This window comes from Athene noctua, chromosome 1 (assembly GCF_965140245.1).
Source record: "Athene noctua chromosome 1, bAthNoc1.hap1.1, whole genome shotgun sequence".
NCBI lineage: Eukaryota > Metazoa > Chordata > Aves > Strigiformes > Strigidae > Athene > Athene noctua.
In genome coordinates this window covers 178,507,167-178,625,865 of record NC_134037.1, presented here as the reverse complement: position 1 = coordinate 178,625,865, position 118,699 = coordinate 178,507,167, and the positions used below count along the sequence as shown (strand labels likewise).

The window sequence follows — 118,699 nt, the reverse complement described above, 5'->3', positions numbered from 1 at the left end:
ATGGGATAAAAAACTGGGGGATAGGTGAACATTGTGGCTCGAGGTGTTCTTGCCAGTAACAGCAATAACAAAAATGCATCCAAATTCCTTAAATTTTCTATTATTTTAAAGTGTATGTATTCTGGAGAGATTGAATGAATTTTAAAGCTGTTTTTCTTAAGATTAAAACCAAAATCCAGACAAGATTGCATTCAGTCATAACATACATTGTATTTTTCAGATTTTAGCATAGTCGCGGAGCAGTAATACATTTTCCAGAATTTAATATCGATACTGCCAGCATCCCCATGTGTCACGTAACTGCCATTTATGTATATTTGTGCACACAGAGGCGCCCCATAGGTGAATCACCACTCTCCTTGTTGTTTTGTGAGGCAACCAACAGCCTGAAAAACGTTGTTCTAAAATGAGAGCAAAGAAAAGAGTTTTGCAGGCTCTATGTTGTTCTTGTACAGGGAGGGAGAGGGGAGGAGTAAGGAGGAAGTTCCACAGGTCACTAAAGCAAGGCAAGGAGCTGCATATCCCCACCAATTTGTGCTGCTCACAGGAATCTTCCTCTTGTGCAGGGTATTGACTGTGGCTTAGAGCAAACAAGAAACAGATCTCACAAATAGTCTTCACCTCTTTAATACTCAACTATTTAAATATGGGGAAGGGACCATGGTTTATATCTTTATGGGAAGGATATAGGGTTTCCAGGCTGCCTTGCAGTGCTGAAGCCCCAGAGGCCTCCCAGGATCCTAGGCTTCTCTGACCAGCCGTGACTAACGACGAAGGCCATGGCGCTACCTTGGGCACGTGAGGCAGCAGAGCAGTAAGAAAGCTGCAGTGCCACACTGCTGGTGCCCGAAACATGAGTGGGGTGGTGGCAGAGGCGCCTGAGCTGTATACGGTGGTGAGGATGGGAAGCAGGGCAAGGTGCTTCTCTCTTACTAAGAGGCAGCAGAGCAAAGATCCCCACCCCACCAGCTGGAGCTGATGTCTGTGCTATTTCTGTAGCCTTTTTCACTCATATAATCTGTACAATTACAGGAGAGGGGATGATTTTCCCCCACTTTTAGCTCTTCATCACTAGATGAAAATGGAGGCTAGGACCCAAATCCACCCCTCACTGATGCCATTTTGTTTTGAAACAAACTCACTGGGGAGCCAGAAGGTCTGCTCAAGGCCTTTGCTGGGGTCTGAGACAAGCCTTGGGTGTCATTTCCCAGGGCAACACCACAGAAAGTGCTGAACATAATCAGAGCTACTGTGATGCCCAGTTATCTCACAGGTATTATTATTTATTTATATTAAGAGATTTACTAATAGTTATACTAGTTATTGAAAAGAAATCTGGGAAAGGACAGTAGCGGTGTCTGTTTATTCTTGCTGTGTACAATCCTGTTTTGCACATCATTTTATAAAAGTAATCTGAAAAAAATCCATTTATTAGTTTATAAATCCATTTATAAAAATCCATTCAAGGATCACTGCTGTAATCTTTCTTGCTTCTTCTCTCAGCTTGATCCTTAAGTGCTTCACAGCAAGGAAAGCTCTATCAAGGACTTGTGTGCATCACTAGTGATCCTTCACCACACTTTCAAGACCACTGACAAAAGTAAAGCTCATTGTGCAGACTTGAATCACAGCAGCACACAATGGTACGGCATTGGCATGAAGTTACAGTATCAAAAGCAGAATGTAGAAATGATTTAACCCCTCGGCTAACAGTATTTGCTCTAGATATTCAGCCAAATTTGTAAAGTTACATTTAAAAGCAAATATAAAGGAAAATATACAATATCTTTCTTCCTGAATACTCACTTATCATGCTTCCTTTAATCTTAGTATATAATTTAGTGGACAAATAACATGAATGATACAAGAGTTAAAGAGTGAGATGAACTGTTATCATGGAAATATTAGTATACTTCATAATAAAAGTAGACTCTCTCATTTTTTTTTAAATCATAACTTCAGGCAAAATTAAAAGTAGAATGTTTCCCCCTAATGTTTCACTAGAAAACACTAACAGCAGCAGCAGCATGTGCATGTAGCTTGAAGAGAAGTTCAGCATTTATGTTAAGGGTACCCTTACAGAACAGCTCTCGCACAAAAAAAACAGAACAGTGTCTACTGGCCACAGCTCCCAAAGCAAAAAAACAGAACAGTGACTACTGGCCACAGCTCCCAAAGCTTCTCTTCCTTGTTTTCTTTGCCAAGTAATACCCCAGAGAGCAGAAGCTGGGACTGCAAACTGGTTTGGGTACTGTCTAATGCCCTGGATACGAGAGTCTGAGAGTCCTCACCTTAAGGCTCTTCTGCCACCAGTCTGTATTTCCTCTCTGCACTGGCAAGACCTCAGAAAGCAAATTAGTATAAGGCAAAGGAAACAATGATGAAGTATTTTGAGGCTCTGACAACCACTCCTTCATGCAGTATTACACCCTCCTTCAGAAAACACCTCAGAACAAATTAACATACATGTATTTTTAAATCAGTCATATTTTTGCTGAGAGTAAAAAGAAGAGCTAAGAAACAAGTTAGGTTCAGAAATGAAAATGTATTTCACCTTTATACATGCTATACAGGTCATGCAAATACAGAAATCTACAGGTTATACAATGACACCATAATAAAATATAATGTGACATTTGTCAAACACAATGTATCACAGCAAAACAAACTGGTTGGTTTGTTTATTATTTAGGAAATAGATGAAGGACTAATTTGGAAGACACAGTACCATGCTACAGCTTACTGCACAGTCAAAAGAAAGGATTTCTCTGAAGTACACTAATATAAATAGAGCTGGATTGTTGTAGGTACGATTTCTTTACATATCGCACGTGATGTCACTATTTACTTTCCCGTTGCTGCTTTAAAGAGCACAAGAACGGGGCTCAAACTGAGCTCAAGCTACGCTGTGAACTCTCTTACATGTGAAAAAGAAACAAAAAAGAAAAAATATCCCACCTCCCCCAGGTTTTCACTTTTTGTGTTAGTGTCCAAAGAGATTTGTATTATAAATTTATTCTTCCAAGGAAGGACAAAGGTGTCCTCAAAGCAGCACATGATCTATCACAAAGTTATCATAGTTCACCAACAGAAATAAAGTTAACACTGTATGGCACAGAATGTCTAGACATTATACATCTTGGTGTGAGTTTTTCCACACAGAGGCTTACAGAATGTTAAGGGGGCTAGCAGTGATCCCCATGTGTGTCTCAGCCTTTGTATTTCTGCTGCAAATTTCACATATTGTTTTGCTGCTGACTACATCTTGTGTTGAGCCTACAGGAAGACAAAATACTTCTCCATGTGATAGAAAGCCTGCTGGTATCAATCAGGAGTCTGTATCTTCAAAGATTAACATGTTACCGCAGCCCCGACCACTCACTCAAAACTACTACAGCTATACTATATATCTATTAAGGGATTACACTAGGCATTTTGCCTACTTTGTTTACAGGTGTTACACAAGTATGTTTTTAAAGACATAGTTGATAGTCGCTCCCAGACTAATTAATATTAACCAGTAAGTGCCACTAGTGACTAAAAGTGTCAACTTAACCAATAACGGGATAGCTCCTACACTCCACTGTCAGTAAGAAGGCTCTTTTGATTAAGCAGTTGTATATTTTTCAAGCCTCTTCCGCTATAGTTTTGAATCATACATCTGCAAAAAAGTTGCCTTATTAAAGACCAAAAAAAAATAGGCACAAAACTAAAGTACAGTATATTATTTCATTTCAACGCACTGTGGGCAAACCTCATCATTATTTACAAGAAAAAGATGTCTAAATGGATGTATGATAAAGCTTAAGGAAGAATTATTTCAAAATAAAATGCACAGGTAAAAATCACAGTGAAGTCTTGCAATGAATTTTAAATTAAAAGAAGTAGTAAGTGCTTTATTAGCAGCTAAAGCTCAAATTCTAATGCACACTCAGTCTTCCCTGAAACCATCAAGGCTCTGGATCATTGATTTCTACCAAAAGCAGACAGTTATTCAACATATTCCCTGGGAAGACAAAGTTATATTCAGCTCTGATTATTTGTAATCCAGTGTTCAAGGACTGCAGAAGCTTTTTCAAGTGACAAGCTCATATTTTACTGCCAGTAGCATCACAGGGATATATATCCTCCACAAATTGCTACCTCTGTCAATTAAAAAAGAAAGAGAAGAATATCAAGTCAGCTATGCAAATTAGATGACCTAAGTTTTGTAATTTAGAATACACTCTTTCAAAAAAAACTTGACTGTGGCATTGTACTCTGAAACTGTCACTGAAGCCTGCTATGGTTTTTTACTATGCAGGCTTTCTAGGATAAGTTGCAAGTATTTACAGCAGCAGCAAAGAATAAACAGCAACAATAACTATAATTTTCCAGGCTGGCGCCATTTTTAACCACTTTCTTCATGCAAATAAGGCTCTAAAGAGTTACAGAAAAGGTGCTGAATTAATGAAGAGGGAAAAAAACCAGCCAACTCTTGTCACTATATTCTGAACGCATAAAGGAAATGTTTCCATTGACCAGATACTTTCAGTTGCTATGATACGCTGAGTTTGCATATGATGCCAATTTACAAAGAGCTGCAAATATGAAAGATTATGCTGAATTTAAATATCTAGGAAACCAGCTTTCTTCCCCTCTCCACATATGCTGTTTACAACTGCTATATTTTTCTAGTAAGCTCATAAGTAATCACAGCAATTTATCATATCCAAGATGTTTATCACAATACTGTACCTTTATCTGTTCTGCTGAAAGGGAGGTTGTCAACAGATAGAATTGAGTGTATTTTCCTGTCCTGGACTGTTAAATCCCTCAATCAAGTTTTTGTTACAGTCATCTAGGCTAATGGTATCACTGGACATCTTGGAGTATGTAGCTTGGCCTGTGAAATCCAAGAGATCTTCAAGAGCCTTAGCATTACTTGTCCCATTTTGGTCCAAAGAAACACCAGGCATGAGTTCATTCATGGGTGAATATTCGGGGATAGAGATAAGTTCTTCTTTTGAAACTGGGCTACACAAAAGATAAACAAAAGGAAGATGCAGAATAAGAGGTGTGTAACTTTTTATTAAGAAACAAACTAATCTTCTGACTGTACAAAACCTACTACTAATCTTAAGACCAGCTATTGGCAAGCCTTTACCTAGAATATGTCCCAGTACAAACAACGAGAGGTTACCCTGTTCAGGATGGAAGGTCATACCTAATCCATATTGCTTAAAAGGTTAAAGTTTGTGGTTGCTGTGTGACGTGAACACTCATCTCCTAAAAACACATTTCTGGTGATTTACTGCCATCTCATTATTTCAGTCCTCGCACCACATACTTAAATGTTTACTGCACCTTGCAAATTCTTGTCCTGACCCTGCATTTACCTAAAGCACTCACACTTCAAACTTAAAATAAGAAGTTATTTCTTGTGATCTTATGATATATTTCAGACATTAAAAATCCTAAAATTTAATTTAAGAAGTGCTGCTACCAACAGACACTTTGCCAAGACCAGTTAGGCTAGTACATTTCAGTTTGGAGAAGAAAAGGCAGAAGAATGATTTCAAAGATTTCTAAAACCATGAAGGAGTGGTGGATAAGTTGAAGGTAAAACTATTATGGATCAAATCCTGCAACACAAAACCCAGGGGGTGCCCAATGACACTCCTAAGAGACTGGGTTTAACACATTATCAGAGAATGTAATTTACCCCGTGAGACTGTACTATGGAACTTACAGCCAGGTGAGGTCCTGGATGCAAACATTATCAGCAGGTTGAAGGAGGAGTTGGATAAACTCATGGGTAACAGGTCCATCAGTGGATACTTCAAAGAGCAAGGCACAGCCATGCCCTCTAACATCCCTCATGTAACACTTCTGTGTGGTCTTGGATTGTAGAAAGTTGTGGGCTCAGGTGCTCTCCCTAACTAGTTTTTCCTGTTGATACTCTCTGAGACCAAGTATCAGGCCAGATGGACTTCTGGTTTGTCCCAGTAGGGCATTTCTTACATGTTTATGCAGATTTACTGGAAATACTGAAACAGTATGAAAGGTTAAATTGGCTTGCTGATTAAGGAAGCATCGTATAAAAACTCTGTATTTAAAATTCAGAGCTAGCCTCCTCATAGCAGACTAAAATTATCAATTTCCTTCTTTCCTGCAGGCCCTTCCATCAAAATTTAACAGTATTTAACAAAAAGTTATTTATGGATTTCCTTACATTTGTTCCATACTTAAAATTCTAAATTAATTTTTTTTTTATTCCATTTGTATGGAGGGAGAAATGTTCATACATGATAGCTATGCGGTTATGACAAATAAAAAATGGTGACATCTGACAGTATCTACAGTAGCTACTTTCACAGAACAATCTGAGAGGTTTGGGCAAACTTGTATGGAATCCTTAAGGACAGACTGTAGAGGGATTTCAGAGCCCTCCTCCCTTGACAAATATGTGAGAGTGAGATGAGATTCTGTTGACTTTTATCTGAAACAACCAATTTGCATCTTGACAGGAGTGGAGTACACCACAGTAGGCACCTGACTGCCCCATTGTGGGGTAGGAGAGAAGTAAAGCAGTGAAGTATTAAAAAATAAATTCCACAATTTCTATTGGTAGATATGGTCTGTACCTCACATCCATGGACTGAACCTCATCTGTTGAATCTTCCATGCTGTTAGATTTCCCATCAACAGCTTCCAGCTGAATAAGTCCTGGAACTGACTTCAGTCCATTAGTAACTACATTTTGGGAAGGGATTACAGAAGCACCACTTTCTAAGCTTTTACTTTTCAGGCAGGTTGCCAATCCATTGATCTCTATAAAAGAAGGTTAGAAATTATGACAGTAGCAACTTCATTATTTTAATCGTTTCTAAAAAAAAAATAAAATAAAATCACAAATGCTTTTAAGTTACAGATCAAGTAGAAAGGAAGACTGACAATCCAGTAGGAGTCAGATTCATCTGTGACTCATCATACTACACTGTCAAGCTTTTCCACTCTAAAATTGTTCTTTAAGCTACACCTTCTAAATCTGAGGAAAAAGGAAGAGAAAGTTTTATCTTTTAGATCATGTATTAAAAGCCTGAGCCTGGGGAAGTAAATAAAATATAGATAAATGCCAGATACGTATATTTAATAATTCTTTAAATACATATGCTTTTTTGTTAAAGTCAAATTAAATGTAAGATTTAGAGCAACAGCAATTTAGAACATTTTAGAGCAATAGCATTTGTATAGCATTCTATAAAAAGCTTGCAAGCTTGGTTATATGCAGAGATTTTCTACCTACAAAACTGAAGGTAGTTTGCAGTAACCAAGCCTACTGGTAGATGGGAACCTCTCATTTACAGAAATGCTATGTCAGGTACTAAAATGGAAGAGGAACTTTCTTTTGTTTCTGCTTAAGAGGCAAAACAAATCCAAGTCTCCAGTTTCTAATATTTGCATCAGTGACAAATATAGCTGTTCTTTTTGAGATTAAAGCAAAGAATCTATGATAATACACTGATTGTAATCTCTGCCTGAGATTACAAACTCTGAAGAGAACTAAGTGTAAAAACAAGTCAGAAAAATACGGCAATTTTTACCTGGCTGGTTGAGAACAAGGGTCTTTGGTTGTTTTTCTACACTCAAAGTTGATGGTACCTCCAGTTTTGGCTCTTCCTTCTGTAATCAAGTAATGCGTTAACTGTATTAGATGACAGACTAGCTTTCATGAAACTGTCTAGGCTTGAAACTTGTGAGACTGCTCAGGGCCACGTAGTGATCAAAGGTCATCAACAGCAAGAGAGGATTTTTTGGTTTCTTCCCTCTAGTTAGGCATAGGATTTTATTTTAATTTTTTACTTCAAAAAGAAAACATTCTCTGAAAGTAACTGAAGAAACAGTTTCCTTAAGTAGAAAACTTACAAGTGAAAACTTGACTCTGTCACTTCCCAGCTGGACACAACTGCCTCGTTCTCAAGCCCACATTCCTGGCAGGCTTAACATGGAATGCTCAGTAACTAATTCACTAGCTGGTACAAAGCAGGAGAAGATACATCACAGCAGCAAACGTTACAGCTCCAGCATCCAGAAATGGACTACTGCCACCTTCCTGGATAATGAGGGAGGTAAGTTTGCAACAGTTGCATGAAGCTGAGTCTCTGTAGCAGTGGCACAATAACAGCTGTGACAAGGCAACAGTCATTCTCAGTTTGAAATGCAACTGTATTTGGGTGTAGAGTGTAGGTAAATCTACCTACTAACATGGAACTACTCTAGAGTTTAATTTTCATATATGGGTAATAAAACAAAACCCTTCAACCACACACTGTTTCATACCTTTATTTCTGGTGTTTCACTCCTCCTTGTTCTCTTCATTATTTCATCTATTCTCTAGAAATCAAAATAAATCAGAGGATGAGAAGGCAAATAGAATATTTAGCACAAGAGACTAATAAAGGAGAAAAAGACAAAACCAAAAACTTTTCTCTACTGTCATGACCCTGCCTGTCTTGAAAACAGCAAATGAAGAAAAATAAAGAAAACAAAAGGTAGAAAACACCTGGGAGCTGGCTTTCACATCTCACAGAACATGACTTTCTCAGTAGGTGCAATTTAGAGCCAAACATTTTAATACCACCAGGTGTTTGCAGTTATGAGTTGTGCTCAGCTCTGAAACAAGACACTTATTTAAAACCAACAGCTATTATTTTCATCTAGTTGCTTTTCCAACTATTTCCAAAGAGTTCCTTTAAAACCAGGCTTTTTGAAATGGAAGAGTAAAATAAAATATCTGAAGTTATTCTTGCTGGAAATGTGTATGGCATCACCCTAAAATACTCTTTTTTTTCTTTTCCTTCTTCAATCATTTAAGAAAAAACCCCCCAACCCCTCCCAACAAACCTTGCGTCTTTGCACTACTGTGAAAGGAAACTATTTCAGATTTAAAGACACTTTGGTTTGGTATTCTTATCTGCAACTGCAACATGCCTCCAGCTCAGTGGTAAACAGTTAAAAATAACATACTGGAATAACATATATGGAAAGACTACCTTTTATAACCAGACAGAGGTTCTGCAGCTCTGCAGCTGTTCTTTCTTTCCTGCCACAGAGCAGTAGATAAAGCTAATTCATGCAGTTCCAGCTATTTCCTTGTGTGGTAGTGGCCAGACAGCCCTGCTGCCTCTGCATAATGCAACCAGAGACAAGCCAGGTGGGAGAAAACCTGTTTGTTAATCACATTAACTTTCTCAATGACAAAGAGCTTTTGTTGACTAAATTTTAAACCAAAGTCACCCATGTTCCTCAATACTCTGTAATGCTCTGGGATGGGTGGCAAACGACATTTGCCTTGTCATGCCATTCCCTGTTTGTCTCAGGCATTTAACTTCGTAGGTAGAGGCTAATTCTGTGTCTGTTCAGCGCCTAGTAGAAAGTCGTTTGCCTTAGGCAATTCCACTTTGTTACAAATTTTGATGTCCGTATTCCCTAACATTCAAGTAGCAAATACTAAATTAGGTGTAAATACCCATACGTAATCCCTCCAGATTATTATTTCTAGATTATATTGGATACTTCCTGGGTTATGTATTTAAACAAGAAATTAAATCATTATGTTGAAACACAAAAATCTACCTTCTTCCGCTCCAGTCTTTCTTGCTCAATTTGCTGCATGATTTGTTCCCTTTCAAGACGAAGTTGTTCAGCTGCCTCACGGGCTTTGATTTCTGCTTCTTCCCTCTAATTAAAATGTGTAAAATATGATAGGGCTATTATTTACTTAAGGCAGAGTACCAGATACTCTTAAGTATTTATGTGATATACATGTATATGTAAATATATGCATACATATGTACGTATACATAAAATTTCACGTTTGTGTTTGAGATGGTACCTGCTTCTCAAGTTTGGCCTGGAGCTCTTTCTCTTGCTTTTCCTTTAGCATTTGTTCTTCCTCAGCTCTTCTCCTGGCTTCCTCTTCTGCCTTTTTTCTAGCTGCTGCTTCTTCACGTTTTCTTTCCTCCTCCTTCTTACGAGCTTCTTCCTCTAGACGAAGTCTTTCTTCTTCTGCCTTTCTTTTCTGTTCTCTTTCAAGCCTGCAAAAAATGTAACAGTATGTTTAAAGGGCTTCATCTTGCTTAGCACGAATCCTATTGTACATCACGCATTCAGCAGTAGCATCAGCACACATTTTCATGAAAAATTCCAAGACACAGCGAAGAGGTTGAGCACATGCTCTGAACTCACATTGCTATCAAACTTTTATTCCAATTTTATTTTCACTGCCTAAAATATTTCACAGAAATTGTATTTTCCTTTGAAAAAACAGGTGTGATCAAAGAAAAATAAAATATTTCCATTCTAATTTCAACTCAAGCTTCTATAATAAAGCCATCCCTCTTCCCCTGCGCTTCATACCCAGAATGCTGGTATCTATGAATAAACAAGTACTTTTCCCCTTCATTCCAAATGAACAGATTGGATGAGTAGCAGTCAAGTCCACAAAACACAGTGGCACACTAGAAAGAGTAGGTCTATAAATTCCACCTGTGCTGCTTCCTGGCCCACTCAGGGACATCATGCTCCTTTGTCACCACATGCAAGAGCTGCTTTGACAAGTGATCATTCTTATTCTTGCGTATCAGGGATTAAGGAAATATTTCCACTGGACAAAACTGGCAGGCACTGGTGATCCTGCCCCCCTGCTCTCCGGCCATGTTTTCACTAAGTAGAGATAAGACTGAATTTAGATATGCAGAGTTTGTGATTTACTATTAGGGGCTTGAAGGAAGGGCATGATTTGTTGACACTTGCAACCAGCATCCCATGTGGAGAACAACCTAAAAGCTTGCTCCCAGAACAGTGCCAGAATTTCACTGTTTAGACACATCAACTTTCATTATGCCCACACTCTCAAAGCCCTCAACTACCGACAAAGTTGGGCAGGAAGATGAATTTTAGGTTAATTTCAATACAAGCCTTACCATTTAAAGCATATACTACCACTGCAAGACTCTTTCTTCTACATGAACTAGCTCATTTAAAACTGTCTCAAATATTTTTACAACACAAAATACTTCAAATATGTCCACACTACAGTGTACTGCACACGATTACCTGAAGTATTTGCATTAATAACAGTTTATTCAGGCTTCCTAAAGAAGCCTAATTATTATTTTCTAACTTCACTAGTCATAAAGACTGCAAAAGACACTACTGAATTATGAGTCCAAGTTGAAAAAAAATCAACGCTTACATCTAAGCTCCCACATTGATTCTAAACCTACCACAGTTTCAAGCATCTTCAATGATACAGGTTAAATTATTACACAGTAATTTTCACAAATCAATAGAGATACCTCTCTCGTTCTTCTCTTTCCTGTCTCTCCCTTTCTTCTTGTTCTTTTTGCAGGCGGGCCTGTCGTCTTTTTTCAGCTAGAATTTTTGAAGCTTCTTCTGCATCAGTTGTTCCTGCCGTGATCTTCCCTAGGAGAAGACAACCAAGGGTGGAAAGTTAGGCAGGGAACAAAGAGAGTGCCCATCACTTCCACACTTGCATGGAGGCTGAAATGGCCCTGGTTCACACTGGTGTAACATCTTTGCTTTTCAAAAGCATACCTCAGTACTTTCAGCAAACAGAATATGGGATAAATGAAGGCATTCCTGGATTTCAGCATTATCATTAACAAGAGTTTTTCATACATGGGCAACCCCAGTGAAAACTATACTTTTACTGGTTCCAGTACATACCTTTACACATTTTCATAAGCCTATGACTGAGCAGCTTAAAGAAAAGAACAGGCCATCACTGTTTAAAAGCCTCAAGAGACCTGTGATATCTTGCAATATATTCTTTCAGTCAGACTCACCTTCACTGTTTTCAGTCTTTCCTGCAGAAGGCACGTGCTTCTCAGTAGCCACCTGGCCTGCCTCATCAGTGCGTGCTCCTGGGGACTTTTGATGACTGACATTTTCTTTCTCCTTGTCTGCTTTCTTTTTAGGAGTTTCATGGTTGAGATTGGAAGTGGCACGATGCTTCACAGGAGAAGCTGGATATTGTTTGGCATTTTTAGGAGACTGAGGATAAGTCTTTGCAACTGTCCTGATGAGGGAAAACAAAAATCAGAACAGGCCATATGTTACACAATTTGGAATCAAATATACATATACATATACTCTTTCTTGTCTCTGGCTACATAGGAGCGTCAGCTGTTTTGAACAATACTGCATAGAAACCACCTGGATGCAAGCAATCAGAACCTGAAATGCAGGAAACTGGCATGCAAGTGCAAATGATTACATAAAATTCTTATTTAGAAAGACTAATAATACCGTCAGAGTTGTAGGCAAGAGATAAGAAATTGTGGACTACCTAAACCAATTATTTTAGTAACGGCCATTTCACAAGAATTTTTTCAATGTTACTGTGTTCAGTAGTCCTCAACATTTAAAGCAAAGCTATAGCTGCTTTCTGTCTGCAGAAATCGTGAGTTACAGCGTGCTGCTTTCATCTGAATACCACCTAGCCAAAGGCAGTCTTTTTCTAATAGTATCTAAGTTTCCAAAATAGCACCAAATACTACTATATATAGGAAGGTAAAGCAGAGTACCACAAAAGGAAACAGAACTGACCCAACCATTGTACTGTCAACTCTGCTGTTGTGTTGGCGATGATTAAAGCACTAACTGAAACAGACTCAAGGCTCAAAACTAAGCCCCTGCAACCTTTCACACGGCTGTGCTTGTGGTGATGGCAATGCATAGCACCAATACAGCCAATTGCTCGTGTGGCTGTTGCATACTTTAGGTGAAATAGCAACCTTGATTGATGTAAATTCTGGGAAAGCATAAGGGTAAAGATACTTGATATTCACTGAAAATAGGTTCACATTAAAGAGAATGTGCAGGATTACTAGGAAACATAAAACTACAGACAAACACCATTCATTATTTATGTAACACCAGTAACTAGCACTAAATACTTGTAACATTAAGAAAGGCTGGACTGTGTGACTAAGGAGTATGGAAGTAAAGAGATTACACTCTTAAAATAATTGAGTTGCATTAAAATAAATAATCCTACATTACACATGTAGTTTTAACCTTCCTTACGGATATGCAATTGTGATATAGAAGCATTATTCCTTATCACTGTTTTCATCTACACAATATAGAGTTTCATATACTTTAACATGTTTTCTGGACTATACACTCATTCTGGCAGATCACAAACATGAAAAACATGGACAATGGCTGAAAATTAATGGACTGGAGTGGTAAGTTTTGTATAGATCTACATTTAATACTGTGTGGCCAGAGACTATTATAGCCAGAACAACATTTGCATTACAGAGCAGACAATAGAAATTAAATGTCTTTCAACTCCCCATGAATTCAGGAGGAGAAAGGATTCTTTTCCACCATGTTATGCTGCATTTGAAAGAGGCTGAGACACTGCAATACAAGGAGCTCATTCAGAGCTGTCCAGTTTGTGGAGAGGAAAAAAGACTGCAGAGTATTGCCCCACCCATACTTTCTTACTCCCACTGAAGAGCCATCAGACTCCAAAAGCCCTTGGGCTGGTAGCACTCAACTAAATTCGGAGGTCAGCTCAGGTACCCTCTGCCTGCAGGCCCAGGAGCTCTGTGTCCGCTCAGGTCCTCACCCTTGGTCCTTGCCTGAGTTAAGCTGTACATAAGCCCATTCCTGGCCTCCTAAACTGCTGATCCTGACCTGATGTCCTGGTGTGTCCTTGGACCTGCCTCAGTGAGGCCTTTGCTGGCTCTGGACTCTTTGCTGACCATGGTCATTATCACCAGACCTGCCCTGGTCACTTTGTTTGTCTGCTGTGGGGTGGGGTCCTGTGGGTGAGGTCCCTGTCCCTGTCTGCCTGCTGCCACCCACAGCTCCTGGCTTACCCTGGCTTGCAGGGCAGTCTGCTCCTGCTGCTCCCCAACAGAAACAGGCTTGGGAAGATGCTTGGAACAGGCAAGTCTGTGTCCAGCTCTTATAAAAAACACCAATGGGAGAAGCCAATGAGATCATCTAGTATTGACCAAATCTGGTTTTAGCACTGTCTTTACTTTTTTCGTTAGGATATAGATGGATTCCCAGGCCCTCCTAAGGACAAAGGCACAGATTTCAAGGCCCCACCTGCATACATACGTCTCATATGTGCCTCACCATTACAGTCATTTCCAACTGCATTTCATAAAAATGTGTAACTAAAAAGCAAAGAACCTTTTTCTTATGCTTCTCTCAGTACACAGAAGCTTCTTACTAATCAGACACTTCAAAGCACAGTCCCTTCTTGCCGTCTTTGGTTTCCAACTTTTCCACACATTTCTTGCAATGTTTTTTATTTAACTTCTTGTGACAGGAGGAGCAAAACTGTCACATAACTAAGACTGAGTCATTTTCAGTATTAGCACAGAAGTAATTCTTCTCTAATAAAGACATGACAATCACATTAAAGAGTTGGTAGGAAGGAGTCTAGTCATGAGCACTACGTATCTTACACTGCATAGGAATTAGAGCAGCTTGCTGTATAACTCACCTGTTGGACTAGAAACATGTGCTGAATGTATTATTTAAGTAATGCATCTTTGAACCTACAGAATTTTTTTCTTACAGCTCTCTGGCCAGAAGAAAAAGAAGCAAGTATGGCTTTGCTTGTTTTAAAGCAACTAAAAGGCAGAAGCACATAAAAGACTGATTACTGCAAGGATGACAACAGTGCAATACGAGGAATGAAAAGCTGAGAAAGTCCATCAGGAGTAAGAATTTTTTTTTCAGATATTTTAAATAATTTACTGGATGCCAGTATAAAGTATTAAATGAACAGTCTTCCCCCTTGTATTTAAAACGTATTGTCAAATAGCATCTTTAACATTCCTACACACAGGCAGAATTGTTACTGGAAAAAAACACTCCTAATAGTATTTAAACAATGTTACTTTTCACCAGAAAGGGCCAAAGACAAACGGGATTACTAAGGGAAAATGTATAAAATACTTCCACAAGGGTCTGCCTAGGTTTAAAAAAACTTTTATTTTTACTTTGTGGGAAAAGGAATGGTATGTAATGAAACCCTAGCAAGAATGTAGGAACACAGAAGCATGCCTGATGAGGATTAAAGAATTAACACAACAAATTGCCAAAATCCAAGAAGTGGTAGCAAGTTAGTTGTCTGAAAGTTCACTCATCTCAGTCACTAGATTTTAGAGAGGAATACAGAAGTACAGGAAGCATATTCCTCTCTCCAGGAGGTCTCATTTTTTTCACCTAACTGCCCTGTGTTGACATGAGGGCAGCAGCTTGTAAGAAGCCATTCTCATCATGACCTCTACATGCACTGCAAGAACCCCTATCAGGTCTGAGGATCCACTGGTCCTTAAACTACAATAGTTCTTATTTAATGAAAAAAGGGATAAACCCATACTACAGATGAATGTCTCAGGAAGAGCACAAGAGGGGTTCTGAGCTTACTTTTGCTAAACAGAGAATACAAAGTACATTTAGCACAGGAATCACAGGTCACATTCAATTTTGTCCATTAACAGCAATGGAGAGAACGGCATGTTTTCTTGAAAAGCCAGGTATGTGACAGCACATCAGTTACAGCAGTTCTGTAAATCAGCAACCTGCAACAATGTTAGAGCTGCATTATTTTTTTCCCTATTTCCCTATTAATTCAACAAAAGCTCTGCTGAAACCACACCAAGGACTTGCATGTTCTCAAGCCTGCTGTCTGAGATTGCTCTGATCACAAGCTATTCCTGGGTTCTGACATTTTGGCTCTGCTACCCTGTGGTATCTTCTCAAAAGCATTTTCTTTTACTATTAGTTTTGATCTTTTCTAGCCAGAGACAGATTAATTTCTCTTTTACGTTCCTTAGAAGGTCACAAACTCAGCACAGGTCTATAGAATAGTTATTTCAACAGCTGCATTATTACAGATGTTTTCAAAATCTTGAACTGACCCATTCTCTAGCTGGCTGATGAAAATAGCCTCAAAAGAGTCTTGATCCAACATTCTACCCATTGTTTTTACCTTTCCAAGACAAAACAAAAATCAAGAGTAGTAAATGTCAAATAAAATCTAAAACTAGTTTACTGCAGGTCATAGAAGCTACTTCTGCGAGGCATTTACCACCACCTTTCTAATAGGTCATAAAAAAACCCCCAACAAACCACTTTTAAAAGTTTGGGGTTTTTTACTAATCCAGGTTTGTATTTCATCAGTATTCTGTAATTCAACTGAGCATGCACATTTCTGACATGAAACTGTGTCTCAACAGGTGCAGCAGGATGTCACCCAAAAGAACCACCAAGTTAAGGTTCAGTTAGTGAACCCACGAGTAAAGGACAACGACTGGAACTGGAAATGAACTAAGAACCACCACTCACCACCAGCGCTGAAGTCCTTTTACCCTTCCCCCTTGCCCCTTTCTCCTTCTCATATGAGGTAATGCTTTGTCAAAATAATGTAAGAGAGGCTTGTCAGAGCTTTCCATTTTTATTCACTGGCTTATACTATGGCTTATCTGAATACACTTAAAACTAAATCCTACTTCCTTGATTCAGTCAGGTGCTATTGATTTCAAAGGGACTATTTACCCAAAGACATGTGAAGGAGACAGGCTTTATTGCTTTGTTGATCTGTAAGATAGGACACTTACGTATTCTCTGAGGGATACTGCAAGAATAAACCGATTAATGTATAGATCTTTGAAGCAGCAGCAGCATAAAAAAATTGAAGAAAAATCCTGGTATTATTGATCTTGTGAGAGATCTAAAGAACAGGAGCACTTTACACAATCGGTATCCAATAGCAATTGTAAAAACAAAACATAATTTCTCAATTATCCTAGCTCTCTAATTCATTAATATCATCTTTGCCAACTGATCCACGCTGGATTCACAAAGCTACAGTTTCAGATTGCTTTCTTGTGTGACATTTCTTGATATATTTACTTTTTCAAATATCTTCAAGCTTTGAATTCCTTCCTTGCCTTTAATTATTGCTCAATATGGGTTTTTTTCCTCTTTTCTCCTTTTTAGGTCCATAATTTGTTCACTCATTTTGTCTTGGATGTTATGTTTTGGGGCTGTTCTTTTTTGCTTTCTCAGTAAAATTTACACCTTTAAACATTTGTATTTCATTTACGTAATTACTGCAAATCTATTCTGCCATCAATCACTGTCTTCCTTCAGGGTAAGTTTTATTGTCTTGTTTGAGCCTGTTTCAGTTACTTTACCATGATAAAAAGAGCTTTTTAATTATTAAATAATGAAATAACTTATAAAGAAACCAAGGAACTACCATTGACAAACCAAGATGACAACTGTCAAGAACTAGTAACTAGGACAATACCAAGAAAACTTGAATGTCAAGTCACATACTTCTAAGGAGAAAAATACATACAGCTAATTATATTCTAAATCACTGGCCATGCTTGACTTTTTCCTGAACAGATTTTGAAGTTAAGGTGCTATGCAGGATCACTAACTACTAACGCTGCACAGTATGTACTCTTATGTCTTCCAGAGTATTTTTTTGGCCATATGGTGTGCTGCAAGGAGAAAGAGTAAACTTGTAAAAATTGTCAGGTTTGCAAGGAGAATGAATATTTGTCTACATATTTGGTCACATTAAAATTATACTTAAGTTTCACTGCTAATTTTAAATTAAAAGGTAAGATTCTACAAGGTAAAGGAAGGTTCCAAAAGCCTGACTACTGCCTTTATTTAAATCAACTGACCAGCCAGATCATGATCTGGCATGTAACTTTTATGAATAAACGTGTATCTTTATATAATAATAAAGTGATGAGAATGCCTTTTTTAATTTAATTTAAAATTTCTGAGAGGAAGCTTTGAAAGTGTTGAAGCAGAACTGTCTTTCTGCAATCAGTAATAAACATGGACTTAAACTCTATTCACTGTATCTCTCCTAAGGGTCAAGAAGAGTGTTCTAACTGGGTCATGTTATGAACATACATCAGCAATACACTTCTACCAGTGGTTAGAATCAGATTCTCTTGAGGAAGAGAGGGAGGAAAAGAAAGAGGGAAAAAAAAAAGGATAGCTACTGTAGCTCACAATCACAGAGAAACCCACCAGTAGGCTGCTTAATTTCTCCATGCAGTATCTGTTTCTTCCTCTAAAACTAGTAGTTTATATTCCTTATAGGCATGAAAACATTTTACTATAAAAAGATTTTCATAATTGCACCTCTGGGAGAAATGTGTCCATCTTTGCCTAACCTTTTTTCAAAATTAGTGCTAAAACTTAAGACTGGGCATACTTTTTTCAAGAAGCACTAAACATCTGTTTGTTTCACAAATGCTTTTTCCTTTTTTTCCCCCAGACATGTCTATGATGAGCTATACCAACCTTTTCACTGTCTGCCCATGAAGAAGCACTTCACTCTCAGCCGTTCATTTCCCACCAACATTTTACTTAATTAAATATGTCTCTTGGTATGCCTTTTATACTGGCTGACTGAACTGAAAGATGCATTCTGAACAGGGAACATCAGTACTTACAGATATTTTTATAGGTCAAAACTTCCCTCTATACATTTTGGAGTGCCACTAGACAATGAGCTGCTCAAAACTGTAATAAAAAACCTGATTGTCATTAACATTTCCTATCATCCGATTCTTCACAAGATTTATGTAGTTCAGAATCTACTGACATTTTTTTTATTTATATATATATATATAGTATTGAAAGTCTGAGAATTTTTAGCCCTATAATATGAACCAGAATTCCAAGTTCCCAGTTGCATGCAAAGGGATATCTAAGAAAGAATGCCTAGAGTCGGATGGCTTCCTATATTTTGTCTAACACCAGATTAACACACAAAATCATCATCCATTAAAGGGCTATGCGCTCAGAGCTGAAACAGAAAAAAAACACCAGCTAGTTTTTGAAGTGGAAGAAATTTGTCAGAAAGGGGATCATCAAGACCGCTTCAGAATATGGCCAAGTTCAGATTAAATAAATAAAATCAGACAAAAGAAGATAATTTTCAAGACAGAAGCAGGACCCATGAACAGGGTCGGGGGGGGGGGGGGGAATCAGACAACTACTGTAGACCATGACTGCTTTAGCATGTTTCTGCATTTGAGCCAGACTTAATACCCTGTTCTAAGAAAGCTGAAGATACATTTGGTCAGACTTGTGAGTCACAAGCTGTGGTACAGGGACCAGTGTTTTGAGTGTCTGCAACAGGCAACTAAGAAAAGCGCCTCAGTTGTTAGTAAGCCCAGATATGCTATAGGTCCACAACTCTGCATGAAAAAAAACAAAACAAACAACAAAAAGCAACAAACCCACAGAGGTCTGCAAATAAGCAAAGATTAAAACCAAAGGTTTAGATGACGCACAGTTAAGTATATTTGTGGAACCAGATGGTCATGCCAGTAATACGAAATAAATATTTTAAATTCTGGAATTTCTAGTTTAGTATTGATGTTTTGTGCATTTCTTCACATTAGGCAGTGTTTCTTCAAAACCAAATAAAACAAAAGCACATTTAAAGATGAATGTTAATAATTTCAGAAGACTGAGAAAAGGCAGAGAAGTGTGTCTAGTGAGCAGTAATGTAATGCTATGTATATTCTATCTGTTCATCTACACCTCTTTCTCCTCCTCCTCTCTCTCCACCTGCATATGTGTGTAAGTATAACTAAAATTAACCAGATTTTATAGAACACTTCAAAGGAAGTTCCTCAAGAATCTATGTCTCCTTTATAGGTAAGAAACAGCTCACAGCAGATTAGACCACGAACAAGAAAGGCGTACTTAGGTGTTGCAGGCGATGCAGATCTTCTGGACATAGCAGCAGGAGAATCAGACCTTCTTAGAGGAGATCCCATACCCGATGATGAACCAGGTGTTGCGGGTCGCTTCTCTTTCTTTATCTTCTCAGTCTAGAAGCACAGTTCATTTTAGTTTCCATAATTAGGACCAATACACCAAAAATATATTTGATTTGTTTTATTAATGAGATGTCATATAAACAAATTTGTGTAACATACACATAAGATGAAAGTTCTTTAAACACCAGCTCATAGCTGAAGTGCAACATTTTTTTATTTTATATAGCCATAATATCCCCATGCGCCTCATGTCTCACATGGACATAGTATACAAGTTGCAGATAAGTAACACCACATGAGAGCTTCTGCAAGAGTTCTTGGGAAGGGTAGCAGCCCTGGGTGGAGTTTTCAAAATCACCTATGTGCTCCTGAAACACCTCTTAGACATGACCAGTAGTGCACCCAGGCATCTCACAGAAATGCTGCTGGATGTAACACTGTGAATCACACCTCAGACAGATACTACACAAATCTTTAGCTCCCAGCTTCGGTCCTCTCACTTGCATCTAATTTAGATGGCATGAATCACCCTACTATTAACTATTACAAGACACAGGACCTTATGTGAATTTTACAGCCTTAGCACAGATTCTTTTGTAAACACGCCTTACATTGTGTAGACTCACTAAAGGTGAATGACTTGTTTGCTTTTCTGGAAACTACAGTGGATCAATAATGCACCTTTTAAGCAAACAGCATTAAAAATGTCCACAGAAACAGTTAAGCAATTGCTATAAAACAGAGGCACTATCAACATATTTGGCAAGTTTCCAAAATATGTGAAGCTTGCTAATTAACCAGTAAGACTGGATAGTCATACTCAGTAGAGAGATCCTGTTTGTCATCCCCCTTCCCAGAAGCTGCAGGCAAGTCCAGAAACATACACTTCAGTGCCAGAAATCTCAGTTCCCTGAAAATAAAGGTGTTGCTGTTCCAAATACCAGCACTCAACATTGATTCCCAGGAGAAGGAAGATATTAAAATGTTGCTAAACGGGGGCACAAAAGCAACAGATGCATGCAAGGCTTAACTTCTTACTGCTTACTTCTTATTACAGGGGTAGCAGTTTATTTTTTATGAATGTGAAGGGAAAGACAACAGCTAGAAGACGCAACAGTTTACCCAGAAGAGAAATCAAAAACCACTGCAAACCCACCTGAGTAACTTCAGCTGCAGCTGCCCCTTTCATGGCATCAGAAGTGGAAGGTGAAGTTGCCTTCTTTCTGTCAGTGCTTCGGGTGGGGGAAGGCTTGTAAGGAGATTTAAGAGGACTAGCTGGTGCTACACGAGGACAGATATGGAATACTAAAGAGTTATAGTACAATAGCAAGAGCAAAGGGGAGCAAGAGAGGAAGTAAAGGAGAGGAGAAAACAGCATACTTTTATGTTATAATGTTCAAAGGTAAGTTTTTAAGGTTTCTTCAAAAATGTTTCAAAAGATCACATAACACATTCAACATGGTCCCATATTGACCAAAAATGCCTCAACTAAAAGTAACATTTTATAGGACTTTTTAAAGTTATCTCTAAAATATCACTCTCTTACTCATACACCTTTTGAATCACCTATGATTGTGATACTTTTTTCTTCGGAAAGTCCAGTTTCCTTTGAATATGATAAAAAGAATAATCAAACAATTCTAGTTGAGTGAGTTTTGAACAAATACTGCAAAACGGGAAAGGTGACAGAAAAGTAGAGCAATTATTTTTTTTTAAAGCCTGGACATGGCAAAGACTCCTAAGTATCTTAATTGTTTTTCAAAATATTACTTAATTAAAAAAACCCAAACCAAACCTAAACGCTGCTGTAGGTACTTCAGTTATTGTTATTTGTGGTAGACATCAGTTTTAGTGTGATACATGCATTACAGCTTACAGGGCAACTTTTTCTGGGTGTTTTTTCTTTATTTGCAGTATGAACAGGGTGTTTTTCTAAACAGGGTGTTTTACTCCTGGTTTTGCTCACATTGCCTTCTAAGATGAAACTTTCACATAAGTATAGATCAACAGACTATATGCTTTATTAATGACAAGACACTAATTGTAACCATGTGACAGTGTGTTTCCAATCTTACTCAACTGAAGTAAAGAACATTAGTGACTTTAGAAAAGCAGTAATTATGTTCAAATGTCAAGGAATTCACATTTCCTTCTTTTTTTTTTTTTTTTTATTGGGGGCAGTCCTGTAAGACTTCCTGTATGCTTTTAAGTTTAACTGGACCTGTGTATTCTTTGACTGACTTTCCAGCAAGTTGGAAAAAGTTCACTGAATATTAAGAACAATGTTCAGACACTTAAATGTTGCTTAAGTATATTTACTTCAACTCTAAAATAACCCCTGTATGTGTCCAATAACAACTGTTTGCCTGAATATCATGACTCAGAGTGACATTAACAGAGAAAGAGTCTTAAATTAAGACTACTCCTTTTTAGTTTACAGAAAATGCAAGAGCAGAGCAATTTTGACCCAAACATCATGACATGAGGCACAGTTTGAGCTCCTGAATAGGAAGAGCCCTCTTTCCTATTCAGGAAGCTACTTCTACAGAGGGAACTACACAACAAATGGGATATCTCCCTCAACACTCAGAGGCCTCTCTATTGATGCTGTTTGCCACCTGTGTCTGATTGCCTTGAGAGGAAGTGACAAGAGGATGCTACTTCAGAGAGCTGTTCCTAGAACCAGCACTCCTGTTTCAGCTCAGGAAAAAGCAGTTTACAGGCCAAACTGTATCCTTGTCAGACATGCCACCGTGATACTTTAAAGATCCTGCAATGATGAGAGAGGTAACACTGGGAGTTTACAAACAAAACGAGTGGGGAAGGACAAAGGAAGTCCCTACTGATTTCCTCAATATCAAATCCAACAGGGGAAACAACATCTGTAGGTGGCCCCAGAAATTCAACTCAAAATTTTAATATACCGATCTAATTTCAAGTCGACTTTGGTTCAGTCTTAGCAGTAGTTGATCCCTGAGCAGTAAGTAAACTGAGAATTTTATCATGGGCCAAGTACTGTATGACAACATTTCTGCTTCCAACAGATGCTGCTTTTAATGTAGAAACAAGGGAAATAATTTTAGAGTCATTCAGTATCTATGTCTCTATGTAACAAATTAGTAATGCACAAAGGAAAGTAGGTTTACTTTGCAATTCATTTTTAAATAGATTCGTATAAAAAGCACAGACGCAGGACCTGAGCATATTTCAATTATGGTGTATAAAAATACTCATCATGAAGATGAACAGTCTTCTACTGTCTAACTAGTTTTATCCTGAAAAAAAGGTTCCTTTTGCAGATAGGCATTTGGGTGTAGATTTGCAGTGGGTTTTGGGTTTTTTTTTTAATAAAAGTAAAAACAACTGTTAAAAATTTCATCCTTGTTTCATCAAATACTACTTACAAAGCTATAGCTGGCCATAGTAACTACTCTGGAAGTCAGGCACTTGTGTAAGTATTAGCCAGACTGGAAACATAAATTTGACAGATGTTTGCAAAGTAAGGGTTTTATTAGACTGCCATTTAACGGATAGGTACAGTAACTATCATCCCTAATTTTTAGTTTCTTAAAGATCAATAATTTCTGAACTAACACCTACTTATCGGTGTCTCTGTTTTTTTCCTTTAAGTATCATTTTACATGCATACATACAAACATACACATATATATAAAAATAGACATACAGTCACACAGTTAAAGGCAAAAAGTAATTTAACAGCACAGAACTGGAACCTTGGTAAAAATAATTAAGGCTCAAATGGCGTACTGGGATTTTTGTTCTACGTACTATCTGAGTATGAAAGAGGAGGACATTAATATATCAAATAAAGCCTCTTGAGAGGTGTCACACACTGGTCTAAAACAGTTTCTTAAATGAATATATTCAATTTTCCATCGGCTTAGGTTTTAGTGATTTTGTTAATTTGATTTTTTGATTTAGAACAAGACAGACAAGATGATGTGCTATTTCAAGCTTTTAAATACACTGCTATCATGAACAACTTAGTTTGTACTATCATGTATATTGTCATTTGGTTCATAGTATTCCATTTCTCTTAGCAACAGCTCAAATGCAACAAAAACATACCTTACTGGTTTCAAAGTAATTCACATTTTTACCTGGATTATTGTACTGCTCAGAAAGCATTAATGTACTTCTGCTTCTGGCTAAAGATGACTGTGTGGGAGTCAGCAGTCGAGAAACAATAAAGTTTTCCATTGGACTAAGATGCATGCGGTGAGCTGAAGGATGGGAGCAAATAAAATTTAACATGCAAAGAAATAAAACAATGTTACATTTAAATGACAAAGAAAATGATGAAATGATTAAATAAAAAAACCTGAAGTGTTTGAGATTTAAAATATTTAAAGATAACTTTAATTCCCTCCGAAAAAAGGTTTATAGTTTCTCCATCATTTTATATTATTTTCCCACCTGTACAATAAATATTGTAAGGTTAAGACCACGTTGCATTTTGTTCTTACAGACGCATGTTCCATTCTGTAAAATGGTTGCTTTCATGACTCAGCATGAAAAAGGTTTGCCTTCTTCCTCAGTAGGAAAGATAAAACATTTGGTACAACCGCACAGCTACTTACTAATGTGCCAACCATACCGGACTGCATTTAAAAATTTGCAGTCTCACTGCATTATATAAGTTTTATTTACACAATATGCCTGCATTCCTTCCTACTCCATAAACATAAGCATCAACTATATCACACATACTCATAGATGCTCCTATTACATGCATGCATATATAGCCATCTATAATACCCTCAATGCTATTAATGAGTTTTCATTAAGCAATTCAGAAATGAAAGAAAATTTACCTTCCCTTTTCATTCTAGAAACAAGCCTTCATTGTCACTTATTTCAGTCAATATATTTTTCTCATTAGAGTTTTAAAAAGGGGGGGAGAAGGAAAAAAAAGACACACAAAACAAAAAAAATTCCAAAGAGTTCACAGCAGGATAAACCCTTCAGTCCTCTCTGTAGGTTTAGTAATCACTAATCCCTCAATATGATCATCTTTTGCTGAACCTCACTTGGATCAGAGTTTCAAATCAAATTAAAGGGCTCTACAACTCTAGTCACTAGACTGAAGCCTTCCAAGTGGCTCATCAGACATACTTCTGCCCACAGTACATCCCATGTCTATTGACCAGCCACATGTTTGGTTTGCTTGTTTTTCATTATTTGGCTAGATGATCACAATCTGTACAGTTATAGGAAATTACTGCAGTCACAGCATTTACTGGAGTATCAAAAATTGAAAAAGAATCAGTAAAAGACCCCACAGCTTTTGTTGCTGGACTGGGATCTCCAATATAGCAGCTGAGTCTTGGGACAGGCTGCAGAACTGTTTTACTGTATTAACTTGCAACCTCTCAAATGTTTGAGTTCTTCTGAATAATAGACACAAGCAAGTTAGAGCCATATGGACAAGAAGTGCTTTAAGCAGAAGGAGAGTTTACGCTGGTAGGAGTCCAGCATATTCACTTGCCTCTGTCGGGGGAATGTGTTATTGCCGCTGTGGAGGAGGAGAGGCGCTTACTGATTGGCGATTCCATTTGCTTTGGCAGATTCATTGTAGAAGCTGAAAGTTTGTCACATGCTGCAGAGAGACGCATTGAAGATATTTGTATTCATATCACAGTGTTGATCAACTCCCAAAATTAACCTCGCATTTGTACTCATGGCCCTAGCCACTGATCATAGCACTGAATAAGGCATGAGATAAGCTCCTTCTGACTGCTGGAGGACCATAATTTTGTAAGATATGCTCTGGGATGCAACTTCTCTGCTTGTGAATTTAACATTCCAGTTTTACAACAGCCTATCTTTTATACTGCCACAGGCAAATAATTATGTATCATGTCTCAGCGAGTGAAGCCATTCTGATAGAAGATACTCAGTATCAGCACAAGCAGAAAGTTACCTAAAGGAAATGAACTGCACACACGACAGCTCTGAACTCCTCATCTCCATTCACTCTCCCCTCTACTTTCAGTCTAGAAAAGCTGAGGTAGACCTCAGGTATTATTCTAATACAAACACAAAATAACCAACATTCATGCATTCACATGATGAGAATTCACTGTTTTAATGACTGATCTGGCACCACACATTGGGCTTTATCTTTTTGTGCTTGAGAACGTTTAAAAAAAAGGCAGCGTTTTGGTACTACCCCAAGAGCTTTCATTTTTCTTTTGAAATAGTCTATGACAAGATCTGTTTGAGCACAATACCTGTCTCCTACCTTGCCATTTATTCAACCGAATGACAGAAAAATGTTATTCAAGTATTACTACAGTGTAGTAGTACATGATGATCACTGCATGATGCTCAGAAGCTGAAAGCATAGATACTTTGTCCCTTAAATTTGAATTTTATTTCCTTCAAAAACAAAAACATTATCAGCTAGAGACCTGTGTGTGGCTCTAATTCTGCAGCCCCCAAGTTACTGCATTCCCTATTACATTCATCAAAACATTGCCTCAGCACAGTCTGCAAGATTTGCCTTCATCTACTACAGTAAGGCATACAATTCTCTGTTTGTGGTTTTAAAAAAGCAGGTATAATGCTGCTTTGCTGCAAAACATCAGTTGCACATCCAAATCTCTTTGTATGTGAGCAACAATTAGTGCAAAAATTTCAGTCTGTTTGCACAGAAATAATAGTTCAGTGAGACTGTGGTCAGAAAAACATTTAATGTGTATTCTGCAGGAGTAATATCCAAGCCCAGCTCCTCTGGGGGGAGAGAGGGAATCTTGTTCTTAAAAAGCACTTGTGTTATGTTTTCAAAATGCAAAGTAAATTTGCAACCAAATTAGAAATCCTATATGCAATCCATTCTTAATTCTGGAAGACTCATCTACTTTACAGTCCTTTTATGAGAATAATAATTAAAAAAAAAAAAAAAAAAAAAAAAGATAACTGAACAATATAAAAGAAAACTGAAACACATTTGCCTAAACAAAGTCAACCAGAGTTTGTTACAAACACCCGCTTGGGCAAAATCCACTTCGGGGGGCTCAAAACATAGCATAACTGTTTATACCAAATTTACTTATTTTTAAAGTATTTTAGAAAAAGGCCCCCGAGATGGAAAAACAGGACTGTTTCAATGAAACATGGTCTCCATAACACATTTTCTCTTACTGTGCAACTGAAATTTTTTTCAACAGCACCTGCGCATGTCCATCACAACTGTCAAATATATGCATAATTATATCTACACACACACAAACACAGAGCACCAGCAAAATTAACAAAGATGAGAATCTGAGCAGCAGAAGTCTACAGTTAGTGATAAAACCATGAAATGCCTCTACTGTGCTGAAATGCGAGGCATGCACTGTTCCACCATGGCAAAATTAAAAGGAAATTAAAAAGACATTTGGTCCACATCGCTAAGGGTAATGCCGTAGAGTACCAGACTGAAATAATAAGAAAACGGTGGTTAGGAAGGACGAGATCAGTGGATGGATTACAGTGATTAGAACAGTTATAAACGAGACATGATGGTACTGTGATTCTCTGAAATACCATTGAAGGAATCAGCAGGAGCAGTAGAGGTCACAGGGTCTGGAGGAAGGGTGTTGGCAGCTAAACCTAGAACAGGGGGTGGGGTATTTTCTGATTCACCTACACAGCAGAGAAATCAGAGCAAAGAAAGGTGAAAGAAATTACTGAATAAGTTGGGGGAGCTGGAATTAAGCATAAACTGCATCACAGAGACAAACTGATTTCTTTCTCAAAGTATAAAAGACTTAAACATATTTTATTTCCTGGCTTTTTTTACGGCATACCACGAAAACTATGATGTGAAACAGAGTTTGCCTTTTTAGAGTTAAGTATATTTGCGCACTGTTTAAAAGAGAGTAATGGTCATATTTCATCATCATCCAAACATGGGTATTTTTCCCATAACCTCAGTTTATTCAAACCTCACAAATTTAAGTAAATTATATGATTTAAAACAGAAAACATGCATCTTTTTGAAATATAAAAGCAGTACATGACTGATTATGTAATACAAAGAATTTGTTCTGAAGTCAAATCAAAAAAAGCAGCAACAAAAAGTATGTGGGGGAAAAAAACCAAACTATTTTAAACTACATATGCTGCATAGTCATCTAGAAATTCCCACCAGGTTTTCAGAAGTACCAAACAAAAGCAGATCATCTTTTGCAAGGCTTAGACAGCACTCAGTCCTTTGGCGAATATTAAATTTGCTGTGTGCATGGGAAGACAATGCGGGGGAAGAAGATAAGGGAAAGAGAGCATAAATTTTAATTTTAGCATTTAGCATCCTCCAAACAGATTTTGGTTACTCTATTAAAATCATCTGCATTCCTAAAGTTAGGAGTGACCTTTCTCCCCAGAAAGTATTAGAGAGAGAAAAGCCTGGCAAGCAATTACAAAGCATTTATTCAAACCCCAAGGCAGTAGCCCCTACAGTACCACCCTAACTACAAAATGCATCATCCTTACTACTTCCACAACCTCATGCATTTTGCACTTGAAACAGGCTGCCTGCATTGCAGATCTTCACTTACCATCTCTCCCTCCTGAGCCTGCAGCCAGTGCTCCTCCCCACGACCATCGCTTCTGCTTCTGTTCCAGCTGCTGACTGCGTTCAAGGGATCGACGCATCATGGCTTCTAAACGTTCCTGGTTATATTGGTACAAAAACAGAAACCAAATCTGAATCAGTTCTTTAGGAGCTTTTTTTTTTTTTCGTTTCCTCCTCCTGAAGCCATGCTAAAAAGACACAGTTGCCCTGTTGCTCCACGCAAGATGATTACAGGAGCTTGTCTGCAGTAAAAGAAAAGGGACTGAATAAAGAAGGTATCAGCATGGTACCTACCTCCAGATATGTGTATCCTTTGTCTGCAAGCCACTGAGGTCACTACAGAGGCCTAAGTAAATAACACAGGTTGCATCACTGCTTAGCATCTGCTCCTGCTGGTGAGGCTGCTGCTGTGCTCTGGACTTAATTTGTATAAGAATAATGCTCGACAAGCATTAACTCCTTCTTGTCTATGCAGACCTCAGGATTTTTTTTCCATCTCCATCTGAGCACAGCTAAATTGCTGCAATGCCAGTGGCTCCTCCTAGCCACGCAGATAAATGATCACTTCAAACCCAAAGTAGGTTACTTTGCAGGATGCCAGATTTATTTATTTATTTTTACAAAAACTCCCTCCCTTTCTTCCACTATAGTCTAGGCATTTAAGAGCTTCTGATTATTTTTTCCCCTATGTATTTTTTTTAGCATATGCCCAGATCATGCTGTTCTGAGATTTATTTTATTTCCCTCCACCCCCACATTCTTCTCCATGGCTTGATGTGTTAGGATTTTCAGATGTGAAGAACAAGAAGGAGGTTTCTTTCACTCCCAAAATCCTGCTCTGCCTTTAACTCACAGCTAGGTATGGTCATCACTTTATTCCCTCTCCAACACCTTCTAACTCTCATTGAAAAACCTCCATTCAGTTTTGTTCCCACTCCTCCCTCTGGTAATTTCTTGGTGGTTTACTGTTGTGGCAATGATCTCTGCACATTATCTTTTCCTCCTTTCAAGCATATAAAACCTAGTTCTTCCCCACCCACTGTTCCATCACCTACCCCCCTCTTCCTTTCCTCCTCCCAGTACCACATTCACGGCTGGCAACCTCTTCACTCTCAGATTGCAGCAGCCTAAGCCCTACCTGTGACAGATGAGTCTATCTTGCTGCCCCCGACTCCCATCCCAATGATTTTTAGCCCTTTGATCCTATTAGCAATTTTGGTCCTATTACTTAATAACTTTGCGACGTTCTTCCAGTCTAGTATAAAATTCCTATTCTATTCACTTCAAACTCTTGATCTTGCAGGTTTCTACAATTACATCACATCCCCTTCAATTTCTACCAATCCCCTGCTCTGTCTCCAGTATCTTTTGGTAGCTCAGCTCAACTGTGAGAAACTTCTGCATCTCCTGGCAGAAATTTCAGTCTTTGTTTAAGCATGTCACCTTCAGTCTCTGCACTGATGTTGAGTCTCTTGTCTTTGATGGACCTCCTTCAGCAGAACAGACCCTAATATCAGGCATCTCCAGTAACTACGGCACCTGGAACTTTTATGCACATAGCTGTAAATTTTGTGCTACCTTCCTGGGGCTCTGTCTGTGGTCACTGGCTTTCTACAACACCAGATGCCCTCTCATCATCTTCTGGCAATATACTTTTGTCTCTTCCACATCTTTGAAGAATCTCTTCTACTACCATGACTTCCAGTAATTTATTTCTGACATAATTTTTTCCATCTCATCCAGCCCTGCTAACAGTTATACATCAATTTCAACAGCAAGCCACTACCTTTTGTCTTTAAGCTCTCAATTTTATTACAAATCACTTGTACCATGAAGAATTCCATTATATTACCCTCTATACAGTGAGTGAAAAAAGGTAATTCGTGCACACACTTTCTATCATTCTTGGCTCTCGAGTTCCCGTTACCTTTAGGCCAGGTGACCCACCCTGCTGTTACAATTTCTACTGCCATCTCCAGGAAGACTATATTTTGGTTATGTGTTTTGAGCTCTCACTTCAGTTTCATCTCTATTCTATGTCTTTAGCTCATGGTCTATCAGATGACATCATGCAAAGTTCATTGAAAGCAGGCAGCTGCTTCCCCACCCTCCCTCCTCCTCTTTTTTTCCCCTTCTGTCTAGTCAGTGCCATCAGTGTCCAGGCAGGCATGCAAATGCTCTGTCTCTCCTCCTCCTCTTTCTCCCTACAAAGCAAATGCAGGAAGCATCACAAAGCACAGCCTATTCTGCAACAGCACAGAAAAAAAAAACCAGTTTTGAACACCCTATCACTTTTTCTTCGTACCTTGGGCGTGAAAAGAAAACAGTCTTCCAATCTCTGGAATCCAAAGTCATTCCCCTCTGATTTAGTTTGATACAGTCTATCTTTCTCCTCTTGCTACCTGACGAAGCGATTTTCATGTTTAAAATCTATGTGTGGTGGCTTTACATTTCAAATTCACACATTTTGCTTTTAACTTCCCACCCCCCAACATTAATTGTTTCAGTTCCTTTTCTGTACTTTTTCCAAACCTCACCTCCTATTTTATCACCAGTTCTTCTCTGCAGCCTGCTTCTTTTCATTACCTTCTTCTACTATGCATCTTGCCCCAATACACTTTCTACCCATACTCTTTACAAAGGAAAATCACCTTCCCATTTCTCTCTCATTAAAGCATACACTGCTACAGAATCTTTCTTTCTTTCCATATCTAATGAATGTTATTATACATTAATCAAAAAAGATAAGATGAAAGCAGTCAAGTTTCAATTATCTGGGTGATTTAAGTTTGGTGGGTTTTTTAATGCTGCTTGAAGCAAGGACCAGCAATTTTCTGTAGTTTGCAAACCACAGAATACACTTATACCACCTACTATGAAAGCATTGTTTTAAGAATAAAATGCATGATGAAAGAGATTAAAGAAATTAAATTATTTTCCATACATATTTGAAAGCCTATGCTACCTACAATCTGAGGCTGAAATCTTCAGTTACATGATGTGGTGAGGCTCATTCATTCCCATTTGCAAAGAGCTTTTCATTAAAGCACTACAGAACACAACTATTCAACCTCATGAAAGCCTGCAGATACAGTTTAGATAAAGAACAACATGAAGGCCATTTTTCACAAAGAAAGGATAGTTATTTAAAAAGCATTCTAAGCTAACACAAAACTAAAAAGACAAATAAAACAGTAAGATACATGGAAGCATAGCATAAACAACTCGCATAATAATTTGGTCTGTGACAAAAACTGAACAAGACAAAACATTCCTTTGTGTGCAAACCCCTTCCTGTCAATGTTATAGATGAAGTACCTTCTTAAAAACAGAGCAAACTATCCACATGATCGTCATTTGGGAAATCTAACAGCCATAGGTAGAGGAAATAATCTCTGCACTAAAGATATAGTGAGTTTCCACAAAAAACTATAACGTACAAGCTTTGCATGCAGGTTAAATTAAGAATGAGTAAAACCGTAAAAAGAGAGACATCTACTGCTTGTATCGAAAATATACATGTTACTTTCCAAAATCCATAGTTATTCATCCAGATTTTCCTCAGACTAAGAAAGAAAACAAATGTTTGCACTGTCTGAATTAGAAACAAAAAACAAACCCCCCAAACCAAAGAAACCAAACCAACAGCGAGAATACAAATAATTTAACTGAAGTACTTTCCTCTTCTCTATGTAAAACATGACAGACATGAAAACAAGAAAAAAAGTTTTACAAGTATTATGACTGAAAATAACTCATGCAAACAGTTCTAAAACAATCTACCTTATACCTACAACATCTAGAAGAGTCCAAAAAGCCTCCTCCTCTTTACTCTTATATTCATCATCACTGTCTGTAAGTAGCTTACTGTTTCCTGATATTATCAGTTGGCTTTATCATCTTTTTTATGTTTGAGTGGCATTTCTACATAGCAACAAGAGCTCTGTTATTTTCTATTTAAAGAATGCATTAAAAGGCAATACAGTATTTTAAAATTTAACTACCCTTCTGAATAGAATTAATTTCTACTCTCAAGCAATTACCATTAAAGGTGCATATTAAGGGTGTGTGCATCAAAGAACACAGGACAAATGAAGGCTCTGCATTGAGGCACATGGGAAGCTGCAGCAGCAAGCAATGGGGAGGGGGGGAGCAGAGGACGGTCAGTGTTGTAATGAGGACTAAACTCTTCTCATGTCCACCACACAGCAGACTGAAAGACTGCTTGCACAGCAACCTCAAACAGTTTGCAGCAAAATTTTTGTATTACACAACTGAATTCCACTCAGCATATGAATCGCCAAAATATGTTTGGAAAGCAGTTATTATTTCCATATAAAATGTAATTTCCATATAAAATGTAATTAGCTTTGAATTATAATATAGTAAGTAATTAGCAATGTACCATCTTGAGAGTTTTTCACTCTCTTGTGTTTAAGTGCGTATTTTTTATAAATGTAACAAACACTGCATGTGGACCAAACCAATCTCTCAAACGCTGCAGGATATTCTTTTCCATTTAGCAGTTTTTACATCAATTTTTCAAGTCTGAGTGATGGATTAGATTTGATGCTGTCCAGCAGTACCAATTCATTCAGATGTTAGTATATTGGTAAGATCACTAATAATTTTATCAATTTCCTTTTTTAAAAAATCTGATGGTTTTATCAAAAATGTATCTTTGACTAGACAGATGTTATTGCTCTTATTTGCACTAATATCATTGACATAGCCTGTACAAGTCATGCCCATATGGTCTTACTAATACAGGAACAGAAGAACACAGCTTCTACAGAGACTTCCCAATACCCTGTGTACGTGTACAGCTAAACATTTATTTCCAAGGTATTTCCAAGTCACAGGGAAGTTCAAGATAAGGAAAGTGAAAAAATATTTTAAGGGAACAAGGACTAGTTTTGCTTTTATCCAGTCCTAAAGCCACTGGCTACTTACTGTTAAAAGCAACTCTTAAATAGCTTCTGTTGAACACCACCATGCTTCTTTCCTTAAGGCTCAGGGACTGCTTTTACTAAAGGAAGTAGGCAGCTTTAAAAGTAATATGGAGAGAAGGGCAGTGCTACTGGAGACCTCTACAGATAAGAAAGGTGCAGTCAACACAGACAAGATGATTTTCAGACACGTTTATTCAGTTCCTATCTGAGGAATTGGACACGATTCTACTGTGCTCTGCAAAAAGACCCAGCTGCCCCAGAGGAGAACTCTGCCAAACATTTCCATTCCCATCAACACAGACTTTAAAATCATCATCTCTTATCTGGCACTGTAGAGGGGGGAAAAAGTAAGCAAAATAAATGAAACTTTAGCCACCTCCTCTTTGAGTAGTCCTTTGCATGCTAACAGCCAAACAGAATAGGCTCCAATACAGGAAGCCAACAAGCCCCACAGTTTAAGAGCCATTCATGTCTCAAACTCTTACAGATGTGACAACAGTATTTTCTAGGGAGGTTTACATAACCTGTTCCTAATCACAAACATACACTGCCTTCTGCAAGGAAAGCACGGAAAAAACACTTAAGGGAGATCTAAAGAACAACCAATAAGGCTGAGAGCAAGGAAGAAAATCTTTCTACTTGGTACTTCAGACACCTGATGAGCAGGTAAAATGGGTGCTCCAGTTCCCACTCAATGTAAACCAGCGTTAGAAGGAGAAATACTGAGGACATGCTGCAGTATACTGGCTCACTGGCCAGGATACTCCCCCCACTCCAAACACAGGTGTGGGAAATACAGGTTCAAAGCTTTTCTAGTAAAAGAGGCCTCAAATGTCCAAAAAGACTCACAAGCAGTAACTTGCAGCTCCCTGGGCACTGCAACTTCATCACCATCCTTATTCAGACCTCCATTGCTACTACAGATACAGGGTTTGAGGGGCTCATTATAAGAGCTGGAGTGGGAGTGGGATTTGGCAAATTCTTTAGTAGAATTCAAGCAGAATTTGAGAAATGAGGGAATGGCAAGTTACCATGAAGGGAAGCCAGGAGGTGGTGGTATCACCTTTTCCCAATTTCCTTCTTCCTTCATCCTCCCCTGTTCTACAGATTATTCCCCTGTGTACCCTCCCCTCCTTCAGAGGCTCTTGGATTTTTCCTCCTACCAAATAGTGTTGCCTCAGGTTCCTCAACCTGGTGGGAAGGAGAAAAGGAAAGCAAAAGCAGGCAGGCGTGGCCTGTCTTGGTTCTAAAAGATTTGGGACAGTTTAAGCTTGAAGTACCACCTCAGTGAGCAGAGCTAAGAGTGGTATTCATATTATGACCAAACACTTGGAGGCAGCAAGCCTTTCTGTCACCGCTAGAAAAGTCTCCCATCACATGTACAGGGTGTTGGGCAACTATAACAGCCTTGCTGATGCTTAGGAGAAACATCTCTGTGTGCTCAGTCTCTTCTTACATCCATCTCTGGGCAACAGCAGAAGGCCATTACAGGAAACAGGGTCCCCACTGAACAGGTCCTTGGGTCTGACCTGGCACAGCCTCTCCTATGTCCAACAACCCTGCTCCGATTTCTCCAGAACAAGCAAAGCACAGAGGCAGAGAATGCAGGCAGTTGCTCACTCTTCCCACACCTCTCCCCCTCCAGTACAAATTTTGAGGACAGAGTTTTAGAATTTTTTGTACCTACTGCTTTCCCTTACAACCCCCATGAAAGGGATCAGTTTTGCTTATCTACAAAAGGTTATGACCAGGAAAGGAGCATGCCAGGTCAATGACATTACCACAGAAGAGAGATCTCCTATGCTTTGTTTCTGGTTTTGCCATATTTCTTACCAAAATTTGAAACAAACCACATGACAAAATATTTTAAAATTAATTCTCAGCTATGATGCAGAAGCTACAATCAGTATGTTACAGATGAACGAGGAATGGCAAGATATAATCTTCAGGTTAAAGTCACAAAACAGAAAAACTTCAGTGGACAGCAGTATGTTATTCTGACCCCATACAAAAGTGGTTTACTTCTTTTACAAAGATATTTTCAACAAAAGATGGGGGCATAAAAGAAGGAAGGTTAATAACTCCACGTTTCTAGAGCCTTTTTAATCTAGGAACTAGGGAAATATCTTGGGTTTGCCCTTTTTTTGTTTTTAAACTACTGCCCTCTTTTCCAAAAATCATTAATTCTTTATCAGTTGCAGCAGCAGTGTTAGTGTTTTCTCCAGAACGTCATGTGGAGAGACACACACAATGGATTCGGAGATGTGCATCAGAAATTGGACTCACCAGAGCAAAAAAGAACCTTAAATGATTTCAGCAGGGAGTATAGAAGAGAAGAAGGCTATGAAGATGCTTCAAAAGATATGTAATACTGTTCGGTGCTAGAATTTTAAACCAGCCCAGATTCTTCACTGCTTTAAGAGGTTTTGATTTTATGTTACAGAAGAAAAGCAAAACATTTTCATAAACCTTAGTTCAGTTTCATGGACAATAAACAAAACAGTGAGAAAAATCTCACCATTTTATGGGAACACTCATCTTTGAAAGCCACCTTCTGGAAAGCTGGTGCTTTATCATCTGACAGTCAGAGTCTCAGATATGTGAGCATAAGTGGAAGACTATTCTGTGATATCAGACAAAAATCAAGAGACAAAAAAAAGCTTTGGAAAAGTGTTTTTGACGTACAAATAGTAGTAGGGGTTTTATAGCTGCGGTGATGTGTGGTTGCAGTTCCCAAAGTAATGCCCACATGTCTCTGGGCAAAAAAAAGAAACCAACATTTAGTGCATGTCAATATTCAGCTATGTTTAATGCTACCATACAGAGTTGCTCTGCCTTACATCTCCCAATGGACCTTACCTCCTCCTCCTTAAGCTTTTGTCTCCGCTTTTCTTCAACAGCTGCTCTCTTCTGCTCCTCTCTCTGCCTCTGTTCCTCTAGTCTTCTCCACCGCTCCTCCATTTGCTTTTCATACTGAAGTTTTGCTCTTCTCTCTTTCTCCAGTATCTGCTGTTCCCTGGCAGCTTAGGCAGAATAAAAGGTGCGTTTCACTTTATGCAAATTTTCTCCTGCTTTAAAATTATTTTATAACATGACACAATAGAGTAAAACAACAAATACAAGAACACAGGATTTTACTCCAACAAGATAAAAAAATATAGTGCACAGGAGTGCTGAAATAATTAGTAAATCTAAGTGATTAGCTTAATAAATATGGAAGCCCTTTCTACACAAGGTGACAGTTTGTGCCCCTTACCTATGTAAAAAGGTGTACAGAATAGTTAACAACTCTTCTCTGTTTACGTTTCAAATCCCTCAGCAGCTTAAAACCAAATTCTTTTTTCAGACATAACAAATGTTCCCATCAGGTTTTAAAGTGAATCAGTTATACACATTGAAGCAAAAGCCCTTGGAATTTCTTTAAAACTGTGCTTCTTGTTATGGGGCTGCTGTCAGAATAAATACATGAGAACAACATAAGCTAAATTTTCTATGAAGCTTTTATAATACACCATTCTGTTCTTAATTTGGTGCTATATTGTTATCCACTTCTGCTTCTTTACATGAATAATAAAATTACTTCTGAGGGTTTTGCCCAGTTTTTTATTCCAACTGGAGTCACAATGTCCTTCTTGAGACATTAGCTTGTTACAGAAATTCAGACTGCAACATTACGTATAGGACTGTTGCTTCAGGTTTACAAAGAAGAACAAGTAACAGAAGTTAACGTGACAAATCATGGATACACTTCTCATGCAAGTGTATTCCATAAAAAGGCAGGGAAGTAGAATTCAGTAAGCATGCCTATATATATGCAAGCCTGTAATGTCACATACCACACACATACAGCTGGTATCAAAGGAGGAATATTCTCACAGTTGCCGGGCTAAGAACTTGAAAGTCAGGGAAAGCCACAATTAACACTGTTTATACAACAGCTAGTCCTTCATCCTGCTCACCTATTCAGCTTCAGTCTGCTTTTTCAGTTCCTATTTCCTTGTATAGCAAATTTTCACCCTTCTAACTCTCTCTCAGTATCTTCCTATCAGTCCCAGACTCCTGCTCAGCCATCTTAATTCCCTCTTCTCAGATCAGCCTTTTTCCCTCAGCTCCTACCCCCAGGCTCTTTAAAGACAGCCATGTTCCCTCTTCTCAGATCAGCCTTTTTCCCTCAGCTCCTACCCCCAGGCTCTTTAAAGACAGCCATGAATGACCCTCAATCCCTCTTAGTCCCACTCCACACTCAAGCCTTTGTGTTAAAGCCAGAGTCCCTCCACCACCAGATCCTTTTCCAACAGTTGCATCTCTTCCTCCTAAAATACTTTTTCCTCACATCCAACATGCTTTACTGAACACCTTCTACCTTATTTTTGTTAGAAATACAGTTGATGTTGTCTTCCCCTTTTGCCTTACGAGAATTCACTATTCCTTCCCCCTCAGGACAGGGCAGTAGGAGAGGGGTGTCAGTGCTGCAGGCAAGCCTTGACTCATACACATAAAGTTATCAGACTTGCCAACAGATAGACAGTTACCTCAGAGACAGTGGAAGACAAGTGACCAGTCACTAACTGTTAATGACTACTAGCCACAGCAGGTAGAGCAGGTGAAAAGTGCATGCTAGAGTTGATAAAAACCAAAAATAAAGTGAGATGTCCACAGAGACTGTACTAAGATTACCTTCTGAGTAAATAGGTGAAATCTGGGACTGATTCTGGATAGAGAAGCAAACTATTTTGTCATCATGGACGAACATACAATTCTTGTCCCTTAATTTAGGGATACTAAACCACTGATTAACGAGTTTTGGCTTTGGTGAAAACGTTATTCCATATTGCTGCAAAGTACCTGCTGCCTGAATTAAGATCTGTCCTTCTGGGGAACTCATTGTTTTTTTCTGACCTGTTAAAAGAAATTTGCCACAGAGACTGTGACCAAAACCCAGAGCTCCCCATTCTAAAAATGGTCTTAACCCTGAAAAAGTATGCTTCCAGAAAGCACGTATGTTGTCTGAAGACAAGAACTGCAGCCAACACCTTCCAAATCCCGTGAGCCAACCAATCCCAGATTCTCCATCTTTCAGTTTCCTTCTCATCTCCTATTCCGCTTTTTAATCCTTTCCAATCTACTCATCATGATGTCACTTTCTCAAGAACCAGCAAAGAAGGGATAACAAAGAGGACAGAAGAAATTGCATGGACTGAATGAATCCAGAAAAGATGTAAGCTACAATTCAGGCTGGTGCATGCCCCATATACACAGAACCTCTGGGGAGATTTAAGTACCAAACACGAGCAGATTTTCACAGGAACTACCAAAAGGAATCTTGCTCGCTAAAAAACAGTCAAGTCACTAGTCTCAAGCCCCAGGTTTTGTCAAGAAATGGTCAGTAGTTTGTTTATTTATTGCAAGAAACCAGTATTTTACTATGATTCTTTTCACAGGTGGCCATACTGCTTTAGTTGATATTTCCTCAAAAAATATGCCTAGCTTAAATTTTACAAAATCTTAAAACACTGGCAAACTCCTTCTGATAGGTGTTGTCAGGTAAACTTAAGGAACAGACTACTGGCTTTTCTTGTTATTACAATGAGGAAAAGCGGAGTTAACTGTTCATTTTTTATATATATATATATATATACACACACACACACTCATATATGTATATATATAAAATCCATAACAATGTTAACCAGTTAAATTTCATTCATATACATGTATGAAATCAACTGTGTACATACTCACACCCTTATATATATATTTCCCCCCCCAATTTCCTCAAGACTTCCCTGGAGGTATTAGTAGATTAAAAACAACTATTTAAAAAACACTGAAAACAATACTTATTCAGGAAATTAATTAATAATTTTTTCTCATTCTCTTGAAAGATTAACCATTTTAAAACTTATGGAAAACTTATATTCTTTATGCCGTAATCAACAATTCCATGACCTCTCTTAATATGGCTAAAATTTAATAGACTAAACCAGAGGCTATTTCACCAAATCATCCTACATACTATCCTGAGTATTATTCAAGGCTTATCTGGTATTTTTATAAGTCAGAATCCTAATGGTCAATATCTTGCACATAAACCTTTGTACATAAGTCAAAGAAGAAACTTGTAACTATATTTAATAGTCAAAACAGAAATCAAAGACAACACAGATTAAAATTAAATTATATAAAAAAATTAAAGTAGTAATATAAGGGATAAAGACTAGGAACAGACTGAACCACAATGTTTAAAATTCAGGACCAAATAAATGTCATGTTGGTAACTTAAGCCTGTTAACAAGTATACATAAATAATACATGCACCTCCTACCATCTTACCGAGGTATTTCTCCCTTTCTTCTCTTCTCTCCTTTGCCAGTCTTTGTCTTTCATCGGTTTTTAGAAATCCATCAATGGCTGAAGTCAGAGAGAGGAAAAAAAAAAGTATAAAAAAAGTGTTAGTAAAAACTTAAAGAAGCATCCAAAAGAAGTAAAGAAATCCACCAAAAATAAACCATATCTACTGCATTTAACAAAAATTATTTTGCACTTGTATGTCCAAGTGTTAACAGGCTGGGATCTGGATAGATCTTGAGCAGTCTCCTACCTACTGCCGAACTCCAAGCACAGTTCCTCAGTGTAAACACCCGACTCCTCTTCTCAGAGCAAACAAGCATGCTGTTAGTGCTTGTTCTAAAACTTAAAAACCTTCTTGGGTAAAACCATAAGGATGCAATTAACATGTATTCATCTTTGTTAATAACCTCATTTTAACATTTTTGGCTAAAAAAAAGAAATAGGTAGCTCAGGAAAGCGGTAAAAGCGGTATGCAGCTCTCTTATAGTCCAATGCTATGTGAAGTCCCAGCCTTGATATTTATGGCTTAACACAGCCCCACAGCTTCCCTGCCCACAGGAAGCCACTAGCACCAGCTCATTTCAAAAACCAGCAATTAGCACTGGATGAGGCTATGCAGGCAGAAGCCCTCCTGTCCTCTTTTCCAGGTAGGAAACACTTTGTTTCCTCCTCAAGTTGGTATCTAAAAGCAGGTTACTTGTTTGGGAGGAGGTTGCCTAAGGATATTTTGTACCTGGATCCAGACACTCCAGTTCTTTGCACAACATGAGCCACCGAAAAGCCCAATTTAAGAAGGCAGGCAGGCTGGCGGAGCATGACACATGAGGTGCCTCAGGGTCACCTACCTGCATGCCCTAGAATGAGCAACCAGACAGCCCTTAGATGGACCTTCTGCAATACCACAGGTAAGCTTACCAGCTAGTGATTTGACAGACCAGCTAGAGGATGGTATCCTTTTAAAAGAGCTGACAGGGCCTCCAGTGCCCTCCTTTCCTTCTTTGTTTTCAGGATTTCCTGGGGTCTTAGCAAGGCTGCAGTGCAAACAGGCACTGTGTCTCACAGCACAGTTTACATCCTTCGCAATCATTATTTGGGCCCCCTACTGAGTTACTGACATAATTAAGTCCCCTTCTCTGTTGCTCTAAGAACTGCAGTTGTTAATTTTATCAGATAAATACAAGTAGAAAAGCGACTCAGACTGTAACCCCAACTCTCTTCCTAAAGAAAAGTCATACTTGCAGGCTCCTCTCTGAGGGCATTGTGTCTGTGGGAGCAAAAATTTTGCGTAGCAAGTGCCTTTCTGTAAAAAAGGTTCTGTAGGAAGGCTGAAAACCAGGCTCGGTGGTCCCTTGTGATGGGTGAAAAACACGGGTCTCAGCTGTCCCCCATTAGAGTAACAGCTTGCTTTTTCCCCAAGCAGCAACTTCAAACACCATCTCTAATCCTCCTCTGCACACACAGACAACGACTAGCTGACAGCAGCCAAGCCTCTGGAAAATTGCGATTATAGTTCCCAGCTGGTTAATTACAACTGGAATTTGTGGGTTAAATACATATCTATTATAAGACTCATTCTGCTTCCATACTAGTCCACTTATTTGTTTGTTTCGCGTCATTTGTTGTCAGATTTGGCAAGCAGGGAGGAGAGGAGGCAGATCAGTAAAGCAACCATAGCAAAGGTCTGCAACTACTTTGAAGGGGCCTGCAATAAGTAGCCAAAAAGTGGAATCCTGTTGTCAGCATAGTTAAGTTAGAGCTCCGATGAAAAGTTCTTCAGTGATCTGAAAGCCAAAACACCACAAAACCTACAATTTAGGCTACAAGCAGCAGAGGAGGTGAAACCAAGACTGGATCAAGAGCCCCAAGAGGGAAGACTGAGCTTGGGAGCAAGTGAAGGCTGGAGGAAGGGGAAGAGGCAAGCAGAGGCAGAAGTCTTCTGTGGCAAGGGATGTAACAGATGGAGAGGTGGAACCTGAAGTATGGAAACCAGTATGGGGATAAGCTAGAGGGATGGGGAGAGGAACAGCAAGACAGTTCATTTCCACGTGCATGGATTATGTTCACAAAATCCTGCACTGACTCTCATCACTCCCCTGCTTTCAGCAACCAGCTGTGAAACCCACTGGCAAAAAAACCACCCCATTATTGTTGTCAATAAAATTACAGCAAACTTATCTCTACTTTGCTTCATGAATGCAACTGGCAGAAGTGGATCTAAGAGCTCTGGCCTTACTCACAACTGCCATAGCTATCCAAATTGATGCACAATTTTTCAGATTGGCTTTCTCAAGAGTTTGGATGTCTCAGCTGCATGTGGGTAATATTAAAAGATCAAGGCTGTAATGCCAGATACTTAAGAAATGAGGATGTATCTGAATTGAAGTAGTCTGTACAATAATTTTTCCTCCTTTTACACTTATATAGTGCATTTTTTCCTTTTAGGTCCCTTCACTTGTTCAGTGCATATGATGAACCTCCTCAAGAGATGAGCCAAGATCAAAGTGATTACTGTTTCTTGCTTCATTCTTTCTAAAACTGGAAAGTAAACAGAACTATAATCTGAAGTCTGTCTTGGAGAACAGCACTCCAGACTTGGCTATGTCACAGGTAAAACAACCAATACCTGGAATTGCTGCTCATTACATGTGCAACACACCAATGTGAAAAAAAACTGTGGAGAAAAATAGTGCGCAATCTAGTAAGTATAGGCATCAAATGTGTCTGCGTGCAGCAAGGGTAGCATTAGAATAGCACAGGCGTCCTCAATACTAGCATTTCTTAACTCAGATACTTGACTTCACGAATCAGTATGCCTGCCAAAAATCAGAAATTTGCTTGCCTTCAGAAAGTAAATATAGCTTTGAAGGACAGAGTAACTATTCCCTGGGTAATAACTTGTACCTCGTGATGATTTTCCAAGGCCAAAATCAGCGTATTGACCACACATCTTCATCTAACATACATTACAAATGTAATGGGCACAGCAGTTACCTGTGGTGAGAAATTTGGTTAATGACAGGAATTCAAACCCTGTTTGGTAAAACATACTTCAAACAGCAGGCAACTCTGCCACGAAAATAACGCAATGCCATCTCTGTTTCATGGCACTAACTGCCAGCAGAGGGCAGAACAAGGTTTGAATGAGAAAGGAAACGCCACCGCAAAAAACCTTTCACTGTGCTAAGTGACCTCAGGTTAACAGTCTGTATACTCTGCTTTATCTTGAGCTTTCCTCATATTTACAGCTAAGCCTCTGATCCCTCAGTTAGAAAGGCGTGTAGCAACAAACAGTAAGTTTAAGAGTCAGGACATAAACGCAGGCTGGTTGTGCCTTCTGCCAACGAGAGTAATGAATACAAAGAAACACTGGCAAAAAATTCTGTAATAACTTTATTCCCAGACTTGCAGAAGAATAAGGAAACCACTCAAGTAACAACATCAAAGATTCTACTGTAAGGAAACACACACACACCCCCCCCAATTGCTGCTACTTCTACTCCATCTCCCAGCCCTCCCCAAAAACTCATTTTCCAAAGAGTCCTCACTCTCAAAGGCATACATCTAATCAGTGAGCTAATTCCTTGAGATTGTGCCTCATTTTTTGAGCGAAGAGGGCCAGCTGCTTCTCTGGGACTTAGTTACAACAAGCATTTCTAAAGAATACCATAACATAAAACCGATTAAAATGTCAACAGCAGTCTTGCAGAAGTAATATATCAGCTAACACTTCAGAACTTCTCCAGTACTCCAATGTTACTTTGAAATAAATATTGACACAAGTAAAAACTGACATGTTATTACAGAATCACAGAATCAACTAGGTTGGAAAGGACCTTGAAGATCATCAGTCCAACCGTTAACCTAGCACTGACAGTTTCCAACTACACCATATCACTGCTTCAACTCTTTTTGATAGGGAAGGTAAACCTATGCAGACTGATGAAACAGTGCCAGAACATGTCCACATTCACACTGCTCTGCTCTACATACCACTTGTGTAAGCCTCTTGTTGCTCAAGACAGAGAGGAAGATTGTCCTGTCCCGATTAGACACAAGGCAAGCTCTGTCCTTTGAAATCTGTATCCAGTTTCTGGTTGAGAAAACAAGTACTCAAGCAGGACAATCGAGTTACTGAAGTCCTGCTGTGAGTACATTTCAGGACCAACTGGCTGCTTGGACACCTCTCCTGAAATTTGCACCTGAGTAACTGCCAGCAGGTAGGGCCTCCATTAATTATTTTTTTCTTCCTACTTTGTCATTGAACCCACATACACTTCTGTCCCCTGTAATATCCCATAGTGTTTGGTTTCACAATGTATTTATATATAGCAGATATAAAAGCCCTTGATAGCAGGCATCCCAACACAGACGGAAGTCAGCTGGGGATCTGAGACCAGCCCTATGTAACAGTGTTCAACATACCTAGACCTTTGGTCATCCTACATGACCACATTCAACACATTTAGACCTTTGTCCATTCTACATGACACCATCCAACATTTTTAGACCTTTGCAACAGTATGTGTCATCTACACTGATGTTGTGTTGGTGAAATTCCCAGTTTGAAAGCAATTCTGCCAATGGGTGGCCTTGACAGGGATGTGGCAAGGTAACACAGCAGACCGGGCCAGCCCAAGGTATCACTGCCCTTAAACCCACAGTTCTGCTGGCAAACTGGTGTTTCAAATAATATAATCTCCAGCTATAAAATCAAGGTTTTGCTCCCTAAAAACCTCCTCTCTCTCCCTTGAGACTGTTCTTTGAAACAATAAAGAACAGACTTTTCCACCTGACACTGCTTCCCTCTGGGTACTACTGAATGAAAAATGTTATGTTCAAGTTTTCAGTTATTGACTATACTCTGAGGGGAAAAAAGGTATGAAACTGCATGTGACTGTACCTGGATGACACCTTACATTGGCAAAAACCACTTTTTCTAAATTTTAATTATGGTATACTGCTGAGAGGCTTTCAGATAGAGTCAACATGCAAACAACACAAGGGCTTTGCAGTAAGATTCAGTTGTCCTCTTTTTAGATAATTATCTTTTAAAAAGTTTTCTTTAATTAAAAAAGCTGTTTATTGTATCACACTCAAAAAAAGTGAATACAAAGAACCAGAATTTTTCCAGTTTCAGCTACTTAATTTAATTTTTACATTTGCCAGGCTGGATTTCAAATATAACCAGAAAAGAAAAAAGGGACATTTTCCATTAAGTCTAATTAAAATACCAGGATGTCTATCTGTTGTTATAAAGATGTTAAGTAGATGGAAGTTATTAAAGGCAGACTCAGTTGCCAAGCACAGTGATATTTCAGACACCCCTGGCTAATTATCTGAGGTGGCCTGGCAGATAGTCCAGCGAAGTTGTCAGGGACCTGCACACTCTGGTTAAACAGCTAGGACACTAAGTGTCACTAGGTACCTGCCTTATGTTCCTGACCCCACCCTGTATTTTTGAATTATTCATTAGCATCAAGAACTAGAACTGTACACCACAGTTACACAAAGATTACAGTAGCAAAATACATTCTACTGGTAAGTTTGTTTAAGTTTAAAGTGAAATCACTCCAAAATCCTGGCCAAATAACTTTAAAATTATACAGAAAGTATATACAGGTCATTTGGGGATCATATATAGTAACAAAAATATTTTAATTACTGCATGGAGAGGAAAAAATTACTAAAATATAAAAGGCAGATCTTTTCAGTTCTGCATGAGCTCATAGACACCTTATCAGCATCATTGGATTGTGCATTTTATGTATAAACAGTGTGCACAGCCCTATCAGTGCCCCATGGAGGCTCTAGTGTCAGGTAGACACACCAGATGCATTTCAAGATCACACAGAGAACTGGTAAGATACATTAGCATAATATTTTTACTTATGAAAATGCTACATAAATAACAACAATAGATTAATAATTTAGTTTACTGAAAAGGTGCCTACTCAACAGCGCACCACACAGTAAGCACATACAGAGCAGTAGCACTATGTCAATGTGTGTTCTACATTGCTGTTTTATTCATGTGCTTCTGTAATCTCTCAGGCAGAAAGGAGTTCCGGGACTTTACCAGAGCTTGCCAGTGTCCTTCTCCCAGATTTAACACACATGAACATTTACAGATGTATTTTTCAAACTACACCAGATCCATGTAGAATCTGTAGGTAGGATCTTGCTCCCCTTTTAGCATGTCCCTTCAGCTCCTCACTGCAAGTAATTGCAAAAATTGTACAAAAAGGGAGGCAAATGGTGGATACTTAGCCGTAACTTAACCATGGTTGGGTTTTGGTTTGTTTTTTTTGTTTTCAGTGTTTTGTTTGGGTTTTTTTAAATTTTAAGTGTCTTCAGGATACCCTGTATCACTCATATCTATTAAGACAGAAAGTTAAATATATAATTTCTAAGTTCAGCAGTTATTTTAAAAACTCTGTACACCCACCTTTGTTGATACAGATCCCAATTAATCCTTCAACCTTATTACAACTGAAAAATTTTGTCTTCAAAAAAATCTGTATACATGTGAATGCATACTATGCATGAAGAGAACTTTTATTCAAGTAGATATAAAAATTTTGATCTTAATCTTGTCTTCTGTAATCTTTTAATATTTATGAATAATTTTAATAGTAGATGCTGATATACTTGAACACACAAATTCTGTAACTATTTCTGTTTTTATTGTACGACTGCAGCTAACTTGAAAACACCTTCAGTAACTTCACGTAAAGCTTAAATGAAAAACTACTCTCAAGCACTTTTAGAAGTAGTGTCATTTCTACGAAATGTTCATCTTCATAGCATACATGCAAACACATAGGTGCTGAAGTAACTATTAAATGGTAGGTATGTCAGCTTTTCTATGCTGCAGAAAAAAGCCTGTGCAAAGACACAGATCATAAGTAGGGATAAAGGACAGACCTGTCTCTCCATCCTACTTCAAGTGAGCGTATTATACTGACTTTCTCTACGCTAATAACACTTTCCAAGACTCTTGATTCACAGGGGGGTTTCTTTTGCTTATTATACATCTTTCATCCAGTAATTACTTACCAATGAGATTATTCCTCTGCCAGAAGGCAAACAGACAAATACTAATAGCCTCATATAAAATTTTAACACATAGTAAAATGTTCATACATGTAAACATTATATCCAGGGCCTTAAGCTAACAGTTCTTGAGTGCTTGAATGCTAGCTTCTTGATTACTAGAATGATAGCTTCTAGTAGCCATTGATCAAAGTAAACACAGCTCTAACACTGGCTCTAAAGCAATGTGGCAGGTAGGGACCCAACCAGATATACATGGCACTCCTGCTCTCATGCAAGTCTCAAGAATTTTATTTTTTGCAGAATATCAGCAGAAGCAGAATTTACCATCAAGATATTTCTACAAAGAAGTCCAGAGTTAACTAAAAATTCTGAAATTAAAGGAGAAGTATCAAAAAAGAGGCCTGAAGAGCATCAGGTATTTATTATTACCAAAATAAATGGGTTGTTACCAAAATAATAATAAATGGTTGTTACCAAAATGTCCAGTCATTTTCCTAATTGCAACTGATTTGAGTTACAAATTTGCAGTACCATCTAAGCTTATGGACAATTTCCAGAACTGTTTTATTTTCTTTTTTAAAAAAAAAGGACCTTGCACAACATTAGAATGACAACTATGAATGATTTTTAAGACCTATCCTTTAAAGTAGCCTAAACTCAGGGCTTTTGGGGGGCCTCAGGTTTGGGTTGTTTTGCAGGGATTGAGAGGGTTTTGGGATGGTTGGGGTTTGGCAGTTTTGTTGTTATTTCTTTTTTTCCCCACAATCTGATTTTAAAAAAAGAGTTTTTCTAGTAAACGTAGAAATTCTTAGTGTAAAGGACAGGTAATCAAATTTGAAGATGACTTAAGATGTAGGAAAATGATGTTTTTTAAAATTAATCCAGTTACAACTTAATTGTACTACCAGAAAACATCCTCAAGAATATTAACCAAAAATAACAGCATAGGCCTTTCCCCCTTAAGACATGTAACTATACAAGACTTATGAGGAATGGGACAAGGAAAGAGCATAATCCAAAAGGAATTTACGCAGTTGACACTAACTTGATAACCGATTCATCCTACACAGACAGAGTGTCCAAAGAAAGCCATCCTTCTCAAACCTGTTCCCCATGCAAGTAAATAATCATAAAATTCAAGGAGGGGGGGGACGGACGGGACAATAGATGACACATGACACACAGGCATCAAATCAGCAACTTCCTTGAAGGAAAGACTATGCATTCTGGAATGGATAAAAAAAGGAATAAACAAAATCAAATATGCTTCTAACTCACAATTAACACTCTGAAACTAAACAGAAGTAGGGTTCACCAACGAATAATTGCTGGCACTAGCTGGAAATTAGATACTAAAACAACAAGCAACCCCCAAACCTATAAACATTACAATCAAAACCACTTGTTTCCCTATTACAGAAATTTTTTCTTCCTTTGTTCACTCACCACCTATCTTCTGAATTAGCTATTGTCCCAACATGTATTTAAGATTTATGCATTTACTAACTTACTAACTTGCACAGACTAGTTTCACTGACTTCAGCAGAACTACATTGTTGAAATAGAAGAGATGGAAATATCTTGTTAGGATCAAGAAGCCCTTGCATGCCCTGCCCAAATCTGAAAAAAGGTCCTACCACTCATGTGCTATCATAATAAAGAGAAAACATTTGTTGGAAGGAGAGTACCTCTAAGTACTGTAAACACCGCTTGCCTAGTTCACCATATGACCTTTGCAAGAAAATCTCACTGTAAGACAGTAAGCCTTGGATCATAATTATTTTGCCCAAATTATCTAAGGGAAATGTTTTAGGATCACATGCATTCATTTCTCTATCTCAGTGAATTAAACCTGAAGAACCTCATTTTAGGAACACATATCAAAATGAAAGAAATTCAACTTTCCAACAACTCTCATCACCAAAATGAACTAGAAACAAAAGCTTTGCTTTTATAGTGTGGTCTAGCACACTTCATCATTAAAAGTGTTTCTGGACTTGCAATACACATTTATGTATCAACACCTGCTGATGTTGTATATTTATCATTAGGTATTAGATAATCAGATCTCAGTGAAAACTAGCATTTCACTGAGAGATTCAGATATTTTTAGCATCAGTAAGTGAGATGGAAACTGTAAGTATCCATTTCTTCTACCTTCAGCTAGCTTGTAATCCCCAAATACACATTAAAAACCCACTTCCTATTCAAGTTAACCGGCTTTGCTGCTGCACGGCACTGAATGGGGATCTTACACTTTGGTGGTTTTACAATTTTCACTTCGGTGCTACACTCCCAAACGGTAGCTTAAGTGCATGAAGACATCAAGAGTGAAGGGAGAGCAGAGCACAGAACTGCCTTTCCAGATTCAGGTAGCAAGAGCTTTCATAGAAATCTTTACAGCCACTGCAGTCTTGCACAGCCCCCACGTGGGCAAGGAGATGGCCTGCAGCTGAGTTGCACCATTTCTCTCGTTTCACTTTGATTTTTTTTTTTTTCCCCCCGCTGATAACGATCAACACTCAAACCTTCGCAACAACTTCCGATGCTGTAATTTAAAACCAAGAGGTGCAAGAGCCTGTATCGGCAAAGATGGTTGTCCGGAGAAAACAGACACCTGACCCAACATGAGCACTCGGAAAAGGTAGAGCTCCTGTCTTCCGCTCAGGCTCCTCAGTGTCGCTGGCCTTGGGACCCCAGCAATAGTCCCCTCAGCAGCAGGCAGTGGCGCTGCCTCCAGCCGCAGGCCAGCCCTCCTGCAGCCTACCGCACCAGCAGCCAGGGCCCCTTGCTAAAATTCTGCTTCACAGAGAAGAGGAAAAATGAGATGATTTTCCCACCATGGCAGTAGCCTGGAGCGTGTGTCAAGCTGCCCAGCTCAAGGCACCGAAGCGCACTGTTGAAGTCCGTTATTCCGCTGCCAGAGCTCCTTCTATCTGTAAAGAAACTTCCACAGCACTGGTACAGAGCAGCTGCCAAGTCTCCTATTTCAGGTAACGTGGGGGTCACAGGACAGCATTTCAGGGGAAGCCCCAGCAGTCTCTGTACACCCTGCCTTCCTGTGTGGTCTCTGCCTGCAGGGTTGGAGGGCAAAGCAGACAGCCAAGAAAAGCAATTGCCTGCAGATGGGCCAATTGATAGAGATAAAAACAAGTCCTATAATGTCTATGTCAAAGTATCCATACAGAAGCGTGACCTGGCAAAACTACAGCTTGCTTCTAAACCAATTTCAGCCAGAAAGCATTCTTCTACAGAACTGAGTAAAAATAACAACACAGACTTGTCAGTATTTTCTCATTAACTGTCATTTAAAAAAAAAATAAGGATAATCACTTAAGAAATGATAAAACAAGGTTAGTATCTACAGATAAAGGGCTCTCGGTGGGGAGACAGAGGCTTGGTAAATAAGCATTTAGGAGGTGCAGTGTAGCACTGACCTTGAACAATCCACTGCACATGTATGTACAAGGATGGTTCTGTAGAGTTCTTTCATTAACATTTTTTTCACTTCAAGTCACATTTAATAGACACTGCAACGGAGGTATCTGTGCTTTGATCTGAGTTGTAGAAGAGGTATATTTAGAGAATCAAGAAAATATATTTGGCTTCCAACAACACTAGCAGAGATGCAAAGTATTGCCAGCATGCCCTTTATTTCCACAATACCTCCTACATTGTTTTTCCTAGGCAGGTCAATTAACTTTTTAACATTGCCTTCATATGTCACTACACCCTGTCCTCCATCATCCGATGACTGAAGATTTGGAGAAGGCTTTAGGGTGTTCCTCTTCCGTTTTTTATGGTTAGCAAGGCGAATATAGAACATTTAACGAAAAGAAGAATCCATTTGCAATATTCCATTTATATATCTTTCTATTAAAAAAAAAAAAAGCATTGATGACTTACTTACATGACATATACCCATCAAGGACTAACCTAAATGACCTTTACTTTGCTCTGCCCCTACCTGGTGCATCACTGAAACAGTGTATTATTCCACACAGCAGCAGCTACCAGATGTACAAAGCACATTCTCCCTGCTATTTGGCAAAAACTTCCAAAAATAAGCAAAGCTGATTAACCCACAGTGGGCATGATCAAGTGAACTTCATCCTCTGTGGACCTGATTTTGATTAGGAGTGTTAAAATGTTACTTCTACTGTGCTTCACACCAATAACATTTCCCACAGATTTATTTAAGGGAAAAGAAGACCATCCATTGATTATCAAAAACAAAAACAACTTATTCTAGAAACATGCACAGTAAATCCTCATAAGGAAGAAAAGCTTTTACAGTTAGATGTCGGTCTTGCAACTTTTTCTTGCCTTTTAGTAGGTGTACTATGCCAATGTACTTCATATTAATAGCATTATGCATAGATTTGCAGTTTTAAATATGTTTCTGGTCAGTTTATCAAAGTGTATTCCATACAGCTTCTGCTTCTGGATTTCCTCAGTCCTGGCCCCTTAGTGGGGGGATCCAAGTATTTACCTGTTTAAATCCATAACATAAACTTTTTCCTCTAGCACTTAGGCAGTTATTGTTCTTGTCTGAGAATCTAATCCTTCTAGGTCTTTCATCAGGAGCTGAACATGTCCTTGTTGTAACTTCTGCCTAGTTTTCTACCTGTCCTTTAGCTGAGCTTCTGAGTCTTAGGGAACATCAAGCATGAAGCTTTCAGTGCATGCAATTCCACTTGCAAGACATTGCTGACACTTGACCAAGTGCTGACAACCCCACTGCCCCAGACAAAAAGAACACAAATTGTATATTCACATGTATTCTTTGTATCCAATGAATGCATCTTTGTATGATCATTTATAATTATTTTTCTTGATAGAACTATTTCTTATTAGCCACTGTGCATAGAAAATATTCATTATCTCTGTCAAAAAACAAACACACACACCCTCCGATAATGCTCCAAAAGCAAGAACTTTATTCAAGTCTTATCCTTGAACTATGTTAAAGGGTCTGAATTACTTTGGAAATATCCCAAAGTAGAGACTATCTTAACACCAAGCATGAACCTTTCAGTGCATGCAGTTCCACCTGTGAAAGACTGCTGAGGCTTGACCAAGCACTGACAACCTCACTGACACACACAAAAACCCAGTTTATGCAGGGAGCTGGTGCAGCCTGCTGGAGTCCGAGACAGCAAGAGGACAATGAGACATAGTCACAGCTATAACACTGAGAAGATATGTTGGGTCTCGAACAGACAGAAGGCATCAAATCTTTAGTACTTGGAAGACTATTTTTCAAGGGCAAGGGACAGTACACAGATGGAGAGATACACAAATAAGACTGATCATTTCTGTATCCTTGAAAGAGTTAAGTGAACCTATGTTCGTAAGTAGCATTTAGGTGGATTTTCAGTACTTAAAAAAATGTTAAAAGATTGTCTACCTTTTACCACTACAAAAGATAAATCTTTGCTTAATCTGTAATTTCTAGAGGATTGTTCATTGAGTTTCCACTATAAATTGTCTTACTTGTTTATGCAAATTCAGAACACAAGTCACATTATATGTGGAGCTCTTAACCTGCAGAATAGATAACATATTTTACCAAACCAACACTTTTCTACACAAGAGAGGTGAGTGGATTGTTCATCCACTGATTTTTGAAGTCTCAAAAAGGGGAAGTGGGTTTTTTTCAGGGTAAGAATTCGAAGCTTTTATGAAGATTTACAAAAATCTGTAGAACTAAGGGATAAAACAGTTGTGAAAGCTACCTGTACAAAGTGACTAAGCTGTATGCAAAGTCTTTAAATGATATGCAAAGATGAACACATACACTGAATCCAGGATTCATTGCACACTTGTTGCCAATAGAAAAAAGCCAATTAAAACATAGCAGGTCATTAAGCTTTGCAGTAAGTATTGCTTAGCACTGAGATCAGGTCCTGTATTCAGTATTTCCTGTCAAAGTTCATCTGAACTTTGGCAGTAATGTGTAGCAAAGCTAAACAGGATGAAGGGAGACTCCAGTCTGCACAGGTATCTCCCATCCTCATTTGTGACCTTCATGGCCCAAAGAGAAAGGAGTCGGAGATGCATTTAAGCCAATAATGTGCAATTTTCCCTGCCATGACAAGTCCTGTGCAGGAGTGTGTGAGGCAGGTAGCGTAGGTGCCAGGGGAGGACCACGGGAACTTGGCGGGCATTTCCCTTGTCACGATGAATTTAGACACACACAAGAACTTGCACATATACTTGCACTCTCCGAGCATGGTGCTTTCTTTTGACCGTTACCTGAATTCATTTCAGAGACCAGAGACACTGGCCCAAAATATGATTTTTTAAGAAAATACAAATACTTAAAGAATGACATTTCTTACAGTATTCCTGCTGATACTTCCACCATCTGGAGAAGACTGACTTGATTCAGAATGAAGTCCAACACTGGCCCACAAGTAAGTTGTAGAGTTAGTGATTCAACATCAGTGTCCAGACACTTTTAAAACACTATACAAACCCAGCAGAAATTAATTTTAAATGTTGTAACAAAAAAATATGTTTTTTATTTGTCCCAAATTCCAAACCTCTATTAAAAGGCTTTTATGGATCTTCCATACCAGTACAAGAAAATCTATTTGTTTGGTTCAAAGGCAAAATTTGTTTATTATTTTAGTCCTTATGCCTCCGTATACAACTCTGGGAATGCAACACAAATGCTGCTAGTTCTCCCACCTGAATTGGTAGCACATTGCACAGCAAATTTCTGTTCTCATTCATATATAAGGGCAGAGCTGGAAATCTGGCCCACAGAATCTTATTTTTCTGGTAACAAATTCTTCAAACAAGTGACTTAGAAAAAAACTCTACAGGGCACTAAAATGTCTGATTTCCTCTGGGGCTGTGCCTAGACACCACAATCTTGTCTATCAAGATGCAAGTTTCTATTGAAGTGTTCTTGGAGGTTGGGGCATTTATAATTGACTCCCTCCTGAGAGCGGTGATTTTTATGGCATGTAATATAGGGTCAGCTTTTACTGCATTCTGTGGCATCACCTGTTTTTACCATCTTTGCAGGAATATAGCACCCTTTACACTAACTTCTGTCAAATTTGGCTGAAATTGCCAGATGGCTTCAACAGCTAATTACTGGTGAGAAGAAAGAAGGATGGACAGAGAGGTATGATTCTCTACGCTTCATTTCTTTTTGAAGAAATACAGACAACTGAAATCTTGACACTGTAGCCAGACACTTAAAACCCCTATCAAAGTCCCTATTCATTTGCATGCCTTAAAAAATACAGCATATTCAGTGCATGATGACCCTACATTGTTAAGGGTTTTCTATCTTCAAGGCCCCAGCTACTCACAAGAGGATAGCCTTGGGTAAAAAACTCATGACAATTTGAGAAAAATCTATCAAAATTATGGAATTTGTAAGAAATAACAAATACAGAAATCTGTATACTTTTTTTTCCTTAATAACCTAATAGTTCAGAGAAAAATAGATACCTCTTCTGCACATAATTTTCTGAATAACTCATATAGAATAAATGCAACTAAAAAAGTAAGAGGACAGACTAGCCAAAACACACACATTTAAGCGTTTTAAGAAACTACCATATGATATTATGCTGTACTGATTTTCAGAGCATCTAATTAAATGCCCAGCATTTAAACTGAAAGGTTTAAAGAAAGGCAGAGAGAACCTATAAAATGAGCACTTTCAAAGAAGCTTAATCCAGTGTCATGACATTAAACTGCCACGATAAACTGACCAACAATAATGGAAGGATAATTTTCAGTGCTAATTTCTTTCGGGTTATTTATAAAAAGCAGAAAAAGAAACTGTGAATGCTTGCAGTTTATCAAAACAGCATTGTTCAGCTAGAAAGTGGATGATAACAGATGAGCTCGAAGAAATTATTTGCACAGAATGTAACAAGCTCTAAAAGGAAACAAAGATAATTACTTGCATAAGTGAACAGTAGCATTAATGTACTAAGGTTGAGGATGCTTGCTGAATTCATACTCACAATCTTCTCCTGTGGGAGATAACACACTGAACACACCAAATCTAATCACGCAGCCAGACTTTTTTTGGCATACAAATCTATTTAATGCTATGACACAGTCTAGTAACGCATGGCATGGATATGTACATTGTTATAAAAAGAAAGCTCTTCAGTAGAGATAATGCATGGTGAATGCAAGAAATCGGAGGTCACATGCTTGGCAGACAATACTTTGTTCTAATTGATTTTGAAAACACTTGAATAACGATTTTGCAATTAAATTATCTACTTACAATACAAAGTAATTGTACATTTTGGACAATGAGGAACAGTTAGCTTAATTTCTTCTAATGTGTGTTTAGACTTTGTAACAGTCTACAATTAGCCTGTACATGGGCTAGGTAGTTTTTTCTATTTAAAATTTACACTTGCTCTTGTTCATTGTTCCGCCCTCTCCCCCCTTCCTGATGTGTTGCAATTGTGGTTTTAATGAAGCAATTTATTAGCAGGAAATTAAAAGTTGACTGTTCCTGCAAACAAAACAAACATAGCTTTATTTGGCACCAGAAATGTAGGTGTTTACAGTCAAAAGCTTACAACTTCACATCCACTTTGCACCAAAAAAGACAGCAAAATATTCTGGTTTAATTCTTGTAAGAACTTGTGTGTCATCATCCTTCCCCACCCCAGTGTCAACACTAAATCCCCAACTATATTCTTTCCTACCTGATGATTTTTCTTTTCATGCCACAAAACCAGTGAGACAGAAAGATCTAGTTTTATATAGTACTTCAGTTATTATGATATTTGTACCAAAAAACCCTTGCTGTAGTCATTGCATAGCTGAGCATCTGCTTAAAATTCATTCCTTATCTTTGCCCTTAATAGCTCTCACTGTGGTCTCTGAGACAACACAACTGTATCTCATACAGGATGCCAGAACTTACATAACAGCTATAGAGACAGATACAAAACTTTCCTCCTTCCAAGAACATCTTCAATTATATTAAATGTTACTTGGAAAATGTTAATTTATCCTGTTTACAAACTGCACAGACACAGGACAACAGAAAGAGTTAATTCGAAGGAATCTGCAAATGAAAAAAACCAAAACACACTACTTGAAGACCTCAGCAGTGCCCACAGAAGCCAAGGTCCAATCACCCCAATCACCCACATACAGGTCCACCACTAGAATTTTGGGTAAATTACCTTGCACCCATCTGTCCATTCCATTTCACCAGTCAACTCATTCATTAACAGAAGTTTAATGCAGGACACTACTCCCTCGAAGACGCCTCTGGCTCAGAGAAGGGACCAGTGCCATACAGATGGATGCCAACTGAAATTGTATGAGGGCTGCAGACCACCTCTGGGCTATGTCTCAGGTAGCCCCATATCCAGTGCAATTCCTACTCTTCCCAGCTGGGACTCCTGGACCCAATTGATCACCCTGCCAGCATGGGACCATCAATGGACACCACTACCAGCACCCTGATGTGTTCATCCTGCCCGAGTCCTGCAGGACAGCTCTGGGGAGAGGGGGCAGGGTAACGGACGTCACTATTTCCAACACACAAAACTCAGAATTTCTCCTTTGTTTCACGTTGGAGAACCGTCAAAGTGCTCAACCCTATGCCTCTGTTACCTGCAGCCCAGGAGCTACTTCATTGTACGTGGAGGTCACAGACTGCAAACTGTACCTGAATGGCCCTGTAACGGCAGAGGACCACTAAGCGCAGTCTCTCTCCCAGTTCCTTTTTTATTTCTTATCCCTTTTACTGCAACAAAAACCTGCACATTCTTTTCCACTTCTTGCTTTCAGCAATCACTAAGTGACATCAAACAAGATGCTTTTTCACCACATAAAACAACAACAAAAAAAACCCAACCCAGCAATAGCGTGTTATCCTACTAGTCTGTCCACTAAATGACAACTGAGTAAAATAATAGCTATATCAACAGCAAATAGCATACCAGGTTTCAGACATTTTTAAACACAGATGTCTCTCAAGCCCAACTTTTATGTGAATCAAATTACAACAAAACATGCTTTGGAAGTGATATTTACTTTTATTTTTTTCCAAATAGAGGCTTATAAAGTGTGAAGTACTTCTGACAAAAATCAGCATGTTCGTGTTCTTCTATTTCTATCTTGGTAAGTCACACATGCCCACAAACCTATGATCATACCAGGCCAAATACTTTATACACAAAAGATGTTCATAAATAAACAATTCTGTTAACATGCAGAAATGGCTGCTGGTGCACAAGTAACCAGAAGCCAGCAAACCATCCATTTGGCTCATTGCTCAGGGGCCACCAGCTGCTAACAGACAGGAAGGAAATCTGCTCTGTAATGCACACCCCAAGAAACTAGCAGCCATTCCTGCAAACAAGTAAGAAGTGATCAGATAAAGAATTCAGGGGAAAGAAAACAGATACCTACACACAGCAATATTTTGGGGTGTCCCACCCCTTGTATTAACCTCTCCTCTTCCCAAATTTTAGAACATGCTGTTCACGAATATTTCCCCAGACTAAAGGCTGGAGTGTCAACAAGAGTCACTGGGTTTTGAGTGTTGAAACAGAGGTATTTTTATTTTGCCACCTTAAAAATCAAGTCTTAGGAGGAAGGGTGTCTTAAACACACTTGCTGAAGGGCAAACTCCCACCCTATGTAATCCAACAGGGCAGTTCATCTAAAAGGTCAGGGCTACTTGCCTATTAAAACCTGCAGCTCAAAAAGTCCAAGGTGATATGTCTATCAAAGCCCAGTTAAAGAAGATCCACATATTTAAGAAAAAAATAACCAAAATGAGATGACGCCATAGATATATGCAGTACAACTACAGCAAGTTCTAAAATTTCTAAATGTAGACCCAGGAGGAAATTTGAAAAGTTTCAGTTTGAAAATAGGAAGTATTCAAGATGGAAATGAAATCGGCCTGCTTTGCAAATAGTTCGAATTATTAATACCATGTAGATCTAGCCAGATGGGAGACAATATCTTGCATAGCGCAACTGAGAAAAACAACAGCAGGGAAACAATAATCACTCTTCTTTTCAACTGTAATGCTACAGCTAGTGCTAAAAAGTATTTTCAGAAAACATTTTTCAGGGGTTTTTTTGAAATAAGTAGTAAAGTACCACTTCCTAAGAAGTCCTGCTCGTAATGGCCACTGCCGCAGAGTGAAGCCAAAATTATTCCCTTCTTTGTGTTGAAAAGGAGGGTTCAAGGATGTTTTCAACAACTACTTAAGTAGACATCAAGATAATCTCGAAGACAACATTCCTAAACACTATTTGAAAAGATCATATCTATTTCCCTCCACTCAGAAATATAAAAAGTGTATGCATATAGGCCACTCAGTTCCACTCTCAAACTGCTTTTGACAAAGACACCTCCAGCTAGTGATATCTGCAACTGAGCTTCCTTCTTCTCACTGGAAGTGGATGCATGGGTTTTTTAAGCCCTTTCCATCTTCTAAGCCTATGAAAAAATTAGTAGGTCGATCACTACGATTTATACAAAGCTGACATCTACAGAAGAATCAGTGATAAGCGCTTTGTAAATACTGTCTTTCACGACAAAAATATATATGTACACTTTACACAGCAAGCACATCATTATTTCAAGATTACTTTCCTTGCTGGCACAGAGGTCAACTGAAAGTGTTGTCTATTACATGAGCAGCCAAAGACTGGATTAGCTCTTTCATTTATTTTTTTCTCAGCCATCAATTTACAGGATTAGGAGTAAACAGAAAGATTTAGAAAAAGATTTTATTTATGCATGTGCAGATAGATCTATTCATCCCACCTATGTATACATGTGTTCCAGTTTTCAGAAGCAAGATAAGGAGTAGCTCTGTGTGAACATTTCTCTTTTAAAACACCTCTTGTGCTTGTTTATTCACTGAAAATCACATGGTAGGCTTATTTTACTTTCCTGCCTTTAATACTCTTTCCAAGCCAAGATGCTAACCAATTTACAAGGTTACCTGAAAGACCAATAGAAAAACCATTGCCACGACCTCCACATGCAAGGCAAAACAGAAACAACCACCCCCAAACCTCCTTCTCCAGCACAGCAGTGCCCCTGCAGTTCTCCCCAAAGAACTGCAATTTGTCGGAATGGGCAGCACCAAACATATTCTAGCCATGTTAAGAATTTTGTAGTGTAAAGAACAATTCATGTGTTAAACTTCATTGACGATGAGTGTTACCCAGTGTTTAGTTTTAGATTTTTATTTTGCAAAGAAAAGAAGTTGTATTTATATACATATGAGAAATACGGGTATTCAGACAATGCTGCTGAGACGACACTTCAGTGTGATTAGGATCACTGCCTGTTTCTACCTTAGCAGAATTTGGCTGTAGAGAGTACCAGTATCCTAAGCTCTGCTGTTTCTCCTAATTTTACGCAGTTTTCCTCACTCTTTTTATTAAAAGAGAACAAGAAATGGATAAAGGAGTCTTCTCCCTGCCCTCCCACCCCTTCTTTTTTGAAATAATTCAAGTTCCAGCAAAATCAGCACCCTGTCTATACACGTATGCTCTGGCATGCCCGGTACCTTCCGACTTCTCAGCATAAATCTGTATGAGCTCCAAACCTTTGTATCTCAAACAAAAAGCCTCCTGCCACATCTGGTGCACTTCGTTCCAGAAGCCCTGCGTCTTCCAGCACAACTGCCCTGCACCCAACCACCCTGCATATTCTCCCCCAGTTTGCAAACTGCCCCAGGAAGCCCCCACAGGGGCTCACCTGACTTCTTCGGCAGGATCAGTGCTGCCGGCGCCTCTCCTGTCAGAGGTAGCTGGCAGGCTCCAGCACAAGAACTGCAAGAAAACCCACACACCTCACCTATGCTCTCTGTTTAGGGGAGCATGAGAAGCCCTCAGCCAGAAAATGGGCATCTTTCCTCAGGACTGTGAAGTCTCTCCCTAGCATCCAGCTACCCCATTCACAGGGGGAGGTGGTTTGGACACTTCCATAGGCTTTGCCGGCTGCAGCAACCCCCAATCCTGGCCCACTCTAGCAAGCCCAGCCTGGCCTGCTAGCCATGTGGCCCAGGGCAGCTCTAAGCCACACAGATAAACAAGATACAGGCTTTCCTTACAAAAATCACACATTACGACTTACTCCAAATCTTCAGTTTTGGTATTGCGAATATGTAATTTGCTTCTCACTTTCTAAAGTTTGTCCTCTGAAGATGAGGGCATGGTTGAAGGTTCACAGAACCACAGCACAGTCCAGGCTGGAAAGGACCTCAGAAGATCATCTAGTTCAATCTTTCATGGGAAAGGGAGCCAGGTGAGATTATCCAGCACCTTGTCCAATTGCATCTCAAAAACCTTCAGTGATGGAGACTCCACCACATCCCTCGCGAGGTTGTTCCAGTGATTGATTGTTCTCGCTGTAAAAAATTTTTTATCAAGACGAAGCCTCTCCTGGTACTACTTGTACCCGTTGCCCCTTGCCTTCTCTCTAGTTCCTTGTTAAGACAGAGCTTCCATTCTCTTTGTAGCCACCCTTTAAGTACTGGAAGATGGTGTTGAGGGCCCCCACAAACCTTCTGTTCTCCAGATCTCCAAAAGAAAGAATAGGAAAATAAAACCCAGCATCTTGTGCCACCACCGCATGACTCCAAAGACCGATTTTTCTTGGTGGGGCAGAGGAAAGAGGTGAGTAAAGACCCAGGCTGTAGCGCAGACGGAGGAGGCACAAATGAGAGGTGGATACTGTTCTCCTGAAGCTGCAGGCACAGACCTGCAGCTGGGTCCTGGAGTACTGTAAGAATGAGAGAGCAGCCTAGACAAACACATTGAAATAATCTAAGGCAATTCTGTGAATTACAAGAAATCCAAATCTCTCATATTTTGGCACAATTGTAACACAACAGAAACATACACTACTTTTTTATGATCATTATTAAGGCAGGACAGACTTCAAATGCCACTAGAAAAACAACACTTGTTTCCTTATCGTAGCTGACTGGTCTACTACTTTTGTCAATTTTATTCAAGACTTGCAAGGTTATAAAGCATTGTTTCCTCCAATGTACCCTGAAGTAATGAGTTCTTCCAATTTCCAGTTAAAAAAAGAGAGAATGAAGAATGCAAACAAATGAATATTATTAAAATATAAATATTTCAAAGCTTACATTTTATAGAACTTTACCTAGTTGCTCTCTGACAAGAATCAGAAACATGTTTTGTACTCAATTCACTGGGAAGAACAGGTTTATTTTTCTTTTTGAACCAAGTTAGTCCAGAAATATTTGATGAAAAAAATTATATGTCAGTTCTTAAACGGCATCAAGATGTCAATATACAGCTTTTGGTACTATTTTAATAATAAAATAATCAATAAAAATAGCCTAAATTTAGAGATGGAATATAAGTCCTCTAGTGCCAACCTGTTATTCTCACTATAAACTTAAAAATTACTCCAGCTTTCCACTTGCTTTCCTCTGATTTTTTTAAACTACACACCTCTCCTGCATCATTATTCATCTTCTCTATGTTACCCATCCCATGCTTTTCGCCATCATTCAAACTTCACTGAGTGATTATTATTCAGCTATAAAATTAAAACCCAAATTGATCTTAAATCATATAAAGTTTTTTGAAACCATCTGGTGAATTTTATGCCCTTAAACTCTAGGCAACATGATTTCCTCTACAAAAAGTATACAGCAATATCACACTTCCATAGAATCAAGTTCTATTTGGTTCTAAAATACATATATGCTTCCATTTTTAAACTTTCAACTTCTATCTTAATCAAAACGTATATAGGAGGATACTTGAAAGAACATCAAGATGATATGGCAAGTTGATTACTCTTCTATAAATAGTTCTCACTGCTATAATAGCTAAAGCTACTAAGAGAGAATATTAATATAATCTCCACATGATCAATTGAAATAGTTTGGCAAAAGGGAACATGGCGATCAAAAGAACAAGTGAAATTTAACTTGAAGTGTCTCCTGCAAGGCTTGCCTTACACTTCAGATGTGTATAAGCCTTGATATTTGACTGCTTAAGGTTCAAGAAATACACAAAAATGAAGTTAAAATATTTGAAAGCAACATCAGTACACCAAAACTGCCTCAAAGTCTGAATGTTATTTTTTACAAAGTACTTCTGATTAGTTCTTGAACTTAACACTCCTCCCCCCCAACATGAAACAGAAGTTATCTGAATAAGTATTTGGCATATGTGAATATCCTTGCAGTGACCTGACCCAAACTATAACAATGTCAGTATGTTTTTATCTAAAAGGATTCAAGGATTCAAGTGTATGATTAAGTTCTTCCAAAGTGGTATGTCTAATATACGCAGATGATGTCCTGGGCATCCTTTTTGTTATGACTAAAGCTGTCTTAACTTGTGGCACTACTCAGAATTCTAACTCCATCTGGTTTTGTTTTCCATGAGAGGGAGAAAGGTGCAGATGACAGATTTGGTGGTGGTTTGTTGGTGGTTTTTTTTGAAGTGCAAGAACTATAACCTCATCTTCAATTGGAACCTCCCAAGTTTGCTCATCACCTCCACTGACAGAAGAACTCTCAGCTTGTTTCTACTTATACAATCAGCAATTCCAGCATGTATTTTTTCAGAAGTGTTCGGAGTATTTCTTTTAATAGAAAAATCACTGATTAACAAGTGGTATAAATGGAAAATATGACATCATTCAGAAATACTTGAACAATAACAAACCAGTAATTTTATAACAAAGAAATACTGGAAAATCAACTCATTTTTTCATCCTTTGCTGAAGCTGTTTTGTCTTGACAGTCTCTGAACCCCCTTTAAGGAACATTTCTTTTCACCCCACACATACTTGTCTGCAAAGACATTTAATTCTGTAAACCTACCATTTCTGAGTCCTCAGAGATCTCTCTGCTTTAAAGCTTTAAAGACTTATTTGCCACCTTTTAAACAACACCATCTTGTCATACTACACACACAAACTGACCACAATTTCTGTTTAATACACCACTTTTCAAAGTCAGTCTCTGGGTACCACAGCCACTTCAACACAATGCTCAGAAACTGAGGGTGACAGGCTTGCTTGAGTACAAAAGCTTTGTAAAGATGTAAAAAAACTTCCCACTGATAAATGGGAGCGGGAGAGAGGAACGGCTCGGGGTCCTTACAGGCAGGCTGTGGGCGCTGCAGGCTCTTCTTGTCAGCTCTGAGAACTGACCGAGCAGAACAATTTAGGAAGCTTATTACCGGTTCAGCAAGCAAAAGCAGTTAACACACACGTAGCAGAGACCCAAGTTACAAGCCAATTAAAAGCTTCACATTATCGCACCACCTCACTGAAAGCAACAAGAAGGAACACAGTCAACTTTGCAGATCTGCTCCCTCTTTATAAATAAGACCAGAGCAAAACTAAAGAAAAAAATAAATATACACCAAGAGTCCATACAAAGCTAGTCATGCAGCCATCATTTTGACACAGAAGGACAGCCCTGAGCGTCTGTACCCAAAACACACATTGTTTTTACTTGGTGATATTGTGATTACCTTAACGTAGCTAGTTTGGGGTGAGCCTGTACAGTCCTTTAAAAAAAAAACAACCAAACACCTCAAAACAACAAAAAAAAACCCCTGCCTGTCTTCTAAGGAATATTTTCATAGCACTAAGTAGTCAATTGCTGAACAAATTCCCTTTTGCAGTTAGTAGTACTAGGATCTCATCTACTATACATAATTATAGCAGAGGAGATTGTTTGGATGCTACTGCTTCTACACTACAGCAACTCCGAATACAGTAACAAAAATAACTGTCTAACATACTCGGGGCACTATTTTCCTATGCAATAAGGCAATCAAAACCATGCACATTTAAGTAGTGATAATCAGCATAGCTACATATCTGGTTAGAACCATAGCAGGGCAAAAAGTAAATGTACTGCTTTCATTTCACGAAGATCCAAGCTGGGAGGAGGAACTGGGCCAGCTTACAGCAGCTGAGCAAGATGGTATTTTTGATAACTGCCTTCTGGTGCTCAGAATCTAATTTCCGTACAAAAATACCCAATTTTTTGCAAATGGATGGGTTCTGAATACTTTTCTATATATGCCTCAGTCAACAGGCTTGAGGAAGTGTGGATCACACTTACTTGTTTCACGAAGTATGAGATGCTGATTTGGGCAACAGGAGCTTGCCCCAGACTTCATAATTACTAAAATCTATTACAACGTTGATCAAATTATGCTTTTTTTAAAAAAAAAAAACAAAAAAAACAAAACAAAACAAAAAAAAACAACAAAACCACCATGAACCTCCTCCAACTCTTCCATTATTCATTAAATAAGCAATAGGCAGCTTGACATAAGGCATTCAAGCTGTTATGAAATTCATTTATTTGTAAATGAGAAATGAAGCTCCTTCTCAGTACAACAGCTTTTCCTGGGGAGTCAATTTATTTAAAAGAAATTAAGATGTTATCATACCAAGACATAATTATGGGATTTTATATGTAGCTGCAACCAGAAATATCACAGCTGTGCTCTTAGACTTCTATTGCAAAAAAGACTTATTAATCATTACATTGTAGACCCTATCAGATTTGCTTTTCGGAGTGAGGGGCAGGGGTCTATATACCGCATAGCTATATGCCTTGATCCTGCAATGGATACATACAGCTAGACTCCCCCTACCACAGCCAGAAAGGCTCTGTGCAGGTGCAGAAATCAATGGCTACCTGCAAGGCTGTGTCACAAAGAGGACTGGCTTGCTGTCTGTGACAGCTAGAAATACCTCTACATTGCTGCAGCAATGCTCATGTTAAGAAGAATTTACCTGTTCAATATAGTGTATCAGCAGTACGCACATACACTGCTAGACTGCTTGGCACCCCAGAAGTAAAGAACAGAATGAGACATCATAGTCCCTACAGACAAAGTCCATGAATCTAAAACCCCTATGATTTAGTCTTTCAATACCAAGGCGATGAGTGTTCTATAGATATCTGATGTAGATTACTCACCCAGCAAGTCTGTCACACTCTCAAGCGTGGTATTTGAAAATACTAGGTTTTTTCTAATTACTTTTTAAGGTTTATCAAGAAAATTTTCATCCTACTCACTGTACTAAAATAGCTTGAAGTATAAATATTTGGCCTTGAGAAAAGAATTACAAAAGTGTGTATGTATAGCTACAAGCAATCCAGGAACTCCAGAGTGTGCCTAACCAAACCAGCTCAAACCTACAAGCAGCAGACCCTATTTGGGGATTGCCATTTTACGTTTGCACACAGGCACAGCGGATCACTCGCCTTCTCTGCCCACCCCGCAAAGGCGACTGCACCCCGGCTAGGCTAGGCAAAGGAGCAGGAGGGCTGCCCCGTGCAGTGGGAACGGAAGGAAGCAAATGAATGCTTTGAAGGCAGGACACCCCAAGCAGCACACCCAGCCCCACAGCGCTCCTGTGCCATTGCCTCTCCTGTGCCATGACCGGCAAACCTAATACAGGGGTTGGCAGATTAAGCTGAAACAGGCAGCTATGCCTGACACGTGGGAGGGAGGCGACAGCATAGCTCTTTAATGCTCTGAGGCAGGTGTTGACCTGCCTAAATTAGGGAACTGCACACCTAAGCCACACAACCTGACAGGCCTGATTTAGGATTTTGATTAATGCTTGAGTATATTGTAAATACAATAATATGCCTGAGCATGACAACTAGCTTCTTTCAAATTATTAAAATCTCTTGTGATATTTCAACTTTACCAACCTAAATGTATACCCTTCCTTAAGTACATCACTGGGTAAATGAAAATCAAGGACTCCAATTGCTCTACAAAGCAAGGAGGAAGGGCTTTTATTTGTGGCAACTGAGATCCATTTTATTTTACATGTTTATCTTACTTGTAAAGGTAATGCTAGTGATGTTTGAGAACACTGAGGAACATAATAATAAAGCATACACAGCAGCATGCTCCATCATCTGCACACAAAAAACCACACCAAGCTAAATATTTTGGCATATGGAACCTAGAGAAGAAAGAGCATCACTTTGATAGCCTCCAGAGGCAAAAAAGGCTTTTAAAAAGAAAAACAGAAGCAAATACTTATGTGGAAAGATGAAGTTAAGGCATTATGAAGGTTCAACTACATGCTCTTAACATTCTATTTTTTATTCTCTGCAATCGCTCAAGCCCTTGTTCAGAATACTTTACAAAGCCAGTCAATCTTTCAAAGCAATATAGTAAAAATTCCCTTAATGCGCACATCCCAGAGCCCTAGAGGGGTTCAGAGCACTGTGCTCCTGCTTAAGGGTCAAAACTTCAGTTCTTTGATATTGTTGTACTTTAAAGTGTGTTGTTAACAGCAATTCTTTGGTAGATCAAAAAATGAAAGCTCAAGAAAGTCTACAGTATCATGAAATATGCTGGACTTCGAGCAGACTGTACAGCTCTAGACTAAGGTTAGTCAAAACCAGCATAAAAGCCAAGCTCAAGAAACCAGGGCTAGGCAGGCGGCTTTCTCTGGGCTGTGCAGGGAGACAAATGGGATACATACATCACAAGGAAGATGCTGTTGTCTGGGACGTGGCAAAACCAGGAAGGGATTCCCCTTTCTCCGTGTCTTGACTGAACAGCATTCACAAAACAATCAAGAAATAGTTTTTTTCCTACCCCATCTAACTGACAGAAAAATTAGAAGCTAATTTCTGTACATCACAGGGATATTTGAAGGAAAAACAAAATGTCCATCTAATAGACACGTACAAATGAGATTTCACTAAGAAACTGCTTCATCAGAGTTCAAAGTTTAAAGAGAGCAAACAGATTTGCAGCACAGCATCTTGATTTGGACTTGGAACTAATAGAGCCAAGCATAAAAATTACATAAATGGACTGCTTTCCTCTGCAGAGACCAGTGACAACTAGGACATACTACAATAGCACAGAGAGGAGATAAAGATGTGGATATTCTGAAGATGAAGAAAAACAAGCAAATACAATACTGTAATTGCATTCCTGAAGATGGTAAGAGACAGAGGTAGAAAAAGCATACTAGGCCATGTATGCAAATTCACACACAGGAAACATGTTTTGGGGAAAAAAAATCAGGATGGAAAGTGAAAATTACTTCATGGTGTTAAGTCTTCAATACACTACCTCCTCTTACCTTAGAACTTGATAAGAACTGGCCCATTTATAGTAAAGACAATGATACTTGAAACCCATCAGAAACACTCTTTGCCTTATTTGATTTATAAAGCCAAAAAAGAAAGAATAAATAGCCTTCTCGAGCAAAAAATGATGACAAGAACACTGACTTGTCTTTGGGAGGGGAGTTTTGTTGTGTTCATACCACTACACAACTACATACAACAAGATCAATTAATAATCTAGAGGGCAAATTAGATGCTTCACTGCTCAGGAGCTTCAGACAATGTATGTTCTAAAAAGAGCATTATTGTAGATGTTTGAAGATAAGACTATTAATAAGAACATCATCATCATCATCTTGAAAAATCAAACAACTTCCTAGTTTCTGAAAAAAATAAAGTTTTTTATATTATCTTGATAAAACCAGTCTAGGATTTTAAATGACAACTTAAAAACTCCCTTTGAACATAAACCAGTAAGAAAGAAGTGATTTTGCTATGGAGGATTAAATTTATATCTGATTAAAATAGAAAATACTGAATAAGGAAAAAGAGAACAGTCTCTATACTTAAGTTTTCATTCTCAAAACTACTCCTAGTTTTAACGGAGAATTGAAAATCTGTGCAAGTCTACACTGTGGTTATTGTCCTGGTTCAGCTAGGATAGGGTTAAATTTCCCCAGCAGAGAGGGGGAAGGGATCTCCAGCCGGGTCATTCATACCATGCTGACAGGTCCAGTGGGGCAGCCCGGGAACTTTTTCCTTTGTGGCTTTGGTTGCGGGGAGCATCGCGAGCAAGCTGTCTGTAACCATTGCGGTATTTCTCTGTATGTCTTTTGTCTTGTTTACTGTTATTGCTGTTTATTGTTGTTGTTCAGACTGCTTATTACACTGCTGTATTAAATTTCTTCTTATTTTAACCTGGGGTTTGTCCCCTACTTTTGTCTGAGGGTGGGGGAGGGACAATGGCAATGTGGTCTCTGGTCCCAGCAGTGCTTAAAACCATCACAGCCTTTTTGGCGCACCAATGTGGGGCACAAGAGCGTTGAAGTAAGAATCAAAAAGGGACAGACCCTGACGAGAGTGTGTTAGACCAATCTGTTGGGTGTCATTTTTCTGTTTGTATTTGTACTGTTTGATACAAAAATGTTTGCAATGCTGGCCCACTTGCTTGCATGGTGGGGCTGGATTATTCCTTACATCCACTGTGTTCCCAGTGCTGGTGTTTGTTGTCGGTGGAATATAAAGGGGATTGTTTTGTCATACTGGCTACTGACTGCTTATAATGCCTTTGTATCGCTATTGGTGGGGGCGGGCTGGTACCTGTTTGCTGCCTGGGCTTTTGTTAGGGGTCTCACCCCCTCTATGGGTGAGCCAGAGGAAGAGATCCTCTCGGTTTTTGAGGTTTCAACTATCCTTGGAGCCTGCAGGCCAGTGTGATTGTGGCACAATGCTTTTTGAATGTCTGCCTGATTTTGGTTTTGGCCTTCTCTAATAATAGTGAGTGGCAAGGGGTGTGGGAAAAGATGGGCAAAGGCCTGAGTCGGTGGGCACCTCCCATGCTTTGGAATTTCACTCCTGAACAAATGCAGAGCCCCGATAAGCTGATGGAGTGCTTAGAAAGGGTGTGTTACCAAGCGGGCAAAACCCAGGAGATACAACTCGCTGCAATACGTTGGGGACTTGCCCATGCATACCGTGTCCTCTTTAATACCACCCACTGCCCTCAAGAGGGAGAAAAGGCTGCAGGATCTGAGAGTGAAGTTCCTGGTACAGTATCTGGGCCAGGGGCACAGGCAGAGCCAGTCTCAGTTGCCTCCACCAGCACAGCAGCTGAGCCAGAGAGCCAGCCAGTGTCGGTAACAGTCACCCCGATACAGAAAACAAAATATACCAGAGAGTCAGTTCACAAAGTGGGGGATGGGGATGAGCCAGGCCCAGCATGGGAACAGGAGGAAGGGCCAGAGGTGATCGTCCGATCTCTGTCCCCGACTGAGCTGCGAGATATGCGGAGAGATTTCGACCGCCTGGGAGGAGAGCAGATTTGCACCTGGCTGCTCCGATGCTGGGACAATGGAGCCAGTGCTTTTGAGATGGAGGGGAGAGAGGCCAAGCAGCTGAGATCTTTGGCCAAGGATGCTGGCGTTGATAGGGAAATAAACTCAAACCCTCAGCCTTTGGAAGAGACTCCTGCTCAGTGTAAGGGAGAGGCACCCCTACAAGGATGATATCCTATGTCAGCTAGGCAAATGGACCAACATTGAGAAAAGCATTCCTAATCTCAGGGAACTGGCTGTGTTTGAGATGATCTATGGTGATCTGAATAATGAGCAGTCACCCACGGACCCAGATCAGGCCCCTTGCACACACCTGATGTGGCGAAAGTTCCTGAAGAGCGCACCAGAAGCACACTCAAAAGCATTGGCAATAGTGTCCTGGTGGACAGACACACAGACCCTAACAGTGGATAGAGTGTTGGCAAGCTCCGGCAATAGGAGGGAAATCTCCCTTCATCTCAACATTCCTGGGTTTCAGCTGTGGAGGAACTGTCTCAGAGGGTCCAGAAAATGGAAGAGGACGTGTCCTACACTCCACCTGCATGGGCCAATGTCTCAGCCATTAGAAGTAAACGTTTCCCCACCCAAGAGAAAGGCAACAGAAGGCACACACCATGAGGCACCCTGTGGTTTTCCCTCCATGACCATGGAGAAAACATGAGGAGGTGGGATGGACAGCCCACTGCCGCCCTAGCTGCACGAGTAGAGCATCTGAAAGGGAAGACCATCACAAAAGGGGAATCCTCCAAGAAAAGTGCAGCTCCAGTGTACAGTCGGAAATCCCCCAGACAGAATAGAATGGCCAACGTTATGTCTGACCCTCTTGAGGGGACCAGTAAATCATTCTTGCAAGAAGTGAGTGATGATGAGCAGGATTAGAGGGGCCCTGCCTCCAGCCAGGTGGAGGAAAGGGATAATCGGATTTACTGAACAGTGTGGATCCAACGGCCTGGCACGTCAGACCCACAAGAGTATAAGGCTTCGGTGGACACTGGTGCACAGTGCACCTTGATGCCATCGAGCTACGGTGGGGTTGAATCCATCTGCATCTCTGGAGTGACAGGGGGATCCCAACAGCTGACCGTACTGGAAGCTGAAGTGAGCCTGACTGGGAAGGACTGGCATAAGCACCCCATTGTGACTGGCCCAGATGCCCCGTGCATCCTGGGTACAGACTGTCCTCAGGAGAGGGTACTTCAAAGACCCAAAAGGGTACCAGTTGGCTTTTGGTGTAGCCGCCCTGGAGGAGGCTGAACAGCTGTCCACCTCACCCGGCCTCTCAGAGGATCCCTCAGTGGTGGGGCGGCTTAAGGTTGAGGAGCAGCGAGTGCCAATTGCTACCAGGACGGTGCACCGGCGGCAGTACCGCACCAACCGATATTCCCTGGTCCCCATCCATCAGCTGATCCGCCAACTAGAAAGCCAGAAGGTGATCAGCAAAACTCACTCACCCTTCAACAGCCCTGTATGGCCAGTGAGAAAGCCTAATGGCAAATGGAGGCTAACTGTGGACTACCGTGGCCTGAATGAAGTTACGACAGCAATGAGTGCTGCACTGCCGGACATGCTAGAGCTCCAGTATGAACTGGAGTCGAAGGCAGCCAAGGGGTACGCCACGACTGACATTGCTAACGCGTTCTTCTCCATTCCAATAGCGCCAGAGTGCAGGCCACAGTTCACTTGGAGAGGCATCCAGTACACCTGGAATTGATTGCCCCAGGGGTGGGACCACAGCTCCACCATTTGCCATGGACTGGTCCATACTGCACTGGAGAAGGGTGAGGATCCAGAACACCTGCAGTACATTGATGACATCATTGTAGGGGGGAACACAGCCAAGGAGGTATTTGAGAAAGGTAAGAAGATAATAGAAATCCTCCTGAAGGCTGGCTTTGCCATTAAGCAAAAGAAAGTTAAGGGGCCTGCAAGGGAAATTCAATTTATAGGAATAAAATGGCAAGATGGGCATCGCCACATCCCAGTGGAGGTGATAAACAAGGTAACAGCCATGGCCCCACCAACCTCTAAAAAGGAGACTCAGTCTTTCCTGGGCACTGTGGGGTTCTGGAGAATGCACATCCCAAACTACAGCCTGATTATGAGCCCTCTCTACCATGTAACCCGCAAGAAGAACTATTTTGAATGGGGCCCTGAGCAACAACAATCCTTTGAACAAATTAAACGGGAGACTGCCCAAGCAGTAGCCCTCGGGCCAGTCCGGGAAGGGCAGGAGGTTAAGAACATGCTCTACACCACAGCTGGGGAAAATGGTCCAACCTGGAGCGTCTGGCAGAGAGCAGCTGGGGAAACTCTCTAGGCTTTTGGAGCCAGGGATACAAAGGTTCTGAAGCTAATTATACACCAACTGATGAGGAGATACTGGCAGCGTACGAAGGAGTTCAGGCTGCCTCAGCAGTGGTCAGCACTGAAACACAGCTCCTCCTGGCACCCCAACTGCTGATGCTGGGGTGGATGTTCAAAGGAAAGGCTTCCTCCACACATCGTGCAACAGATGCCAATTGGAGTAAATGGGTTGTGTTGATAACACAACGGGCTTGAATAGGGAACCCCAGACGCCCAGAGGTATTAGAGGTGATTACGAACTGGCCAGAGAGCAAAGATTCCGGGATGTCACCAGAACAGGAGGTGACACGTGCTAAGGAGTCCCCACCATATAACGAGCTGCTGGATGAGGAGAAGCGATATGCCCTGTTCACTGATGGGTCTTGTCGTATTGTGGGAAAACATCGACGGTGGAAGGCTGCTGTGTGGAGTCCCACATGACAGGTCACTGAAGCTGCTGAGGGACAGGGTGAATCGAGCCAGTTCGCAGAGGTGAAAGCCATCCAGCTTGCTTTGGATATTGCTGAGTGGGAAAAGTGGCCGAGGCTCTACCTCTACACCGACTCACGGGCAGTGGCGAACACCCTGTGGAAATGGTTGAAGCAATGGAAGCAAAACAACGTAAGGGTAAAACCATCTGGGCTGCTCAAGTATGGCAGGACATTGCAGCCCGTGTGGAAAACCTCGTTGTGAAGGTGCGCCATGTGGATGCCCATGTACCCAAGAGTTGGGCCACTGATGAACATTGACACAACCAGCAGGCAGACCAAGCTGCTAAGATTAGAGTGGCTCAGGTGGACTTGGACTGGCAGCGCAAAGGTGAACTGTTCATAGCCCGGTGGGCCCATGAGACCTCGGGCCACCAAGGTAGAGATGCAATATACAGGTGGGCTCAAGACCGAAGGGTGGACCTTACTATTGACACCATTGCAGAGATCATCCACGGATGTGAGATGTGTGCTGCAATCAAACATGCCAAGAGGAATGGAGAGCAATGGCTGAAATATGGATACGGAGAGGCCTGGCAGATCGACTACATCACACTGCCACAGACCCACCAAAGGAAGCGCCACATACTCGCAATGGTGGAAATAACCACTGGATGGCTGGAAACTTACCCAGCGCCCCACCGTCACCGCTCGAAACACCATGCTGGGCCCTGAAACCCAAGTCCTGTGGCGACATGGCACCCCAGAGAGAATTTAGTCAGATAACAGGACCCACTTCCAAAGAAATCTCATAAATGCCTGGGCAGAAGAACATGGCATCGAGTGGGTCTACCATATCCCCTACCACGCACCAGCCTCTGGGAAGATCGAGCGCTACAATGGACTGTTAAAAACCACATTGAAAGCACTGGGAGGTGGGACCTTCAAAGACTGGGACATGCATCTAGCAAAGGCCACCTGGCTAGTCAACACAAGAGGATCTGCCAGTCGAGCTGGCCCGGCTCAGTCAAAACCTCCACGTGCTGTAGATGGGGATAAAGTCCCTGTGGTGCGCATGAGGAATATGTTGGGAAAAATGGTCTGGTTTAATCTTGCGCCAGGCAAAGGTAAAGGCAAACCCATCCACGGGATTGCTTTTGCCCAAGGACCTGGGTGCACCTGGTGGGTGATGCAGGACAATGGAGAGGTCTGATGCGTATCACAGGGGGACTTGATTCTGGGTGAGAACATGCCGTGAATTATGCTGTGCCTTTGTAAATTGTTATTTTGTTATTGTTAACTGCTAAATGGCAGCTGGACATGACGCAGATGGTATAGAATAAAGGGGTGGATTATGTCCTGATTCAGCTAGGATAGGGTTAAGTTTCCCCAGCAGAGAGGGGGAAGGGATCTCCAGCCGGGTTATTCATACCATGCTGACAGGTCCGGTGGGGCAGCTCGGGAACTTTTTCCTTTGTGGCTTTGGTCACAGGAAACATCGCGAGCGAGCTGTCTGTAACCACTGCAGTATTTCTCTGTATATCTTTTGTCTTGTTCACTGTTATTGCTGTTTATTGTTGTCATCATTGATACTGTTGTTGTTCAGATTGTTCACAACGTTGTATTAAATTTCTTCTTATTTTAACCCGGGGTTTGTGCCCTACTTGTGTCCAAGGGTTGGGGAGGGACAACGGCAACATGGTCTCCAGTCCCGGCAGGGCTTAAAACCACCACAGTTATATATTTATGAAATGGTATTATTAATATATACTAGGAAAAAAGCACAAAATACACAGTAGGCCTACAGATTTTACAAGAGAATAGGCTTGACAATTTTCCTTGCTGCATATATTTTGCAGAAAGTTACCTTTCAAATAGATTTGGGATTTCACAGTGCATATAACAGTTAAAGACATTTATAAACAGCTAATCTTTTCACATATGCCAAATTCTGGACAATTTTTTTTTTTAGTTATTTGAAATTATCATCAATAATTCTAACACAACTGATAGAGTTTATCTCTAAAGAGAAATTATACATACTATTTAGGAAATAATTTTACCACAAACACTTAAATACTGACTTTAAAAAAGGTTTCACTCACTTGCACATACTGCACAGAAAAGCTCCACAGATAACCAGCCTCTGAATCATTAATACCATTCAGAAAAAAAAGACTGTTCACATCTACGGGCAACAGCAGTAACTCTGCGAAGACACATGATGAAGCACATGCAGGGGGTCCCAGCCAAGCAGCTTATGGACTTTCTGCAGGGAAGGTTGTCACCCCCACATTTGATACACTGTACAGGTCCATCCTCCACAAACTGGTCTTCCTCCAAGACCACCTTCCCCAGTGTTACCAGATAATTCAAAATACCTCATTGTTTATATCTGCCTCCCATAGCCATTAATCCCCACATACATTTGTAAAAATGGATGCTGAATTTTACCAGCCATTTACTGCCCAGTCACTCAGTATTAATTTTTCTAATAAACTTCTGAAAGAGACTACTCTTTATATGACTATTCTCAACACCTTATCAACAGAAAACCCCATCTCAGTATTCACACATTTTTCCACATCAATTATGAATTCACCAGACAGTAAAGAGCTTTCAAGATATTCATGATCTTTGATGAAGGTTCCTACAAATACCTTCTAGAAAACCCAAGCATACTCCTGAATCACTCCACCCCAAACATCTGCTGACCTGTCGTGAGAAGTCCAATTGGCTTACAAGATCCATTTCCTTACAGAAAGAAAAAAGAGTCTTCCCAGTATATCATATTTTGCCTACTTAGTTTTATGCTTGAAAACTTTGTCACTCTTCAGTTTTCTAGATCTTTTAAGTCTTTGCATTGAGGTTAATTTCCTCTGGCCCTGAATATCATTTAAGCAGTATATTAAACTATATTCTATGGTAAAAATGACTTGGACAAGAAACACCCCTTAAGCTCCTCCACGCAGAATAGTGGTGCAAATATTTAAGCTTCAATTATGTTTCTTGACTGTTCCTTTCACAGGTGGACCATTTAACAACCTGCCACAAAGCCTGGCAGGGTCTGTATGAAGGGGTGGGGTGTTCACTGTCCCTTTTATGCCTTTACCAGTTCACTCCTCAAAAATATTTGTCTTGTAATGTTATTATTTAATATTTAACTTTCCAGAGATTATGGAATCTTCATATTCTCATTTGGATATACTTCCCCCTTGTCCTTTTATTTCCAATATATTCCTTTACTGTTTAACTATGTTTTAAGGGTTCAAAGAAAGTACTATTTCCCAAAGGAAAAAAAAAAAAGGGGGGGGGGGGTTTCTATTATAGAAAAAAACTGCACAATCTCTAATACTGGGCTCAGAGTTGTACTGTGCATTAATCAGAAGCATGAAATAAATGTTAGTTCCTGTCCCACAATGATTATAGTTATAATAGTGATAAGGCATTAAAAATTACATAAGGCAGCCATGGAAGGAAAACTGGTCAAAGATTAAATACTACCTGTATTTGGCAAATTATGCAGAAAAAGATGTTTAATTTACCCAAGCAGTTTTGGAGTGTCAGTAAGGCAAACTCTACAGCTCCTCACAAAAGTAGGATGCAGAAGATGGGGTGCGATGCATCTAGACCACTATCTGCACCACTGTGCTCACTTAAGCACCTCCTGAAGCTGAAATCTCTCTTACGAGAGACAAGAATGGTTATTCCTGACAGAAGCCAAAGGAGGGTCTGTATGGCTGAAGAATACTTACAGGCTTACAGCTTCCTGTGCAGCACTGAAGGGGTTTTTACAAACCTGATGTCAATTACAAGAAAAACCAAGTAGGTATCTGAAAGCCATTACCCACCGCTGTCTAGGACTCTACCCAGTGTCCCCCTTCATCCTGATTCTTTTTCAAAATGAGAAATGTGCTCTCTACTTATCCAGTTATGGCTTCATCTCTAAGGCAGGGGGCTTCACAGCATCCTAAATATGTGGTCCTCTAGTTATAACTGGAAAATAAGCTTACATTCTTCTCTTCTCATGACTACCTGCAATTCAGCACTAAAAATACCCTACGTGGATCAACAAGTTATATAATCAAAGCAAAACTCAAACCAAAACCTAAAATTCAATGATTTTTAGAATATTTTTTTTCTCCCCAAACCTAGTCCCAAATGCTTTGATTCACAGGAACCCATGTATACATGTTTACCTTACACAGACCTTTCTAAAACAGGGATGGGGAATTCTTATAACATCCATCCCCCATTTCCAATTACTATATTGCCAAAAGCTAAAACACCACAAACACTGTTTGCTTAAGCAGGATGTGTTGTAACCACAGTGGTCAAAGGTTATAGTGATGTACAGTATATATGGAGCGGTAATACTATTTATGATTAAACAAGCTTCTATTTCAGAGACAGAGAAGCAACTGTGTGCCATATTTTTTAGGACACAACAATGTATCTGTTAAGAGTATCCTATGAAATCTGCCTGCCTTCTTAAATGAAGAAGACATTTAAATGCAGTGATAAGTGGTTTGAATGAAGTCATTACCAGCAATCAACTCGGTGGTGTCAAACCAACAGCCTCCTGGTCGTATGCTGTCCACCATGCAAGTCACACAGATCATAAGCAGGTTTTCCTTGACTAGATGGGCATCTCAAGTCACACCCGGGGAAGGCCATCAGCGTACTGAGGAAGACAGCAGCTTGAAAGAAACTGCTGCCACTGGAAAAGTCCCATGGACTCCATCTGTGTGAGTTAGCAAAAGGTTTCTGAGAAAGGACAAGGCTGAGTGGAAGCTCCATGATTTGCTAGCCAGCAGCATCCTGCAGAGGGGAAAATGTCAGAGCAGACTGGCACTTAACCTTTGCAACGTGAATGATAAACCTGACTTGTAAACAGCACCCGGCTACCTGTCCACAGAACACTGGCAGCAGGTTCAACCCAGTGTACATACAGGAGGAGGGATAACCAGACCTTCTATGCCTCTCAAGCATGACTGAAAGCCTGACCAGCAAGGATTAAATTGACTGCTACAACTGTCAGCATCTCATGAAGAGTGGATGGTGGCTCACAAATTTTCTCAGATACATAGCACTCCATTAGGACAGCTACAGCATCTCCAGTGTACTAGGGAGGGTGAGATTCACCCTAAACTTCAATTGCCCGAGTAAAGAGACACCCAACTCTGAGCTATAAGCTCTCAGCTTCCCTCTCACTCACTTGCTGAAGAGCAAGGGTACTTCGAGGACCCACCACCTCCTCCTGAGGAAGGAATTTAGAAGTGCCTATTCCACTCTACTTAAAGAGAGCCCAAGACAACCAGGGCAGCCAGAAGTCAGATGAACTCTTGCAGAGAATCTAATCATGCCCAGTAATACTATTTGTGCACTCTCCTACCAGGGAGGCATTAGGGTGCATACAGAGAATGGGAAGATTTTCTACAGGTGTTTTCAAAATACCACCTGTCTTCATCTGCCTGCTTACTAACAACTGAAAACTGACACCGCAGATAAATCTGCCCGCACTGCTATTATATGTAATATTGGGGGGGGGAAAATCTCAAAATTCTACATTTTTATTGATAACAAAGGAAGAACATTAGGCAGAACACAGATCCCTCCAGGGAAGGGATATTTAATGATGAATTTCCAGCAAAGTATCAAAGACTTCTAAAAGAACACACTAAAACCAGGATTTCCAACAGACTAGGCTATATAAAGCTCATATTTTTCAGTTCCTTTATACATGACTACATCCTGCATCACCAGCCTTTGGGTTCCTGAACAAAGGCAGTGTTCCTTCGCTGTCAGAACAGCCCTTGAGGATACGAAAGGACAGTATAACAAAGCTTTGAGAAGGATGGAAAAAAACCCAGCTAAAGCATCTTAGCACACAAACCAAAGTATTAGGCACTTAATATCACAATTATCTCCTTGGACTGCTAAAGACATGAAACAGCCTCAAAACCTATTTCAGCAAAACTGAAACATTTAACAAGCAGAATGCCTACAATAGATGAAGAGAACCTAGTTCTTGATTTAACACTGACAAATCTGCACTTGACGACATCTTCTTTGCCTGTGACAAACCTGTGTAAATGCTCATTAGCAGGCACCATTTCCCAGGAAAGCATTTTCAACAAATTAACACAGTAATGGCTCCAGCTTTCCAATATATACTTTCAGGTTCAGCACTTGCTGAAGCTGAACACTCAGAACAGCGTGAAATAGACAGCACTCACGCCCTGTTAACCTCAGAGATAAGAAATAAACCCGGGGAGAGCTCAAGGTTTTCATAGTTTAATGAAAGCACAGCAAGAGTGATGCTTGAAAAAGGTCACTAGGAAACAACAGCAGTGCAGTAATGCTAACATAAACGGCTCGACCTTTATTTAATCTTAATCCCGTTACCCTTTTTCCCATCATGACAATAAATCCCAATGAACCAAAGGGATGTATGCTATTTTCTTCCTGTGACTATGTGTAAAAGAATTCTACGAGAAGTACAAGTAAATACAGGACACTTGCAAATTCTTTTATATATATATATATATATATATGCACAAAATCTGCAAAAGTTAAATCTCTTACCAGAGGACAAAAAATAAAAAAAATGTAAGAATAAAGAAATAGCCTTACTGAACTGCATTTTTCTTTCTGTTGACATGCAGGATTAAAGATTTTTAAGTCAACACATCCAGTAGATGTTCTGGCATACAAACTCATACACTGATTTTTTTCTAGGATCATGTAACAGAAGCAGGATGCTCCTTTTAAAAAATTATTTCATAAAAGCAGAGATTTGACTAAAGATAAAAATCAATATGCAAACGCCTTATTTTTCCACACTTATAAATAAATATGTAACAGGACCACGAGGACAATCTATGAGTTGCTTGTTGAGCATGTCCAAAGAAGGGCAACAAAGCTGGTGCAGGGTCTGGAGCACAGGTCATACGAGGACTGGCTGAACAAACTGGGGGTGTTTAGTCTGGAGAAGAGGAGGCTGAGAGGAGACCTCATCGCCCTCTACAGCTCCCTGAAAGGAGGTTGCAGAGAGCTGGGGATGAGCCTCTTTAACCAGGTATTAAGTGGTAGGACAAGCAGTAATGGCCTCAAATTGCACCAGGGAAGGTTTAGACTAGGTATTAGGAAGCATTTCTTTCCAGAAGGGGTTGTCAGGCATTGGAATGGGCTGCCCAGGGAGGAGGTGGAGTCCCCATCCCTGGAGGTGTTTAAGAGTCAGGTCAACATAGTGCTGAGGGATATGGTGTAGTTGGGAACTGTCAGTGTGAGGTTAATGGTTGGACTGGATGATCTTCAAGGTCTTTGCCAGCCTAGACAATTCTGTGATTCTGTAATGGCATTTCTTCACAAAATAAGAATATATATGGACCCTGTTTATTCTTTAATTAATGTATACCATTCTTTATTAAGCATGGTTTTGCTCAATTTTAGCCAAGTGTCTGGAATGCAAAAATCCTCTTCCATGAAATATTAGCAGATACCTTTTGATAAGTAACTCTTCAAGAATGGCAGAAACAGCTGGAGAAAAAAGCAATTTCATCAGAGAAAGATAATTCCCACATCCTGCACTATTCATGAGCGCCAAGTTTGCCCATGCCCTGTGCTTCTAGGATGATTTCTCCACTCTGCATAGACATCTGCACACTATCTTCCTATTAACTAAGTAGTAGGAGGCAGGATCTATTAAAAATAAAAGTATTTGCAAAAACTGTAGTTGAGAGTGGATTTTACAGCAGGTCTTTTGTCACTTATGAATGTTAAAAAGAGGGAACAGGAATGCCCTCTTCTCACCATTTTGTCTTTGGCCTTCATTTTACACTTGACATAAAGAGGTATTGCTCAAAAAAACAGATCCCTCGAGATTTTTTCCATGCAAACTATAGCTATTCATAAAAGAAGTTCAATCCTCCTAACCACAGAGAAGACAAACTTCTGAGGCAAGAAAAAACTGTATTAATATCTCCAAATGAACAACCTTTACCTGTCTTAATACATTGAATCAGCTTTTGGAAAGCATTATAAAAATGTTATTAGCAACAGCAAAAGCTGTTTTTGCAACAGTTGAGGAGAGAGGATAGCTGCAGAAATAGTACACAGGCAAGATTAAAATTTGAGAAATTTAGGTTATAGTTCCATGCTTTACCCATGGTATCCCAGTATCTTAAAAAAGTAATAACATAGTCTTAATCCTCTTGTAAGAAGCATGCTAGATAATGCACTACAAAACATTAACTGGTTCAATGCTTGTTTATTCCTCCATAATGTTTCAGAGCTTTGACACTAAAATGATGAGCTTTTTTCTTGCTTTTAAGCCAACATCTCTAAAAACAAAACACACCCACCTGCTTTCCAATGTCTTCTCTCCACCCCCCTCTTTTTTTTTTTTTTATTCAAGCAAACTGAAAAGCTCTATATCCTTCTAGGGGATCAAGTCACAATCACCAATTAGGAAACGTATCTTCATTGCAAAACTCAAATCCCACTAAGTAAGCTAAGCAGAAAAGGAAACATCAGAGCAAATATCGCGAGTTAGTGACTTCAACTAATAATGATTTTTTACAGTATAGTACTCAATCTGGGAGAAAAAAAAAAATCAGAGCATCATGAAAAGGCTTAGGTAAAACAATATCAATTGATCATTATTGGTAACATAAACATAGTTACAGTTATGTCTTGGTACCATCAGCTACATAAAAGAACATGCTACATGTAAATAAGCATTCCCTTTTCTGTACTTCCCCCCACAACAAAACATCAGTGTGGGTTTCCTACCATTTTCCCCTCGCTGACACTGTTCTTCAGAGAACAGGCAGCTGCACAGAAAAATCACTAAATAATTTGGCAGAACTTGCCCATGTATATCTGAAGCAGAGATTTTGTTTGCTCAGAACCTAAAAGCTCCTACAGAAAAACAAAGAGCAAATGGACTCCTTCCTTACTACTGACATCAAATCTGTCAATGCTCTGCATGCTACCTCAACCATGGTTTGTGTTGGTCATCATTAAGGCTTCCATAGCGTTAACAACAGGCATAAAACGAATAATACTAATATTTTGCACAAAATATTCCAAATACAGAGAAGGTTTTTGAAACTCAAAGCTTTCCACAATTGCAACAAGTTGAGGCTAACCTCACACTGCCTCACTGCTGTTTATACTGTCTCCCCAGCATAAGGCTCATTTGCAAGACATGTGGATGCTCAGTATCCCAGCTTTGAACTGTAGATACCCCACCTTCTCACCTCCTTGAAATCAAGTCAAAGATGTGCCTTTATTGTGGTTAAAGTTTCTTCCCCTATCACCTTCCCTAACCAATCAGGACCCCAAGGGAGGCAACCACCTTCAGCTTTATGTTCCTTCTAGAGCTTCTAAAAAAAACAACAAAAAAAACAAACAACCAAAACCAAACCAAAACAAAAACCGCCAGCTGCACACTCATTACTTGCAACTCTTTCTGCAGTGGACTGTTTTCACTATCCCTGCTAACATACACCTCCCTGTAGTCTACCCCCTGCCTCCACACACATGTATGAGGACACAGTTTAAAATACTTTTGCAAACTTCCCCTCCCCACACACATTTGTCTACTACTCTCACTCTGTCAAATGAAACTGCTACACACCTTTCAGCAAGCTATAATTTAAAAAATGAGACATGAAACTAGTAAGGGAAATCTCCCAACTTACTCGATAGCTTACCGTATCTGCTTGGATTAACTTTCCATCTCCCACATGTGTCTGTGCTTCACAGAAAAAACCTCACTCCTTCTGTTGGCAGTTTGCTGTTCTGCCAATCATTTTAAAAAGCACATGCCCTCATGTTACAAACGAAGTGTTAAAAGAGCTGCTACTTCTCTATATTTAGCAGGCAATCTGTGTAGGAGATAAAAATACATACTATTTTGAAAGGCAAAAAACTTTTAAGGATATTTTACACAATACTCAAAACAGAACCTTAAATTTTCCCCCCTTTTATTTACACTGTTGTGAACTTTTCGTCAAGAGGAATAAAACAAGGCTAAATATGAACAATAATTTTATAATGATTTTAAAAAGCTCTCAGTTCTGAAACTAAGCAGTTGTACATGGCCTTATATATTCCCTTCTCTTCAAATGCACTGAAAAAACTTGCCCTTGGGCACATAAGGCTCTGACAGCGGGTTCCAGTTACAGCTCCCGATGGGAAGCACATATCAGCTAAGTAAGAGAAAAGGTGTTTTTTCAGGTAACTATTGTATATCTCTAACTTCGTAACTTAAATCCCAAAACACTGAAGGACAGCATGGATGTGCTAGGAATAGATCTGATATTTGGTGATGCTGTATGTGGCAGCAGGATCTCTTCTACTCTCCTAACCCTAAAATCCTCCATAAAACTCTCACAAAAAAACAGCGAAGCTGCTACTGCCTTAGTGATACAATACACTTGACACTGTTAAATTCCTTTCTACTAAAGAAATGGTAGAAGCCTATACCAGCAGAGTCCCAATGTGCAGAGCCCATGCAAAAAGAGCCACAGCAACATGCTTGCCTGTTGCAGTTTAGCTCCAGATGTGCCCACAGTCTGGTGCTGTATATCCCACCACATTCAGAACTAAAAATCCAACGCTTGCCAACAGGCATTATGGCTGACATTTTTACTTCTTCCAGGAAGCTTGCATTTGACATTTCTCCCTGACAAAGGCGGCTCTCAAAGCAAGGAAAGAGGAGACTGTATCACGTTTTTCATGGAAGCTAACCAGTAGTGTCATTTATCTCTTCGTTCACTATACAGTGCGAACAAGTGAAAAATCTAGGTAACAAATCAACTGCAGTATATAAAACAAGAGCCATGTCTACTTAAATGTACTTACTGCATTTAGAAATTGATAAATATCTAGCAATTACTGTGAGAAACTGCATTCAAAAATATAGTAGCTACAGCATTTACAACAAGAAATTGAAAACTGCATACAATGATACTGTATGTCAGTGATTCTCTCTTGGCTAAGTTACTTTTAAAAATCATGGAAGTATGCATCCTGGATCAAAACATACTGACAAGAAAGATATGTCAAAAAGGTGGGGGTTTTTTTCTTTATTTACATCAGTTTTATTTTCTTTTACTAATCTGGAAGTCTGCCATTACAACTTAAGCACAAAAAACCAAAACCCATCAGCAGTAATACTAGCACAGCAGCAGTTGCTTATTCCACACTTTGTTCTATATCTCAAGAGATCAGTCTTAATTTCATCTAGTCAATACTTCTTGAAATATAATAGCAGTATTCACCCTGCAAATTCAGGAATCATACTGGAATACTTTTCAAAGTAAATCAAACATCTGAAATTTTATTCTTTCCTTCTTGACTAACATTTATCTAGAACCTGCACCAAGTTGAACAGAACCACCCTGAGCAGCAGCTGCCACAATGCAGCACACCTATAGCGAAGTAAAACAGCACAGGTGCTGCATCCCAATATAAAAGGCTGGGTCACAACATCCCGTGCCTCTGTAAGAACAGGAATTCTCTGCTGCCAAAGGAGCCTCAAGGCTCCCACATCCACTTACCATATTGTTTTCTCCTCTCTGCTTCTACATGAAATGAACCAGGATGCAGTTGCTCCTTCTCCAGATCGATGGGCAAGAAAGCTTGCTTGTTTGGACTGTAACTGGTTGGTCTAATAAAAAGGAGGTTATCTGTCCACAAACCTTGCTTCACTGGAAAGATACGTTCCTCAGATGTAGCATTATTAGCAGAAGGCAGCTGACTATAGAGCTCCATGCCAGGATTGATTAGACACAGACTAACTGTGGTCAGATCAAAGTTCAGGACACACCTGTACAAGGAAAGGCCTTTGTTTGGTAGTGGCAACACAAAGTAGTTCTGCTGAATACAGAACACTGTATCACCATTGCGACCAGAATAAAAGTCGGCACTTGCACAAAAATCCGGCACTCTTCTTCCAGAATTGTTTCACATGTAGATACAAATCAAAAGATAAGAGTCAGGGCTTGAAAAACCTGCCTACCCACAGCAAGTGAAAAGGAGAGGGATGAGTAGGTTGAGTTGGCTTAAGTAACAAACCAGTAAATATTTTGGGAGGGAAGAGGAGGAGTCAGAGTTGCAAGCAAAAGTCTCGTTCCCTCCTGTGCATGTAAGTGGAAAGCTTGGAAAAAAGAAGAACAGGTCTATGCACACACAAGAAGGATGGCCTTCCTCTATGCTGAACTGACAACAACAAGAGGAATGGATTCATCTGGGGTAACAGGCAATAGCAAAACAAAAATTACACGTATGCTGTCACAAACAGCCAAGCATACCCACCCTTCTTTAGCTCACTGAGAAGAATTAAAACTACCAACCAACAACAACAACAAAGAAAAATCAGTAGAAAATTGAGCATCCAAACTTCTTACATGAGAACACAAATGGTATTTGAAATTAAGTTCTCTCAAGCAAGCAAACATTTTGGTATTGTTTCTGTCCATAGGCAAGAGGACTAAGAAACATTCTTGGTTTTGCTTCTGGTACCTTTTTACTGATGCACTGAACATTTCTGAACAAAAAGGAGAAAGTCAACCACCACCAGAAAATTAAGAGATTCTTGTGCCAAATGAAACATGTGAAGACTTGAGGGCAGATACTTTAGTATAATGTGCTTGGGTAGATGCAGAACCAGGAGCCAAATCATGCACCACCTTACCAAAGCAGTGCTAGCTGATGCACACTGAAAGAAATTTTTCTCTCTACAAACCAAACACCATCAGCCCTTATAAGTTTGTGTAAACTACATCAAATTCAATTCCCAGAGACCCCAAACTGTATATTCAGTGGTTGTCATTCAAGCTCTACCAACAAATTATTTATTTTACTGTTCCCTAAAAATAGTACTTAGCACCTGCCAGACAATGCTGAAACCACTTTTTAACTGAATGACACTGAAGAACTACAAACTGGGTTTATTCTGGCAAAGCATGAAATAACAGAATAGAACATATAGCTGGAAACAAAACGTGAGGGCTGAATGCATTCAAATCTAGTTGGAGTTAAAGCTAGCTTTTAACTGCTGAACAGTTCTTCCTATATCTTTAACAGTTTTCTTTCTTGGAACTTTTCAGCTATCCAGTTTTATGAAGGACTGTACCATATAACCAGCCTGAAATGCTGCTTCACAGAATCAGCTCCAGCAGTTCTCAGCCATTGGGAATGAAGGTCAGAATTAAAAAATTACATCTTCCAAGCACTACCTTATGTAGGAGTTTTCATCAGTTTCTCAAGATGTGTGCATCACCAGGAGATATCTGGACTCAGTCAAAATAGACCTTAGAAAACCATCTTGAGGACTTCTGCCCCTCTGCTTCTCTGAATCTGTAACTTAGGGAAGCAGAACATACTGTAACACGTGTTAACCAATAGCTGCTGTAAAGACTAGGAAAACATTCCTCAGTCTATTTGTTTCCTTGTTACCTTCAGTTTTCAAAGAGCTCATTGATATGGTGATTCTCCATTTCTGAACAGTAATGCCTGAAGCAGAGGTTAAATAGCATGGAATGCATTTTCTTTTCCTTTCCACCTTTTTCCTCTTCCCAGTCTACCTGCCTTCCCTGCAGCTGCCACAAGAAAAATTTAAGAGCTACTTTAGCCCTCTGGGCTCCCACTGCAGGAGGCAGGTGGGCTGGTGAGAGGTCGATTCCTGCCAGAGCCCATCTGATGGGCCCAGCCTCCTCCTTGGCATCACACTTTTCTCTCTCTCTCCACTGCTAAGACTGGATGGAGCAGGGTGAGCAGGGTGAGCTCTGCTGGAGCACAGAGAGCAAAAATCAATTACTGCACTGAGTGTAATTGCGAAGCTGGAGTGAGGAGCAGGCTAGAGCATGGAAATATACATAGAAATATATATAGACGGAAGATATCTAAGTCTTCTGGATACACCTCTAGCTCCCGGAACTGTAATTTGTGGGACACCAGGAAGCATACCATATGCTTGCTGTGATCTTATGCCCTACCCTCAATGTCTTCTAGTCACAGGAGAAATCAGAGCAGTGATGGAGACCTGTTGCTTTGATTAAAATGGCCATCCTTATGACCCTGTGGGCGGGGGCAAGCGGATCAGAATGGTGAAGTACGAAAACAGCCTTAGAGAGAAAAATAAAAAGCCAACTTATAAAAATCCAAGAGTTAACCTAGTAGGATGTCAGTTTATCAACAGCATAGGCGCACCATTATCAGCAAGTAGGCAAGAGAAGATCTATGCATTGCAGGGGTTTTCCATCAACAGAGAACTCAGTTGTCTTCTAGGAACAATACTGTGCTATTTTAAACACCTTTTGGGCTCCTACTTGGCCTGTAAGCTTGTCACTATGCTTTAGGGAGCATTCATTGCAAGGAACCTTGGTTGCATGAAGATCTCCTTTAGTTTTCAGCATTACAAACCGAGCAGTCATGACAAAAATTGGATTTGAAAGTGGACGTGCTTGTACTGTGTAACATGACTTTCAGTTCCATTCACACATCACTTAGACAACTTCATCACAGATTAACTATATTAGATTCAAAGACAGGCTACCTATTCTTTTTAAGACACCCTTTGACAGCATGAGACTTAAAGGAAGACTAGATACAAGCAGTGACTATGGTATAAGAACAGATACTACAAAATCTCAGAGCAGAAAAAAAAACCAAATCGGAGGAAAAAATATTGGCTGAGGAGGGGGGGGAATGCAGAACTGCCCTTAGATTATAAAAACTGTTATGAAAAACACACCCTTCCCATTATCTGTAAATGCCTCAAATAATATTAATAATCTGTGCAGTTACTTGTTTCAGATTTTCTTTCAGTTCTGTAAATTGATAATGCCACAGAAATCCAACCTTTCTGCATAATACTTTCTATAAACAATCCCTCTCCTATGCATCACTCAAGCATTTTCATTCATGCCATAACCTGGCCTCAAAGAGCCATGAAACAACACATCCTGGACCACAATCCTGCAATCCAGCATCCTCATCCAGAACCTCATCAAGAAAACGATTTATGTCAGAGGAAGGCCACCCATTTATTTCATTGCACCATTAAACCACTTCTTATGACTATTGAAAATTGCCATGTCCACTTAGAACCACAGCACTTAGTGCTACTAAACCCAGGAAACATAATGTAAATACACACATCTATTGATAGACCATTAAGCATATGGGGAAAAGATGACCTGTGGCTGAAGCACAGTACTGGAAGTCAGGAAACTAAAAGTAAAGCCCTACTCCACTCCCTCTTCCCTTTAGGACACGGAAAGGAGAACCAGTGCATCCATCATTTATTCTAGAAGCCATAACTGGCTTACTGTTTATTAACATTTTAAGAGCCCAAACAGCAGGTTTTCAGTCCTCTCCCTGAGGTCTCTTTTCCCTGACACAAAGTGGGTCTGTACACACACTGAGGTGCCACATTCAACAAAAACAAGGGAATGAAAATGAGTGGTGAGAGCAGGCAACTCACCAGCAACAGGAAAAGGAAAGCACTTCCCATTAGCTGATACCACCCTCCCGAGGGAAGGGAAATTAAACCCCTTTGCTTAAAATATGTAAAATCACAGTAATGAAGCGTGGGTAAACACAGCAATATCATCCTATTTTCCCTTCTGGGATAAAAGGCCCTTCTGTGACTTGTCATGTAGCCAGTTTAGTAATATGATTTTTTCTTTTTTTTTTTTACATATGACTGGATTTTTTTTAGAAGTAAGGTTTATTTTACTTACAATATAATTGTATATTGAAGTTTATTTCAACTCAATAATCAAGGCTAGTTTATTCAGCCTGGAGTACTCTTCAAACTATCACTTGATTTACTGCTGAAGTGAAAAAGCAGCAGTGCTCTCCCTGGCTAGGCAAGGGAAGACCCCTGCAGCACTCTTGCTGTAGTTAAACTCAGGCATGTCACATCGCCTTTGGAAAATTTGTATCTGTCTTTTCTGATCAAAGCCACATAAAGAGTTTCAGTATACCACCACACCTACAACCAAAATTAATTGCAAACTACAAATACATGAATGAACATTTTGCTGAAATAAAGAAGAGTTCTGCTAGCTTCTGCTTGGCATAAGACAAATAATTTGATAATTCATACAGATTGAACCAAGCAAGGCATACCTCCAGATCTTACCTAATTGAAACAAAACCACAATACGTCCTCCAGCATCTGGCATTAAAACACACAAACCAATCAGCTATACTAGTGTTACTACTATTTTCTTGAAGATTTTTTGAGATGCTTCTACAGTTGCATCCACAAACAGATACACAGTATTTTTTATCCAATGCATCCTTTTCCATCCTATCAAAACCTCAAGTAGAAGTGATAAATTCTAGAGCCTCATTTTATTCATTAAAATCACTGCTAGGAAAAACTAAGAGAAATTATTCAACAAAGAAAAGTAGCTCTATGAAGCTTCACAATGCTTTATTATTCTAAAATGGTCGGATGCACAGTTCACCAGTGATGGTGCTAAGGTTATGGCACATAAAATCCATTTTTCTGCAAGTAGACACATTAATGTGTGCACGAGGCCAACAGGCAACCAGCTCTGGTGTGAAGTACCAACTCAGAAGGCACCCCAGACTAAAACGCTCATCATATCAAACCAAGTTAATACATATCCAGTGGACTGGTCCTCTTGGAAGGCAAATGCAAGCACATAGGAAGGACTTTACAAAGCAACAGATGTAATTATTAGTGAAGGAGTTGACTTCAAAAGCTTGAACAATTCATCTATTTCCGTACTCAAAGTCCAGGAAAAGAAGAGTTTTCAGATTTTTCACACATCAGAAAAAGAATCCGAATGCCCAAGATTGCACCAAATACGTATTTACTCTTGTAATGGAAAACAGAAAGTACAAGAAGTTAAATATTGTATGATGCACAGGAACAATCTGTTTTGTTAAATCGCCACAAGAAATTCAGCTCAACGTTGTGTTTTTCAAATTATTTCAATGATAAAAGCACATATGTGTAACACTGGAACACAAAAAGCTGCAGTTTCCATATTGTAAAAGAATTAATTTAACAACAGTGAAACATTAATAAGAAAAGTTTGCTACTGGCACCTTTATTTTTGCCAAGAAAAGCAGTATGAAACCACAGTGAAAGAATAAACTTTGGCACACTGAGAAACAAACAGTTTAGATTAAAGCAAAATTACTTCAAAGCAAACAGCTATCACAACGCAACCGTGCAAACCCTGCACAACATCAGGAATTCTCCTAGTCATGACTGCTTCAGACATTCTCACTGAAAAGAGGCTAAAAACCCAAGAGGAGCCTACCTGCTACATAACTGAAATTTATGCAAGGATCACAGAAATCCTTTATCAATCTCAGCAAAGCAGACGTTTGTCTGTAGCACCTTAATACCAAGAATGATCAGCTTCCTCTTGATCAAAGGAAAACAGACACAAACACATGAAAGCACTAGCAAAAACTGCCAGATATTTGAGTGCAAAAGAGAAACTGATGCCCCAGAATTTAGGGCAAAACATTTCCACACAGTTTGGTAAGCAAAAATGATATACGCAAATAATACAGAAAATGAAAACAAGTACATACTTCACAAGACTTCATATCACAGAAGAGACAGATATTAACAGCTAAAGCAAAGTGTAACTCCGGTGGATGATTCATCTAATGGTCACATCTTAGTTTCATTTTCTTCCTGTAACTAACAGGCACGTTAACATATTAATTCATTACATCTGCAGAAAGCCTAAAATGTATATACATGCACAGAACACACAAGACAATTCAAAAGCAGAAGCAATTCTGTAGGAAACATTTTGATTACTATAACTGCAACAAGATGTACTTTACTAACATCCTTAGAACATCCAGACCTGCAGAGTGCAGGGTGTTATGAGTTTTACGATCTTGACGGTTTAGTGATACAATTGAATAAAAAAAAAAGTACATTATTTGAATGACAGGCACAAAGTCTGGCAGATGTGTTATACAGTACTTTAAATAAGATAATAACCTTTTCTTCCCTTTTAATGGTTAGATAGATTTCCACTTTGTGAAACCCACTTACCTCTTACCTTTACACCCCCATACTTCATCATTCATCACTGTAGAGATAGAATACAGTGAAAGGTATTTCTAAATATCTATCTAAAGTCAGTCCAGGGTAATATGCTGTAAAATATCTCCGTGCTTAACCAAGATTTCAAGTCACTTTCTTCACTGGGTAAGCTGCTTGAACACAAGTATATTGGGAAAACTAACACATATGATGCTCTTACATGTACTAATTCCAGCCACAAAAACTACACAGGTAATATATATCGACTTGTAACGGAAATACCAAACACAAGTCAATTACAGCAAAATAACTCTGATAGTATCTAAATGTCATAAACCATGCAGGTTAAAAAAAAAAATAAATCGATTGCAGTACTGAAAGAACTTTCCTTTTGATTAGTGCAATAACCTTGGCTGAGTTACAGCATTACTGCTTCCATTATTTAAGCATATAATCCAGATTTTCCCCCTCAGTCAGTAGGAGATATTCACAAGAAAGTTAAATTTGTCTGTGTAAAACAGGTGTATTTAGCATACTTACTGACCCGAATCACTGGACCACAGTACACTGATTGCCAAGTATAACCTGTCACACACACATCACCTGAAAGGTAACTAGATCAAAGACGACCTAGAAGATACACAGAGCTCAAACAACCCAAAGTTATCAGGCTGAGAACTCTGAGAGCCAATTAAAGGAGGAAGATGGAAGCAGGCAGGTGGCAATTGAGCTGGTTGATACTCAGCACAGTTAGCATTCCCATAATTTGCATTAGTTTCCTGATCAGCTGTATGTTCCCCCAACCTGTATGATCCAGTTATTTATAAAAATTCTATACAAACAATACTTTAAAAAAACAAAACAACATAACACATAAGTGGATATAGAACTTAAACTGAGAATAACTGCTTCTAGGATCTGCTCAGCAGCTTCAGCCAGTCATAAATGAAGGGCTGAAAACTGCAATTCCCTATTAGAGAGGGGGTGCAAAAACCAGGTTTCATGAGGAGTGGTCAAGATAACTGGAACAGAGAAGAGCCAAACAAGCTACACAACAATACCGACACTGGGACCTTCTGACAGAGGTGAACACACAAGAAGGCAGTAAGATTTTTTTTTTTAATCACCTAAACATTATTAAACCATAATTAAACAGAATTAAAAGCCCTGCTCATACAAATGCATTTTAAGGCTACAGAAAAGTAAGTGAATGATAGATGTGGGTAACATTTTAAAAGTATTTCCCCTGTCGGTTTTGCTCCACACACATTAAAAGACCAATAACTAAGAAAGCTGTAATTGCATTTTATTTATTCATGAGACAAGATGTGCCTTACTACATAAACCTTCATACAATATCAACATGCAGGATATATCATTTCATTTACATTAAATATGTACATGCTCCTTCAACTAGCATGTCTAGAAATAATTACCTAATATTAAAAAAAGCATCCCTAATGCATTTCCACTGCTATGGATACACCAGTCATCAAAGCAGCTGTAGGTATGTGACACTACATAATGGTGTCTTAAAACACTACAGCTTTCAGATGATTCACTTTCCTAAAATGCATATTTCAAGCAACATACCTTCCTTTTATTTCTGCAATTTTAGAATTCAAAGGCATGGGTTTGGTTTTTTTTTTTCCACTGCAATTTAATGAAACAGTTGGAAAGGGATCTGACTTTTTTTTTTTTTGAAAGGACAGAAGTAAAGCCTGTCAGTGTTACGATATTTTAAGTAATAAAGCAATAACCTTGAGAGGATGTAGTGTACTTAACTGCTCTGAACTAAACCCTATACTTGCAAATGGTAACGTCACATGAATTAACCTTGCAATAAACAAGCTTGAATGTCCACATATGAGAGAAAATAATATACTACAAAAAAAGAGTGTAAGTATACTTTCTTCACATCATTTTTGCCAATAAGAAATCAATTGAAAAAGCACTGCTATCAAGAAAAACCCACACAGCATTTTTTAAAGAAATACACACATGAACTTTCACACAAACTGTTTTTGTGATACACAGCCTAAGTTGGCACAACACAGTCTTTTCTTAAATACTTTAAGGGCTGACCAACTTTTCTCTAAGGAAGAATATATTTTGCTCTGAAAAACCGAAGTGTTCAGCATTTTAAGCTCTCAGAATATACATTAAGCAAATTTCACTGGGAAGCAAAAGTGAAGACATTCAATACTCACCAGCTTGTCCTTCAAATCCTATTTGGTCATTACCATTACTACAGCAGCAATAATGCCTACGTTTTGGTCACCTAATGCCCTCCCTGACGAAAAGATTCCTGCAGTGTCTTCTCAGGCTGTAGCATCTCTATTATTTGCCACATGCCTTTGATTTTTGACAAAGGGCTCTGCAAAAACTATTTGCTTGTGCCACAGAGTTTTCTACTTTTTGCAGAATTATAACCCACTGAACAACAGTCTCTTCCCTAACAGTCAAGAGATGCAGATACCTTCCCTTACCGTGGCTTCTTTGTTACAGCTTGATCTGGGCAGTCTGAAGTAATGGACAAGCTAAATCTGGTGCCTCACTTTCACTGCCATCCTAGTGATACCTTCAGCACTGGAGGACACCAGCGACCAAAACTCAGGTGCTATCAGAGAACTACAAAGTTTGGGAAGGGGGAAGGTTGCTGCAGCCATCACCCGCTGCTGGGGCAGCACACTTCTAGGGGGCAACACAGTGGGAAGAACATTTAACTTTAGAACAACAAGATTAGATTCATTCTATCCCTATGAACAAGATGAGGACTCCAAGACCAAGATGTACATACAAACATGTGAATTGAAAGAGCATCATTTCCACATCCATGTAAACAATTTGCATTAGTAGCTGTTGTGCTTGCTACAAAATTGATAATTGTGTCCCAGTAAAAGCTCATTCTCTGCTGTAAGAGATCCAAATCCCATCCACATTGCTGTCTGTAACCACACACACAATCTTCCACACCTATTACCTTTCACATCTATTATCTTCTAGCAGCCAAGTCAAATTAACAGAGTTGACTGAGACCACTATATTCGGCTGTGCTTGGGCATTAGTGTTCAAGTGTCAATGCTTGACCACAAGTGATTACACTTGTTTGTTTGATATCATCTTTAATTATACCACATGCTGCCTTTTCTATGGATTCTCAATCTCATACAGGGTGAAAAATAGATGATGTCCTGATCTATATAATGAGCAAAGCCTTTTTGCAACATTTGCCTCTGAAGTTAGAAAGTATAAAATAGGAAAATACAAAAAATAAAACATCTGGAAAGAGTACAAGTGAATATTGGGCAGATTTCCTTAAGCTTTAGAAAGATGACATAAAAAAAGTCACAAATATAAATTTTGAGCATTAATATTTCTCCCTTCTCTTTCATGTGAAACATGAAAAAATGGAGACCCATGACCTAGAAGTGCTTAGCTGCTTAACTGCAACTGCTTACAGCAGAAGCTGTGACTGCTGGGCACAGGAGGAAGGCAACGAACAGCAACCACAGGCATTCCCAACTCCCTCCTTGGCTCCCCACACAGGGTTACCTCAGAAAAGTCAAAGACTCGGATTCATCTTCCCACTCCATAAATCTGGGATACTACTACTTCCTTATCTCCCAAAGAAATCGCAAAGCTACTTTTAGAAACTACAGTGGCTGAGGACAAGAGGAAAACTAATTCCCTCTTACACCCCGGGTTTAGATGGTTTGCCATCCACAAAGCAAAGCCCCATATCAGATAATTAAGGTAACAGTATAATGAGCAGCTGCCTAACACCTTAATCACCGCTCACCTCACAGTTCGAACCAGGGAGAGGTTGTGAAGAAAAAGCCACCAGACCCACCCTAACACCTACACCGAGGCCAGGAGCTAAGGTCACAACCACCATCCTTGGCCCGATCAGGTGCTGGGGGAGTTGATCCCATGCCACATACAACTCCACACACCCTTTTCGTCTTCAGAAATTATAAGTTACGTTCACCGAGCAACGAGGAGGAACCTTAACCGGAGCCATGCCTATACAAGGGCTCAGAGGTGTTCACGCTCGATACCAGCTCAACCAGTTTGCTGCCCGGGTTGGTTAACCAGCACAGACAGGCCCAGGCACCGCTGAAAATTAGGTTTCTAAATCGTTCCCTCCCCGCTCTCCACTTCGGGGCAAAACCAAGCTGCCGCCCTCCCCGGCAGCACCGCCGGCGGTCGGGGAAATCGCGGCGGCACACGCGGCTGCCGGCCGAGCCCGACCTGCCGCACAAAAGCCACCTCATGGCAAACACCTCCCGCACCACAAAGGCGGCGCCAGCGGAGGGGCACGCCGGGGGCCTCGGGCGAGACTCGCTGTGTGCCCCCCCCCCCCCCCCCCGAGCCGCCAACCGCCGGCACCCCCGCGGCTCCCGCCGAGGACAACGCGCCTCCTCCCTCCGCGGGGCCGGGGCCGCCCCCACCTCCGCGCCCCGCGGCGGACCCGGACCCGGCCCGAGATGGCGGCCGGACCCTCCCGCCGCCGCCTGCTCAGCGCCGCGCCGACAAGCACCTGCCGGGCGGGCGGCGGAGTGACCCCCGCCCGCCTCCCCCCTGAGCTCCGGCAGCCCCGGCCCGGGGCGCGAAGGGACGGGACAGCGCCGGGGGCAGCTGAGGAAGGCGGGAGGGCAGGAGAGCCGCCGTTTTCTGGCACCTTGCGGGGCCGCAGCCTCATCCCCTACCTGTCGCCCGCGGGTAGCTGCGCGCAGCCCCCGGCTCCGCCATCTTCCTCGGACGGTGGCCACCGCCGCGTCCTGCCGCCGCCGGGGCTCCGCTCCGCTCCGCGGCGCCCAGCGGCCGCCGCACAGGCGCACTGCCCGCCCCGCGGCACCTGACACGGCGCGGCGGGTGGGGAGGAGCGGGAACGGGAGTGGGGCCGGGCACGGCAGCAGCCTGGTACCGCTCAGTGGCAGCTCCGCGCCCGGTGCCGCCTGCGCGGGGCGGGGCAGGGCAGCTTCCGCGCCCCCAGGTGCTGCCGCTGCCCCGCCCCGAGGCGCTGAGGGCGAGGGGAGGGGAGGGAAGGGAAGGGGGGTCCCGCCGGCAGCCCCTCGGTAGAGCCTCGCCCCACCCTGGCCCCTGCGGCAGCTGCGCCGGGCAGCGCGGCACCTCGGCCGGCGGGACGGGGAGGGCCGGGCCTGGCCTGGCCGCGGGGCGCCGCCGGTCCCGGTGGGGGGGGAAGGCCTGGCCCGCCGCCCGCTTGTCACTTCGCCCCGCCGGGCTGCGCTCCGTGAGACGAGGCGGCGCGGCCGGGCCTGTGCGCGGGTGACCCGGCACGTTTACTCGGTTTATCTCGGAGAGCCAGGCAACGTGCCCTCCGGCTTTCCGGCAGGTCCTGCCATTTTTCTCAGGTTTTTCCAGAATTTTCCACCCAGGAGGCTCCGTGCGCTGTTCACAGCTGCACCCCGCCTCGGTGGAACCGACGGTACCAGAGGAAGGCACAGCGTGTCCTCCTGGTCCGGCGGCTGCTCGCCATTCCCCCCAGGGCCATCCCCACGCACAGGCCTGCAAATGGCCCCGCAGCACCGTTCCATACTCGGGAGAGTCGTCTTTTATTCTCCTAAAAGTTTATATGCTAGAGGTCAAAAAAACCCTAGAAGTCTTAACACACAGCTTGCAGAGCTGTTTTTCTCCCACTTGCCTGTTTTGTGCTGTTGCTTTGACCATGTGGGGATGCCACAGCGGTACAGGAACATGCATGGCCTTGGGGCAGCTCCTGTTCCACCGCCTCGAAACCAGTTGCCAGAAGAGATGCCAAACACCTTATTGCCTCATCTTCAATGCCAGTTTACCAAAACTGAAATTTAAGATGTGTTTAAGCCTCCCACTCCCCATTCTTAGTCCGTCTGTTCTTTTTGTCTAGCAATTATATTTCCATTATATTCTTTAGCTGAAAATACAGACGATAGTCAATATAAGAGGGTGAAGGAGAGAAGTATTTACCGTTCATTTTTTTTGAGGGAAAAGCATTTGTTTTGGTATTCCTGATGTGTCTCCCAGTAAATAGCTATTTCTTTTCATGTGCAAATTACTCAGTGCGCTGGTCAATTTGTCTTCCCATCTATCCATTCAAGTGGTGTCCTCCTGTTTGGATTCACACACCTCGAAATTGAACTAGACAGATTGAGTTTTTGTTGGTGTGTATAGTAACAATTACTCCTAATGTTGCCTTATCAGTGAAAGACTTCATTTTTGTTATCACTCTGCCAAGTTTAAAAGTGTCAGTTGACACTTTTCATGTCAGCTGTTTCTCAGGGTAAACTGTCAAGGGACTGCACTTAAAATTATTCTACCTGTCTAAAGAAGAAATTGCGCTATTTTGCTCATGTTACAGAAGAAAAATCCTACTTGTTTTACTGTAGCTGTGCCTCCTGGTTTCCAGGGTCTCCTTTGGCAACAAAACCAAAAGAAGGAAGGCTCTCCTCTAACCTTAACTGATCTTTAGCCTACTGGTGCCTAACAAACACACGCGACAGAACAGCTGGTCTCTGTGCGAGTTACATGGGCTTAGTGCTGAGGGAAAGGAAACAGAGGATGTGTTTGCAGGACTGGGAATTAGGAAAGCGGGGAATAAATGTGGGGGATACAAAGGGACAGGAAAAGATGGAGGAGTATGGCCACAAGCTAGGAAGGGGGTATGAGAGTATCTGCAGGGAGGGTATTCGGGCAGGAGCTGGTGGTTGGGTAGAGAGGGACGGATAGAACCACAGGAGAATCTACCCTGGGGAACGTGAGCCTGCTGGTGCTGGCTCTCAAGCCAGCATGAAGCTGTCATGAAGCCCCTAAGTGTAGCGTGTCACACAGGGCAATGAGTAGTCTCCTATGACTGTAATTTCCTCTTGTAGCTGGCTCACAGCCTCACCGGTATTCAGACTGGAAGTCATGCAGTGAAAGAAAGATTTTAAAGTAAACTTAAGGAAACTGCACGGAAAAGATTAAAGCTCCAAAGACAAAAACCTCCCCCATATTATCATATGTAGTATGTGATATGAGTCAGTTTTTAAATTACCTTTGTGGAGTGTTTTTTCTGCAGGGCTTCTGCCTCATCCTGCAAAGGATGTGTTTAATTAATGTATAGTTCTTCAGTGTTTCTCTTCATTTTCATCATGTAAAGTAGAATCTTTCATTTCATATTCACTGTACATTCTTCAAATCTTGCCTTCAAGGCAGGCTAATTAATTTTCATGATGGCTTTCCTGTAGTACTTTCATAACTCCTTCAAGCATTAATAAATTTAACTTTATAACAGCCTTCTAAGTTGAAGTAGTGCTGTTATCACATTTTACACACAGGATAAAACTAACAAGGTAATGGATCTGGAGTTGTCCATAGTTTGTTGATGCTTTTATGTTGTAGAGGTTGGTAGGTTGTTTTAAAGCAGGAAATAGTGGGTTTAATACAGTGTGCATCTACCAGCACCTAAGAAACAAGACCATAACTGTTCTTTCTCAGGTCTGGCTTTGAATACTTTATAGATCTTTAAGCACCAGATGTAGTGGGTTACTTAGAATCTGCAAAACTTTGATACACACTTACACCCAGGAGTCAGGAGCTAGTTTCAGGCATATCTGTGTATCCTTCTTTATGTCAGGTAGAGGAACTCTAGGGAATTTTCTAATCTTCAACTTTAAAAAGGAAGATAGAAACTGTTTAATTTACCCATACTTCACAGAACAAGATGATTTCCTTGACAGTAGCAGCTAAAGGGGATTTTTCAGCTGTGATGTGACTACAGCCACTGTCTGCATGCTTGGAGTTGGAGATGTCACCACGTCCTTCTCCAACGCTCCACACCCCACCTTGGTCTACTGTCCCTTCATAACACACTAAAGGAAATCGTCCTAGAGGCAGCATGTCACCAGGAGCCATGTGAGGCTCCACTTTTGAGTGATAGGGGAAGGAATACATAACCTGACAGCTCTACAGCTTTGGGGAGCTGAGGGATGGGACAGGGAAGTTTCTCCTCACCCTCAGGACTAGGAGTGTGAATTATCACAGCACTGTCTGTGAGGGCAGGGAGACGCGCGGGGAGAACCTCTGTGTGTGCTGGGCTGTGGCCAGCCTCCTATCAGCTCTCTGGCATGAATTAAAGGCAATGCAAGAATTCTCTTAAGCGCAACTTATCTCTGTAAGTCACATTGCATTGAGCCCTCTGATTGGGAAGGTGTTTTATTGCAGACACTGGTTATTCTGCTTTCTTCATCTGATGCCCGGTTTGTCCTTCTGTGAATGAAACTCTTGCTCCAGATTGTTGTATTTTAAAGTGTTTTTCTTTGTTTTATGATGTGTTGTGCACTGTTAAAATCAACACTATTTTGGGTTTCTTCTGTGGAAAAAAATTTTCCCCTTTTATCACACATTTTCAGCAGGTGCTGTATTTAAACAGGTCTGTGCAAATATTCATACATGATCTACAGTAGGTGTTGGTCCGTGTAAGTCGGGGAAAATCTCAGAGGAAATCTGCAATGAGGTAAAGTCTTAAAGTCGGTTCGGGATGCAGGCAGAAGGAATCTGGAGGGACTGCTAATTTTGCCACCTTAACAGATATTAAAATAAAAATTGTCAAAAGTGTAAGCTAATTTTGAAAAGCTCAGCTTCTTTTTTCAGTGTTTTTTGTATCTTGTCGTTGTATCTATGGGACCAAAGCCATCTATCCCTAGGAATGCTTCTGAGGGAAAACAGAATGGTGAGACCTGAGTAAACTGGACAAATCTACAATGTAACAAATCCACACGAGTCCAGTTTCTGCTCTATTTCACCATTTTGAATCAATAGCCAACAAGTTGAGAACCCATAAACGTGAGACAAACAGAATGGCTGCCCGTAGTATTTCAGTTAGAGTAACTGGCCCAGTATCACGCAGATGCTGTGTGTCAGAGATGGGAAATCCAGTTCCAGTATTTGCCTGCTTTAACTTCAAAATCATCCTCTTCCGAAACTGCTTCAAGTTCAGTGCCTCATAACTTCTGAATGAAACTGAGTGCTCACACTGAAGTATTTTTACAGACAATACAAATTCATCTTAAGTACTCCTCTTGATCAGGTAATTTTGTGTCCTTCAAGAAAAATACAACATGACTCAGGAGTTAAAAAGAGTGTTTTAACACATATATCAGAAACTGAAGAAAGGTGGTGGGTATAACTAATTATAGTTATTCCTGATTGTTGAAATATTAACTCACCAACTTAAGCATTCCCCTAAAATAGATTATAAATCATAATTAGAGAATTATCAAGAAATAAGGTTTGCAAATGACAGAAATGCTCATAGTCTAATTGATAAGAAATCTTCCTTATGAGGGATCTATTTTACACAAAAAATTCATGGGCACTGAGTCAATAAACTGAGACACGGTATAATAACTGACAAAATCCTTTTTTCCCAGTCGCTTGAAATCTTTCTATAAAATGTGTTGATGGTGTCAGTCTTGAAGCTAGATATCAACAACAAAATGATGCTCTGTTTCAAAACCACAGGTTGGAAATCAAAAGTCATGGTTGTATTTCTAAAGGACTCTACATTTTAGTCATGAATGTTTTTATAAAATATAGCTGAATTTGTCCTGGCAAAATGGCTTTGATTTCTGTTTGTCTCTTGCTGTCTAAGAAGCCATAGGCAAAATATCTGCAGAAATAAAACTATCTTTTTAAGTTCCCTTGATTGAAGAGTAGAACCAATGTGCAGCTCATTCTGGCAGAGTTTGAACTACATCCATCTGCTTTATTTTTGTGTACTTCCGTAGCTAAGAAATATCATTCAGTGAATAGTATCAGCCCAACATTAAAATAATTTTTAGGATGAATCATAATGGATTGCTTTTGTATTTGACATTCGACATGCAAAAAGTACATTAATTCTCCTCCATGTGAAAATGTATATTAAAACCCCCCTACATTGTTAAATCTCACATCTTCTACCTCTACCCCAATATGCTGTGCCATACATACTCCCGGAATATACATATGTTTTTATATACTTTTTTATACTCCCAGAATGCCTTGAACTAGGGGCATATTCTCATTTGCCTCATACATTTATATTATCTTTTGATGTTCAGCTGGAGTTATTTGACTTGGAACAGGTTGACACTAATGGGGTCAATCTTCACAAAAAAAAGTGAAAACAGAGAATGAGAGGAACTCTCTCATCACCTTGTCCTTCGTTATTTACTGACGGCACAGGCATTTTAAGTCATGTACAAACATAGCCCTGCCTTACACACCCTGCTTTACTGAACACGGTAATGGAATAAACAATAGAGGAATGCAGCACAAACCTATTTCACACCTGATTTAAATATTTTTTTATCAATGTCTCATTGAAAGCGTGATATATATTATTTCTCCAGTTCTCCCGTAAATAAGGCCTCATATCTACCACCAAATACCTGCTCTTCTCCTCCACATTCAAAACCTTGTGAAGCACAAATCTTAAGAACTGTGTTATTAATTGCTTTGCGGATTTATGGCCAGGTATCATTGGGGATATAAACAAGTTAGATTTTGATGAGTTTTGGATTGCTTTTGATTCAGGCATTAAACTACAGGTACTTACTGCAGTATTAGGCAAAGAAAAGGCAAAAACTCTGTTAGCTTTTCATGCTTTAACAGGATGTGACACAGTCTTAGCATTTGCTGGGAGAGGCAGGAGAAGATAAGTCTTGCTTAGGAAGGAAAGAATGTCTGCCCTGCAGCCATAGAAACGTTTCTCCGTTTCTCTTCACCACCTGCTGAAGTGATTGATATTTGCCTGAAGGATTTGCAGTTATTTGTAGTATTTTTGTTTAACTGCACCAGCGTACTTTGCCAGGAGGAGGAACATTCCTTCCCCAGCAGCACATCTATTCATATAAGTGAAGAGTATGTTATATTCATAATATGATAGAAGGATGGACAGGAACATAACTACATCAGACTGATAATGGGCTGTTCTCAAGGTTATGGAATATCAAGTCCTAAGATATTTCTACTCTGATTGAATGCCTAAAATAGCATTAAACTAATTAAGTTTAGTTAACATTGAATAATAATTATACTGCATTAAATGGTAAGCAGTCAGCAGAGAATTAGTTTTTTACTTTTTTGGTTAAACCAGCATCCTGTGTATGAGAAATTAAGCCACCTTGAAGGGAAGGGAGGTCATGACTACCATGGGGATACAAAACATACAGACCAGGTAGGTCCAAGAAGCCTACATAAATTTATAAATTTATAGCCTTTATAAATTTATGAGTAGTACTGCATGTTCACAGAGGACTCTGCCTCACACAGTGGGACCATTTACATGCTTCAGGCTTACCTCCTCACATACGACTGGTAAGTCCAGTGCCTCAGTCTTTCTGAGCGCTATCCATAAGATAACTCTGGGAGAGACATAATAAATTGGAGGAGAGAAGTCAGTGTGGCTTAGGTCTGCTTTCATAACTACCTGTTGGGAATCTACAACAGACCCAGATGTGACTTAAGAATATACTTAATACCTGCTCAGCATAGGAAAATAGAAGTTGAATTCTGGTTGCTTTTATTTAAAGAGAGAGAAAAAACATTGTAAAAGATGAGGATTTTATTTACTTTCATAATCAGTTTTCATTCTTCCTTAACTTCCAGAGACTGTGACATTTATTCATGTATGTGACTTGGCACACTCGAACATAGAGAATGTGGCACTGGTCACTGATTCTGTGGTTGCTTCAGAGGAAGGTAAATCAGGCTATGCCTGTAGATGCTTACAGTCTAAAGGTCTCCTGGTTATTAAAATGAGATCAGGAATTTTGAAGCAAGCAGTGTTTGAAAAATGGTTGAGCTGAGCCTCAAATCAACAGGTATAAAATATTGTAGTGAACATTTTAACACAAAAAGGGAGGGTCTATTGATAAAACTTGTTCAACAAGAATGAAATGGATCCTCAGGCTGAGCTCCACCGACTTCAACACAGCTAGAACAAATTACATACACAATCTGAATAGAAAAATCTGTTGTTATTCCCATTTATAATGTATAAACATTCAGCAAAGAAATCTTAAATATATAAGCTAAAAAGATAAAATAACTATACAGAAGTCTCAGAGATGTACTTAGTTGTCATACATTTCAAAACTTGAGTAAACATCAGACATTAATCAAACATTAACTTACCTTAATTTCACACATTAAAGATCACACCCATGTACAATTAAGGATCGATTTTCTGCCTCCCTGCCAATCTGGCAATTCATGTAACATGCTACTTTCCTAGATTTGAATTTTATAGGAATTATAACTAAGCAAACATAGTGAATGGAGTTTGTAAATGTTTACAAACCTCTGTAGCCAACATAAGAGAGACCAAAATATAAAATGAAAAAGACCTGGTAATTGCTAGTGATTAATAAAAATAGGCATAACAGATTCTGTGGAAATAATGTAAAGGACAGTACCAAATGCATAATGTTGTTTTTGCAGTCATTTAGTGTCTTTTTGATTAAAAAAGGCAGGTCTAATTACGTCTAGTATCTATCTTGTAATTTCCTTTTTAAAAAAAATTTCTACTGTTTATCAGAATGTTCAAAGGGGTTTTTTAAAGTTAATTTGTGATAATTATGAGAGCAGTTATTTATTTACTCTGCCTTCAAACTCCATTTTAAGATACAGTCTGATGCAACTAACCCAACTAGCTGGAAAAAAATTGAGATGGCTAAATCCAGTGTTTCTGTTCAGTGAGAATTTTGCCACTTCAGAATTTCTTTTCATTCTGAATCAGTTAAATATAATGGAAATTACTTACTTGTAGTTAAAAAATGTTTAAGGATTCTTCACATTTCTTCCTAGCCATACGATAGAAAGTTTTCATAACACTCTCGCATATCATGTTACTGCAGTGTACTATCTGTTAAGACATCTAGGAATAGGTAGGTCTTCCAGTCTGAGGACTTAAAGTTTTCCATATTTATAGAGTTACTAAGGATACTTTTTTTTTTTCCAAATGACATGACAGAGATCGGCATCCTTGTCTAAAGGCAGGCCCCAGGCTCTCTTAGGTACTGCAGGCTGATACTTCAGTACGGTATTTTTATACCTTTCTTTAAATGATTTTAACTCAAACATCATCCATCTTATACATACCATCCCTTTTCATTCTCTGAAGTCATTAATGCATAACACTATTTCATCATCTTTATTTTTCTCTTCTGTATTTCCTAAATGATACATCTACTTCCATCCTGATATTCCAGCCACTAACCCTCCACTGGCCTCTGTATTACATATTCAGACTCAGTTGTTCTGGACTCTCTGTTTTGTTGTACCAATGTAATAGCTTCATACTAGCCACCACAAGAGGCTAATTTTTATTTTCCCACTCTGTATTAGCTAGCAAGTGCTCTTATCAGTATTGGCACTTTCATTCCTCTGACCCTCTGATATTTCTTTCTCACTACATTATCATCATGCAGATTAAATGAGCCTTTCCCAGCTTTGTTCCCTACTTTTACATTTAATCTCTTATCAGTCAAATTAGCCTTGATCCCAGCCCAGAACTCAAACTATTTGGTGTATGATCCTCTTACAAGAATGTTTCCCAGTGGCAGAACAACCCTAAACCTTCCTGTAGGGTAATGTTGGTCTTCACTGTCTAGTTGCATCTTTCCTCTAATTCTTTAAAGACCAGAAGAATTTCATTCCATTTTTACTGATATTTGCATTAGCCACATTTATCAGGGTTGTAATTTCAGACATCTTTTCCATGTCTTCCTACTAACAAGCAATTGCTTCTGCAGCAGGAACAATTTTCCTATGTTCATTCATGAGTCTTGACCTGCTGGAGCAAAAGTATGCAAGGGTCAGAAAGCCCATCTCCTATGTGGTTTAGATTATCCAAACTAAATAAATTATTCTAATGCCTTAAGTAAACCACTACCACTTGACAGACACCAAAGAACCCCCAGTGTTAGGTACTTAGTGTCAAAATGAGGAAGGCCAAAGCCCAGCGGGAGCCAAGACTGCTAAGCGTCACTGGTTGGAACAGGGCAGATTCTGTGGGAATGCTAGTTGGAAAAGCAAGTTCAAGGAAAATGGGCTCCTGCTGATGGAGGCCCCTAGTGACAACAGGTGTCAGTGAAAAAGCTGATTAACTCAGTGCCTTTTTTCTGCTTCTGTCTTCATATCCAAAGCCAACTGCCAGACTCCTTCCTGTACAGGGGCAGTCGGGGAAGGAATGGGGCAGCCAGCAATGGGGGAGCAACAGGCTAGAGAAACTGGATGTATTTAGATCCATTGGGCTGGATGGGAATCACCCCAAGCTACTGGAAGGTCTGGTGGGCCTGAGTGTGAGGCCACTATCAGTCTTCATCTTTAAAAAAGGCAAGAAGGAGGACTTGGGAAAGTCATGCCAGTCAGCTTCACTTCAGTCAATGGAAAGATCAGGGAGCACACAATCAGCAACTGTCAGCCCAGAAAGCAAACCATGTTTGACCTGCCTCATTGCCTGCTATGATAAAGTGACTGGCTCTGTTGGCAAGGGCAGAGCAGCGGGTGTAATATACCTTAATTTGAATTTGGCTTTTGACACCACCTTCCTCACCCTTCCCATCTGGAAACAGCAGAAGCATGGACAAACAGACTGTTTAGATGAATTGAAAACTGGCTGTAAGGATAAGCACTCAATATTTGGCTGGCAATCGGCAAAGCACCCTGGGGTCAATACTGGCACCCATATCAAATGCCATATCATTAACAACCTGTCTGCAACACAGAGCTCATTCTCAGCAGATCTGCTGATAACTAAGTAAGCTAAGGGAAGTGGCTGCTGATTCAACACAGAGGACCCTGAAAAACTCGAGGATCGGACAGAAACCTCATGATCCATATCAGAATTATGGGGTTCTGCCCCTGGGGCAGCTGGAATAACCCCATGACAGGCACAGGCTGGGAAGTGGCTGGCTAGGTTGTAGCCCTGGAGATTACAGTGCACACTGGGTTGAATGTGAACCTGTGACATGCTCTTCAGAATGAAGCTACATACTGGGTTATGTTAGAAGTGTGGCCAGCACATAAAGAGAAATTTGCTGATAATCTCTACTTGGTACTGGTAAAGCCATACCTTAAAGAGTGTTTAGCTTTGGATACCTCTGATCAAGAGGGACATGGCAAAATTGGAGACTTCAGTGAAGGGCTACTAAGGTGGCTATTGAGGAGAGGCTGAAGGAGTTGGACTAAGTGTGGTAAAGAAGGAAGCTAAGAGGTGAGGTAACATCATCCTCCAACTGTTTGAAGTATTATTACAAAAGTGACAGAGCCAAACTCTTCTTGCTACTGCCAGCGGGTCTAACAAAGGACAATTGCCATAGTTTACAGCTTGGGAGGTTCAGATTGGGCATCAGAAAATAAAATCAACAAGAGGGTAGCTGGGCACTAGAACAGGTTGTCCAGAAAGGTGGATGAATGTCTGTCACTGAGGCTTTTCAAGACTCAGACAAAGCCAAGAGTGACATAATCTAGTGCCTCCAGAGGTGCCTTCTAACCAACATTTTTATCTTGCAGGAGGTCTTATGTCTTCACAACAGCTTATTATTAAAGCCCTATTATTCAAATAAACTATTAACTTGTTTGTTTTCATGAGTAGTGGTAGAAGATTGTCGCCTAGCCTGTTTGAATAGAGAAGATTCAACAGATGGGAAACACCATGTTGAGTTATATAACTGAGACAACACCTCTCATCAACCCACTTTCTGGAGTTAGAACTATAGCAAGAGACTTCAGCTAAGGAAGGGCATTAAAGCCACAACTTCTGCCTCACATCCCTTGTTCCCTTGCCCTGGCACTCGTCCACCTTTCTGGCTTATTTGGCTTTGTCCTCCACTACATTAAAATCTAGATCTAGACTCAGTTGCTCTTGCTACCACGTCCAAAACAAAGAGAACTTAAATTACTAATTAACCTTTTTCTGGCCTACTGTTATCAAAGCATTATACAACTTCTTTGCTCTGTGAGAAATGCTTTGGTATAAACTGGACATATTCCACTGTGAACTATATCAATTTCATAACTTCTCAGCCCAGTCGTTTCCCCACACTGAATGATACAGGGAAAAAAAGGTGTGCCTTTCTCAATTGCATTAAAATTTTTTTTCTCCATCAGAAAATACTGAAGATCATAATCTTCCTTTAAATTTGTGGACTGCCATTGCCTTTATCAGTTAGGAATAAGCTGCACGTGAAAGACAATTGCTTCTGAACAAAATATAAATTTGCCCGTTTCAATATAGCTTGACATGATGGAGCAGATCAAATTGTAATAGTCCATTTGATGCTTAAATTTTAATAGAAAGGTAATTTCAAAATTATGATTCTGCCCTCAATACAACAGGGCTATAGAGCACCCTCTGAAGCAGAAGAAATTGAAGCAACTAGACCTATGAATGAACGCTAGTCCTATGTCTTTGGCCCTCTGTGCTGGCCATAGACTTCTGTTCTAGCAATGCTGAAGAGTACAAGGGAGAATGCTTTCCAAAGGGCATGAATCGGATGGACCTGCATTCTTGGGAATGTAAAGAATTGAGGGGGGTTTGATACTTGCAAGAGGCAAGTGGCCATGCTAATGAGAGTCTACATGATTTCTATAATCTTAGACAAATAACAATAAGGTCATTTACAGTCAGTAAGATTTTTAGGTGTCATCACTAAAAGAACTTCCTTTACCATATTCAGGGGGAACATTAATCTGCTTGTCTCCTGTTTAGAGGTGTGAGACTAGTATATATCCATATATTCTAAACATCTGAATTTTTCCTTTTTTGATGGATTTGACCTTGGATCCAGTATTCTAGGTTTCAGTGGAGAAAGGGTAGGACACGATGTATCTAAAGGACAGGAGCATAGCAGCCATACTTGAAGAAACTAGAAGCAGAAGACGACTGATGGGATGCACCCAATACACCTACGAGTGCTGAAAAAACAGAAATTTTGGTTTATAATGTATAAACACTCAACAAAGTAATCTAAAAAACATATGCTAAAAAGGTAAATTGAAGTACCTTTACAGAAGTTTCAGAGATGTATTTATATATAGTTGTCATACATTTCAAAACTTGAGCAAACATCTGATGTTAATCAAACATTAACTTAACTTGATTTCAAAGGTTAAAGATCACTATGATGTACAATTAAGGATCAGTTTTCTTCTTCCCTGCAAATCATGCAATTCATGGAATGTGCTACTTCCTCTAGGTTTGAATTATGTAAGAGTTATAACATCATGGAGCTGATGTCATTGTGAGGCCACTCTTGCTAATCTCTGAAAGGTGGAGGTGATTGGGGAGGCTCCTGGGGACAGGAAAAAAGCAAAAGTTAGTGCTGTCTTCAAGAAGAGCAAAAAGGATCCAAGAATCTACAGGGCAGGCAGTGTCACCTCAGTCCCTTGGAAGGTGGTGTTGCAAATTATTTCCAAACCTATTAAGGATAATAAGGTGTTGGGGAGTAGTCAGCATTGATTTACAAAGTGATCATCATACCTCCCTTATTATGGCATGATATGAGTGACTTGGTGGAGGAGGGGAGAACAGTGGACATTAAGTTATTTATGTTTTATTTATTATTTATGTTGAATTGAGCAAGGCTTTCAACGCTGTGTCCTATAACATCCTCATAGACAAACTGATGAAATAGATAAATGGACAATAAGGTGGATTGAAAACTGGCTGAAGTTCCAGGTTCAAAGGGTTGTGATCAGTGGCATGAGGTCAAGCTGGTGGCTAGTCACTAGTGATGGACCCCAGGAGTTTATACTCCTCAACATCTTTGTTAAGGACCTGGATGATGGGACAGAGTGCACCCTCAGCAAGTTTTCAGGCAACACTGGAAGGAGTAGGTGATACACCAGATGGGTGTGTTGCCATTTAAAGGGACCTTGATAGGCTGAAGAAATGGATCTACAGAATCCTTCTATAGTTCAAGAAAGGAAAATGCCAAGTCCTGCATCTGAGGAGAAAAAGTGAAGTACTCCAGAATGTACTGCAACAGTGTATCTCACCTCCTTTTTCTTTTGTGGAAGTACAAGCAACAGAAGTCTCCTTTTACATGCATTTTGCCCTTGTCTTATGCAGATCCGGTACCTGATCCGGCAGTACAGTAGAAGCTGGTGCTGTTTGAACCACCAGTGACTGTTGCTTCCATTTGTGTGTCTGTGACAGTTGCTCCTCGGCCATGGAAGAGGTCTTCAACTTCTGACACTTAGAAGACTGATCTGAAGCTAGTGGTATGTCTTAGACTCTTTTGTATTAAATATTGCAGATGGAGAAATTTGACTTCAGGGGTTTGCTGATGCCAAGGCAGTGACAAATAATTATGGCCTTTGAGTAGATACAGGTAGCCAGTTTAAAATGGGGCTTGAATAAACAGGCTGTCAGCAACAACAATGAAATCATTACAGCAGTTACACTTATTTCCTCAGAAGGCACCTCCCTAGAAGAAAGGCTGTGAGCTAATTAAGTAAAAAGCTGAAGAAATGGTCCTACAGAAGGAACACTCAAACTGATTATGGACTTAAGAAAAATACTTTGTTTAAACATGAACTTAAAAATAATTCCAGAACCTTACAGCTCAAACAAGTACACCTCTGAAGGTATGAGAAGTATGTCTTAGCCACTATACTAGCATTTACTTTTCTCAGCTGGGATTCAGTAGATATAAATCAGACCTTTGAATCTTAGCTGGAACTTAAAAAACTGAAACCACTGAAATAATAGATAAAAACATTTCCATGACCATCCTATGCAGCTAATCCCTTTTGGCAACCATATAGTTCTGACAGAAAACAAAACAAAACTTTAATGGAACAAACACTGGCAACTGAAAGTTGAAGAAATCTTAGCAGGGTAGCCTCAAGACAAGTCCCAATCTAAACTTGAGACATAAATACATATAAAATTTGTTATCTTGTGGAGGATTCTTTACCTGGTTCTGAAATCTGCAGGGACAGTCTGAATCTCAAATACTCTCCCAAATATGTTCAATGGCTATTAACAAAACTGGCTTCAAAAAACACACAGTTGAAAAAAAATTTTCAAAAATCATTCACAGGGAGTAAGTAAAACATGATAATTATGTGTTTTGTTTTGGTTTTTTCTCCCCCCAAAAGCTTTCAGATCTATCTGTGGTTATGACAGTAACCAGTACCACAGTCCATAGTGCAGTTTTCACTAGAGATATAGGCACATCTGACTGCACTGAAGATAAAAGCTAGTCTTAAAAAAAAAAAAAAAAGGAACCTCGAAATTTTTTATAATACCTCTGTATTTTTTCACTTTGTGCAACTCCTCTTCTGAGAGAGTCACTCAGTTACCTTCTCTATCAGGGAAGTGAGTCAGGAGTCCTTGGATTCTTGGAGGTAAATTCAAGTCTTATGATTCAGATCAAGTTCTCCAATGGCTTGGTAGTAGATAAAAAAAAATATCATATGTCAGATGCTTGTTTCAGACTGCAGTGAAGGACAGTTATGTTGAAACTGCATTTGAAATATCACATCATTTTGGGGGTCCCCAGCATGAGAAAAATGAATGAGTCCAGCAGATGACTAACAAGACTGCTGAAGAAACTAGAGCAAATGATAGAGGAGAGGCTCAAAGATCTACGTTTGTTCAGTCTGTAGGAAAGAATAACGAGGGGAAATCTTACTCCTGTCTGCAACTACGTAATTGGGGTGGAGGGGAAGAGAGGAAAGAGCCAGGCTCCTCTCAGTTGCAGACTGTGGATGAACAAGAGGCAATGGACACAACTCAGAACACAGAAGATTCCAATAAGATGCAAGGAAGTTATTTCTTTTTAGCCACGAGGTTGTTCAAACCCTGGAACAGGTTTCCCAGAGAAGCTGTGGAATCTCCATCCTTGGAAATACTGAAAAGGCAACAGGAAAAAGCCATGAACAACCTGCTTTAACTAGACCTGCTTTGCACAGGAGGTTGGTGTAGCAATACCCGAAGGTCATTTCCAACCTATGTAGTTCTGTGAGTCTAACAACTAGTAAAGGCTATGATTTCCTCAGAGGAGGCTATACCAGCTTACAACAGTCTTCATACCTCCACTGCTTTTCTCACCTCCAAGTGCCTTTCTCCTTCAGCTGGGCAGGTGCTAATGCAACCCGAACAGGGGAAGTGACCCAGCCTAAAAACAGATTTGAAAAAAAAAAAAAAAAAAAAAATCTTAATTAATTTAACTGCCCTGAGATGGTTCAGAATGTGCTGCACCAACTGTTGTATTGGTACACTATGACAGAGGTTCAAAATGAGCATTGACAAAGGAAATACCTAAAGATTATTTATACAAAAACATTGTCTTGCCAATAAACAGTGTTAGAATTTTTATTACTTCAGAAACTCTCATGTTTTAATAAATGTTAGTTTCCAATCCTTTTCTGTACCAGTTATACCAGTGCAATATTGTCCTGCCAACACAACCGTACAGGAGTAACACAAATACCAACTTCATAAAGTGGTCAATACTCAACTCTATACCAATAAACATGAAACTAACATTCAGTACCAAGGGACTAATTTCACAGAAGAACTACGGTGGGGGAACTTTAGTTGAAAAGACTCCCACACTATTTCTAATTCAGCTCAGCCCAAGAGAGAACACAGTTTCTGTGGCTTCTGATTTCTTATTACTGTATAATAGTACAACATAGTAATATTTGCTGAAGAAATCATATGGATATAGTACTTCAGCTATGTAAACTAGGTGCATTCATTATTGTTACCATGAAAAATATTAAAAACTACGTAAACAGGCAGGAGCCACTAATCTGAATCTCTGATTGATATGCAAGATGTAATAGTTGTTCTGATCTCCACTGGATCCCATTTTCTCCTCACATACCATGTTCTTCAGTGTGTTCTGAGGATCAGTGTTAACTCCCCAAATACAGTGGAAGTTTACATCTCTCAGAATTCTAGTCTGGGGAGCGCTCAGAGGTTTACACCCTGTCTCTTTAGGCATGCATGCATCATCTACCCAAGAGGCTCAGAACAGGGACTAGAATACACTTAGCCTTTACTCCACAGCACAAAAAAGGAAGTTATTCAAAACCTGCCATCCAAAGACATATTCTCAATGTGCTACGTGTGATTATTTGAGCTGGAAATACTTTTAGACCTATCACTACTTTCCTCTGTCAAACAGCACAAGCAACCTACAAAAGGGACAGAACATACCCCATCTTCTGGATGCATCTCATACCCAAGTTTTGTTGAGGGATTCAAAGGTAAATACAAAGGAAGAACGTACATTTTAAATAGCTCCCAGTTTTCAGTAAATGAGTTAACTTTTTGCTCCAGATTGTCAAGGGGTGGATGCCTCTAAGCTGTATATCCCCTACGCTTTACCTAGCCTCATACAGCTAAATTATGGTCTTGCAAATCTCTAAAAACAGAGACTGGAGGAGCACACAGCCAACTCCACCATTGTATTTAAATGCTTTTGTTATGGCACACCAAGTGAAAGTTTGAACAGAGCTTGAGACAGTATTTCTGCACACCTGAGTGACAGCAGCCATTCTTGAGAACACAAAAGGCTTCAGAGAAGCCCTGTGCAGCCCCACCACCACAGGAGGTGGTTCTGCTCTCTAACACCGCAGACTGCTAGCAAGCAAGGCAAACACCACCACAACTCTATGGAAAGAATAATGAAATCTTTTCAGATGGGGTAGGGAGCGCCCAACAAGAGCCTGGAGAGAGTCTTGACTTGGAGCTGAAGGTTTAGCACTTTCCTAGCATGTGATAAATAGAATTGACCTCAAGGTTTTCTCAGTCATGAAAGAGGAATGTATTTTCCCCTTTGTAATCTACTGCTCTAAAATGACTCAAATATTCTGTTAGCATATATAGAGCTCTCAGTGATTTACAGCTGAGCTTTCAAACAGAAGAGACTCCAAGGGAAAACTGCTTTTTGACCAAAAAGAACAAATCTTGTGCTGCTGTCTTTAAGCAAGGCCACTAAAATATGCATTTCTGATTGGAGTTGAGCACCCAGTCCAGATTGCTGATACAGCCTCAGAGTACACCTGTGCAACCTGGTCACTTGTTGGATCAAACACCTTTCCTGACTTTCTGAGTGGCTGTCATCCTCACTCCCCATTTCCTTAACTGAAAAGGGATGGGTTTATCATGGCATAGTGAGCTCCAAGTGCTGGAAGTGGGAGATCATACAAGAAGAGAGATTTTGTTGTATATGACCTGATTCACATATTCATCTCTATCTGATTTTGGTTATTTCAAAAGCATGAAGAGATGGTCCAGATGGTCCTTTTAGTCTGACAGAGACTGGATATTTTAACATGTTTGTCAAGTGCTCAGTTGATGTACCAAACCTGAAATATTCCAAGATACTGCAAGAGATGAAGTGCACTTACTTAGAGCCCTATTACTTAAGATTAAAAAGAGACTAATCAATGAAGTGCAATGTGGTAGAGACAGGAGATGGAACAAGAAACAGAATTTACTTTACCACCTCTGGATTTCTTAATACATAGGTTAGAATTTACTGGAAAAAGATATACCATGGTGGGGGTAGAACATCTATGCCCAATACATTTCAAATCTACTTACTGTACTAGTAACTTCCCTTAGGCACTCCATCTCTTATCACAAGAAATAGGCTGTTACTGGAAGAAAGAATTTAGTCTAACAGAACAGTAAGTGTAGGCTTCAGTAAGTTAAGTGTCAAGATAAGATACCTCTTTAACTGAATAATGGTTAGTGAGTTGTGTGCTCTTTGAAGTATTGCCATACAAGGCGATTTTTAAAATATTTCTGAAAAATATTAATATATGGCTTGATAAAGCATTTTCTAACTATAATGTTCACATTAAGTGGACATTCAGCTATGGCATACAGTTACCAAAAATTCCTTGATCCTTTGAAGTTTTTGCAATAAGCCAGGAACTCGGCTAAACAGCTTTATTTCTGTTTGCCTACGTTGTAATTATGCATATATACGCTCCCTTAAGGAAAGTAATTTTTTGAAGAGAGAAAAAAATAAAATATGCTCAGTTGGCAACTGGAAGGAACATTGAGTGTCATCTACTGTAACCATGTCCTTAGGAAAAATAGTAGCTGATGCTCCTACCAAGTTCATCCACTCGGTATGTTGAGGTAAAGTAAAAAGAATATTATTTTTTACAGGAAGGACATGGAAAGGGTAATTATTAGGGCATATTAAGCTATAAGGAACAACACTATGTTCCCATTATAACAATATTTCTCCTGATAGAGGAAATAGATATAAAAGTCCTGTGAGAAATCTCAACAACAATTAGTACAAGAGAACCAGTGTAATGTGTGAATGGCAAAAAATGAAGCTAAACAAATGCACGTGACCACCCAACAATAATTGAGAAATTATAAGTTCAAGGACTTTGAACCAGAAGAATCAAGTTTTCATAGGAAGATGAAGAGATATTTACTTATTCTTACTGTGCAGTATGAATAAACAATGTAAGAATGTAAACTATCATTTTCTACAGTCATATGTGCAAATGATTATGCGAGTACAGAAAAAAAGGAATGAAAAAACTATTCAATTAAGAGTAAATATTATTTTGAAAAGCAGTAATAAGGAAATGACCTGTTTTAAGGAGGGCTTGGGTATTACAGAAGGAAACTATTAGGTGCCATACTCTTCTTCCTTTTCCTCTTGTATTATTTTAATTGATTTAGAAGATGTCAATCTATGCAAGTAATCAGAAACAGTCATGCTGTCTTCTCAATATAAAATTATTGGCTACTTGGCTACAGTCAAGCTGTTTTTTCTAAATGCTTCCCCATGCCCTAAATCAGACATTATCTTCATTTTTTTGATTTTCTTAACCTCTCCCTATAACTATTTCTAGGTTAACCTAAACTGCCTATAGTAACACATATGCAGCTACCAGCTATATGCTTTCCCTTATTAGTTACCATACATTCTTTACTGTATTATCCTATACTAAATACTACAGTTAACCATGACTTTTGTACCCCTAAACAGTAACTTTACAGCAGTTTAGTTTAAAACATTTCATGAAGCCCAAGATCACTCTTCAGACCTTTGTGGACAAAAGGTACACCTAGTGATATGATAGCATCAATTCAGATTGGGGAAAAGAGAGAAAAAGTAGGAGGGAGTTGAAGATTACAGCATAATTAAATACAGAGGGGCACTAGCTAATCTTGGCTTTTTCCACTTTTCTGCAGCTGTTTCATTAGGTGGTGGTAACAATACACCAGTGCCAGTATTTGTTCCACTTCTAGGTGGCATACTCACACTTTCAGTGAAACAATCCCTATGCTGTTGTGCATTTCCAACACCTTTGTGAAACTGATGCCCTGTTTTGGGAACAGGTTTCTGCTCACTTGCCAATACTCCGGTTAACAGTAATGGTCCAAAGACACATTACTAGGTTGCAGGTGGTACAAACTGCTATTAAGGGGATGAACCTGACAACCACAGTGGGGTACAGGGTGCCCATTACTTCTGACCCAGTCACTCAAGTGGAATACATTAAGTGGACAGCCACACCAGTGGGTCTTAGGGCATCTTTTATATGTTTTCAGCTATCAGGGCTGGCAGAATCATCTAACATCGTTATGAATACTAAAATCAATAGATGCACCCATAGGTTTTAATTTTCCAAAGTGGCTAGTGCCATTTAGGTGTGAAGAACCAAATGTTCCCTTAAAAAATTCGTAAGCCATGGGTTGACTGAGAATAAGATACTGCAGGTCCTTCTGGTTAGGGCAAGTCTAAATGATACCTCTCCAGAACTTAGGAAGCAATTTACCAAATCCAGGGGGAACCTGTCCCTACACACACACTAACTGATCTACAGATTCTTGCTTTTCATTTCTATTCAGGCTCACAAGTTGCAGTCAATTAGCAGCAGAAAACTGTGAGGTTATATTGCCAATCTGAAATCCATCTCTATATATCCCATCACACCCTACACAGTTACTTAGTACTGGCTACTTCTGCCATTTTTAGCAAAACTTAGTATCTAGCTGCCTACTGTTATTCACTCAAGACACAAGGGTCCCTATGACTGAACTGTTGTAAGACTCCCTCTGGTCAGCTACCTGCTGCATCAGTTGATAATTAACATCCCATACCTATTCCAGAGCTATTTAACAAGGCAATTTGGGACAGCTGCTGTCCATAGGTTCAGAAGAAGGCAAGGTGTTCCACACTGTTGCAGGGTCTTGAGCTTCTCATTGAGACTCCAGGACTACAGCTTTAGCTTCTGTATACATCTCCAGTTCCAGCCATGAACAGGGGGGATCTTCCCACTGGGTGCCCTGGTCTCGGCTGGGATAGAACTAATCTTTTCTTCTTAGTAGCTAGAACACTGCTGTGGTTTGGATTCAGTATGGTATTTGGTATGAGAAGAACGTTGATGATAATGCACTGATTTTTTTAGTTATTGTGAAAAAAAATCAAGGACTTTTTAACTTCCTATGTCCTGCTAGTGTGCAGGTGCACAAGTAGCTGGAAAGGAGCACAGCCAGAGCACCAGACCCAAACTGGCCAATGAAATATTCCATATCATAGAATGTCATGCTCAGTATAGAGATGATGGTTGACTGGAAAGCTGGCTCTTGCTTCTGGGATTACAGTTTTGGGATTCTCACTTCTCTGGAATCGCTAGCCAGGAACGGGCTGGGTATCAGTCAGCTGGTGGTGAGCAATCACATTCTGCACTACTCATTTGTATTTTCTATTATTATTATTGTCATTACTATTTTAATTTGACTTCAATTTTTAAATAGTTTTTATCTTAACCTACGAGTCTCCTTACCTTTACCCCTTCAATCTTCTACCCCCATTCCCTGGGATGGGGGCAGGTGAGTGAGCATCTGTGTGGTGTTTGGCTGCCAGCCAGGTAAACCACGACACTGTGTCAAGCAGCAAGAGTAAAATTTTTCTCGGAAACATCATTAATGCATCTTTTGCCCCTCCCCCCCAATTCGTTTTAAAGCCTTGTAAGTCAGAAGCTGTTTCCTCAAGTGCTTTGCAGCACTTGGCCTTCTTCTCTAAGCACAGGGACTAGACACAGTAACTGCAGAGTCCTGTTGCTGTCTTAAGGATTGTCACAAAGCTGAATCATCCCTGACAGCAGGTACCACTGAAGGCAGAATGTATGTAACCTATGCAGGTCTGGGTCTCCCACAGCGATCCTCCTGTACATATGCTACTCTTTACTGTATTTACTACAGATGGGAACGGCAGCATCCATTACGGGTTGCTGCTAGTGACAGGCTTGCACCTCAGCCCATGCTTACATGCTTGAATCAGCTTGTTCTTTAGGAAGGTGACCTAATTCAAAAACCTTAAAAAAAAAATCTTAAGTATTTCCATTGCTGGCAACAATTACTGCAGACACTGGGCACCACAGAGTCCCGGAAACCCAGCGATAGAAACTCCTTCTACCGAGAAGCTGAGACAATCTGCTTGCTCTCATCTGCCAAGGTCAGTTTGGTTTTTTGCTTGTCTGCTCCCTCCAGAGGCCAAGCAGGCAAAGGTATTTTGCTGATGATCTCCCTCAACTGAGAATAAAATTCATTAACTTAACCATAAAGAAAAATAGAGCTGATTAAGGAATACAGATGCTAGTGATGGCTGAAGAGACTCCTGTACCATCACAGCCTAGAGACACAAATACAAGCTACTCACTTGTACAAGAGGGAAGAATGAGTGCCTACAAAATACAGTAAGAGTACTTCAAAAGAGAATTTAGTGTTAGGCAAGTAATGTAGTAATAGACCCCATAACTGTTAACATCTCTTTCAGATTCTGATTAAGATTTCCTTTCTTGAGCTGACAGCCTGGATATAAATAAAACTGCTGTACAAGTGTCTTCTCTGTCTACAAACACACTGGAAAAAGCATGAAGAAAAGCTAACTCATAGGACAACACAGTCTATATATTTTTTGAAAGGATTTTTGTCCCACTAAGCATCTAAAGGGAAGTCTGAAAACATAGATGGTGTAATTAAAACATCTGGATCCCAAGCGTGGCCCAGGAACAAGCACTTGAAAGGAGAAGCAGGCCTTTAGATGCTTCTAGTGGTACCAATGCTAGTACCCACTTCCTACATGGAATGACTACATGAAGGTACTCACTATTTTCAGCTTGCCTCTCTATCTGCTTGAGACTGTTTTTTATAATTACAAAGTTGATCATTGGCATTAAATTTGATGGGCAAGATATAGCACAAGCAACCTGAATTAATCAACAGGAACTCTGACTCATGCTTGCTGTGATCAAAAAAAAAAAAAAAAAAAAAAAGGCATCCTTGCTGCTCAGCTCTTCTCCCTCCTTCTCCAAAGGGAAGAGCATACAAAGCCTGAAAAATAAATTCTGAAGATTCATTGTTTGGTATCAAAACGAGAAATCATTACCAACAGCTACCTTCACAAAAGCCAGCAATGGGCCTCATGTTTAAAGGGATAAATAAAGCTGCACTCAGACCACTCCAAGATTATTTCAGGTAATACCTCTCTTTTCCCCCACATCTTCCAAAAGGCTGCACTTATTTTAACTTTCAATTCCTCACTTCTATGAAGTGGTCAAACTACCTATAGGATAGCATAGCATCCCCAGATGAAAACCTAGGCTCTAGTCCTCTAGCAAACCATAAGATACAGGTATTCAAGTCCTGTGATATTCACGTTCAGTAACAGCAAATAATTATGCCTTCAATTGGAGATTGCTCAACAGCAAGAAGAGCTGACACCCCAACTCACCTGAAAACAGGGCTTACCTTATCCCCAGAGGGCCGCAGGGAGCAGCAGTCCCAGCACCGGTTTGCGACGTAGCCGCGCCACGAGTCCTATCCCTCCACCAGGAAGAGCCTGGTCCGGAGCACAGCCGGGTACCGCATCAAGCAAACGGGCACCCTCAGTCACCACCTCATCTTCATTCATGGACATCACTCAGATGACAGAGCAATCGTTGCACCAGCCTAACCTCTACCAGGGTGTATGCTGCACGCTAAGTGTGTGTGCGTGTATATATGTGGTACCATATATAAGTATGGCACTAGCACGTAGTGCCACATATATACACAGTAGCGCCAACAGTAGTAACAAGTAAATGGCACAGATCTTAACCATGGTTATTTCCTCTTGCATAAGGAGGAGAGGTCTTGGTTTTGTTCAACGATATACTTTTTCAGTTAGTGTCTGGACTATATCTGCTAAGGATGAGGGGGAAAAGCATTAGGGTTGTTCAGCCAAATGCACAGCTGCCTCTGTTACAAGGTGAAGAGACAAAGATAGGGAACAGTGAACAGAAATCATGTTTCAAAGTTTCAACCACAGAGAAGACCTCAAAGTGGGAAACATCTTTGGGGAAGAGTTTACACTTTAGCTGCAGGAAATTAATTTTTCAATTCCCACTTTCAATTTTAGACTACAGGTAAAAGCCAGCAGCAGCTCCCAAAGTTAAACAAGATTAAAAATTTATCTAGAAAATACTCTTTAGAGATGAAGCACATTTCGTGGCTTTACAGTCAGCAATTGTGCAATCCTCTACCTGGCAACTGCTGTTCTACAACTGTTCTTTGCATGGAGACACTGAGAAGAGAACTACTTGTGCTAGCTGGTTTTGCCCCCTAAAGAAAAGGGAAGAAGGGTCAATATAATGCTGCCTAGATTGGGCTATGAAAGGAGCTTTAGCAGTGGACAGAGAAACAAGATGAGGAAACGTATTCAAGGAAAGCAACAAAAGCAACACAGCCTGACATGTTAAGTAGAAACCAGATGGTGTTGAGCTAGAGCATTAGTAAGAAATTAATAGTTAAACAGAGTATTTCCTTAAAAACTCTGCAGAGTTTT

At 40.0% G+C, this 118,699-nt stretch overlaps 1 protein-coding gene across 11 annotated transcripts; it reads right to left on the bottom strand.

The window, feature by feature from the left end:
* Nucleotides 1–2,525: 2,525 nt before the first annotated feature.
* MAP7D2 (MAP7 domain containing 2) lies at nt 2,526–94,722 on the bottom strand. 11 transcript variants are annotated; one of them, XM_074906239.1, is made up of 19 exons: nt 94,547–94,572; nt 39,744–39,821; nt 37,247–37,303; nt 36,270–36,433; nt 28,442–28,556; nt 27,429–27,527; nt 25,384–25,494; nt 23,996–24,118; nt 21,031–21,179; nt 19,798–19,925; nt 11,853–12,085; nt 11,343–11,469; nt 9,878–10,079; nt 9,619–9,723; nt 8,323–8,376; nt 7,587–7,665; nt 6,627–6,813; nt 4,738–5,016; nt 2,526–4,145 (listed from the first exon to the last, which is right to left on the bottom strand). In XM_074906239.1, the coding sequence occupies exons 4-18, from the start codon at nt 36,369–36,371 to the stop codon at nt 4,767–4,769; spliced, it is 2,064 nt and encodes a 687-aa protein (XP_074762340.1). In that variant the 5' UTR covers nt 36,372–36,433; nt 37,247–37,303; nt 39,744–39,821; nt 94,547–94,572; the 3' UTR covers nt 2,526–4,145; nt 4,738–4,766. The 11 variants fall into 11 exon arrangements, with proteins under 11 accessions (XP_074762340.1, XP_074762293.1, XP_074762302.1 ...); XM_074906192.1 differs by lacking the exon at nt 37,247–37,303 and having other exon boundaries at nt 94,547–94,721; XM_074906201.1 differs by lacking the exon at nt 37,247–37,303 and having other exon boundaries at nt 21,031–21,155; nt 94,547–94,721.
* Between the last annotated feature and the right edge of the window lie 23,977 nt (nt 94,723–118,699).

Excerpts from the sequence above, each read along its gene's own strand:
- MAP7D2 (XM_074906192.1), bottom strand. The coding sequence starts at position 94,589 with ATGGCGGAGCCGGGGGCTGCGCGCAGCTACCCGCGGGCGACAG. Across the intron at positions 27,528-28,441 it reads AGGCTCAGGAGGGAGAGATG|GTGAATCAGAAAATACCCCA; the intron begins GTAAGTGAAGAT and ends TCTGCTGTGTAG. Across the intron at positions 9,724-9,877 it reads AGGCCAAACTTGAGAAGCAG|AGGGAAGAAGCAGAAATCAA; the intron begins GTACCATCTCAA and ends CATTTTAATTAG.